Source organism: Thalassophryne amazonica, chromosome 8, assembly GCF_902500255.1.
Source record: "Thalassophryne amazonica chromosome 8, fThaAma1.1, whole genome shotgun sequence".
Taxonomy (NCBI): Eukaryota; Metazoa; Chordata; class Actinopteri; order Batrachoidiformes; family Batrachoididae; genus Thalassophryne; species Thalassophryne amazonica.
The window spans coordinates 49,634,605-49,778,783 of NC_047110.1; the positions used below are offsets into that span (position 1 = coordinate 49,634,605).

General features: G+C 42.0%; 2 protein-coding genes across 5 annotated transcripts; one reads left to right on the plus strand and one right to left on the minus strand.

The window, feature by feature from the left end:
• The first annotated feature begins 25,222 nt into the window (after positions 1-25,222).
• Positions 25,223-106,272, plus strand: LOC117515559 (growth arrest-specific protein 2). 4 transcript variants are annotated; one of them, XM_034176172.1, is made up of 9 exons: positions 25,223-25,318; positions 65,520-65,681; positions 73,829-73,959; positions 92,136-92,277; positions 94,420-94,440; positions 95,780-95,843; positions 95,916-96,102; positions 96,216-96,323; positions 105,749-106,272. In XM_034176172.1, exons 2-9 carry the CDS (start codon positions 65,537-65,539, stop codon positions 105,953-105,955), a joined length of 1,005 nt encoding a protein of 334 aa, XP_034032063.1. In that variant the 5' UTR covers positions 25,223-25,318; positions 65,520-65,536; the 3' UTR covers positions 105,956-106,272. The 4 variants fall into 4 exon arrangements, with proteins under 4 accessions (XP_034032063.1, XP_034032062.1, XP_034032064.1 ...); XM_034176171.1 differs by having other exon boundaries at positions 25,230-25,439; XM_034176173.1 differs by having other exon boundaries at positions 25,230-25,439; positions 94,423-94,440.
• A 4,834-nt stretch (positions 106,273-111,106) lies between these two features.
• Positions 111,107-123,407, minus strand: svip (small VCP interacting protein). Its single transcript, XM_034176175.1, has 4 exons — positions 123,000-123,407; positions 118,466-118,516; positions 113,123-113,236; positions 111,107-111,623 (listed from the first exon to the last, which is right to left on the minus strand). Exons 1-4 carry the CDS (start codon positions 123,060-123,062, stop codon positions 111,609-111,611), a joined length of 243 nt encoding a protein of 80 aa, XP_034032066.1. The 5' UTR covers positions 123,063-123,407; the 3' UTR covers positions 111,107-111,608.
• Positions 123,408-144,179: the final 20,772 nt, after the last annotated feature.

Genomic DNA, 144,179 nt, shown 5'->3' on the forward strand with positions numbered 1-144,179 from the left:
CTCCCGGTGTGTAGTGAGCGCCTTGTATGGCAGCTCCCTGACATCAGGGTGAATGTGAGGCATAATTGTAAAGTGCTTTGAGCATCTGATGCAGATGGAAAAGCGCTATATAAATGCAGTCCATTTATTTACCATTTACAGGAACCACTACGAACGTTGTCACGCCCTATTAAGGATCAATACTCACCAAGACGGATCAACATGCTCAGTTGCGACCTCCACGACGTGAGAGAAAATGAGGGTGGTGTGGACATTCGTGGAAGATTTTTTGACAGTTAAAAACATGCTCCACAAATATCAAGAATATCACGCACCAATACTCACTATCAAGAAACCTATTCAGGTGCGTTAAGCCATGTTGAGAATATCAGGAATGTGTCACGAATGACAGAAAAATGACATTTGTAATGTGTCTTGCTCATGTGTAAATGCACCTTAAGGAAAGAGCAAATATCTTCAAACTCACAGGAATGACTGTCCATCATGAGTGGGAAAGATGACTCAAAACACAAGATGATTGGTTACTGTCTGTTTTAGATAGAATGGGTAACAAATTATTTCAGGGCAAGAAAATCAGGTTGAAATATTCTGATCCCCCAGGTAAGTTTGGTAAGGAAAGAGCAAATGTCTTCAAACTCACATGAGTAATTGTCCACCATGAGTGGCAAAGATGACCCAAAACACGTCAGTGTGTGCACGCTGTTCTGCGTGTCGGCCTCACACACTCACGCTCTGTAGCGCCCACAAACATTTGTCCAGTTTCATGATTAATCCATTTAACAGCGTACCAAATAAACTGTCCCTGCGTGTCTCCACATAATTTCCAGTCATCTATTGCATAATTTCTTTTTTGTGTTCATGTTGTCTGAATATGATGTCGTGGGGAATCCCTGCTACAAGGACCTGTTTACATGAAATTGCGTATTTAAATAGGGCGTGGCCAGGGAGGAGTTTGGTTCCACGCTCAATTCCACATTCAGTGGGATGTACAAACGGAACATGCGTGAATTCATGCCTACGCACACTTTCATACTGAATATATTTGTATATATTCATATTCATATATTTGTATATATATCTGAATATATTTGTGCTTACGCCAGGGTTTTGGCATATGTCAACTTTTAGTAAAAAGTCCATGCAAGTCTTTGTACACTAGGCCCAGGACACTAACCAGTGGCCTAAGGCAACAACGAAGATGACTTTGGTGATAGATCTCTTAGGAGGATCTTTGAGTACTGCTGGAAAGAATTTGTATCAAAGGAATGGTTACTTAGTAGTGAAATCCAAGTGAAACATGTAACTATGGTTCTGTGAATTCCGGATGACTGCCAGAGGGTGTGCTTTAGCACCTGGATTATTCCATGCACGCATGCACAGAACTCAAGTCTTATACCACACAAAGTCATGCCAGTAGGTGTGACCTGGGTGACGTTGGCAACAGTATACAAGCGCATGTTACCTAGCATTCAGTTCTGCTGGTATCTATTGCCTAGACTCTGAGTGACAACCAAGTCTGGCAGTCATCCGGAATTCAGAGAACCGTAGTTACATACTTAACTCTCATTCTATTTCATTCCTCCTGACTGCCAGAGGCTGGTGCTTTAGCACCTGGATGACCTTATACCAACAAGGTCACAAGGAGTGTGCACTTACTAAACCTCAAATGTGCACTTAACAACCTCAGTTGCACTTCGAGGAGGCTGATAATACAGCTGTCGCCACAGGGTGAGGAGCAGCTCCATTAACTCTATAGAAGCGGGCCAAAGTACAGGAGGAAACCCATGTTACTGCAGTACAGATGTCAGACAGTGGCACACCTTTCAGGGCAGCCCAGGAGGTGGATATGCCTCGAGCTGAATGACATTTCACTGGAGGAGGTTGATGGTCGCCGTTCCTGTAAGCTTGCAATATAGCGTTAACAACCCACTGTGACAGTCTTTGCTTGGATAAGGTGCAGCCCTTCCTGGGGCCCCCACAGCAGACAAACAGAGCATCACTTTTGCGAAAGGCAGCTGTCAATTCAATGTAACGGCTAAGTGCACAACAGGGCACAACAGACTAGAATTAGCTTCTGCAGTAAATTGTGGGGTAAAGACAGCCAAGGTAACTGGCCGGTTAGCATGGAATGATAAAACCGTCTTTGGTAAAAAGGAGGGGTTTGACCAAAGAGTAACCCCTGACCCACCAGAATTCCAGCGCACGCAGTTGTCAGCAATTGACAAGGCATGGAGCTCGCCAATGTGCTTTGCGGATGAAATAGCAAGGAGGAATGCAGTCTTATTGACAACCAGCTGAGGTCACTGGCACCCAGTGGCTCAAACGGTGAAGAGCATAAACCCTCAAGAACTAATGGAAGATCCCAGGATGGCACACGTGCAATCCTCGGAGGCCGAAGGTGAAGAGCACCTCTTAAAAAGTGACATATCGGGGGTGCGATCCTACTGATTGACCATCTGCCATAATGTAGCGAGCAGAGACAGCAGCAACATAAACTTTAATTGTGGAGACAGAAAGACTGCTGTCAAACAACGACTGAAGATAGCTCAGCAACACTGGCACAGGACAATGCTCAGGGTCCACGCCTTGTGTACTGCACCAACAGATAAAAAGCTTCCATCTATTGCCGTACAATGCCTTCATGGAAGGCGCATGGGCATTCAGTATAGCCTGCATGACCGCTTGATCACAAGAGTTCAACATGAAGTCTGTCCTTTCACGGGCCACACATACAGCTGAAGACGCTCTGGGTGAGGATGCCAAATGTTCCTGTCCAACTGCGACAAAAGGTCCTTCTTCTGTGGTCTCCGTGGCTATGGCTCTCTGCGGAGGAGCTTCAGAATCATGGGGAACCATGTCCTGCCCGGCCAGTATGGGGCTACTAGCAACACTGTGTGATTGGTCATGCATATTCTGTGTAATATCAGCGGAGGAAATGCATATAGTAGACAGGCCGGCCAAGGGTAAGCCAGTGCATCCTGGCCCAGTGGGCTGTGTGGTTCTGAGAGAGAGAACCACAGGTGACAGTGTGTTGTGGCCTTCGAGGCACACCAATTTCTGCCTTGCCAAACCAGTCCCAGATCAGTTGAACCACATCCGGGTTGAGGCGCCACTCGCCTGGTGGTGGTTTCTGATGTGAGAGAAAATCCGCAGTGCAGTTTTGCATGCCCAGCAGATGCACAGCCCTGAGACTCAGCATGAGAGGCAAAGCCCACTGGAGAAGTTCCTGTGCTTCCCTCAGGAAATGAACAGACCTGGTGCCTCCTTGATGGTTTATATGGTACATACACTGTCAATGTGTTTTCCGAACAAACATGCACGTTTCCCCTCTAGGGCAGGAGAGAAATGGCTCAGAGCTCGGTGGACAGCGTGCAACTCTAGCACACTGATGTGCAGGAGCCTCTCCTGGGGGCTCCAGACATCCCTGATCATTCTGTGGTTCCACACTGCACCCCAGCCAGAAAGTGAGGCGTCTGTTACAATGACCTCCTGGCAGAAAGGTACAGAGGCCAGAGGATCACCACGTGTTAGGAACTTCCTTTTCCCCCAGGGGCAAAGATGCTGAAGATGACAGACTGAGCTGGAAGATGCACAGTCTTGTGTTGATGCAGTATGGGGTTGAGGCTCAGGCTATTGAGCCAAATTTGTAAGGGGAGCAAGGACAGGAGTCCCAGAGGCATGACTGCTGACACTGCCATCAGTTTCCCCATGAGCTGGAGGAGCAGACCATAAGTCAGTCTGGCATTCCTGCAAACATGACAGACCAGAGTGAGAATGTCATCCACCCTTTGCGGGGATGGGCGAGCAGTCACTGCCAGTGAGTCGAGCGTCATGCCAATAAATACCACCTGTTGGCATGGGGTCAAGGAGCTCTTTGCAAAGTTCATAGTGAGCCCTAACTGTGACATGTGTTCCAGTAGGGTGTGAGTGTCATCGAGTGATCACTGCCGGCTCTGTGTGCATACAAGCAAGTCATCCAGATACAGATGAATCCATATCCCATGAGCCTGCAAGGGAGAGAGTGTTGCTGCCACGCACCTGGTGAAAATACAAGGAGCAAGTGAGAGCCCAAAGAGGAGGACTCTGAACTGGTACACCTGTCCCTCAAAGGCAAACCGGAGGAATTGCCTGTAGTGAACTGACACTGGGATGTGAAAATAGGCATCCTTCAGGTCCCCACTGGTAAACCAGTCCCCCAACCAAGTTGCCTAGAGAACTTCCGTTGTGCCAAGCATGCAAAAACACAGCACTTTCACGTATTGATTTAACTTCCTGAAGTTGAAGATAGGGCGAAAGCCACCATCCTTTTTTGGAACTACAAAATACGTTGAATAGAACCCTCTTAGTTGATCTGAACTGTGGACCCGCTCTATGGCTCCTTTCTTCAGGAGCTTGAGAATCTCCTCTCATAGAATGAGAGACCTCTCTGGGTCTGTAACAACTGTGACTTTTACACCACTGAACTTTGGGGGGAGGGGGAGGGCAATGATTGAATTGAATATTGTAGCCCCTGACGAAGGAGGAAATCACCCATTGATCCGAGACCAATTCCTGCAACCGGTCGAGCTGTGTCTGGGAGAAATGACCAGTGGCCCCGTATTGAGCATCAAACCTGCAATGATTTTGAGGAGCAAAATCACGATCCTGTCCATCAAGGCGGCCATTCATGGGTGGCCAAAAGGTACACTGCTGGGAGAGCTGATGCAGTAGACCCCGATTCCAGGGAGCACATCAATTAGCTGGAAGGAAGCCACATATGCGTTTAGGTTGGTGCTTGAGAGTGCACTGTAATTTGGCAAATTGCTGCCGAGACCTGTTAGCCTGAACAGTACGCTCCAGGGTATGCTGGGCTGCAGGGCCAAAAACCTGACCTGGGATAACAGGCAGAGTGCGTAGTGATCCCCTGCAAGCCTCAGACAGAGGGGACTGAGCGAACCACACCTGGCATCGGGCTGTGGTCAGAGTGGACATCAGTCTGCCAAGCTCCCGTGACATGTAGGTGACAACCCGGAGCAAAGCATCACTCAGACTCTCTGTGTCAGTGTCAGCTCCATTATCCTGGAGAGACTGGGAACGTGCAAGGGCAAGGTGAGATAGAGAGTTCCCCAGATGACCAATTCGAGCTGCAGTGTCATAGCTCTTGGTAAGGAGGTCATCAGTGACCCTCCAATGAGGTCGTGGGCAATGGGCTTCCATTTTCTTCCTCTTCATCCAAGGTCGGGTTGCGGGGGCAGCAGCTCAAGCAAAGCCGCCCAGACCTCCTGATCCACACACACCTCCCCCAGTTCCTCCGGGGGAACCCAGAGGCATTCCCAAGCCAGCTGCAAGATGTAGTCCCTCCAGCGTGTCTTGGGTCTTCCCCGGAGCCTCCTCCCGATGGGACATGCTCAGAGGCCAACGTGCACTGGAAACAGACTTGACTTACTACCGGCAATGCGGACCAAGCTTCTGCTGCAGTCGTACAGGGACCGGATAGCCCTTAGCAAAGAACGCCGGACCCCGTACTCACGGAGCACCCCCCACAGGGCGCCTTGAGGGACACGGTTGAACGCCTTCTCCAGATCCACAAAACACATGTGGACTGGTTGGGCAAATGCCCGTGAACCCTTGAGCACCCAATGGAGGGTGTAGAGCTGGTCCAGTGTGCCGCGACCAGGACAAAAACCACACTGCTCCTCCTGAATCCAAGATTCGACTATCAGTCGAATTCTCCTCTCCAGTACTCTAGAATAGATCTTACCGGGGAGGCTGAGGAGTGTAATCCCCCTGTAGTTGGAACACACCCTCCGGTCCCCCTTCTTAAACAGAGGGACCACCACCCCTGTCTGCCAATCCAGAGGTACTGTCCCCGACTGCCACGCGATGTTGCAGAGACGTGTCAACCAAGACAGTCCTCACGCGGCACTGCATTAAAAACAAACATCATTGTGTAAAGGATCTTACCTCGTGGGCTCAGGAACACTTCAGAAAACCATTGTCAGTTAACACAGTTCATTGCTACATCTACAAGTGCAAGTTAAAAAGCAAAAGCCATACATCAACAACATCTAGAAGTGCTGCCGCCTTCTCTGGGACCGAGCTCATTTGAAATGGACAAGCACAAAGTGTAAAAGTGTGCTGTGGTCTGATGAATCCACATTTCAAATTGTTTTTGGAAATCATGGACGTTGTGTTCTCCAGGCAAAAGATGAAAGAGACCATCCAGATTGTTACCAGCGCAAAGTTCAAAAGCCAGCGTCTGTGATGGTATGGGGGTGTGTTAGTGCCCATGGCACTGGCAACTTACACATGTGTGATGGCACCATCAATGCTGAAAGGTACATCCAGGTTTTGGAGCAACACATGCTGCCATCCAAGCAACGTCTTTTTCAAGGACATCCCTGCCCTCATAATGTCTCATATACATTGTGTAACCCATGTGAGGGAATGACCATGTATGCATTTGATGATGTCCATCATGTACATGACAGCCTGTCCAGATGTGCACGCTGCACTGGACAGTGATCGCACTGCACTCTGGACACCGTTCGAGCTTTTGCCATCTCAGCCACACCTCGACAATGTTGAATGGGGGGGCACAAAACACTCGCATGTCATTCATGGTGCTCGGTGGAGGGCCACAACACATTCGCACACCATTCATGGTGCTCGGGGGCAGACAGGACACACTGATCACCCTTTGAGCTTTTGCCACCTCGATGTACCTCAACAGTGGTGTCGTGGGCACTACATTCGTGCTAGCCGTGCAAATGGCCCCGCATTTTCTAAGTGCCTTATGACTGCTGTTGGAAGTTTGTGGGTGGCACCTCGATTCTAGCTGAGTGTGGACCGAATGGCCATTCGGGTGCCATTTGCCCTCATTTAGCCGCTGGTGTAAAGGCTGCCTCAATCGCGACATTCGGCCAGGGTTCGATGTGGCCGATCATTTTGTCCAGCCCTTCATGTAGCCCCCAGTCCAAATGGTCTGACCTGCGTATGACATGCCATACAAATGTTGCGACCACGGTCAGATAGCAGTACGACCTCATGCTGACCACCGTTCGATTGGGTTTCCAGCACAAGCGCAACGTGAATGTGGAGTGCATGTGTTGTGGCTGAACAGTTGTGCCGACTGCTGTACAAGGCATTCGAGTGCAGATCGGATTTTTCACGAGTGCCATTCGAATCCTCCTCCGTGTGCCATTCAGCCTCATTTGTGTTATGTGTGAAGGGGCCTTAAGAAAGAATCTATTAAATTTTACAGGAGATCCAGGAAGTTTCCTACTTTTGTCAACACTGGAAAATGGGAAATAAAAGTTATTTCTTAAAGGAGAACTCCAGTGTTTTTCAACCTAGACTCTATATTTAAGTATTTTGGGGGTCATCTTCACACTCGGGACAGAAATGAATTTCATCAGCACATTACTGATTTAGAATGCAAACACCACCGTGGGCTGACCTGCTAATTAATGTTACTGGAAGAGGCAATAAGAAACACTTACTAAGACTAAACTGCTACTAGTGGGGCAGCATAGAAAACCTATTGTTCATTTGGTCATAAAAGCACCAAAATTGGCACATTTTTAGGTTTATATACTAGGAAGAAATCTGGATATTGGACCATTGCAGATTAGTCTTGAGACCGCTACAGTGGCCATTTTAAAAAATGGCTGCCGATTTTTGCCTTTGGCGTATCTGTGTGTACTTTTTCAAACCTCCTATCTTATGAGCTAAGAATACAGCTTAAAGACCCACTTGTTGCCTTAACATTGTAATTGAAGGCAAGTCGCATTAAATTGAACCAATCATAACTGAAATATTACACAACATTGTTGTGGGCCTGTCGGGTCGTGTGTTTTACTTCTTTCTGTTCTGTATTTGGGTGTCAGCTCTGTCTTTCATATGGCATTCCCCCATGGTGTGTGAGCTGGGATGTGTCTCTGTGTCTGGTATGTGTACATATTGACGTTTGGCTGTTTGACATCCGTGTGTGATCTGTCATGTCCGCCTATGCTCCCTGCCTCTGGTGTGTGTGTGTGTGTGTGTCCATCTGTCCCCTGTGTCTTGTGTATCATCTGTGTTTTGTGAATGAGTTTGTATGCAGCCTTATCCCAGGTGTTGTTCCATCGGTTTCATTTGTATGGTTTATTCCATCAGTTTATTCTTAAGCCCTGGTCAGAACAAGTAATGAACAATGAATAATGAGCCACATATCATGAATTCTTTTATGCGAGTCAAGTTATTCAAGAAACATGGGAGAATAGTGGCTGTTAGAGGCAGATTATTCAGCTAACAAAGCTCATCTCTGAGCGTGGCTATAATTTTGTGAAGTTCAAAATTTAGCAAAAAGAGCATGAGGCGATTTGTGTATGAGGCACTACGAGGACAAACAGGGATGTTAGGGGCATGTTAGTGGTGAGTACGAGGCTGTTAGAAGCCCATTATCCGAGTACCTGGTGGCTGCAAGGACAGGCTACCTCCAACAGAGCAGCTTCCACTCTGAGAAAGCCCTTGTACTCTTTTAAATATCTGTTTCCTGTAATTCCTTCAGAACAGCATCATATACGTGGCTCATTTTTCGAATAATCACTGAAATTTCTGACAAATCCATACGTGGCTCATTATTCATGGCTTTATTATTCGGTCTGACCAGAGCTCTAGTCTCTCGTTTTTGTTTTGTTGTATTTTGGGTCATGGTTGTGATCGTTTTTGGGTTTGATTGTCATCTTTATCATCTTTGATGTTCGTTCTAACTTCATTCACCTCTGTGCTTGTCTTTTATTTCCATGTGTATATTTGTCTTGTCTGTGGTTTTGTTGTTTATTGTTACTTAGCTTTCTACTCACCCCTTGTTGTCAGCTTTAGTATTCCTCAGGTTTTTGTTATTGTATCTCATTGTGTAGCATTCCGTTCACGTGCATCTTCTTGTTTTAGAAACTTTTTTTTCTGTTTGCTGTTCCTACAAGTCTAATACTTCTGCTACTTTTTCAGTGTAACTGCTGTGAATTTTAACTCATTTATTTATGTCTGTGTGATTCCTGTGTGAGCCTTAGGAGAGGTTATCTTATTCATTATTGGTTAGCTCGTGCTTGCTTGGCTATACTTTTGAATTTCCAACTGCACAAAGTACACTACTTTACCCTCCATAATCCTGAATGATGTTGGAAGATAGGGTGGCTCTCTTGGAGAGCAGTGTCCCTAAGTTAGAACAGCTTCTTACCTCAGTGGAGTTAGATGTTACGAGCACTCCAGATGAGGTTAGTGTTGGGCCAGCTAGCGTGCACATTAGTATCAGCCTAGAGACGCCAGCTGTGGAGGATGGCTTTCGGACTGTGGCTAGGCAGAGGAAGCTCTGTAGGGCTTGGTGACTGGTTGTGGTACCCCAATCACACTCGCCACTGTGAAGTGTGAATCAGTTCTCCCATGGAAATATAGACTGGAATGGATGTGCGCGCCTCAATCTATTAGCGTTGTTCAGGACAGGAAGGCGCCATTACTAAGGGTGGAGATGTGCCGATCATCAATAATAAACTAACCGCTTTTTTTGCACTAGCGTTGCTATTTCTTAATGGATTATAATAAATGTAGGCTTGTTTTAAAGCCCTTAGAAAGCTCTTTCCAATGAACCTATGCATGTGTGGGTGAAAAAAAAACTTTTATATAAAATGCAGAAATTTGGGGAAATTATGACAAACTGTGCTGCTTTTCTCTCTCTATTGTTGCTATTTGTTAACAGATTTTAATAAAAGTAGGCTTGTTTTAAAGCCCTTAATTGCTCTTTCTAATTAACCCATACATGTCTGGGTAGAAAAAAAATGTTTTATGTAAAGTGTGTAAATTTGGGGAAAACATGCCATTCTTGTTATATGGCTGGGGGGGCCTGGCTGCCGGTTTGTTTCTGTCTTTTGGTTTTCCTCCCAGGTGGCGTGCGTTTGGGACTGAGTGGCTGTGTTGCTGAGGCTGTCAGGACCTCACCCTGATCACCTGCGACTCGTCAGGACTCACAGCTGTGGTGCATCTGGATGGATTGGAACATGTTGGCATTTAAGACTGGAGTGCACAGTGTGTATTTGCCAGAGACTCGACCTTGTGACCAGACGGGTGAGATCGTCGTCTCGGGAGCCATCTCATCAGCAGCGGATGCTGAGAACGTCCAGGTTTAATGCACAGTCTGTGAAAGAGGAGGGGGTGAGGTCTCACGCTCGTCAGCACACTTCCTGAGGTACGTTAGATTTTGTGACTAACAGTTATACAGTCAGTAAATGTGGTGTCCCTCACACTTTATTATATTGAGCTGTTTGTTAGTCATGTATCAGCTTTCACTGCAGTGGAGTTTTGTGAACTGGATGTTCCATGCCTGCAGGTTGGGAAGCTGATCAGTAATCAAGCCAGGAAGTGTTTGCTGTTTGTACACCTTTAAGTGTTCTGTGTGTAGAGTGTGGACTCACATAATGGTTCCTTCTTTCACAGACTCGGTTGTTGCGGCCACCTGTCTCCTGTCTCTCCCGTACTTTTCTGCTCTGGGTGTGAAATGTTTAGTTATTCCTCGGCCTCTTTTAGCAGTAACGGTACATGTAATAAGTGCAGCTTATTCGTAGCTTTGGAGGCCAGGCTGGGCGAATTGGAGGCTCGGCTCCGCACCGTGGAAAATTCTACAGCTAGCCAGGCCCCTGTAGTCGGTGCGGACCAAGGTAGCTTAGCCGCCGTTAGTTCCCCCCTGGCAGACCCCGTGCAGTCGGGAAGGCAGGCTGACTGGGTGACTGTGAGGAGGAAGCGTAGCCCTAAACAGAAGCCCCGTGTACACCGTCAACCCGTTCACATCTCTAACCGTTTTTCCCCACTCGACGATACACTCGCCGAGGATCAAACTCTGGTTATTGGCGACTCTGTTTTGAGAAATGTGAAGTTAGCGACACCAGCAACCATTGTCAATTGTCTTCCGGGGGCCAGAGCAGGCGACATCGAAGGACATTTGAAATTGCTGGCTAAGGCTAAGCGTAAATTTGGTAAGATTGTAATTCACGTCGGCAGTAATGACACTCGGTTACGCCAATCGGAGGTCACTAAAATTAACATTGAATCGGTGTGTAACTTTGCAAAAACAATGTCGGACTCTGTTGTTTTCTCTGGGCCCCTCCCCAATCAGACCGGGAGTGACATGTTTAGCCGCATGTTCTCCTTGAATTGCTGGCTGTCTGAGTGGTGTCCAAAAAATGAGGTGGGCTTCATTGATAATTGGCAAAGCTTCTGGGGAAAACCTGGTCTTGTTAGGAGAGACGGCATCCATCCCACTTTAGAGGGAGCAGCTCTCATTTCTAGAAATCTGGCCAATTTTTTGGGATCCTCCAAACTGTGACTGTCTAGCGTTGGGACCAGGAGGCAGAGCTGTGGTCTTATACACCTCTCTGCAGCTTCTCTCCCCCTGCCATCCCCCTATTACTCCATCCCCGTAGAGACGGTGCCTGCTCCCAGACCACCAATAACTAGCAAAAATCTATTTAAGCATAAAAATTCAAAAAGAAAAAATAATATAGCACCTTCAATTGCACCACAGACTAAAACAGTTAAATGTGGTCTATTAAACATTAGGTCTCTTTCTTCTAAGTCCCTGTTGGTAAATGATATAATAATTGATCAACGTATTGATTTATTCTGCCTAACAGAAACTTGGTTACAGCAGGATGAATATGTTAGTTTAAATGAGTCAACACCCCCGAGTCACACTAACTGTCAGAATGCTCGTAGCACGGGCCGGGGCGGAGGATTAGCAGCAATCTTCCATTCCAGCTTATTAATTAATCAAAAACCTAGACAGAGCTTTAATTCATTTGAAAGCTTGTCTCTTAGTCTTGTCCATCCAAATTGGAAGTCCCAAAAACCAGTTTTATTTGTTATTATCTATCGTCCACCTGGTCGTTACTGTGAGTTTCTCTGTGAATTTTCAGACCTTTTGTCTGACTTAGTGCTTAGCTCAGATAAGATAATTATAGTGGGCGATTTTAACATCCACACAGATGCTGAGAATGACAGCCTCAACACTGCATTTAATCTATTATTAGACTCTATCGGCTTTGCTCAAAAAGTAAATGAGTCCACCCACCACTTTAATCATATTTTAGATCTTGTTCTGACTTATGGTATGGAAATAGAAGACTTAACAGTATTCCCTGAAAACTCCCTTTTGTCTGATCATTTTTTAATAACATTTACATTTACCCTGATGGACTACCCTGCAGTGGGGAATAAGTTTCATTACACTAGAAGTTTTTCAGAAAGCGCTGTAACTAGGTTTAAGGATATGATTCCTTCTTTATGTTCTCTAATGTCATATACCAACACAGAGCAGAGTAGCTACCTAAACTCTGTAAGGGAGTTAGAGTATCTTGTCAATAGTTTTACATCCTCATTGAAGACAACTTTGGATGCTGTAGCTCCTCTGAAAAAGAGAGCTTTAAATCAGAAGTGTCTGACTCCGTGGTATAACTCACAAACTCGTAGCTTAAAGCAGATAACCCGTAAGTTGGAGAGGAAATGGCGTCTCACTAATTTAGAAGATCTTCACTTAGCCTGGAAAAAGAGTTTGTTGCTCTATAAGAAAGCCCTTCGTGAAGCTAGGACATCTTTCTACTCATCACTAATTGAAGAAAATAAGAACAACCCCAGGTTTCTTTTCAGCACTGTAGCCAGGCTGACAAAGAGTCAGAGCTCTATTGAGCTGAGTATTCCATTAACTTTAACTAGTAATGACTTCATGACTTTCTTTGCTAACAAAATTTTGACTATTAGAGAAAAAATTACTCATAACCATCCCAAAGATGTATCGTTATCTTTGGCTGCTTTCAGTGATGCCGGTATTTGGTTAGACTCTTTCTCTCCGATTGTTCTGTCTGAGTTATTTTCATTAGTTACTTCATCCAAACCATCAACATGCTTATTAGACCCCATTCCTGCCAGGCTGCTCAAGGAAGTCCTACCATTATTTAATGCTTCAATCTTAAATATGATCAATCTATCTTTGTTAGTTGGTTATGTACCACAGGCCTTTAAGGTGGCAGTAATTAAACCATTACTTAAAAAGCCATCACTTGACCCAGCTATCTTAGCTAATTATAGGCCAATCTCCAACCTTCCTTTTCTCTCAAAGATTCTTGAGAGGGTAGTAGTAAAACAGCTAACTGATCACCTGCAGAGGAATGGTCTATTTGAAGAGTTTCAGTCAGGTTTTAGAATTCATCATAGTACAGAAACAGCATTAGTGAAGGTTACAAATGATCTTCTGATGGCTTCGGACAGTGGACTTATCTCTGTGCTTGTTCTGTTGGACCTCAGTGCTGCTTTTGATACTGTTGACCATAAAATTTTATTACAGAGATTAGAGCATGTCATAGGTATTAAAGGCATTGCGCTGCGGTGGTTTGAATCATATTTGTCTAATAGATTACAGTTTGTTCATGTAAATGGGGAATCTTCTTCACAGACTAAAGTTAATTATGGAGTTCCACAAGGTTCTGTGCTAGGACCAATTTTATTCACTTTATACATGCTTCCCTTGGGCAGTATTATTAGACAGTATTGCTTAAATTTTCATTGTTACGCAGATGATACCCAGCTTTATCTATCCATGAAGCCAGAGGATACGCACCAATTAGCTAAACTGCAGGATTGTCTTACAGACATAAAGACATGGATGACCTCTAATTTCCTGCTTTTAAACTCAGATAAAACTGAAGTTATTGTACTTGGCCCCACAAATCTTAGAAGCATGGTGTCTAACCAGATCGTTACTCTGGATGGCATTTCCCTGATCTCTAGTAATACTGTGAGAAATCTTGGAGTTATTTTTGATCAGGATATGTCATTCAAAGCGCATATTAAACAAATATGTAGGACTGCCTTTTTGCATTTACGCAATATCTCTAAAATCAGAAAGGTCTTGTCTCAGAGTGATGCTGAAAAACTAATTCATGCATTTGTTTCCTCTAGGCTGGACTATTGTAATTCATTATTATCAGGTTGTCCTAAAAGTTCCCTAAAAAGCCTTCAGTTGGTTCAGAATGCTGCAGCTAGAGTACTGACGGGGACTAGCAGGAGAGAGCATATCTCACCCGTGTTGGCCTCCCTTCATTGGCTTCCTGTTAATGCTAGAATAGAATTTAAAATTCTTCTTCTTACTTATAAGGTTTTGAATAATCAGGTCCCATCTTATCTTAGGGACCTCATAGTACCATATTACCCCATTAGAGCGCTTCGCTCTCAGACTGCGGGCTTACTTGTAGTTCCTAGGGTTTGTAAGAGTAGAATGGGAGGCAGAGCCTTCAGCTTTCAGGCTCCTCTCCTGTGGAACCAGCTCCCAATTCAGATCAGGGAGACAGATACCCTCTCTACTTTTAAGATTAGGCTTAAAACTTTCCTTTTCGCTAAGGCTTATAGTTAGGGCTGGATCGGGTGACCCTGGACCATCCCTTGGTTATGTTGCTTTAGACGTAGACTGTGTTTCATAATTATTGTATGGCCTTGCCTTGCAATGTGGAGCGCCTTGGGGCAACTGTTTGTTGTGATTTGGCGCTATACAAGAAAAAAGTTGATTGAAGTTGACCTGGGGGGTGTCGGCGGGGTCCTTGGGTCCGAAACAGCTTCTGGCTCCGGACCGTTAGCGCTGCTGGGAGCGCACCACGCCAGGCCGCACCTTTTGTTATTATATTATCACTGTTATGTATTAAATTCGTTTAGCCTTTGAACCGTGCTCTGCTTATTTCATACTGGGTCCTTCAAACGCTGGTCGGTTCTCCGAGCTGCGTCCGACACATAACAATTCTGTTCATTTACTATGATGTTTTTTTTTCCTGTCATCATAATTCTCAATGGATTTTTTTTAAATGAGACCTTGTAAGTTATATTCAAGCTGATTAAAAGCTTTAACGAACCCATACATGCCTGGATAAACAATCCTTATGTATTAAAATATAAATCTGAAGTATGCCTTGACATTGTGGTCATTTACCTTGCTGCTTTTTCCACTGTAATATTATTGCTAGTCTAGCCATTCAGAATCTATGACTTTTGACCCTCAGTCAGGGTAAAAAGTACCTCCTTCATCCCCTCCAACCACACTGTTAAAATTTAAATGCTGCCTGTGACCACCATGTACATATCATATTAAACAACTGCAAGTGTATATATATATATATATATATAAAGATTTTTGTTTCCATATTTGTATGCATGTGAACGCAGCTTAATGAAAAGAACTTATGGCATTGAGTTATAGTCTTAGTATATTGATATTAAATTGTGACATAACGACTTTAAAATAGACATTTGCTTTACATAATTACATTAAGGCTATTGTACAGTGCATTTTAGTATTGGAGAATTTGTTTTTGAGGTTGGTGCAGTTGATGGTGAAGCACTGGCTGCCTTTTTTCCCCTCATTTCACTTCTGTTTAACAGGCTCAAGGTGCTCTCTCCACCCTTAGTAATGGCCGCCGTGCGGAACGCCGCTAGTCACGTTACGTCCATTCCTGTCTCTGTTTCCATGGGTTCTCCCCCTTGGATTTGCCTGATGTGAATTCTCTGAGCCCATGAGTGACTCCACTCCTGTCTCCAGGCCGAAATGCCGGACTTTAGTGATAGGGGATTCTATCACCCGCAAAGTCAGGTTACAGACACCGGCTGATGTTAAATGTATTCCTGGGGCCAGATCTCCTGACAGTCCATCTCATCTTAGGGTGTTGACGCTGCAGAAGGGAAGACAGACTAGGGAACATGACATGAGATATAGTCATGTAGTTATTCACGTCGGCACCAATGATGTCAGGATGAATCACTCAGAGGTCACAACAATGGACATAGAGAGGACTTGTGACCTTGCCAGAAAGATGTGTCGGCATTGATTAATAGTCTCTGGTCCCCTCCTGTCCCGGTGTACTGATGAGGCATTTAGCAGGATGATGTCATTAAATAGGTGGCTGGCGCAATTCTGTAGACAGCAAGGCTTTAGCTTTATTGATAACTGGCCTTCATTCTCGGGCCGCCGTGGCTTGCTGATGCTGGACGGCCTCCACCCTACTGCGGAAGGCGCTGCCATCTTGTCTGTGAACATAGATACAGCTCTACAGGGAGAGTAACATTAGGAATTTACAGCAGGCCACAGAGCAGGTGATTAGAGACCCTGCAAGGCTTGTGACAAATGTGGGTGTGGAATCCATTAGCTTAACGGGGAAATTAGTGCAGAAAATCCACTATGGTGATAGTGCAGTTTATCTGCCAGGGAGGGAAATTCAACAAGTTGAGACTGTGGCCTGCTTCCATAGACGTGTCCATAAAAATCATAGAGGGATATGCTTTGCAAACTTAATACCCATTACTACATTGGATGATGTTGAAATTGAGGATGGGCCAATGGTTGTTCCAGCAATATCAAAGATTTCATGTCTGCTACCTACAACTCGTGTGGAATGTCTCAAACCTAAGCCTACTTCTCGTCATCTTATATATGCTACTCTGGAATCACCGCTAAACCCAAACAGTTCAACTGTCAACCCCACTGAGGTCCTTAGTCTGGGTCTCATTAACATAAGATCACTATACTCAAAATCATTGTTGATTAATGATCTAATTATTGATCATCAGTTAGATATGATTGGGTTATGTGAAACCTGGCTTAAACTTACAGCTGTCCTCCCCTTAAATGAGGCCTACCAACCAGCATATACATTCAGTCACGTCCCTCGTGATGCGAAGCAAGGCAGGGGTGTTGCTTATTTATAAATCTAGGTTTAGCTTATTAGCTGTAGGAGGTCACAAATATAACTCGGTTGAGCATCTGATTCTCCGCTCTGCTCAGGATATTACGCATTGCCAAGGTCAGAAGAATAAAATTACCAGTATTACTTTGTCACTGTATATAGGCCTTCTCCAGATCTACAAAACACATGTGGACTGGTTGGGCGAACTCCCATGAACCCTCGAGTATCCGATGGAGGGTGTAGAGAGGGTCCAGTGTGCCGCGCCCAGGACGAAAACCACACTGCACCTCCTGAATGTGAGGTTTGACTATCGGTCGAATTCTCCTCTCCAGTACTTTGGAATAGACCTTACCAGGGAGGCTGAGGAGTGTAATCCTCCTGTAGTTGGAACACACCCTCCGGTCCACCTTCTTAAACAGAGGGACCACCACCCCGGTCTGCCAATCCAGAGGCACTGTCTCCGACCACCATGCGATGTTGCAGAGACGTGTCAACCAAGACAGTCTCACAACATCCAGAGACTTAAGGTACTCCGGACAGATTTCATCTGCCCCAGGAGCATTGCCACTGAGGAGCTTTCTTACTACCTCTGTGACATTGGCCTGGGTGATGGATGAGTCCACTTCTGAGTCCCCAGTCTCTGGAAGACGTGACAATGGGATTGATGAGATCCTTGAAGTATTCCTTCCACTGCCCAACAACATCCCCAGTCCGGCTCAACAGCTCCCCACCCGCACTGTAGACAGTGTTGGTGGAGAGCTGCCTCCACCTCCGGAGGCGTCGGACAGTTTGCCAGAATTTCTTCGAGGCCGACCGATAGTCCTCTTACATGGCCTCCCCGAACTCCTCCCAGACCTGAGTTGTTGCCTCTGCAACCGCGCAGGCTGCAGCACGCTTGCCCTGGCGGTACCTGTCAGCAGCCTCCGGAGTCCCACCTGCCAACAAAGACAAGTAGGACTCCTTCTTCAGCTTGACGACATCCCTTACCTTCGGCGTCCACCACCGGGTTCGGGGATTGCTGCTGTGACAGGCACCAGAGACCCTGTGACCACAGCTACGAGCGGCGGCATCGACAATGGAGGTGGTGAACATGGTCCACTTGGACTCCATGTCTCCAACTTCCCCCGGGATCTGGGAGAAGCTCTCCTGGAGGTGGGAGTTGAAGACCTCACTGACAGAGGGTTCCGCCATTCATTCCCAGCAGACCATCATGATTCGTTTGGGCCTGCCAGGTCTGACTGGCTTCCTCCCCTCCCAGTGGATCCAAATCACCACCAGGTGGTGATCGGTCGACAGCTCAGCCCCTCTCTTCACCCGAGTGTCCGAGACACAAGGCCGAAGGTCAGATGATACGACTACAAAGTCGATCATCGACCTCCTGCTCAGGGTGTCCTGCCACATGCATTTATGGACACCCTTGTGCTTGAACATGGTGTTTGTGATGGACAAAGTGTGGCTAGCACAGAAGTCCAACAACTGAACACCACTCGGGTTCAGATCGGGGAGGCCGTGCTTCCTGATCACCCCCTCCAGGTCTCACTGTCACCACCCACGTGGGCGTTGAAGTCACCCAGGAGAACAATGGAGTCCCCAGTCAGAGCACTATCTAGTACCCCTCCCAGGGACTCCAAGAAGGTTGGATACTCTGCACTGCCACTTGGCCCGTAGACCGAGAGAACAGTGAGAGGCCTGTCCCCAACCCGAAGGCGTAGGGACGCGACCCTCTTGTTCATCGGGGTGAACACCAACACATGGTGACTGAGCTGGGGAGCAATGAGCAATGCTACACACTCCCGCCGCCTCTCCCCGTGGGCAACGCCAGAAAAGTGAAGTGCCCATCCCCTGTCCAGGAGTTGGGTACCAGAGCCCAAGCTGTGCGTGGAGGTGAGCCCGACTATCTCTAGTCAGTCCCTCTCAACCTCCCTGACAAGCTCAGGCTCCTTCCCTCCCAGTGGGGTGACATTCCATGTCCCGACAGCCAGAGGCTGTGAGCGTGGACCGGGCCGCCGGGCCACCCACCCTCGACCGCCACCCAGTTCTCTCTGCACCCAACCCCCATGGCCCCTTCTGCAGGTGGTGAACCCACAGGAGGGCTCTCCAATTGGTTCAAAATGCTGCAGCCAGACTTTTGACACGAAGTAGAAAGTTTGACCACATTGCACCCATTTTGGCATCCCTTCACTGGCTTCCTGTCTCAGTGAGATCAGATTTTAAGGTTCTGGTACTAACCTATAAAATTGTTCATGGACTGGCACCTCCCTACTTAGCTGACCTAATTAAACCTTACGCGTTCTCAGGGTGCAGGACTACCTTGTGTCCCTAGGGTGAATAAGAAGTCTGTGGGTCATAGAGCTTTCTCTTATCATGCCCTTGTTCTGTGAAATGATCTCCCTGCGTCAATAAAACAGTCAGATTTTGTGGAGACTTTCAAGTCCAGACTTAAGACGCACTTATTTTCCCTTTCGTATGGCTAGCATACTGGCATAGTGTAGTTCTACTCTCTTTCTCTTTTAATCCATTTTATTAGGAAATGGAGCGTGCCGCAGCCTCAACTTTACCTAAATTCTGGGTCTTTTAATGAAGCTTCGGGATCGTGGCCAGCACCTTAGTATTTCCTCTTTTTCTTGTTGTTTAATGCTGGCAAATTGTCGTATATTTCTTGTCTTTCTGATGCCTGATTCTGTTTTTTCTCTCTGTTTAAGGTGCAGCTCCATCCGGAGATGGGTGCGGTATTTGTGCTGGAGACCCTCCTGTCCTGTGCACCAACAGCATTTCCTGTATATTAGTTTTGTGAATTACAATCTGTCATCACTAGGCCTACAGCCGTGAATTGCTCACATAGTACATCATATCAGCACCAGCATTAGGATGTACAGTAGAGTCCCAATATACTGCTGAGTCATGGCCAGTGAATAGGCTCTGTGTATAACAGACTACACATTTGCTACACATAACACTGGTTAACATGCAAGTGGATCAGTGGATACACAGTATACAGGAGAGTTCACAAGACTCTGCCTTGGAGTGCTTACAAAGAGATGATTTCATCTTGATGAGCATTGCTGTAGTCACAGCAATGGAGCTGAACATTTTTGTAGAATATTTGCATATACTGACAATATTCACAGCTAAATACCTACAGTGCCTCCAGAAAGTACAACCCCAATTTCAGTGAAGCTGGTGCGTTGTGTAAAATGTAAATAAAAACAGAATACACACACTCATCACTCATCTTCAACCACTTTTCCAGATTCGGGTCACGAGGGCAACAGCTCCAGCAGGGGATCCCAGACTTCCCTTTCCCGTGCCACATTGACCACCTCTGACTGGGGGATCCTGAGGCGTTCCCAGGCCAGTGTGGAGATATAATCTCTCCACCTAGTCCTGGGTCTTCCCCGGGGTCTCCTCCCAGATGGACGTGCCTGGAACAGCTCCCTAGGGAGGCACCCAGGAGGCATCCTTACCAGATGCCCGAACCACCTCAGCTGGCTCCTTTCAATGTGAAGGAGCAGCGACTCTACTCCGAGCTCCCCACGGGTGACCAAACTTCTCATCCTATCTCTAAGCAAGACACAAGCCACCCTCCTGAGGAAGGCCATTTAGGCTGCTTGTATCCGTGATCTAGTTCTTTTGGTTATGACCCAACCCTCATGACTATAGGTGAGAGTAGGAATGAAGAATGACCAGTAGATCGAGAACTTCGCCTTTTGGCTCAGCTCTCTTTTTGTCACAACAGTACGGTAGAGCGAATGCTGCACCGATTCTCCATCCAATCTCATGCTCCATTGTCCTCTCACTTGTGAACAAGACCGCAAGATACTTGAACTCCTCCACTTGGGGCAAGGCCGTATTGCCTACCCGGAGTAGGCAATCCATTGCTTTCCTGCTTAGAACCATGGCCTCAGATTTAGAGGTGCTGATCCTCTACCCAGCCGCTTCACACTCGGCTGCGAACCGATCCAGTGAGTGTTGGAGGTCACCGGCCAACAAAGCCAACAGGACCAAATCATCTGCAAAAAAAAGTGATGAGACCCCGAGCCCACCAAACCAGAAACCCTCCTCTCCCCGACTATGCCTCAATATCCTGTCCATGAATATCACAAACAGGATTGGTGACACAGCCCTGACGGAAACCAACCTTCACCAGAAACGAGTCTGACTTACTGCAGAGCACCCAAACATAGCTCTCGCTTTGCGAGTACAGAGATTGGATGGCCATGAGAAGGGTTCCCCTCACTCCATACTCCCGCAGCACCTCCCACAGTATATCTCCTGGGGTACCCGATCATACACCTTCTCCAAGTCCAGAAAACACATGTAGACTGGGTGGGCATACTCCCAGGCACCCTCCAGGATCCTTGTGAGAATAGAGAGCTGGTCGGTTGTTCCACAACCAGGACGGAACTTGCATTGTTCCTCTTCAATCAGAGGTTCAACTATTGGCCAAACCATCTGGGAACCATCACCTTATTGTGGTGGAGAGATTTGTGTGTCGCTATGAACTTGAGAGATGTGTTGTCTGGAGCCTTTGTGCTCCTGGTAGGGTCTCCCATGGCAAATTGGTCTCAGGTAAGAGGCCAGACTAAGAATGGTTCACAAGACACCATGACAGAACGGGGTAGAGGAAATGTGACCCGGCCCGGAGGAGGCCTGGGGCCCTCATGTGAAGCCAGGCTTAGCTTACCACAGAGCCCAGTTGGGCACAGCCCGAAAAGGCAACGTGGACCTTCCATCTCCACCCTGTGGGCTCACCACCCACAGGGGGAACCGCTGGTGTCAGATGTGCTGTCCCATGGGTGGCAGTGAAAGTTGAGGGCCTCGACGGACCAGACCCAGGCAGCAGGGGCTGGCTCTGGGGGTGTGGAATATCATCTCGATGTGGGGGAAGGAGCTGCAGCTTGTGTGGAAGGTTGAGTGATACCAGTTAGAGCTGGTGGGCCTCGCCTCCACGCACAGCCTCAGCCCTTGATAAGGGTTGGACCTTATTCTTCTCTGGAGTTGCCCAGGGGGTGAGGTGCCGGGCGGGTGTGGGGATACTCATGAGTCCCCGCCTGAGTGCCGCTATGTTGGAGTTTACTCCAGTAGACAAGAGGGTTGCCTCCCTGTGTCTTCGGGTGGCGGGGGGTGCTGTTGTTTGTGTGTATGCACCGAACAGCATTTTGGAGTATTCGGCCTTCTTGGAGTCCCTGAATGGAGTCCTCTATGGGGATCTAGTGGGGGACTCCACTGTTCTGCTGGGGGACTTCAACGCACACATGAGCAAGAGACAGAGACACCTGGAGAGGTGTGATTGGAAGGAACGGTCTCCCTGATCTAAAGCTGAATGGTTGTTTGGTAGTGGACATCTGTGCTAGTCACGGACTGTCCATAACGAACACCATCTTCAAACACAAGGTTGCTCATAAGTGTACATGGTACCAGAACACCCTAGGCTGAAGATCAATGAACGATTTTGTGATCGCATCATCTGTTTTATGGCCGCGTGTTCTGGACACTCGGGTGAAGAGAGGGGCAGAGCTGTCAGCTGATCACCATCTGGTGGTGAGTTGGATCAGAGGGTGGGGGAGGACTTTAGACAGGCCTGGTAAGCCCAAACAGATAGTGCAGCTGAACTGGGAATGTCTGGAGGAGCCCACTGTCTGACAGATCTTTAACTCACACCTCCGGCAGAGCTTCTCCAGCATCCCTGTGGAGGTTGGGGGCATTGAACCAGAATGGGCAATGTTCAAAGCTTCCACTGCTGAAGCTGCAGCGGGGAGCTGTGGCCTGAAGGTCTTAGGTGCCTCAAGGGGTGGTAACCCTCAAACACCGTGGTGGACACTGGTGGTCAGGGAAGCTGTCCAATTGAAGAAGGAGTCCTTCTAGGATATGTTATCTCAGAGGACTCCAGAGACAGTTGCAAGGTACCGACAGGCCCGAAGGGCAGAAGCCTCTGCTGTGGGGGAGGCAATGCAGCAAGTGTGGGAGGAGTTCGAAGCAACCATGGAGAAAAACAAAATACCATGATTCCCAAATCCTCTTCAACCTATATTCAATTGAATACACCACAAAGACAAGCTATTTCATGTTCAAACTGATAAACTATTGTTTTTGTGCAAATATTTGCTCATTTTGAAATGGATGCCTCCAACACATTTCAAAAAGGTTGGGACAGTGGTATGCTTACCACTGTGTTACATCACCTTTCCTTCTAACAACACTCAATAAGTGTCATGGCACAGTTGAAAAAGCTGCATTTTGAAATCAGTGAGTCACATTGACTGCTAGGTTCCTCCTGTCCAGTAGTTGGTGCTGTGTAGCACAAAAAGTTCTAATCTACCTTCGTAGAAGAAGAAAAATGTTTACCTCAGATTTGAACTGAACATGTCGTTTAAACCATGGACTAATAAAGACACCAAAGTTATATTGGTGAGTAAACGACCATATTTTATGCCAGAAATGAGGTCCAGCTTGTTAACAGCGGCATTCCTCATATAGTTCGGGTTGTCTTATATATATGTGTGTCTCCAGTGATTTTTAAACGAGCAGGCAGCTGTTGATTAAATAACCTCTTAATTTTGCTGTCTGAAGGACTTAAATAACTTCTAAATTTTGCTCTCTGAATGACACCAGGATGATGTATTTCACTTAAAAATACACATGCCATGGACTGTTTCTCAGCTGTACTCAAAAGTATTGGAACACTTGGTGTTTCATACATTTTAATTTGTTTATGCCATTTCAAATACAAATAAATAAATAAATCTAAAGTTATCTTCTTTAAACTCAAACTGAAAGCAAATGTCTACAACTTCATATAAATTAATTACAAATATAAAATACAGCTTCCCAATGAAGTGGTGTAGAGGAGGATTTTCTTAAAAAGAAGACCTGAATGTTCAACTACAATTTGCCAGAAAGTACATCTGAGATGCAAGCCTAGATTTGATGTTTTGGTGAAAAACATTTGTATTTCTTTCTTTCTTTCTTTCCCTGACTTGTCTGAAGAAAACTGGCAATAAAACAGATTATTATTTACAGGTATTAAAAAGTTTGGGGGGGGGGAGTTTACATTTGGAAATAAATCTACCTCTGGGTGAGTCTGGCATGTTCAGGATTTTCCCCCTTTTGTGTTTTGTGCAGTTGGTCACAGGTCAACTAATCCGATAACCGATAATTATTGAAGCTAATGTTTTTGCTAACGGATTAGCTTTTCAGATAACTTTTAAAGCCATGCACCAATTATCTTCTGATAAAATTAGTTCTGATAACTTTCAGTCCACTAACATTTTTTTTGCTGGTAAAGTGAGCAACGTTTAACGGTCAAAAATGTTTGTAAACCGTAAAATCAAACATTTTAGTCCGTCTGTTGTGTTTTTGTGGCTGTCGCTTGTTGATGATGTCATCATTAAGCGCAAAAAGTGATTGGCCGGTCGACGCAGGGAGCATTGTGGATAGTGTAGTTCAGGTTCACTTTGGACGTTACAGTGAGGGTTACTGTCCGCTCGATGCAGAAGCAAAACGGACTAATTTGAACATTATTTTATTTTATTTCTTTGTGGCTGACGGCATAATTTAATCACCAAGACTCGGTGGGAGAGAAGAGATCTCATGGCGCAGCTGTGTTACAGAGGGACTTGTCTTAGACACCGTTTTGGATAATCAGGACGCTTTATGTGGATTATTTCTTCAGAATTTAATGAACCCTACTGAAACTAACAGGTCAGAATTTATATTTACTATGTGTCTTTTACTCTGCCAATCAATGCATTAATGCCCGTATTTTTGTTGTTTAAGCCACAGGGTTCAAAGCGTGTGGAAAAAAGCAGCAGCTTTTAGTTCGTAAATGACGGTGTATATAATACCAAGATAAACTGTGACTTCTAATACTGTGTTTTACTGCTTTTGAAAGATGATGACAGTGTTTGGGGTTTTATTTTTTCATTCATTCTTTTTTTTTTTTTGTGCATTCTTTTTTTGTTTGTGATCCTTGAATTTACCCAGCAGCCCCTATGGTGCTTAAAGTGAAACTGGTTGATCAGAAGCCGACAGTGTAATCTGATGTGGCCGCGTCCGAATCAATACTAAAACTTATTGGTTATCGATTATCTGTAATAAATTGTTTAGCAGTTTATCGGTTTAGCGTCATAAAAGATAACTTTTCAGTTATCAGATTACCACCTTGGCAGAGTTAAACACTGAGTGCCACATTAGTTTGAGAAAACTAAATGGTGAACAATTTGGAACTTGCCAGTTCACTTTTTTTCTCCACTGATTTAGAAACTATAACTCTATTAACTGAAAAAAGGCCTGCACATTATACGATTTATTTATTCCTAATTTGTATATCCATTTAATGTTACTTTACGGCTTCACATTTTGTGATGATCGTATTATTCAATTCTCTATTAAAAAAACTGAGAGGGACAAGCGCGTTTAGGTCTTAAAAGGGGCGGAAAAAGTCTTAAATCTTAGCACTATCGTGTGTTGAGTTGAGAAGCGGAGAGAGGAGGAGAAGGAGAAGGAGGAGGAGGCGCAGGAGGCGCAGCCTGCAGAACTTCCCTCCCGTCGTGTGTTTGCACTTTGCAGTCGGATCTTTGCGCACGTTCGGAGTGAGTCTGTGTCGGAGTTTGTTGTGAACCAACCTGCGATTCGGAGCACGGCTGTGTGAAAAGCATGAAAACCAACCCGTGAGAGCAGAGGAAGGACTGGAGCGCACCGCCGAGCTGAAGGGTGAGCGCAAACATCAATGCACCTTTTACTTTGCGCATTGCAAGGAATTTGCGCACCGTCCCGTCGCCAAATAATCGCAGGTTTCTGCATGTTTGTATGTAAATGAGGATACATATAACCGTGTTTAAAATCAGCGGGCGGGACTTATTTCAGCCAGAAGACCGTTTAAAAAAAGTTGAGCTGCATCTTCTTAACAGTGAAAAAGATTTTTGTTTCTTTTTGTTAAAGTTTGTTTTGTATCTAACCAAAAAGTTATTGGGGTCACCTGATCTGTGACATGTTTTCCGCTGCAATTAGTGATTTTATTGCTTTTAAATGACTGGTTGGTGCTCAGCTGTGACATCTGCTGCTGAGGTCCTTGGTCCTCCCACAGTGACTGATGTGGTGATTTTATTATTGACACTTACAAAGGCAGTTTAAAGCGCCCCCCCCCCCCCCAAAAAAAAAACAAAAAAAAAAACAACACAAAACTGAGGCATAGTATCAAATGTTTTGAATGTCTTTAAAATCTAAAATAAATCAGGGTCACAGCACAGAATTTTTGACATTCCTGGTGGGTTTCTCTTGAACTGTGTGATATGATACTGGAGCTCATCAAGGTCAGTGGCACAAATATTCAGTGTTTTCTGGCTGTTGACCTCACAAATACCTATTTTTGTTCTGCATTTGACATCAGCTGAAAATCTGACAGAACAATACTCTTTTTTTTGTACAGTACAGCTCACTTTCTCATCTTGCTGAAATAAACAAATCAGCTCCCACATGAATTTTGTGGCGGCATGAAGAGCAGTGAGAATTCTGGAAGACAGAGCTGCTCTTGTGTTTTCTAATTGAGTCACTAAGCAGTAGAATTTCTCACCCATCTGCCTTTCCTTGAGCCATCTGCGCTCAGCTGCGGAACCTTATGACAGCTTGAGTGAAATCACAAGGCCTCTCAGACAGAGGAAAACACATATTTAGATATCTGTGCTCAGGGTGATCAGTTGAACAGCAGCATGGAAGAGTGGACTTTGTGGGTCAGAGCTGTAGGGTTTTGTGTTTTTCATGCAGAAGTCAGAGATCTCGAACAGCTGGTTGTTTCTGAATGACTCTTGCGGGAAAATGAGGGAAATCCAGTGGGATGTTTATGTTTCTTCAAAAATATGCTGCACAGCACAAAGAAAATAAAAGAAGCAGATGACCTGAACATCAACTTTATTGGTTTCTAAAAGGAAATTTCATATTGTGTGGCAAAGGAGAAGTATTTATTTATTTTTGTTCTAGAAAAAAAGCTCTCTATGTAAATTCTTACATAATTGTCAGAGAATAATCTGTTTGAGAATTTTGAGGCAGTTGTTAGAACGCAAGTAGTTAATGCACTTGGTTTCAGTTCAGAAGGCTCCGGGTTCAAATCCCACCCCTGCCACCTTTCTCCATGTAATGTGGATTTGCGCCAGGAAGGGCATCCAGCGTAAAACCTGTGCCAATTCAACATGCAGATCCACCTTGGATTTGCTGTTGCGACCCCGAGTGCAAACAAGGGAGCAGCCGAAGGGACTTACTGTTAGAGCGCATCATTCCACAGAGACTGCAGTCACTAAGTTGTGAATGATTTTTTTTTAGTGACTAAGGAAGCAGATTCCACAATGCTGTTGCTGTTATTGGATTTAAGGGAGGTATTTTTTTAACAACTGAGGTACCATAAGGTTCTGTTTTAGGCCCACTGCTATTCTCCATTCATGTAGTGTTTCTTGGTCAGATTATATACAGCTTTGGGATTGATTTTTACTGTAATGCTGATGACCTTCAGTTTCTGTAGGTAATGATTCAGACAATCACTTCTACCAAAAAGTCTTGATAAAGTGGTCTATAATAAAATTCTGGCATATTTATTAGAGAATGAGCTTTTGTAACCTCTGCAATCAGCTTTTATTGTTCATCTATCTATATAAACTGCACTTGCTAAAGTGCTGAAAAATTTGTCGCTGGCTATGGATGTAGACTATACACTCAATTTCAAAATACAGGAATAGACTTGGTAGAGTGCTTTGTCACGCCATCTGTACCTTAACATTTTTACCTTTGAACATGGTCAGCAATTGCTCCGTATTATTAAAATTAAACAAAGGTCCACATTTATCACCTTAAGATACATTTTTGTACCTTAGGGTTCCATAAAGAATCAATACCTCTATTTCTCTGTGTGAAGGTGCACAATGGACCTAAAAGTGTACAAATGCATTGTTCCCCCGCTACTTTAGGGAGTAGAAGAGACATTCCTATTTCTGTCTGTGTACCTCAGTGTTACTGATTTTACATCTGAGTGCTGTAATTGATACAGTGGTTCAATCAATTTTGCTGGACAGAACTGACAGTTATTTTAGTAGTTCTACTCAACAGCAGACATGACTGAGGTCTTGGTCCTGATTAGCTGATTGCAATGCATTTTTTCCTAACAATATTATATTTGAATTCTTAACAGTGAAAGACAGGGTGCCTCAGAGGTCAGTTCGAGGTCCACTGCTGTTTATGTACCACCTCAGTCAGATAATGTGTAGCCATGGGATTCATTTTCACTTTTATGCTGACAATACACAGCTGTATATGCCTGTTGTTCTCAGAAATATGTCTTATATTGCAAAACTGTAGGCTTATCTGGCTGCAGTGAGAAGCTGGATGTAATCTAATTTTCTACTTTTAAACACAGAGAAGACTGAATTATTGTCCCTAGCTGTTACCACCAGGCATCTCAGTTAACACACTCTATGGGGACTTTCTTGATTTAACAAGGTAAAAGAGTTAAAAATAAAATCTTGGTGTGATCTTTGACCAGTTTCTGTTTTTTGACTTGTATATCAGAGAGGTTACTTGAAATTGCCCTTTTCACTAATATTATTATGATTAGACACATTTTGTTAAGACTGATTAAATGACTTTGATTCATGCCTTTGTGTTTTTCAGAATTAATTATATTAATGTATCATTCTCTGGCTTACCACATAAGAACTCTTCAAAATACTAGCGCCCCTTCAAACATAGTGTGAAGTTTGAATGAAGTGCGAACTTGCTGTGCATGACGCAGGAATCATGTGCAAACCGTGTGAAATCGTCCCTGCCTCAAATGCCTTGTACACCTGTTGCTACAACAATTTGCATACACCAGCGGCTGAATGACAGAGTGTGCACTGTACAAACCCATCGCACCCTCTCACGGCAGGTGTTGGCCAAATTACAGGTGACACACATAAACATCTAACACCGCTCGCGTGGAATTTAGAAAATGTGTGGCCAGTCGCACTGTTGGCACAACAAGAGACTGCAGACTGTCTACTGCTGTACTTGCTGTGAAATTTGTTCCCCACAACTGTGGAGTTTCCGACATGTGGCGTGCCATCGGCTCCCCACACGTGTGTGTGTCGCACTCCATCCCGCTCCCCGCCCCAACACGTGCATGTGTGTGGTTAGCAAACCCCCCACCGCAGGCGAGGCGCATCTCATCTGATCAGAGTGACACTTTGCTCTGTGCTCTGAACGGACGGGAGCATGGCAGTTGTTGACATGGCTAGTCCTGGACATCAGAGCTGCAGAACATGCACCACATTTTGACAGACACGCGTGTGTGCGCTTACTGTACGCACAACAAAAACGTAAAAACATATATCGGTTGCGACAGGCTGGAGAGCGCGCACACTGACAGGTCCAGCTGGAACGGTCCGTCAGTTTATGTGGACATGCACCAGGCGATCTGAACGTCACGTCTGTCTGACAGGACAGTGAGCGGGGCCCCGCAGGACCATATGACAGGCCAACAGTACGACAAATATGCCACTTTCAGTCACATATCAGCAGAAATACACCATAGCAAATGCTGTTTGGTCAGTTATCACAGCACTTTTCTTCTTTTTTTTTTTTTTAGAAAATATGTTTGTTTGCTTGTTGGTTAGAACCATTTCATGCTTCTGTTACAAGACAGTGATTGTGGTGCAGTGGTAGAGTTGCTGTCTGGTAATCAGGTGGTCTGGGCTCAAATCTTGAGTGGTGTTTTTTTTTTACCAGGGTTATTTAACCATGGAATTCTGTATTGCGTCCCCCTTTATGTATTATTTATATCAACCCAGTGATATTCACTAATTATACAGCTGTTTTTTATTTCAACTTCCTCCAAATCAGTGATGGAACACAATGCGAGCAGCTGCAGCAGTGTGAGCTGCTGTTCCTGCTCCACAGACACCGTCGCGTGCACAAAACATCGCACCACGTGCACGATGTTTCGTGGTGTGCAAAGTTGAAGTGTTTTGTGCTGTTATGCCATATTTGTTGAAACGTCGTCCAAACTTCACACTATGTGTGAAGGGGCCTTTAAAAATGTGGCTGCCACAGTTTTGATGAGATTGAGTTCCATCATAATGCTTCAGTACTGGCCTACCCTCACTGGCTACTTCTTCACCTGAGGTTAGATGTCAAGGTTTTATTGTTAACATGATAATGTTTAGTAACATGACTGGCAGTTGGTTTTATTGAATTTAACTGAATATGGTCAGGTTCCCTTCAGTGTTCCGGCTTCCTTCCATAGATATGCAGATTCACTGAATTGGGAACTCCAAAACTGAGCGTAGGTGTAAATGCAAGTGTGAATGAATTTTTGTGTGAGTGTGTGTATGTGTGTGTTTATTGGCTCAGGAGGCATCTTGAAGCTGTCAACACCAACAAAGGCTTTTGTATAAAGCATTAAATAAATGTCAGTAAGCGTGTTCAATATTTTTCCCTGTTTAATTCCATTTTATTACACATAACTTAATTTCTGTACTTATTTGTTTTTGTTTCTTTGCATCTATGGATTACTTGTGTTCTTACCGACACCTGGTGAAAATTTCATTTCAATAGCACCTTTAGAAATATGTTTACTGAGAAAGATGGTGACACGTTCGGTACATATTTTACATGCTGTATCGCTGGATGATTGTATGATTCACAATAGTGTCGAGTTAAAAATCTTTGATTTTAGAGCATTCATTACTTTTTGAGTTATATAACTGTAATAATGCAATAATTACACCTATTCTGTTTACGGTGAATGTTGAAACACAGATTCATGCTTTTGTGTCCTCTGGAATGTAATGTACCATCTTCAGGTTTACAACATATGAGAAGTTTCAGATGGTTCGGAACACAGCTGCTTGAGTTTTAATTTGAACAATGAGATTTGATCATATCACACCTAGTTTGGCCTCCCTGTAGTGGCTTTCTGCAAATATGAGAACAGATTTTACAATTCTGCTGTTGACTTATACAATTTATAGAATGGCTGTACACCTCTTATCAAGCCTTATGTACTATCTCATGCTCTGTGGTTTTAGGATATAGGTTTACTCTGTGTTCTGAAGGTTAAAGAAGAAGACATAATTGTTGTACATGAAACAATTTAATTAGACAATTTAGTTATATTTGTTTGTGTTCTCTGTGTTAGCAAGTTTTTTGTTCAACTTACAAGAAGTTTTTTTGATGCTACTGCCTGTTTCTGAATTGATGCAAATGTTTTTTGTTTGCTTGTTTTGTTTTTTGCAGTTCTGTTTTCTGCTTTGCTGGTGTTGTCTTAATTTCAGTGATGCCGGTAAGGTGTTACTTAGTAACGCATTACTCTAATCTAACCACTTTTTTTAGTAACGAGTAATCTAACGCGTTAATCTTTCCAAATCAGTAAGTCTCCAAGTCACTGTGTGTTACTATTATTTTTACATTGTGGGTCGATAGCAGCATTAAACTTGGTCCGTGGGCAGGGGGTTGGGGTTCGGGAGCTGTGAGCTTTTCAGCTGCGGTTTTCTGCAACAGCTACGACTCTTAAAGTGCGGTGACAAAAGCACATCTGCACTGAGCTTTACAAAGACATTTTTTATGCTTTTTTTTCTCCTTTATTTAGAATTCTGAGCTGAGCTGCTCCGTATCTGCTTGCTAAAAACAGCTGATCCTCCGCAACACGTCAACAACTAACACTATTTTCCACTCAAATGCACCTAAACTCTCTTTCTGAGGACCACATGATGTGAAAACACAATAAAACTTTCTTACTTGTAAATCTGGTCATGTTTTCTGCATAAATGAATGTTATCCATTCTTTGTGCTCAAACACCAAAGCAGGGGCGAATCCAGATGGAATGGGGGCGTGGGGCAAAGATGTACCCCCCCCCCACAACACCCCTAGATTAAAGGTGCAGTATTGAAGCCATTTTTACTACAGCTACTAATACTACTTATAATAATAATAATTTCGACAAGTAAAATGTTTAGAGAGAATTTAAATGTTAGAAAAATGTCAGAAAGAATTTAATAGTTACATTAAACAATGTAGGTTAGAAATTGCAAGTTTTACTGTTACAGTGCTGTCAACAGTTAAATATGAGGTCAAGAAAGAGGTCTTTAGTTTACTTTTTATAAAACAAGTATTTATTTTCATTGAAGTCAAGAAAGGGTGACTATAAAGTGAGTTTTGGCAAAACAAGTATCGTTGTCACGCTGAGGTGGCAGAGGGTTGTTGTCGGCAGCTGGGGAAAGTAACAACAAAAGTAACTAGTAATCTAACTTAGTTACTTTTACAATTGAGTAATCAGTAAAGTAACTAAGTTACTTTTTCAAGGAGTAATCAGTAATTGGATTACTTTTTCAAAGTAACTGGGGCAACACTGCTTAATTTGGAAATGTTGTAGCCCCTATCAGCCACCATACTTTTCAGTTATGCACACATAAACAACGAGTATATTAACAGAGTAAAAACACATGAATTATGCATAATCAGTGGCCAAAACTTAAAATGGCATCCAGGACATGCAAATGACTGTGTATATATACATATCAAGGAAAAGCAAGTGACACATGTTGATGAACTTGGCTTTTGTATGTTTGCATGGAGAGGGCGTTGGCGGGCCTGAATGTACTAGAGCGTGTCTTCTTTGTTGTCTTTGATGCAGTAGTGACAACATAGCACTAGTACCTTGTAAACAGCTGCCCAACCATTCAAGTCTACCTTACTGGTGTTGTCTTAATTTGGAACTGTTGTAGCCCCTATCAGCCACCATACTTTTCAATTATGCACACATAAACAACAAGTATATTAACGGTAACCAGAGTAAAAACACATGAATTATGCATAATCAGTGAGCAAAACTTAAAATGGCATCTAGGAGATGCAAATGACTGTGTGTATATATACATATCAAGGAAAAGCAAGTGACACATGTTGATGAACTTGGCTTTTGTATGTTTGCATGGAGAGGGCGTTGGCGGGCCTGAATGTACTAGAGCGTGTCTTCTTTGTTGTCTTTGATGCGGTAGTGACAACATAGCACTAGTACCTTGTAAACAGCTGCCCAACCATTCAAGTCTACCTTACTGGTGTTGTCTTAATTTGGAACTGTTGTAGCCCCTATCAGCCACCATACTTTTCAATTATGCACACATAAACAACAAGTATATTAACGGTAACCAGAGTAAAAACACATGAATTATGCATAATCAGTGAGCAAAACTTAAAATGGCATCTAGGAGATGCAAATGACTGTGTGTATATATACATATCAAGGAAAAGCAAGTGACACATGTTGATGAACTTGGCTTTTGTATGTTTGCATGGAGAGGGCGTTGGCGGGCCTGAATGTACTAGAGCGTGTCCTCTTTGTTGTCTTTGATGCTCCAATGACAACATAGCACGAGAGCCTTGTAAACAGCTGCCCAACCATTAGGTCTACCTTGTTTGCAAATGTTCCTACTGCCCAACCTTTTTTTTTTTTTTTTGATTTCCTTGTAGACTGCTGAGATGGTTTTGCCCAAACCAGACTGATGTTGAAAGTAATACCAAGAATCTCAAGGTCACTCATGGTGACTGTCAGAAGATCTGCTGCACTGAGGCTGTAGGGAATCATTGTCTGTCTGAGATGAAATTATTCTGTAGGCAATACTTTAGGGCCACTTCACACATAGTACGAATGTGGTCCAACTGTGCATGAAGTGTGCATGAAGCAGGAATCGTAGGGAATACGTGTTAAATTGTAGCTGCCTCTAATGCCTCGTACACCTGTTGCTACAACTATTTGCGCCCACCAGTGGCTGAAAGAGAGTGTGCGCTGTGAGAGCCCATCGAACCCTCTTGCAGCAGGTGTCGACCAAATTCCAGGTGACACACACAAACATCTAGCACCACTTGCTTGGCACTTAGAAAATGTGTGGCCATTTCCACTATTAGCATGACAACAGTCAGCACACATTAACAGGCTACCCCAGGTGAAAGGGACCGTCAGATCATAACACGCAGCAGGTGATTTGCATGTCACATCACCCACGTGAGCTCTGTTCCACATGCCACAGTGTCTGTCCTGGGGTGTGTCATCCACAAGACATGCGTGTTGGGCCGGACACGCCACCAGCAGATGTGGACATGATAAGAGCACACTGCTTCATCATTCATGTCATTTCATGACTGTATGTATGTGACCATGTGTCATCTACAGAGGAACAGATGGATCATACTTTTATTGCCCGCTTGATAAGAGGGATTCAATAAAATGTGTTTTTATGTGGTGTGTGGTTTTATTTTTTCTTAAATACATCCGTGTCCTTCTTGATATCAAGCATTTTCCTGCACCTTTTACAGGGCAGCAATGGTAGCTCAGTGGTAAAGTTTCTGGCTGGCAATCAAAACTGCAGGTTCAAATCCCGTGGGTGGCATGTTTTTTTACTTTCACAGCAGCTGCACAATGTGTAACCATAGTGCAGCGGCTCACAATGTATTCCCGTGTGCATGAAACCATCGCAGCAGCATCGGTCACGCCTGCCCGTTGGCTTGATGTTTTCGTGGTTCGCTCATACGAGCTGTTCTGCTGTGATTTGCCCTGAGTTGTACTTCGTCGTACTATATGTGAAGGGGCCCTTAAAGTTGTTTGTGGACTGCTGTTTCCATTACTGTAATGGTGGTACTGAGCAAGGAAACTCTGCTCTAAACCCTTTTTGTGTATTAGTGTCACAGAAGCCATTTTCCATTGGTTTGGAAACATACTAGAACAAAAACAACCATCAAAGAGTGGGAAGTCCATTACTGGATTCCTTCATAACCTTTGTTAGAATCTGACGTAGGTGTCCCGGTGAGATGCTGGAGGAGGTCGGTGTTCGGCTGAACTGTCCACTTCACTCACTTTCAGCAAGCTGCTACACAGAGCCGCATCTACTGTGCAGCTTAGCTCCGAGTTGATAAACAGTTGTGTCTCAAAGCGCGGTAACGCTCAGAGCTATGGTTTTACAAAGACATTTTTACACTTTTTCTTTTCTTTAAAATTCTGTGCTGCTCTGTGCGTGCCCCCATTAAAAACAGCTGATCTGCAACACACAAATACTAACGCTTTTTTTGTTCCACTCAAATGCACCTAATGTCTCTTTCTGAGGTTGACATGATGTAAAAAAAAGTTGATAAAACTTTCTTACCTGACAATCTGGTTGTGTTTTCTGCCTAAATAAATGGTATCCATTCTTCTGCTCAAACAGCCAGTCAGGGGCGAATCCATGCAGGAAGGAAGCATAGGTGGGGGGCAGCTCCCCACAACAGCTCTAGATTAAAGGTCCACTTTTGAAGACATGTTTTCATACTATTACTAAGACTACTTACAGTAATAATAATTTCAACAACTTAAATGTTAGAAAAGTTACATTTCTAAACAATGTACATTAGAAATTGTACATTTTACCGTTCAATAGTTAAATATGAGGTCAACAACAAATATTTGTATAAAACAAGTATCTATGTTCACTGAAGTCAAGAAATGATGACTATAAAGTGAGTATTGGCAAAACAGGTTATCATTTTCATGTTGAGGTGGGGGGGCGGTGGTGGTGTTGTTGACAGCTGCTGAAAGTAACTAGTAATCAATCAATCAATCAATTTTTTTTTATATAGCGCCAAATCACAACAAACAGTTGCCCCAAGGCGCTTTATATTGTAAGGCAAGGCCATACAATAATTATGTAAAACCCCAACGGTCAAAACGACCCCCTGTGAGCAAGCACTTGGCTACAGTGGGAAGGAAAAACTCCCTTTTAACAGGAAGAAACCTCCAGCAGAACCAGGCTCAGGGAGGGGCAGTCTTCTGCTGGGACTGGTTGGGGCTGAGGGAGAGAACCAGGAAAAAGACATGCTGTGGAGGGGAGCAGAGATCGATCACTAATGATTAAATGCAGAGTGGTGCATACAGAGCAAAAAGAAAAAGAAACAGTGCATCATGGGAACCCCCCAGCAGTCTACGTCTATAGCAGCATAACTAAGGGATGGTTCAGGGTCACCTGATCCAGCCCTAACTATAAGCTTTAGCAAAAAGGAAAGTTTTAAGCCTAATCTTAAAAGTAGAGAGGGTGTCTGTCTCCCTGATCTGAATTGGGAGCTGGTTCCACAGGAGAGGAGCCTGAAAGCTGAAGGCTCTGCCTCCCATTCTACTCTTACAAACCCTAGGAACTACAAGTAAGCCTGCAGTCTGAGAGCGAAGCGCTCTATTGGGGTAATATGGTACTACGAGGTCCCTAAGATAAGATGGGACCTGATTATTCAAAACCTTATAAGTAAGAAGAAGAATTTTAAATTCTATTCTAGAATTAACAGGAAGCCAATGAAGAGAGGCCAATATGGGTGAGATATGCTCTCTCCTTCTAGTCCCCGTCAGTACTCTAGCTGCAGCATTTTTAATTAACTGAAGGCTTTTTAGGGAACTTTTAGGACAACCTGATAATAATGAATTACAATAGTCCAGCCTAGAGGAAATAAATGCATGAATTAGTTTTTCAGCATCACTCTGAGACAAGACCTTTCTGATTTTAGAGATATTGCGTAAATGCAAAAAAGCAGTCCTACATATTTGTTTAATATGCACTTTGAATGACATATCCTGATCAAAAATGACTCCAAGATTTCTCACAGTATTACTAGAGGTCAGGGTAATGCCATCCAGAGTAAGGATCTGGTTAGACACCATGTTTCTAAGATTTGTGGGGCCAAGTACAATAACTTCAGTTTTATCTGAGTTTAAAAGCAGGAAATTAGAGGTCATCCATGTCTTTATGTCTGTAAGACAATCCTGCAGTTTAGCTAATTGGTGTGTGTCCTCTGGCTTCATGGATAGATAAAGCTGGGTATCATCTGCGTAACAATGAAAATTTAAGCAATACCGTCTAATAATACTGCCTAAGGGAAGCATGTATAAAGTGAATAAAATTGGTCCTAGCACAGAACCTTGTGGAACTCCATAATTAACTTTAGTCTGTGAAGAAGATTCCCCATTTACATGAACAAATTGTAATCTATTAGACAAATATGATTCAAACCACCGCAGCGCAGTGCCTTTAATACCTATGGCATGCTCTAATCTCTGTAATAAAATTTTATGGTCAACAGTATCAAAAGCAGCACTGAGATCTAACAGAACAAGCACAGAGATGAGTCCACTGTCCGAGGCCATAAGAAGATCATTTGTAACCTTCACTAATGCTGTTTCTGTACTATGATGAATTCTAAAACCTGACTGAAACTCTTCAAATAGACCATTCCTCTGCAGATGATCAGTTAGCTGTTTTACAACTACCCTTTCAAGAATTTTTGAGAGAAAAGGAAGGTTGGAGATTGGCCTATAATTAGCTAAGATAGCTGGGTCAAGTGATGGCTTTTTAAGTAATGGTTTAATTACTGCCACCTTAAAAGCCTGTGGTACATAGCCAACTAACAAAGATAGATTGATCATATTTAAGATCGAAGCATTAAATAATGGTAGGGCTTCCTTGAGCAGCCTGGTAGGAATGGGGTCTAATAAACATGTTGATGGTTTGGATGAAGTAACTAATGAGAATAACTCAGACAGAACAATCGGAGAGAAAGAGTCTAACCAAATACCGGCATCACTGAAAGCAGCCAAAGATAACGATACGTCTTTGGGATGGTTATGAGTAATTTTTTCTCTAATAGTTAAAATTTTGTTAGCAAAGAAAGTCATGAAGTCATTACTAGTTAAAGTTAATGGAATACTCAGCTCAATAGAGCTCTGACTCTTTGTCAGCCTGGCTACAGTGCTGAAAAGAAACCTGGGGTTGTTCTTATTTTCTTCAATTAGTGATGAGTAGAAAGATGTCCTAGCTTTACGAAGGGCTTTTTTATAGAGCAACAGACTCTTTTTCCAGGCTAAGTGAAGATCTTCTAAATTAGTGAGACGCCATTTCCTCTCCAACTTACGGGTTATCTGCTTTAAGCTACGAGTTTGTGAGTTATACCACGGAGTCAGACACTTCTGATTTAAAGCTCTCTTTTTCAGAGGAGCTACAGCATCCAAAGTTGTCTTCAATGAGGATGTAAAACTATTGACGAGATACTCTATCTCCCTTACAGAGTTTAGGTAGCTACTCTGCACTGTGTTGGTATATGGCATTAGAGAACATAAAGAAGGAATCATATCCTTAAACCTAGTTACAGCGCTTTCTGAAAGACTTCTAGTGTAATGAAACTTATTCCCCACTGCTGGGTAGTCCATCAGAGTAAATGTAAATGTTATTAAGAAATGATCAGACAGAAGGGAGTTATCAGGGAATACTGTTAAGTCTTCTATTTCCATACCATAAGTCAGAACAAGATCTAAGATATGATTAAAGTGGTGGGTGGACTCATTTACTTTTTGAGCAAAGCCAATAGAGTCTAATAATAGATTAAATGCAGTGTTGAGGCTGTCATTCTCAGCATCTGTGTGGATGTTAAAATCGCCCACTATAATTATCTTATCTGAGCTAAGCACTAAGTCAGACAAAAGGTCTGAAAATTCACAGAGAAACTCACAGTAACGACCAGGTGGACGATAGATAATAACAAATAAAACTGGTTTTTGGGACTTCCAATTTGGATGGACAAGACTAAGAGACAAGCTTTCAAATGAATTAAAGCTCTGTCTGGGTTTTGGATTAATTAATAAGCTGGAATGGAAGATTGCTGCTAATCCTCCACCCCGGCCCGTGCTACGAGCATTCTGACAGTTAGTGTGACTCGGGGGTGTTGACTCATTTAAACTAACATATTCATCCTGCTGTAACCAGGTTTCTGTTAGGCAGAATAAATCAATATGTTGATCAATTATTATATCATTTACCAACAGGGACTTAGAAGAGAGAGACCTAAAGTAAAGTAAAGTAACTAAGTTACTTTTTCAGGGAGTAATCAGTTATCAAAGTAACTGTGGAAACACTGGTCAAAAATAACGCCAAGCTGATTCTTCACCACGCACTTGCAGTTCCCAAGTTAAAAGTGAGGTTTGGCGGATCTTTGTTTTTCGAGAATAAGGTATAGTCACATGGTGACAGTTTGAGTAAACTGATTAGTAATAGATTGAAATAATTTGTCCAGTGGCAAAAATCACCTAATCTGTTGGTTTCCAGTCGATTGTGACTTTGATGGAATGAGTAGAAAACCACTGAATTCAATTTCATTTTATTTCATTTATATACTGCTGGGATAGGCTCCAGCGCCCCCTGCGACCTTTAATTAGAGTAAGCGGTTGAAGAAGATGACGTGATTTCATTTATATAGCGCCAAATCACAACAAAACTGCCTCAAGGCACTTACACAGGTAAGCTCTCAGTTTACCAACCCCTAGAGCAAGTACACAGGTGACAGTGTACTTGCATTTCAGAGTAATTATAAGATCACGAGAAAGGACGTTATAAGGTTGCTCAACAGCTTTGACACTAGTGAGCCTTGAAGTGCGGCACCCTTATGGATCTGGTTTTGGGAACACATAACACATCTGTAACAAAGAATTTGATGATGATTACACCCTCTGATGGATGTAGGTGTAGTTTTTTTTTTTAGAATACTCTCTCATCTGCAACATTAATCAATCAATCAATTTCAATCAATTTTATTTATATAGCGCCAAATCACAACAAACAGTTGCCCCAAGGCGCTTTATATTGTAAGGCAAGGCCATACAATAATTATGTAAAAACCCCAACGGTCAAAACGACCCCCTGTGAGCACGCACTTGGCGACAGTGGGAAGGAAAAACTCCCTTTTAACAGGAAGAAACCTCCAGCAGAACCAGGCTCAGGGAGGGGCAGTCTTCTGCTAGGACTGGTTGGGGCTGAGGGAGAGAACCAGGAAAAAGACATGCTGTGGAGGGGAGCAGAGATCAATCACTAATGATTAAATGCAGAGTGGTGCATACAGAGCAAAAAGAGAAAGAAACACTCAGTGCATTATAAGCATATATAATAGATTGAATAAACATTTGTCCATTTGTGATAGATATAGATGGACCTCCATTAAATAGTGTGTGGGACACATTTTCAGTTTCACTCACACTTCAACACATTTCACAATACAAAGAATGGACTAGCCGAAAAAAATAATGGAAAGCATCTGACAGGAAATGTGCCTATATGTTTTTGAGGAAATGCAGGTTATGTTGTTCCACTATAATGGATTTCACTTTGTGGAGAATCTAGTGGAGTGTTTAAGCTTTTTATACATCCACAGTTTTTCTGTATATGCACAGAGTGTAAAAATGCACACAAGCCATTTACTGAACCATCTTTAAGCAGATCCTTGAGTCATTTAGGAGAAGGTGCTCTCATGACACCCATATCATTTTGGGGGTGTAAATCAAAACCATGTTTTGATCACAAATATTTGCAAATATGTTGCACGTTTATATATTAGATGTGTCTAATATAACAACACAACAAAATCATTTCAAGAATCAATGTTTAGAACAGAAATAAAATAAATTTGAACTTTTAAAAACATTTTTCACAGAACACAGCAGACAAGTCACCTTTTACCACCTCGTGCTTGTATCCACAAATGCACAGTTATGTATCCAAGGTGATCAATATGTCTTGGTATTAAATTGTAACTTGCACACTTGAGTCCATAGGTATTTAAACAGTGGTAGAATGTTTTTGCACACCACCACAGTGGATTTGAAATGAAACAACCAAGATGTGCATGTAGTGTGAAGATTTAAGGAGTTAAAAAATAATCACATTAACTATTTTGGATTTAAGTCTACAGTCTCTCCATTTTCAGATACCATAAGTAATCAGGAAATTGCCTGTTCCCTCTTTATTCTACAGCCTGTGAAGCAGGTAAAAGGACTGGTTTACAAGTGTTGAATTGACATTTGGAAGCCATTCATTGGAACCATTCATTGGTGTTGATGCACCTGAAGGAGGCTGCGATGAGCAGAAAACAAAATAAACCTATCAGCAGGAACTTTGAGTGGCCTGGTGAGCTAACCATCACCAAATGGCCTGGACATTCATGGAATAAACTTAATTGGATGATGGCAGCATTCTTTCTTTGCTGAAGAAAACACCTTCACAACAACTATCCAAGCCAACAACACCCTGGTGGAGGTAGACATGCCATTGTCAAAGTCTACACTCGAGATGCCATCATGAATGTGAATACAGAGAGTTTTTCACAAGGTGCAAACAACTGCCAGAAAACATCTGGAAAAGCCTGCCCAGTTCTGAGAGAAGATTCTTTGGACAAATTAATCCAAGATTATCTTGTACCAGAATGATGGGAAGAGAAGAGTACAGAGAAGAAAAGGAACCGCTCATAATCAGAAATATACCACGTCTAGGGTTGCCACCTTTCAGAATTGAAAATAAAGGACACCCAACACGGCTCCTTGGGGCCAGTACCACAACCACCGCCCAAGGAGTGGTATATTTATTTTTGAAAAAAGCATTCAGTCATACTTACAACTTTAAGTGCTTTATTAACACTAAACTGTTAATGATAAACTGTGCAGTCACTGAAGTGTGCAATAAAATACATAATATTAAGAAAAACAGACCAATAATTTAAATCTTTAAAGTGAGGACATTTTTACTTTAAGAGAAAATAAAAATACTTGTTTGCCGACAGCTTGCCTTGTACCATTGCCACTAATGCTGTCAAGCCAGGGGTTTGACTCTTCCCACTCACATCTGTACATTTGCAAACGTTTTTGGTTTTTTTTGGATGTGGTGGAGTTTCTGGTGTAGACATACCAGGCAAGTGGGCAACCCGTGACAGGACCAGAAAGGTGGGCACACAGAGATGCAATACAGAGATGACACTGGCAGCCATTAATATTTCCTGTTTTTTATTTTGTTCATTATTCAGTTTTGATGAGTGTGTCAGGGACATTTATGAAAATATGGAACAATTTTACATCCCATATAGATTCAATACAGGACGCAACAATTAACTGTCAAATAAAAGACAATTCTGTATTTTAAGGGACGGGTGGCAACCCTACCCACATAGTCTGTCAAACATATTGGAGGCAGTATTATAGCATAGATGTGTGTGACTGCCAGTGTAACCGGAGCCTTGGTGTTTATTGATAATGTGAGTGCTAATGGAAGTAAGATGATGAATTCTGAAGTCTATACTGTAGGATTACACTATCTGCTGAGATTCATCCAAATGCTGTCAAACTGTTAGCACAGAACTGATAGATAATGGCCCATAATGTCAAAGTAACCCAAGACATTTTCAAGGCATAGAAATGGAATATTCTTCAATGCTTCACTTGACCACAAACTAACAGAACATTGTCTTCACTTACTGAAAGCAAAAAACAAAAACAACAAAAAGCAAGAGCAATCAGATTTCTGACATCCATCAATCTGGATCCAGATCACCTCCAAAATTTAGTGGAGTCTTCCATGCCCTAATATCTATCTGTGGTGAAAATTTGGTGAGAATCTGTGAAGTAGTTTTGACATACTCCTTAAAAGCCTATATAAAGTGAAACTTGATCCAGAATCCGGATCCGGATCCAGATCACCTCCAAAATTTAATGGGTTCTTCCATGGCCTAATGTGTATCTGTGGTGAAAATTTCGCCAAAACCTGTGCAGTAGTTTTGATGTAATCCTGCTAACAGGCAGACAGACAAATAAATAAATAAACAGTGATGACTTTATTACATCCTTGGTGGATGTAAAAAACAAGCAGCACCTGAGGAAGGCTACAGTAAAAACCAGACAGAGCATCACAAGGGAGGAATCTTAGCATTTAATGACATCTGTGGGTTCCAGACAGCCATTGGCTGCAGATGAAAAGGCCCATATACTGCTGTCATGATGGCAGATATTTGTCTGCTAATCTATACAGAGAGAATACACAGGAGTGAAAGAAAACAGTTACAGATTAAGGGACTGAAAAAACTACATTTGCCCATTGGAGGGCAAATGTAGGGCCCAGGGTATCAGCCCACCCCGTTTTTTGAAGAAAGTTGGTTAAACGCCCACCTGCAATTAAATTAAATTACCGTATTTTCCGGACTATAAGTCGCACCGGAGTATAAGTCGCACCAGCCACTTTATCCATTATAAAGAAAAATAAACCATAAATAAGTCGCACTGGACTACTCGTATAAGTCGCATGGACATACAGGTATGTTAACATGAAAAGTTCAGATGATAATATTGTGACGGCTACCGTTTTCGGATGCATATTTCACCAGTCGCAACTTGTAATCTGGAGAGTATGATTTTCTTTTTGGTGGCATTTTTTCAGGCCTTCTCCATTGTCTTGTTAAGTTATCAGTAATGTTGAAATTTTTATTTTTCTATGGTAGTCAGAAGTCGCAGGAACAGTCACACAAGCCTTGAGTGTCCTCTCGTGAGCTGCATTTTACCTACGGATATGTTTGTATTTTGCGGACCACATTGCGAGCCGAACCATAACCCGCACCATCACTGAACGGTTCTTTTCTAACACATTACCCACTGTGGACCATAGTACACACCAGGTGTCAGCTGCCGTTGTTTGTGCAGGACCTACCTGCGCAGCTCATGACCTCCCCGTGGTGTCGACGCCAGCTCCTTCCAAGTGCAGACGCTAATCCTCCGCCGTCGCTCACCCAGTGCTCCCACGCAGCTCTCAGCGTCAACTTAAGCACTCTGCTCACAATGATATCCAAGGGTTGAAGCTGCTTTGTTAGCCCTCCCGGAATAACAGCAAGCACCCTGTTCGTCTGCTTCACACGCAGTTTCACAATCATTGTCTGGGTGAGGTGAGGAATACGCATCCAATGTTCTGTTCTCTAATTGGTTATCATGACCAGAGTGACCTATAGGGGCGGCCGGCATACTACAGTGCCCATGATGCATTGCATTTCCGTTTCTGGTGGCCATTTTAAAACAGAGCGACTGTCACGTAAAATTGTTTTATTACGGTAAATTAATTGAGAATCTACCGGTATATTTTTCATTTATAAGAGTAAGGAGCATAGGTCGCACCCCTGGCCAAAACGTAAAAAAGTGCGACTTATAGTCCAAAAAATACGGTACATGGAATACATTTAATGAATGAGAAAAGGACAAGAAATATACACAATCGGGTGAAATTAGACATTTTATTGAAATTGGCATTCCGATGGGCATGATATTGGCCATGGTCACGCATCGGCCCACCCCTTCTTCAGGCAGAATTTTGCATGGAGAGGCCTGGACCCTCTGATGGGAGAATGGAGTAAATTGATAAATGAATAGCATGATTTAAGTGCTGGACAGTTTGAAGTTGTGATGATCTGGAAATCATATCTGCTCTGGAGAAAAGGAAGAACGTGTCCATTCTGATGTTGTTATGTGATACATTATGTACACGCCATCATCTCAGTCATGCTAACAAAGCTTACTTCTGAATCAGTGGATACCACAGGTAGTCAAGGGAACCTTTGTAGAACACCGTCCTTGTGATTGTTCCTTCTCTAAGCATAGAAGCAGTAGTGTTTTTTTTGGACGGGCGAACCGGGCAGCCGCCTGAGGCAGCATTTTTTTAATGACACGTGGGACAGCATGAGCACATCCAAAAAAAAAAAAAAAAATCTGCTCTGCAAAGTGGTTTTTCTACAACCCCTGGCAAAAATAATGGAATCACCGGCCTCGGAGGATGTTCATTCAGTTGTTTAATTTTGTAGAAAAAAGCAGATCACAGACATGACACAAAACTAAAGTCATTTCAAATGGCAACTTTCTGGCTTTAAGAAACACTATAAGAAATCAAGAAAAAAAGATTGTGGCAGTCAGTAACGGTTACTTTTTTAGACCAAGCAGAGGAAAAAAATATGGACTCACTCAATTCTGAGGAATAAATTATGGACTCACCCTGTAAATTTTCATCCCCAAAACTAACACCTGCATCAAATCACATCTGCTTGTTAGTCTGCATCTAAAAAGGAGTGATCACACCTTGGAGAGCTGTTGCACCAAGTGGACTGACATGAATCATGGCTCCAACACGAGAGATGTCAATTGAAACAAAGGAGAGGATTATCAAACTCTTAAAAGAGGGTAAATCATCACACAATGTTGCAAAAGATGTTGGTTGTTCACAGTCAGCTGTGTCTAAACTCTGGACCAAATACAAACAACATGGGAAGGTTGTTAAAGGCAAACATACTGGTAGACCAAGGAAGACATCAAAGCGTCAAGACAGAAAACTTAAAGCAATATGTCTCAAAAATCGAAAATGCACAACAAAACAAATGAGGAACGAATGGGAGGAAACTGGAGTCAACGTCTGTGACAAAACTGTAAGAAACCGCCTAAAGGAAATGGGATTTACATACAGAAAAGCTAAACGAAAGCCATCATTAACACCTAAACAGAAAAAAACAAGGTTACAATGGGCTAAAGAAAAGCAATCGTGGACTGTGGATGACTGGATGAAAGTCATATTCAGTGATGAATCTTGAATCTGCATTGGGCAAGGTGATGATGCTGGAACTTTTGTTTGGTGCCGTTCCAATGAGATTTATAAAGATGACTGCCTGAAGAGAACATGTAAATTTCCACAGTCATTGATGATATGGGGCTGCATGTCAGGTAAAGGCACTGGGGAGATGGCTGTCATTACATCATCAATAAATGCACAAGTTTACGTTGATATTTTGGACACTTTTCTGATGTTTGAGGATGATGAAATCATTTTTCAAGAAGATAATGCATCTTGCCATAGAGCAAAAACTGTGAAAACATTCCTTGCAAAAAGACATATAGGGTCAATTTCATGACATAGGTTCAATGTCAATGAGCAGATGTGATTTGATGCAGGTGTTAGTTTTGGGGATGGAAATTTACAGGGTGATTCCATAATTTATTCCTCAGAATTGAGTGAGTCCATATTTTTTTCCTCTGCTTGGTCTAAAAAAGTAACCGTTACTGACTGCCACAATCTTTTTTTCTTGATTTCTTATAGTGTTTCTTAAAGCCAGAAAGTTGCCATTTGAAATGACTTTAGTTTTTTGTCATGTCTGTGATCTGCTTTTTTCTACAAATTTAAACAACAGAATGAACATCCTCCGAGGCCGGTGATTCCATAATTTTTGCCAGGGGTTGTATTATCTATCATGTCACTATGTGGGGAATTGGCACCCCTGCAACTTGCACAGACAATGATTAACCGCTACAAAATAATTATTTTATATACGCAGCGTCCAGTGCATGGCAGCTGGTGGATCAAAGCACAGCATCCAGCTGGGAACACAGCGGGTAGGATTGTCACAACGACGTGTGCAATTGCATGCATCAAAGTCGTGCAAGTGTCAGGGCACCTTTACAGGTGGTTGTCCATGAATATGTGTTGCCATTGTGTCGAACAGGAATTATACTTGTTTTTGTTGGTTAAATCTGAGTAATAGGCCCGCTTTGTAGCTCGTAGTGCATGCTTATAGTCTAGAATAGTATCGCACCACACGAGGTGGAATACTTCTTGTTTTGAACTACGCCATTTTCGTTCTAGACCTCTAGCCTTATGCTTGAGACCATGTAAGTACTCATTGAACCAAGGTGACTCTGTTTTTTTGGGTGGGGCGTGATTTTAATATAGGTGGAGCGATCATGCCGAGTGTGGTTGTCAGCGCTGAGTTTAAGCTGCTTTGTTTACCCTGACTTGTTGCTTCGGGATCTGTGTACACTCCTTTAAAAGAGAAGGTGTAACATGTTATTTGACTCTTCTATCCCAAAAGTGGATTGGCCACATGCTGCGTAACCATAAGGCACAAGGACCACATTGTTAATACTAAGATCTATGAGAAATAGAAACATCTCTACAGGTAAAGGCAGCACTATTGCAGCAAATAAGGCAAGAGGAGGAGTACTGACAAAAAAAAACAATGTAACATCAAGTGGGCGAGAGTCTACATATCCCCCTAGAGGGAACACCAGTCCATTGCAGGTTTCTTTCCCAACCAAGGCTGGTACCTATTTACAGCTGGGTAAACTAGGATGATGTAGAATGAAGTGTCATGTCCAAGAACACAAATAGAATTGAACCCTGGCTGACATATTGGTAGTCCAACGCCTATCCCACAGAGCCACCTGTCTTGAAATCTATGTACTAAATCTGTAATCAATATTTCCTTGGCATTTACACACTAGATGCCCCAAAATATGCAGAATAATGCCTCATTTACTCCCACTGAACCTGAAAGAGGATACTTTTTGATCCCCTGCTGGCTGAAGGCCCGAAGTGGGATTATGTTGTGGTGATTACCCTTCATCTGTCTGTCTTTCTGTCTGTCCGTCCATCCCAAAAAGGGCATTCTGAAATCAGCTCCTCTCATTTTTGTGGAGGAATTTTGTGAAACTTGGTATAAGTTCTTCTTATAGTTTGGTAGTACGCATATTGTAATACTGTACACGATTGACACCATTTTGTTAGAGTTATGAACCATGATTAACAAACCTAGACTCTGTCAGTTTCATGGGTGGGTGCCTGCATTCTGAAATCAACTCCTTTCACATTTTTAGTAGTAATTTTGGGAAACTGGGTACAACTCCTAAGCGAGTAATATGCATATTGTAATATTGTACAAGACTGACACACTTTGGCAGAGTTATGGCCCTTGATTAACCTACACTCTGCAAGTTTCATGAGTTGATATCAACTATCACATACCTTTAAATGTTATCAGAATGTAGAAAGCACTACCAAAGCAGCATTTGCCAGTGGGGGATATTGTGTTCTCAGAGTACTCTTGTTACAAGATAGATATCTTGAATCCCAAAGAATTTTGCCACTTTCTCTAAGATTTAGGCCATAAAACTTGGAAAACATCAAGAATAGTACCTACTTTTACAATCCCCCATATCCTGTGATTTTGGTTCCTGCATCCTCCGTTCAGTATTCACGGTCAACATTTTCTGGTGGGCTTGATTGAGGCTTTATGGTTGGGGTTCTCTTGTTGCTACAGTGACGTAAACAAGCCCATGTGGTGAAGGACACCATCTGCTGTTTGCAGTGGTTTCACCAGCATTAAACTGTAAAAGAATTTTCTAATAGAGAAAGTGTTTCAGGAAGGACAGAGATGCAGATGTATTATTGCAAGACTTAGACTTTGGCTTCAGAGAAGCCAAAGAGGTTGTGGGACCACAAAAAGGTGCACATGTATGTTGTGTGGGCCGCCAGAAGAGGAGGTACTGCTGGCCCACCACCAGAGGGCGCCCTGCCTGAAGTGCAGGCTTCAGGCACGAGAGGGCGCTGCCGCCATGGACACAGCCAGGGGTGACAGCTGTCGCTCATTACCTCTTGACAGCTGTCACCCATCTACTCAACATCATCTCACTCCATAAAGACCAGACGTCATCTCCACCTCGTTGCCGAGATATCATACTTCATTGGAGGTAATATCCTCAGACGTTTTTGTGATTGCAATATTTGTATATTGTGAGTGTTTGCAGGAGTACCAGTACCTCCGTCGGTGAAAGCTGTGAGAGCGCTGAAGGCACTCTTTTCCCCTGAGGAATCTACAGTACTCTGCAATTTTTGAGTGAGAGGTGGAGGTGGCATTCCCACCGTCGTTGTTACTGGGTGTACATACACCCACACTTGACTGTCTTTGTTCTTCGCCAGCAGTACCAGATCCGACAGTCGGGGACGGCGATCACCTGGGAATTCGGGACTTGGCGGCTCCAGTATTCACCAGGTTCTGGGGCGGCGGAAATCGTGTGGCTCCAGCTCTTCTTGGGACAGACGTCTTCTATCCTTGAGCCTGCCCACACGTCACCTTTGTGTATTGACTGTTATGATATTCTGTGATTGTCTGTATGTTCGTTGTGCACATTCACAACATTAAATTGTTATATTTTGGCTCATCTATTGACCGTTCATTTGCGCCCCCTGTTGTGGGTCCGTGTCACTACACTTTCCCAACAGGATATCTCGGCCAGCGTCATGGACTCTGAGGGGCGTCACCCGGCTGTTGAACAACCAATGGGAGAGCAGGGAGCGCAGGCGTCTGCAGGAGACGTGATTGGTGAGCTGCAGCACATTCTCACCGCCTTTACGGCTCGGTTGGATCAAATGACTGAGCAAAACATCCTCCTGAACCGCAGGGTGGAGGCTCTCTCCGCGCAGATGGCGCCGAGCACTCAGGGCGCTGCTGCAGCTCATCCTCCTGTCGACCCTGTGCAGGATATAAACGTTCCAGTGGTGGTTCAACAACCCCTCCCACCATCCCCTGAAGCATACATAAGCCCTCCTGAGCCATACGGAGGTTGTGTGGAGACGTGCGCGGATTTTCTTATGCAGTGTTCGCTCGTCTTCGCACAACGTCCCGTCATGTACGCGTCAGATGCTAGTAAAATAGCTTATGTGATTGCTCTGCTTCGGGGTAAAGCACGCGCCTGGGCTACGGCGCTCTGGGACCAGAACTCACGGTTGTTATCAGCATACACTGGGTTTGTGGGGGAGTTCAGAACAGTGTTTGATCACCAGAGGAGAGACCGCTTCAACCGTGCTGCTGTCAATGAGACAGGGACGCGAGAGCGCAGCCGCTTATGCAGTCAACTTCCGCATCGCGGCTGCGAGGTCCGGCTGGAATAACATTGCGCTCCGCGCCGCCTTCATAAACGGACTGTCGTTGGTTCTGAAGGAGCAGCTGGTAGCTAAGGAGGAACCGCGGGATTTAGATGGGCTTATCGATCTCGTTATACGGTTAGACAATCGGTTGGAGGAACGCCGTCGGGAGCGAGGCGAAGGACGTGACCGGATACGCGCTACCCCTCTCCCTTCCGGGTTCGAAAAGGGGCCGCCCTCCCCACGCTCCACAGCCGCAGCGCTTTGTGGGGCAACAGCTCCCCCTGCTGACGTTGTTAGGGAAATGCACAGGGCCAAAATGGGGAGGCTGATCCGTGGAGAGTGTTTTCTCTGCAGCTCAACTGAGCACACACAGAGAAACTGCCCCAAACGGCCAAAACGACAACACTCGCCCTTAGAGACTGGGCTAAGGGGGGGTCAAAACATTCAAGTGAGACACACACAAATTGCCACACGACTCCCAGTCACAATCCTGAGCGGGGATTTAACCCTTCAAGCCAGAGCACTGGTGGACACGGGGTCAGAAGGGAATCTGCTAGACAGCAGATGGGCAAGGGAGGTAGGGCTCCCTCTGGTGGCGCTTCCTTCGCCGTTGCAGGTGCGGGCACTAGATGGCACCCTCCTCCCTTTACTCACACACAAGACACAACCAGTAACTCTGGTGGTGTCTGGAAACCACCGGGAGGAGATTGAGTTTTTTGTAACTCCTTCTACCTCCCGCGTGATTTTGGGCATCCCATGGATGTTGAAGCACAATCCCCGGATTGATTGGCCATCTGGGGTGGTGGTTCAGTGGAGCGAAACCTGCCATCGGGGGTGTTTAGGATCCTCGGTTCCTCCCGGTTCACAGGCTAAGGAGGAGGTCAAAGTCCCTCCCAATCTGACGGCAGTGCCAGTTGAGTACCACGATCTTGCTGACGTCTTCAGTAAGGATCTGGCACTCACCCTTCCCCCGCACCGTCCGTACGATTGTGCCATTGATTTGGTTCCAGGCGCTGAGTTCCCGTCCAGCAGGCTGTACAACCTCTCACGACCTGAGCGCGAATCAATGGAGACCTACATCCGGGACTCATTAGCTGCCGGGCTGATCCGGAACTCCACCTCCCCGATGGGGGCAGGTTTCTTTTTTGTGGGCAAGAAAGATGGCGGACTTCGTCCATGTATTGATTACAGGGGGCTGAATGAGATTACGGTTCGCAACCGATACCCGTTGCCATTGTTAGATTCCGTGTTCACCCCCCTGCATGGAGCCAAAATCTTTACTAAGCTGGATCTTAGAAATGCGTATCACCTGGTTCGGATCCGGAAGGGAGACGAATGGAAGACGGCATTTAACACCCCATTAGGTCACTTTGAGTACCTGGTCATGCCGTTCGGCCTCACCAACGCCCCCCGCGACGTTCCAAGCCTTGGTTAACGACGTCTTGCGGGACTTCCTGCACCGATTCGTCTTCGTATATCTGGACGATATTCTCATCTTTTCTCCGGATCCTGAGACCCATGTCCAGCATGTACGTCAGGTCCTGCAGCGGTTGTTAGAGAACCGACTGTTTGTGAAGGGCGAGAAGTGCGAGTTTCACCGCACATCTTTGTCCTTCCTGGGGTTTATCATCTCCTCTAACTCCGTCGCCCCTGATCCGGCCAAGGTTGCGGCGGTGAGAGATTGGCCCCAACCAACAAGCCGTAGGAAGCTGCAACAGTTCCTCGGCTTCGCTAATTTCTATAGGAGGTTCATTAAGGGCTACAGTCAGGTAGTTAGCCCCCTGACAGCCCTGACCTCTCCAAAAGTCCCCTTCACCTGGTCGGATCGGTGCGAAGCCGCGTTCAAGGAGTTGAAACGACGGTTCGCTACTGCGCCAGTTTTGGTGCAGCCCGACCCTAGCCGCCAGTTCATGGTTGAAGTGGACGCCTCTGACTCAGGGATAGGAGCCATGCTGTCCCAGAGCGGAGAGACTGATAAGGTTCTTCACCCGTGTGCCTACTTTTCACGCAGGTTGACCCCGGCTGAACGGAACTATGACGTCGGCAATCGAGAACTCCTTGCGGTGAAAGAGGCTCTTGAGGAGTGGAGACACCTGTTGGAGGGAGCGTCTGTGCCATTCACGGTTTTCACTGACCGTCTGAACCTGGAGTATATCAGGACCGCCAAGCGGCTGAACCCCAGGCAAGCCCGCTGGTCACTGTTCTTCGGGCGTTTTGACTTCCGGATCACCTATCGCCCCGGGACCAAGAACCAGAGATCGGATGCCTTGTCCCGGGTACACGAAGAGGAGGTCAAAACTGCACTGTCGGATCCACCGGAGCCCATCCTGCCTGAGTCCACTATCGTGGCCACCCTCCCCTGGGACGTGGAGAAGACCGTCCGGGAGGCCCTGGCACGGAGCCCGGACCCAGGAACAGGTCCGAAGAACCGTCTGTACGTCCCACCAGAGGCCAGAGCTGCAGTCTTGGACTTCTGTCACGGTTCCAAGCTCTCCTGTCATCCAGGGGTGCGAAGGACCGTGGCAGTTGTCCGGCAGCGCTTCTGGTGGGCGTCTATGGAGGCAGACGTCCGGGAATATATCCAGGCCTGCATCACCTGTGCCAGGGGCAAGGCAGTACACACAAAGGCCCAAGGACTCCTCCAGCTGCTGCCGGTGCCTCATCGCCCCTGGTTCCACATCGGCCTGGATTTCATCACGGGCCTCCCGCCGTCCCAGGGCAACACCACCATCTTCACGATAGTGGACCGTTTCTCCAAGGCGGCCCACTTCGTGGCCCTCCCGAAGCTCCCAACAGCCCAGGAGACAGCAGACCTCCTGGTCCACCACGTTGACCGTCTGCATGGGATACCCTCCGACATCGTCTCAGATCGTGGTCCCCAGTTCTCCTCACACGTCTGGAGGAGCTTCTGCAGGGAACTGGGGGCCACCGTGAGCCTCTCGTCCGGGTACCATCCACAGACGAACGGACAGGCAGAGCGGGTCAACCAGGAACTGGAACAGACCCTCCGCTGCGTCACATCCGCGCACCCGACGGCCTGGAGTAACCATCTGGCCTGGATCGAGTATGCGCATAACAGCCAGGTGTCTTCGGCCACCGGCCTCTCCCCATTTGAGGTGTGTTTGGGGTATCAGCCCCCGTTGTTTCCCGTGGTGGAGGGAGAGGTCGGTGTGCCCTCGGTCCAGGCCCACCTGCGGAAGTGCCGTCGGGTGTGGCGCTCCGCCCGCTCTGCCTTGTTGAAGGCCCGGATGAGGGCGAAGACCCATGCAGACCGCCGGCGATCCCCGGCCGCTGCTTACCAGCCCGGGCAGGAAGTGTGGCTTTCCACGAAGGACATCCCCCTCCAGGTGGACTCCCCGAAACTCCAGGACAGGTACATTGGCCCCTTCAAGATCCTGAAAGTCCTCAGTCCTGCCGCAGTGAAGCTCCAACTCCCGGCTTCACTGCGGATCCATCCGGTTTTCCACGTGTCACGTGTCAAACCTCATCACACCTCACCCCTCTGTGCTCCCGGACCGGCGCCCCCTCCTGCTCGGATCATCGACGGGGGGCCGGCTTGGACGGTGCGCCGGCTCCTGGACGTCCGTTGGATGGGTCGGGGGTTCCAGTACTTGGTGGACTGGGAGGGGTATGGACCCGAAGAATGCTCCTGGGTGAAGAGGAGCTTCATCCTGGATCCGGCCCTCCTGGCCGACTTCTACCGCCGACACCCCGACAAACCTGGTTGGGCGCCAGGAGGCGCCCGTTGAGGGGGGGGTCCTGTTGTGTGGGCCGCCAGAAGAGGAGGTACTGCTGGCCCACCACCAGAGGGTGCCCTGCCTGAAGTGCGGGCTTCAGGCACAAGAGGGCGCTGCCGCCATGGACACAGCCGGGGGTGACAGCTGTCGCTCATTACCTCTTGACAGCTGTCACCCATCTACTCAACATCATCTCACTCCATAAAGACCAGACGTCATCTCCACCTCGTTGCCGAGATATCATACTTCATTGGAGGTAATATCCTCAGCCGTTTTTGTGATCGCAATATTTGTATATTGTGAGTGTTTGCAGGAGTACCAGTACCTCCGTCGGTGAAAGCTGTGAAAGCGCTGAAGGCACTCTTTTCCCCTGAGGAATCTACAGTACTCTGCAATTTTTGAGTGAGAGGTGGAGGTGGCATTCCCACCGTCGTTGTTACTGGGTGTACACACACCCACACTTGACTGTCTTTGTTCTTCGCCAGCAGTACCAGATCCGACAGTCGGGGACGGTGATCACCTGGGAATTCGGGACTTGGCGGCTCCAGTATTCACCAGGTTCTGGGGCGGCGGAAATCGTGTGGTTCCGGCTCTTCTTGGGACAGACGTCTTCTATCCTCGAGCCTGCCCACACGTCACCTTTGTGTATTGACTGTTATGATATTCTGAGATTGTCTGTATGTTCATTGTGCACATTCACAACATTAAATTGTTATATTTTGGCTCATCTATTGACCGTTCATTTGCGCCCCCTGTTGTGGGTCCGTGTCACTACACTTTCCCAACACGTATATTTCAACACCCTAGTGTAAAATGAAAAAAAAAAAAAAAAACAATTTTGGAGACATATTAGGAAGGGCATCCAGTGTAAACCTTGTGCCAAGTCCCTATACAGATCTGTATTGGATCTGTTGTGGTGACCCTGTACAAACAAGGCAGCCAAAAGACAAACAACTTTGTCATATGTTTCAGAAAAATTCCATCTTACATGTGACCTGAACCCATTGCGGGAATTACCAATTTACGATCTGAAATGTCAAAGCAGTGATACAAGTATGAGGAAAAACACTCAGAAATTCTCACTGGCCCCGTTTACATGCACATAAAAATCCCGTTACTATCTGATTATTGGCCATTATCTGATTATTAAGTGGTCATGTAAATGGCAAAATACATTTTTTTTTTTTATCCGATTAACAACTGTTATCTGATTATGAGTAATCGGATCAACACATTTGGATTTCCCCCATTACTCAGATTTCTTCGGTACATAAATACCATTAATCAGATTTATTTTGTTGTTTTACGTATGCACATGTGTAAAAGCAGTTGTCACTCACATTTCCAGAGGTTCAGCAAGACAACCTGCTGTCTTGTTGCGCCTCATAACAGCTTTCATCAGATCTCAAAGTTCAGAGAGTTTGTTGTGTCTCAAACCAAAAAAATGAATAATTTGACAGGACACCCAAGCATCCTTGAATGGCCCTGTGTATTGTTTCAGCATTCTAAAGAGCAAATCTTGTGCCAATCTATGTGGTTTACAGACAAATATATTAAAGTTGAATGGAGTTTCCTAAAACCATGATGTCATGTTTCGGGTGCGAGGACATCAACTCCATAAACCTCCTTGCTGAGAGACAGAGGGAGAGGAGGAGACAGAGCTAGGGGGAGATGGAAAGAGAGAACTCTTTTTTTCAGTCCATGCTTTTTCTTCAGGAGCTGCCCTTTCTTCTTTCTCCACTTCCAAAGAAATCCAAGTAATGAACTGAAATCATGTAAACTCGGTATTTCCAGTTATTGGATTACTGAAGGGCATGTAAATGTGAGAGATCAGATTATTACAGTTACCTGATTACTAACACTCATCTTCAACCGCTTACTCCAGTTAAGGGTCACGGGGGCTGGAGTCTATTCCAGCAGTCATAGGATGTGAGGCAGGATACACCCTGTACAGGACGCCAGTCTGTTGCAGGGCCACGTATAGACAAACAAACACATTAACACCCACACTTACACCTACAGACAATTTAAAGTTTCCAGTCCACCTAACCTGGATGTGGGAGGAAGCCGGAGCACCTGGAGAGAATCCACGCAAACACGGGGAGACCATGCAAACTCCACATAGAAAGTCCAGAGCAGATGGTCATCCTTCTTTTTCTGGTCTCATTGGGGTTTCTTCCAAGAACCAAAAAATGCTGATGGAGTTTTTCGGGGGCCTTAACCTTGCCCTTGTGAAACACTTCTGACTGATGTTTGTTGTGATTTGGTGCTATATAAATAAAGTGAATTGATAGTTACCATTTGATTCCATACATATGGGTGTAACCTTGTTGTTGTGCATTACCATACTCATCACAGAATTGTTATATTTAAGTATTCTTGTGTGATTATTTTACCTTTAAACAGATTTCAAATATGGTTTCCTGTTTTAGACATTTTTTTTTTTTTCACCAGCAACCAGTCTAAAACCTGTTTTTGCCAGGACAGTTTTTGCCAGTTTTTTTTAACCATGATGTGGCTAAAACATCTGAACTTTGCCATTGATGGAGTGACATAGTAAAGACTTATTGTTCCTGATGCTGTCAACTTTTCCACAGCTTTACAGTGACCTCAGTAAGTAATAGTTAATATTCTGAACAATACATGTCAAATACTGTCTCAGTGCTGTAATGTTAAAATGTTGATGGGTCTTTTTTTCATTGCAGATAATTTGACATGTAGCAGCAAGAACCATGCATGATTAATGACAGTAATGACGGCTGTCTTCCATTTAGCTGGAGCAGTTCCAGAGTCCTGACTAGTGTTGTTAACATCATTAGTGTCACTTGTGTAAGTTCACTGGTTTCGATGGTTTTATTGACCCCCACAGTAACCATGAGGTCTTTGTATTCAGGTTCTACTGCATAAAAGTCTAGTTGTATTAATCTGAAAAGCATCATTTGTCACAAACAGAAGGAAATAGGAACTGAACTCAGGATGTCTCACGTCATTGGGTCACTGTAATCCACACTGGCTTTTGGACAAAGCACTTGCATTCCTTCCTTGGATTCAATCAAACTCCCCTGGCTTCTGCTGAGAATAATGATGCTGAATAAAGGTTGTTTTTGCTTATTTCTGTGAATGAAACTTAGTCACCAAGTTTAGAGATATCTAGACATTTACAGCAAGACTAACATGATGTCCTGGTGCTCCAGCATACATTTCTAGATAATGATTACTTTAGATGTGCAACATAACGATAAGAAGAAAGATAAGAAATTAATTTGACCAACTTTCTCCATGCACTTAACAGCTTTATAGTGATCTGTGGTTCCTACAGGATTTGCACGTGATGCCAGCACTCTACACTCTTGCTTTACTGTAATCCAGTTCACAGTTGTGTAGTGACAAATCACAACAAAACTCGCCCCATTGCAGTACACATAATCAAGGATTCAACCCTACTAAAACTTGCTCTGAGTAAACAAATGGTAAGAAAAAAACTCAGCTAGTTTTTAATTACCGGAAGAAACCTCAATCAGACCAGACCCAGTGGGGTGACCATCTGCTTTGGCCATAAATAAAGCAAACAACCAAAAACAACACAGAATTGTCAGAACATGCAGTGACATAAATGTTGCAGCTGAGCCACCATATATACTGTATAGTCCAGTGTTGTTAATGACAGCTTGGTTGAAAGGTCAACACTGAGCAATCCTCCCCAACATGGCTATAGAATTCAAGTCACCACTCGAGGCACTAGTCTCCATTCCTACAAATAGGCACTGCCTGTTCCTTTTCAAGGCAGGAGCTCAGACAGGCTGCAAATTAGAATGAATGAATCAATCAGAATGACTAATCAATCATCACATCAGATTTAGCAGCAGATTAGCAGGTAACATGTCAGCAGTGGTCTGGGTTCCTAGGAGTCCCATTTTGGAGATTACTGTCCCTTATAATGACATTATTGTGGGAAATTCAGTTGTTTGTATTATTTTGAAGAGTTACAGCATTTTGAGTAAAAAGTCAATGCAGTTGACACATCATTAAGATTAAGATCATAGAGCTTGGACTTGCTGCAATGCAAAAATAAAAAAAGGAAAATCAGTGAGAAGCGTGGTGAAAATATTTGCTTGCAAATAAATGCCACTTCTGTCCAGAACCACAATGTAGTGTGAAAAGTGCAGTATTTTTTTGCAATCTCTGATAAGGGCACAATTTGTAGAACTTGATTGACAAATAACTGCTAGAGATAATAGGCCATTAAGCTTTTCATATATGTGAGACCATAGTGTTTAATTCTATTGCATTTAGCAAATACGAGGTCTGTCCATAAAGTATAGGTCCTTTTTATTTTTTTCAAAAACTATATGGATTTCATTCATATGTTTTTACGTCAGACATGCTTGAACCCTCGTGCGCATGCGTGAGTTTTTCCACGCCTGTCGGTGACGTCATTCGCCTGTGAGCACTCCTTGTGGGAGGAGTCGTCCAGCCCCTCGTCGGAATTCCTTTGTCTGAGAAGTTGCTGAGAGACTGGCGCTTTGTTTGATCAAAATTTTTTCTAAACCTGTGAGACACATCGAAGTGGACATGGTTCGAAAAATTAAGCTGGTTTTCAGTGAAAATTTTAACGGCTGATGACAGATTTTGAGGTGATACTGTCGCTTTAAGGACTTCCCACAGTGCGAGACGTCGCACAGCGCTCTCAGGCGGCGTCATCAGCCTGTTTCAAGCTGAAAACCTCCACATTTCAGGCTCTATTGATCCAGGACGTCGTGAGAGAACAGAGAAGTTTCATAAGAAGTCAGTTTCAGCATTTTATCCAGATATTCCACTGTTAAAGGAGATTTTTTTAATGAAAGACGTGCGGACGGGTCCGCGCGTCGGCTCACAGCCGCCGCGACGCTCTGCCACAGGAAAAACACCTCTGTTGGAAGCCTTAAGGACAAGTTGGAACATGTCCAGCTGTTAAACAATTTCTCATATACTCACTCCACTGAAAGCCATCAAAAGCCGCCTGGATTTTACAAATGGTTATCAACACGGAGGTGTTTTTCCTGTGCCGCCGCTCCGCGCCGGCTGCGTCCCGACGCGCGGACCCGTCCGCATGTCTTTCATTAAAACAATCTCCTTTAACAGTGGAATATCCGGATAAAATGCTGAAACCGACTTCTTCTGAAACTTCTCTGTTCTCTCACGACGTCCTGGATCAATAGAGCCTGAAATGTGGAGGTTTTCAGCTTGAAACAGGCTGATGACGCCGCCTGAGAGCGCTGCGCGACGTCTCGCACCGTGGGAAGTCCTTAAAGCGACAGTGTCACCTCAAAATCTCTCATCAGCCGTTAAAATTTTCACTGAAAACCAGCTTAATTTTTCGAACCGTGTCCACTTTGATGTGTCTCACAGGTTTAGAAAAAATTTTGATCAAACAAAGCGCCAGTCTCTCAGCAACTTCTCAGACAAAGGAATTCCGACGACGGGCTGGACGACTCCTCCCACAAGGAGTGCTCACAGGCGAATGACGTCACCGACAGGCGTGGAAAAACTCACGCATGCGCACGAGGGTTCATGCATGTCTGACGTAAAAACATATGAATGAAATCCATATAGTTTTTGAAAAAAATAAAAAGGACCTATACTTTATGGACAGCCCTCGTACAAAAAAAAAAAAAAAAATGTGCATAAATGTATTTCTTCATAAATGATTGCACCCATGGCCTCAGTGGTGTATGATGTGCTTGTGCAGTCAGACACCTGCATCCCATTTTTAGCAGCTTATTATCATTAAATGTTTCTAAAATATTGACCTGACTGTATGAGGTGGGGTGCTGACAGCAGTCATTTTTGTGTTGCCTGTGATTTGGCCTTCGTATCTTAGGAGTCCTCTTGACTACCCATAACTTTTCACAGATTTAGGAGTTGGTTAAACCAAACATTTAGGAGTCTGAATATTTGGAATGACATGGCCATTATTTTTAGGAGACACTTCTACATCAGCAAGTTTGGAGTTACCTTTAGCCATTTGATGTTTTGTGACTCCGGCTCCTGGGACAGATCTTTAATTCCCACATGTTGAGTTTAGAATAGTTGGGAAATCAATTGCCTCAGTTTCCGAAGACAAACTTAGAAATAAAACCCAGATTCGTTAATCCAAGTACGTTCACTTGACATGGCTTTTATTTTAAAGTTTTCTTGGGGAAAGTGAGGCAGTTTCATGACTTATCTCAATTAAAGTTGATGTTTAATTTTAGAGTGTGGTACATCTGACCTGAAAACTATGAATGTCTGCTGCTAAAACAGAAAAAGCAGCGTGTCCTCTGTTGTGACCAGCCAGACTGTGCTTTGTGTGATAATTTTCTGTACTTGTTACCATTAATATTTTATCACTTCTCTGGTGTTTGTTTTTTGCTCTCTGGGTTACTGTTTTTGAGTTTTGTCTCCTGCATGTTTTGTCCTGAAGTGTTTACCCTTTATTTTGTAGCTCCTAGTTAATCCTCCCCTTTGTTGTGATTTTGTTGTGATGCGCTTTTATTCTGATAGATTGCTTACTTGTTCATTAGATTTACTTCCTGTTTCAGGAACACTTGGGCTTCCAGTTTCACATGCAGGCTCATTAATTAGTTAATTGAATCACACACTATTTAACCATCACCATCCTTCACTCCAGTGCCAGATTCTCTCACGCCTGTGGTTTTGCTCTTGAGTTGTTCCTTTGTGTGTGATTTCCAGTTGCTGACCTACACGGCTTTCTTGTGTTTGCCCAAGCCGTAAGATTTGATGGTGTCAGATTGAGACCCACCCAGCAGAAGAAAAAGTTGCAGTTCCTTGACTGGCTGTTGCACTTTGTTCCAATTAACATAAAAATGACTCTTGCAAAGTTTTGAGGAATGCCATTGAGATTTAGAGGTGCCACCTAACACATGAACTTTTGTGAAATTTCGAAAAATGTGCTATTTTTGGTCTAATTGCCAAAAGGTTGACCTGGAAATGTTAAGTACAGTGAAATTTTATACAGTAACATGGTCTATAGGGTTATCAAAGTAAAAGTTGTTTGTTTGCCCTTTGGGCAACTTGAGCATTTCTCAGAATTCAACTTTCAAGATTCTCCATTCATTTGTTCTATAGACAAAATGAATGGAGGTCAATGGGACATGTTCACGTCGCCTTACCCTGAGTTTTTTGCAGCAGTGATGGATATCGGACATGCATATAAAGTTTAATTATATTAGTTAAACGATGTTTCCGAAAGTCAACGTAAGTCCAGATTTCTTGTTTCGTTTTGGCTTTGGTGTCCTTCGTTAGTGTCGTGTGACCGGGGCTTTAGACAGCATGATTATTGCACAGGTGTGCCTTAGGCTGGCCACAATAAAAGGCCATTCTTAAATGTGCAGTTTTGCTTTATTGGGGTGTCTGGGCGGGGGTCAGAAAACCAGTCAGCATCTGGAGTTACCAACATTTGCCTCCCAGAGTGTAACACATCTCCTTCACATAGAGTTGATCATCAGCCAGATGCCATTGAATGTGAGCATTTGTCCACTCAAATTAGTTATGACAATGAACTACAGTCAGGTCGAGACCCCAATGAGGACAACGAACATACAGATGAGCTACCCTGAGACAAATTTCTGACAGTTTGTGCAGAAATTCTTTGGTTCTGCAAACCGATTATTGCAGCAGCTGTCCGGGTGGCTGGTCTCAGACGACCTTGGAGGAGAACATGCTGGATGTGGTGGTCCTGGGCTGGTGTGGTTACACGTGGTCTGTGGTTGTGAGGCCGGTTGGACGTGCTGCTAAATTCTCTGAAATGCCTTTGGAAATGGCTTATGGCAGAGAAATGAAGCTTCAATTCACATGCAACAGCTCTGGTGGACATTCCCACAGTTAGCATGTCTATTGCATGCTCCCTCAAAACTTGCGATGTCTGTGGCATTGTGCTGTGATGAAACTGCAAAACTTGGGTGGGCATTTGTACTCTACTCTGAATTGGTGTCAAATACAACATGCACAACATCTTGAAACTTTTTTCCCCTCTAAATGTAGAAGACAAGAACATACAGACTTCAGGTGACAGCTAACAAACTAAGGTAAACATCAATAATGTAGAACATGTAACAGTAGGAGATGTGCAGTCATTAGTGAAGAAACTACAGTAACCCAGACACTCTTTACAGGGCTGGTCTGCGGCTAGCCTTGGCAAATTCAGACACAAATTGATTCATGTCAAGATTTTTTTTCTTATCTTTTTCATGGGCCAAAATGACTCCATCTCTCTTCCTTGGATGCAATACTGATTAGCAGAGAGGGGTGAGCATGTGGGTCAGTGTGGAAAATTAGCATATTTGGCATTCTCCCAGGTGAATTTTGCGATATCTGTGAGTTTAAAATCTTTTTTCAGAGTGTAATCAACGAGCCGACTAAACAGTCCCTCTTCATCCATATCCCTGTGATTGTGCACACACAGAGCAAGTTCACTAACGGTGAGAAACTGAATGACTTCACCCATGCTTTTAATGTGGTATCTGTTCTTTTCTGCTTGGGTATGACCCAGCAGTTGGACAAAATGTTTCCCTTTCTCTGACTGGCACTAATACTCCTGCCATGCGACCATGGTGCTGGAGTGTAGATAATTGCTGCATGTTTGTAAAAGCCACTGTCTTTATAGAGTGTTTTTGTCCAATTAGTGTAGCCACGTTGAGTAAATATGTCCTCACGATTCAAAGTAGAACTAAATTTGTGACAAGCGAAGCAGAAGGTGGCATCGTGCAGCATTGAATATTCAAGCCATAGTTGAAATTGACCACGCTGTGTTAAAACACCTCTGAATTTGCCCAAACGGCCACTTAGATTAGCTGCTTAAAATAGGCTGATATGGGTGAGCCGTATTTAAGGCCGGAGAAGTGGACATAGCATAGCTGAAGATGGGGAGCACAGACGTTTTGAGCTCCCAGCATGGGTGCAGAGCATGCTGCATCTGTTGGTGATTCACATGCAGTCCCAGACCCCAGCATGGATGCAACACTCTGTTCAGTAGTTGCAGGGCTGCTAGTGGAGACGGCACTTACGGGAGTGTGAGCTGCCTGTTTTTTAATGAGCCACCTATGCATTTCTCTTGACATATTGAAATGTGCTTATGATCCAGAATTGTTGTTGCAACAACACCAGTGAGAAGACAGCAGTCGAACTAAGAATGGGAGGGTCAGTTGGGTAGTTTCTCATCAGAATAGACTGGCAAACAAATCCACCAATCACACATAGTGCTAGATAGAGTAGATGTAGCATACGTAAAGTGCTCTCTGAATGGCTGTCTACTTCTGGCTGTCAATCATATGGGATATCACATTTAATGTCAAATAGTAGCAAATCAGTTCATCTTGAGTTTTCATTGGGTGGGCAGAGCTTTTCACAAGGTAATGCACTGCCCACCCCCTGCTCCCCCTTGGTAACACCCCTGGATAGGATGGATTACCTCAGCAAAGGAGAAGTGCTCCCTAACACAGATTTAGACAGATTTGTGAACAATATTTTAGAGAAATACCTCTTTTGTGTATTTCTTCTTTGTCTTTCGGCTGTTCCCGTTAGGGGTCGCCACAGCAGATTAATCGTTTCCATCTCACCCTGTCCTCTGTATCTTCCTCTGTCACACTAACCACCTGCATGTCTTCCCTCAGCACATCCATAAACCTCCTCTTTGGCCTCCCTCTTCTCCTCCTGCCTGGTGGCTCCATCCTCAGCATCCTTTTCCCTATATACCCTGGGTCTGTCCTCTGCACATGTCTAAACCATCTCAATCTCGCCTCTCTGACTTTGTCTCCAAACCATCCCATCTGAGCTCCAAACCATCCCACCTGAGCTGTCCCTCTGATATGTTCATTCCTAATCTTGTCCGTTCTCGTCAGTCCCAAAGAGAATCTCAACATCTTCAGCTCTGCCACCTCCAGCATTGCCTCCTGTCTTGTTAGTGCCACCGTCTCTAAGCCGTACAACATAGCTGGTCGTCTTCATCGTCTTCGCCCAGCAGTAGCCCAATTTCCACCGGCACCCTGTTGGGCAACAGTACCGGTGGTGGATGCTGTTAACCCAGGCCTCGACTGATCCGGTATGGAAATTCGATTCTTAGTCTGCATAGTTGGCTTGTTATATGCCGGATGCCCTTCCTGGCGCAACCCTCCTCATTTATCCGGGCTTGAGACCGGTGTCCCTTCGAGATGAGGTGAACGTCGAGATGAGGTGTGTCGCGCATGCGCACATCGCTCTACCCCGGACTTGAAGACGTCACCCGTCGAGATGAGGTGCCTCGCGCAACTGCACATGCAGAGATGATGTAACTTGCTCGACGTGCAACTGCGCATGCGTGTTTTTTTTTTGTTTGTTTTTTCCGTCAAAACATTTTTTTTAAATTGTATTCAGTGTATTTATAGCCTAGTAAGTAAAACATTTTCTGTATTTTACGTTAGGAGCATAAATGTATGTATATGTATATTTTGCCTATCGAAATAAGCTAACTCCAGGTTAAAAATAATTATTGTTTTATAGTGAGTAGATTTTATACATTACTACGTTTGGATGAACAATTTATACATTTACTTGCCCATAAAAATAAGCGAACTTCCTCAAGTAATTTTTTCAGTGCACACATATGCAATTATGCGAGGAACCTCATCTCAACGACGCACCTCATCTCGACAGAACACTGGCACTCAAAATGTACTGGCTGCACACCCCATGTGGCTGAGTTGTGTATTTAGAAAATGTTTTAGGTCTTTGAGTTCAGCTCATGAAAAATGGGAGCAGAAACAAAAGTGTTGCTTTTATATTTTTGTTCAGTGTAACTTGGATGTCTGTGCCTTTGTGCACTTTTTTGCACAGTTTAACAGCACCAGATCAGAAGTATTTTTGCTTTTAAAATAGCGCCAAGGAAAAACAATGTTATTGTAGTACATGCACAGCACATGGATAAGCTTTATGTTGTTCTCTGATTTGAGGAATAAAAGAGCCTCGTTCTGTTAAATACTTTTCATGCTAAGGTAACTTGCTTTAATATCTATCTTTGTTATATCTTAAATGTGTTTTTCTGCATGATCTGACATTTGTATCCAATACAATAATTATTAAAGGGTCATATTGTGCCAAATCACTTATTATCTATCTTTTACATTTTCATGCATTTGATATTTAATGTTCAACATCTCCGAAGTTTTACAAGTCTGTGAGTGTTTTCACATATTCTCCTGATTTAGAATTTATGACTGACACAGCTTAACACCTCCGTGACATAACAGAAATACCCCCCCCCCCCAGCTCCCCAACATACACACATTCTCAAAGGCCCAGGATTGCAGCTGTACCTGATATACAAAGTGAAAATTGCTACATCACAAACAACACCTTAATTGAAGTGATAAAAATGTTTTTAAAAACATTTTGTAGTGCAACACCAAATCATGATCAGTATGTTCATGATGCCTAATTTTTGCGAAGCTCAAAGACTGCAGTTTATTTTTACGTTAAAATATTTCTGTAATTATTTGTAATATAGAAATTTTTTTTCTTCATTGTTTTTGTGTCTGAGAGCCTGTGTATCTTTTGTGATTTGAGGGGTGATATTTAAAAAAAAATTATTCCATGCACCGGGAAAGCATTAACAGCATTTCACTTTTTCCACATTTTGTTATGTTCCACGTGTTCCTCACGTGGAAATACATAAAGCATCTTTCGTCTTTGCACCGGGCTGCAGCGCCCGCACACAGCGCACCTCCTCCATGTTGTTGCTGATTTCAGGCATTTTTCCGCACTGATTACAGGCCAGCAATGGTAGCACAGTGGTAACATTTCCATCTGGTAATCAGAGCTTATAGGTTTGAATCCTGTGAGTGACATTTTTTATTTTTTAACCAGGGTTATTTAACTGCAGGGTTCTGTATTGCATCCCCTTTTATATATTATTTGTAAAACCCAGTGATATTCGGTAATTATACACCTGCCCGTTGGCGCGATGTTTTCGTGGTTCGCTCATACGAGCTGTTTTGCTGTGAGTCATCCTGAGTTGTACTTATTCGTACTATGTGTGAAGGGGCCCTAAGGGAGGTAGCACCAGCACCCTAAAGCTTTGGACCTTGCTCTCCTGCAAAGATGTGTATCAGCATCATCAAACACCTCTGTTCACTGACCTCATGGCTTCATAAGCTGTTCCCAGGTTTCTCCCAGTCTGAGAAACTGAGAATCCAGCGACATGAATGTCATTGCTGAGATAAGCGACTGCCTCTCCAAGCTCAAAACATTTGGTGCAAACAATACACTTCTGATGGCCCAGTCCAGGAAGTCACTGAAAGCCTGGTCTCAATTCAGGACAGTTGCATTCACAGACTCTCCATCTCAAGCTATGCTCCAGCAGCAGACGTTACCTTTTAATTGCACATATTAATGTTCACATGGACATGTGATATTGCATGTTTTGAATGTTGGCATTGTATCACTAACCAAGCTTCATGTGTGTTGGCTTCCTACTGTCTTTTCTCAGGCCATCAATAAAAAACTATGTGCAGCTCCGTGAGCCACAAGCAGCCCGGCAGCCCTGGCCTGACAGACATGCAACAGTACCACCAGTGGCTGGCCAGTCGACATGAAGCCAGCCTGCTACCCATGAAGGAAGACTTGGCCCTGTGGCTCACAAATATTCTTGGTAAGCAACAGTCCAGCTGATACCGTATATGTACAGTAGTGTTCAGAATAATAGTACTGCTATGTGACTAAAAAGATTAATCCAGGTTTTCAGTATATTTCTTATTGTTACATGGGAAACAAGGTACCAGTAGATTCAGTAGATTCTCACAAATCTAACAAGACCAAGCATTCATGATATGCACACTCTTAAGGCTATGAAATTGGGCTATTAGTAAAAAAAAAGTAGGAAAGGGGGTGTTCACAATAACAGTAGTGTGGCATTCAGTCAGTGAGTTCGTCAATTTTGTGGAACAAACAGGTGTGAATCAGGTGTCCCCTATTTAAGGTTGAAGCCAGCACCTGCTGAACATGCTTTTCTCTTTGAAAGCCTGAGGAAAATGGGACGTTTAGGACATTGTTCAGAAGAACAGCGTAGTTTGATTAAAAAGTTGATTGGAGAGGGTAAAACTTATACGCAGGTGCAAAAAAAATTATAGGCTGTTCATCTACAATGATGTCCAATGCTTTAAACCCCCCCCCCCCCCCCCAAAAAAAAACAGAGACCCGTGGAAGAAAATGGAAAAGAACCATCAAAATGGATAGAAGAATAACCAGAATGGCAAAGGCTCACCCATTGATCAGCTCCAGGATGATCAAAGACAGTCTGGAGTTACCTGTAAGTGCTGTGACAGTTAGAAGATGCCTGTGTGAAGCTAATTTATTTGCAAGAATCCCCCGCAAAGTCCCTCTGTTAAATAAAAGATGTGCAGAAGAGGTTACAGTTTGCCAAAGAACACATCAACTGGCCTAAAGAGAAATGGAGGAATATTTTGTGGACTGATGAGAGTAAAATTGTTCTTTTTGGGTCCAAGGGCCGCAGACAGTTTGTGAGATGACCCCCAAACTCTGAATTCAAGCCACAGTTCACAGTGAAGACAGTGAAGCATGGTGGTGCAAGCATCATGATATGGGCATGTTTCTCCTACTATGGTATTGGGCCTATATATCGCATACCAGGTATCATGGATCAGTTTGGATATGTCAAAATACTTGAAGAGGTCATGTTGCCTTATGCTGAAGAGGACATGCCCTTGAAATGGGTGTTTCAACAAGACAATGACCCCAAGCACACTAGTAAACAAGCAAAATCTTGGTTCCAAACCAACAAAATTAATGCCTCGCAGATGTGAAGAAATCATGAAAAACTGTGGTTATACAACTAAATACTAGTTTAGTGATTCACAGGATTGCTAAAAAAGCAGTTTAAACATAATACTTTTGAGTTTGTAGCGTCAACAGCAGATGCTACTATTATTGTGAACACCCCTTTTCTACTTTTTTTTTTTTTACTAATAGCCCAATTTCATAGCCCTAAGAGTGTGCATATCATGAATGCTTGGTCTTGTTGGATTTGTGAGAATCTACTGAATCTTCTGGTACCTTGTTTCCCATGTAACAATAAGGAATATACAACCCCTGGCAATAATTATGGAATCACCGGCCTCAGAGGATGTTCATTCAGTTGTTTAATTTTGTAGACAAAAAGCAGATCACAGACATGACACAAAACTAAAGTAATTTTAAATGGCAACTTTCTGGCTTTAAGAAACACTATAAGAAATCAGGAAAAATAATTGTGGCAGTCAGTAACGGTTACTTTTTTAGATCAAGCAGAGGGAAAAAAATATGGACTCACTCAATTCTGAGGAATAAATTATGGAATCAACCTGTAAATTTTCATCCCCAAAACTAACACCTGCATCAAATCAGATCTGCTCGTTAGTCTGCATCTAAAAAGGAGTGATCACACCTTGGAGAGCTGTTGCACCAAGTGGACTGACATGAATCATGGCTCCAACATGAGAGATGTCAATTGAAACAAAGGAGAGGATTATCAAACTCTTAAAAGAGGGTAAATCATCACACAATGTTGCAAAAGATGTTGGTTGTTCACAGTCAGCTGTGTCTAAACTCTGGACCAAATACAAACAACATAGGAAGGTTGTTAAAGGCAAACATACTGGTAGACCAAGGAAGACATCAAAGCGTCAAGACAGAAAACTTAAAGCAATATGTCTCAAAAATCAAAAATGCACAACAAAACAAATGAGGAACGAATGGGAGGAAACTGGAGTCAACGTCTGTGACCGAACTGTAAGAAACCGCCTAAAGGAAATGGGATTTACATACAGAAAAGCTAAACGAAAGCCATCATTAACACCTAAACAGAAAAAAACAAGGTTACAATGGGCTAAGGAAAAGCAATCGTAGACTGTGGATGACTGGATGAAAGTCATATTCAGTGATGGATCTCGAATCTGCATTGGGCAAGGTGATGATACTGGAACTTTTGTTTGGTGCCGTTCCAATGAGATTTTTAAAGATGACTGCCTGAAGAGAACATGTAAATTTCCACAGTCATTGATGATATGGGGCTGCATGTCAGGTAAAGGCACTGGGGAGATGGCTGTCATTACATCATCAATAAATGCACAAGTTTACGTTGATATTTTGGACACTTTTCTGATGTTTGAGGATGATGAAATCATTTTTCAAGAAGATAATGCATCTTGCCATAGAGCAAAAACTGTGAAAACATTCCTTGCAAAAAGACACATAGGGTCAATGTCATGGCCTGCAAATAGTCCGGATCTTAATCCAATGGAAAATCTTTGGTGGAAGTTGAAGAAAATGGTCCATGACAAGGCTCCAACCTGCAAAACTGATCTGGCAACAGCAATCAGAGAAAGTTGGAGCCAGATTGATGAAGAGTACTGTTTGTCACTCATTAAGTCCATGCCTCAGAGACTGCAAGCTGTTATAAAAGGCAGAGGTGGTGCAACAAAATACTAGTGATGTGTTGGAGCGTTCTTTTGTTTTTCATGATTCCATAATTTTTTCCTCAGAATTGAGTGATTCCATATTTTTTTCCCTCTGCTTGGTCTAAAAAAGTAACCGTTACTGACTGCCATCATTTTTTTTTTTCCTTATTTCTTATAGTGTTTCTTAAAGCCAGAAAGTTGCCATTTGAAATGACTTTAGTTTTGTGTCATGTCTGTGATCTGCTTTTTTTTCTACAAAATTAAACAACTGAATGAACATCCTCCGAGGCTGGTGATTCCATAATTTTTGCCAGGGGTTGTACACAAAACCTGGATTAATCTTTTTAGTCACATAGCACTACTATTATTCTGAACATTACTGTATGCCAAGCTGGTACTGTCCTCCTAAATATGACAGAATTTCTGTCAATAAATGTTGGAATTTGGTATCAGTGTTAGATTTGAATAGTTCTGAATTCTCTTTTTGAATGGAAACAGAAATCCTGACCCCCAGCATTAATTGGACCGATACTGCTGATGTAAAGGCACAAGCTCAAAATCAATACAAATCTCATTACCAACTCTTTTAAAGTCATGAGAATGTGTGGAACAGATTCCATGTTCACATGTCCTCTGTTAAGCATTCACCTTATTGGAGTAATGGCCATCATTAAGAATGCTCAAAATGCACATCCAGTAGTGAAGAATAAGCAGCTTTGTACAGGACTCGTAACAAGGCACTCTACACGGTGCACTTCTTCTGTGCTGTTCACAACATTTTAGCGACGCAAAGAATTCTGTGGAGCAGAACTGAATCTTGACACGGACCGTGTGTGTGTGTTTGTGTGCTACATGTAACAAAACCACACGTATGTTGAGACAGAGAGAATGAACAAGTGTCTGCTTTGGCTACATTTATACAAACTCCTTTCCAAAGAGTTGTGTAGAGTTGTGATTGTGCTATTTGAGTTTTAGAGGGTAACCACTGTGGAAACTCTCACTCTACATTCTACATGCTAAATTCATTTCTAAAGAGTTGTGTGTTGGTATGACCAGGGGTGCACATAACTGGTACTCATCGTGCTTGTATGTGCAATAAATAAATAAATAAATCATTGATGCACAGCAGAGGGAAACACTTTTCTTACAATCTGTCATTGCTTTCCTCTTATGAAGCGCTTCCCTTTTGTTTTCTGCTGCTCATCATTTAGTATTAGGATGCACAAACACTATGAGTACCAATTATGTGCATGCCTGGGTATGACCATGGTGTTTGAGTTTTACAATGTAACTACTGTGAAACAAACCGAATGTAATGGGTTACTTTTCCGATTTAGTATAATTCCGGTACTGGTCTGTGCCTCACTGAAAAACACACTTTCTCCTAATTTTTCATCATCAGTAAAGATCCACTAACCATACAGCAGGTGATAATGGGCAAAACAGAGCTGCTTTTTGGATTGATCTCATTCATCAAAGTCAGTGGTGGGCACAGTTCCGCTAATCCGCTAACCGCTAATGTTTTCATTATCGGATTAGCTTTTCAGATAACTTTGAAAACCATCATCGGATCTAATTATCTTCCGATAAGTTTTGGTCTGATAATTTTTAGAACGCTAATGTATTTTTGCAGATGTGGTAAACAAAGCCGAATAGTTACAAATACCTATGAAATCTAAAATCAGTTAAGTACCTACCTGTTAAATGTTTTCTATCCTCCATAAACAGAGGAGAGCTGGTTCTATACTCAACAAAAATATAAACGCAACACTTTTGGTTTTGCTCCCATTTTGTATGAGATGAACTCAAAGATCTAAAACTTTTTCCACATACACAATATCACCATTTCCCTCAAATATTGTTCACAAACCAGTCTAAATCTGTGATAGTGAGCACTTCTCCTTTGCTGAGATAATCCATCCCACCTCACAGGTGTGCCATATCAAGATGCTGATTAGACACCATGATTAGTGCACAGGTGTGCCTTAGACTGCCCACAATAAAAGGCCACTCTGAAAGGTGCAGTTTTGTTTTATTGGGGGGGGATACCAGTCAGTATCTGGTGTGACCACCATTTGCCTCATGCAGTGCAACACATCTCCTTCGCATCATCCGTGAAGAGAACACCTCTCCAATGTGCCAAACGCCAGTGAATGTGAGCATTTGCCCACTCAAGTCGGTTACGACGACGAACTGGAGTCAGGTCGAGACCCTGATGAGGACGACGAGCATGCAGATGAGCTTCCCTGAGATGGTTTCTGACAGTTTGTGCAGAAATTCTTTGGTTATGCAAACCGATTGTTTCAGCAGCTGTCCGAGTGGCTGGTCTCAGACGATCTTGGAGGTGAACATGCTGGATGTGGAGGTTCTGGGCTGGTGTGGTTACACATGGTCTGTGGTTGTGAGGCTGGTTGGATGTACTGCCAAATTCTCTGAAACGACTTTGGAGACAGCTTATGGTAGAGACATGAACATTCAATACACGAGCAACAGCTCTGGTTGACATTCCTGCTGTCAGCATGCCAATTGCACGCTCCCTCAAATCTTGCGACATCTGTGGCATTGTGCTGTGTGATAAAACTGCACCTTTCAGAGTGGCCTTTTATTGTGGGCAGTCTAAGGCACACCTGTGCACTAATCATGGTGTCTAATCAGCATCTTGGTATGGCACACCTGTGAGGTGGGATGGATTATCTCAGCAAAGGAGAAGTGCTCACTATCACAGATTTAGACTGGTTAGTGAACAATATTTGAGAGAAATGGTGATATTGTGTATGTGGAAAAAGATTTAGATCTTTGAGTTCATCTCATACAAAATGGGAGCAAAACCAAAAGTGTTGCGTTTATATTTTTGTTGAGTGGAAGAAACTGCTCTATTCTCTGCAGGTAAAAAAAAAGAAAGAAAAAAGCTCATTTCTTTTGACCTTATACTAATATGCTGGCAATATCACCCAAGTCATCCAGAGGCATGCAGTTTTAACTTATGGTTAAAATTTTAACCAAACTAATTTCGGACAAGTTATTTAAATTAATGTCATGTCTGAAGTTTTATAAAGTGAAAATATCAGATATATGTTTTAGTTTTAAAGTAATGCACTAACTGTGAAGGTTTTAGTGTGGACATGCTGTGCCCAGTGGGTACCTCAGTACATTCACGACAGAAGAAATGCATTTGAGACGCTGTGATCAGGCTCGACACGGACAACAGCATTGTGCCTAAAACTCTCGTGAATATATTCTCTGGGTTTATAGACGTTGTTATTGTGTTTGTTTTATGTAAAAATGCCAGAAGAAGCTCAGGTTGCTCCTCCATTATTTTCAGTTGGAATCATTGCAATCAATTCCTGTTTGCTATTAGAGTCCTGCTTATGTCAGACACTGTCTGTCGTCTTTGTTGTCCAGAGTAATATATAAGATGTCTGAAATTCAGTTTGCGTTTATTAAATTCCACGCATCTTAAACATAGCAGAAACGGATTATCTGGAATTTTGTTTTGGCACGTTTTTACGGTCTCTACTGCCATCTACTGGCCAGTAGTGTTCATGGCAGTATTTGCCCTAGTACTGAGCGTCCAGTAGTTGACAGTGTTCTATTTATTTTGACATCGGTTATATCAGACAGTTATGTAATTACAACTTGGCTTTTTTTTTAAATAACTGTTTTTTTTTACAAATAAAAAAAATGGCATATTTTACAAAAACACATTTATCTGTAAACACCAACACACAACAGACCTCACATTAACGTGTTGGTTTACATAGAATGAATTAGTCAACCAATCAGTGTTAGCGGAGGTACATTTTACCCATAATCCTTTGCCATCTGTCTGTGTTTGTTACAAAACTTCAGAATTAGTGCATTATTCAACATTAAAATATGTATGTTATATTTTAACTTTGTACAAATGACAGAATTTACATTAATGGAGTTATTCTGTCCGTATTAATTTTATTTATAAACCAAACCATAAGTCAGCACTGCTTTATTTTCCAAGACCTCCGCCTCACGGCAACACTGCTATTGATAGAGTTGAGCTTCCTGGTTTTGCTCAATTGCTTCTCTGCTGGAAGCCATGTAGTAAACAGGAGCTTGCAGCAGTGTGCAGGACGCACAAAGACATAAGTGTTGACTCATTGTTTTGGTCTCTGGTTGCCTTTGATGCTACCAGAAGTGATCATGGTGTTAAAACTCAAAATCAGCTTGTTAGTAGTTGCAAGTGTACCGGAGAAAATACTGGAAGTTATTGGTTAGCTGTAGCTTCTGATAAATTTTGGGTGGTTTATCGATTTAGCTTTATAAAAGATAACTTTTCAGTTAGCTGATTATCTGTTATCGAAGCTAATTTTTTGGTTAGCTGTGCCCACCACTGATCAAAGTTGACCAGATTTAAGCATGTTTGTCCTCCTTACATGCCTTTGTTAATTTATTGACTTACAAGATGATAGTGATTATTGTTTTTGACATATTCTGCTTACAAACTGAAGGCAATAGCCTCTTTAAATTATCTATTGATCTACTGTATTTTACAGGATACATGTCGAGGCACTTCAAAGGCCTAGGTATAATAAAAGTACTGTATAATCATTATCATGTATAATAAAATGACTCTGTTACACAATTTATAAACCTTTATACTGACAAGGTTTAATATATTTAACTTTGATTTTAGTTTCTGGTGGCTACAGTATTTTGGGATAAAGATGGGCCTACTGATACTGGTTTTTGGGTCTTCCTGACAAATCATAATGTTGTGTTTAGAGGAACTGAGTAAAGCCACTCAGTATTTTAATTTAATTTTTTTAAAACCCTCTGTAAGATATTTTCCTCACACAGTGAGAGGTAGAGTATGAGCACAAGACGGGAGCTCACTGAGTATTTTTCAAGATTTCAATCTCGCCTTTTCTGGGCTCAATTACAACATTTGGAACTCATTAAACGTCAAAACCCCCAGCCTTCCCTTCTTATAAGAAACAGAAAGGGGATAAAAAAAAATGTCTCTGCCACCACCTCCTATTTCATGATGATGTAATGCAGAAAGAATGGTCCTCTGGAAGACAGTCAACTGGACGCCACACATTGATCAATCTTTCTTTGCAAGTGTGCAAATCAGTGAGATGTTATTTTGCCGTGCCGTGGCTTACTAAAAGAAAATCTCAATGCATTCTGCTTGTTTTTTGTTTTGTTTTTGTAATATTTGCATTTTTGGCTGCTGTAAGAAATGACTGAATCTGGCAATAAAAGCAGGTCTTTCAGGCATAATGGATCAGCTTCACTTTTACTATGAACATTGTACTGGCTATATTCAATACAGTGGAACCTCTCTTTTCTTTATAACTCCGGTCAGGTGTGGAAATCACAGGCGAGAGCTTCATGGACCGATTAGACAACGGTTACTTGTTGTGCCAGCTGGCTGAGACACTGCAGGAGAAGTTTAGGCAGAGCATTGGAGACCTGTCTGCTCCTGGACACAACAAGGTACTACTGCAGTCTGCCACAATAACAGTCACAGCGTGAGAATGAATAATGTGTGAAAGTGCTCCCAGACAGAAAACAATTTAAAATCATATCACCTCTCAATAACTGCATTATGTTTGAATATGTGATGGACAATCAAAAAGTAAAAAATGCTTTGGAAAGCCTATGTAGAAAATACACGTGGCTTGTCCCGGATGCACCCCATCTCTCATGCAATGACCGCTGGGATAGGCTCCAGCCTACTGTGACCCTTAACTGGAATAAGCGGGTTTATTGAAAATACAGACTCTAAAGTAGAAATCAAGCTGCAAAATGCTAAAAATTGGAGTTCCTTGAATGACCACTTGTGGCTGGCTCCAAAAGTGAGTCACTTCACATAAATACCCATGTTAAAATGCCCAACTCTGCAGCTGATGAACATGTTAACAGCCTGGTACAAAAATGGTTTCAGTCTGTAATTATTTTCCCACCCTTGTGACAACTGTAGGGAGGGTGTAGTCATCTGTTTAAGATATTTTAAGCCATAAACGTTATGAATAATTAAGGATGTGTTCACTTTGAGTGGCACCTAGTGTGCTAGACCCAGCACTGATGGATACATATTAGCCCATGGAAGACTCCATTAAATTTTGAAGGGGATCTGGATCCAAATCCAGAGTCTGGATCAATATTTCACTTTATATATGCTTTGAACGATTACGTCAAAACTACTTCATGGATTCTCACCAAAATTGCACCACAGATAGATACGTATTAGGGCATGGAAGACTCCATTAAATTTAGGAGATGATTCAGATCCAGATCCAGATCCAGATTCTGGATCAAGATTCACTTTACATATTAGGCCATGGAAGACTCCACTGAATTTTGGAGGTGATACAGATCCGGATTCTGGATCAAGATTTCCCTTTATATAGGCTTTGAAGGATTTCTTCAAAACTACTTCACGGATTCTCACCAAAATTGCACCACAGATAGATACGTATTAGGGCATGGAAGACTCCATTAAATTTAGGAGATGATTCAGATCCAGATCCAGATCCAGATTCTGGATCAAGATTCACTTTACATATTAGGCCATGGAAGACTCCACTGAATTTTGGAGGTGATACAGATCCGGATTCTGGATCAAGATTTCCCTTTATATAGGCTTTGAAGGATTTCTTCAAAACTACTTCACGGATTCTCACCAAAATTGCACCACAGATAGATATTAGGGCAAGACTCCATTAAATTTAGGAGGTGATCCTGATTGGTGAACGTCAGAAATCTCTGATTGCTCATGTCAGGGATGTGTTCACTTTAAGTGGCACTTAGTGTTCTAGGCCCAGCACTGCCTACTAGATGCTCATGTATTGACCGTATTCATCTTTTGTGTATTTCATTACTAATATCTAACATAATATGGCTTACTGTGAGATTAATTGTAATAATGGACCATCTGAGAAGTCTGTGTTTCATTATTTTCACTCTCACTCATCTTCTCATCTTCAACCACTTACTCCAATCAAGGGTCGCTCGCGGGGCTGGAGCCTATCCCAGCAGTCACAGGGTGAGGCAGGGTACACCCTGGACAGGACACCAGTCTGTCGCAGGTTCACATATAGACAAACAAATGCATTCACACCCACACTCATGCAACTCACGCAAACACAGTGAGAACATGCAAACTCCACACAGAAATACCACAGGTGGGAATTGATCCCATGACCTTCTTGCTGTGAATCAACAGTGCTAACCAGTAAGCCACGGTGCTGCCTCCATTATTTTCACTGAGTGAAATTTTATTGTTATTTAGTTTGTATATTAGCACTGCTTATCCCTATTAGCAGGGTTCATACTTGACGACTCCACTCATGGTGTCACGGTTACTGAGGATGCAAGAACCTTTCCCAGTCACCACATATCTCTTGGAGTTGATTTAAATTGGTCAGTAAAATAGAAACAGCATAGTACTGCAGTTAATGTAATGCAAGCTCACTTCAAAAACAGGGAAAGTAAATTAATTTTATTAGGAAACGGAGCAAGGGTAAATGAGCCTCCACTAACACTGATTTGTTAACTCATTCATTCTATGTAAAACCAACACGTTAATGTGACGTGTGTGTTGGTATTTAAATGTGCTTTTGTAAAATATGCCATTTTAATTATATGTAAAAAAAAAAAAAAAAAAAGCAATTTGTAAAAGCCATAACTACGTCAATTTGTGATTTGACAACCGTCTGATGTAACCGGGGTCAGAATGCATAGAACACTGCCATCCACTGGTGCCTAGATGCTCAGACCCTTACCCATAATCCTTTGCGTACAGGTTTTTTTTTTTATTAGTGCCAGAGAGTTCTGCGGTTTAAACAACAGAATCCACGATGACAATTGCAAATACAATTATACAACCCATCCATCCATCCATTTTCTTCCGCTTTATCCGGAGTCGGGTCGTGGGGGCAGCAGCTCAAGCAAAGCCGCCCAGACCTCCCGATCCACACACACCTCCCCCAGCTCCTCTGGGGGAACCCCAAGGCGTTCCCAAGCCAGCCGAGAGATGTAGTCCCTCCAGTGTGTCCTGGGTCTTCCCCGGGGCCTCCTCCCAGCGAGGCGTCCAGGGGCATCCGGAAAAGATGCCCGAGCCACCTCAACTGACTCCTTTCGACGTGGAGGAGCAGCAGCTCGACTCCGAGCTCCTCCCGAGTGACAACCTCAGTCAATTATAGTCAATTATACAACCAAAATGTGTATTTTTTCTTTAGCTGCAGCAAGAGGCTGCAACAACTATCAGGCGCACAAAGAACGATAATTTATGGGATATCTCAATATTTAGGGTGAATACTACTGGCCAGTAGATGGCATTAGAGACCGTAGAGCAAACAGGAAAATATAGGAGAAGCAACCTGAGCTTCTTCTGACATTTAAAACAAACACAGTAACAAGTAACAACGTCTATAAACCCAGAGAATATATTCAGAGTTTTAGGCACAATATACAGAGAGTTCAATGCTGTTGTCCGTGTGGAGCCTGATCAGAGTGTTTCAAATGCATTTCTCCTGTCGTGACTGTACTGGGATTACCTATGATGAATAGGGCACAGCATGTCCACACTAAAACCTTCAAAATTAGTGCAGTACTTTAAAACAAAAACATATAGCTGATATTTTTGCTTTATAAAACTTCAGAAATGAAGTTAATTTAAGTAACATGTTCAAAAATTAGTTTTGTTAAAATTTTAACCATAAGTTAAAACTGTATGCCTCTGGATGACTTGGGTGATATTGCCGGTGAGTTGGTATGGTGTCAAGAGGAGTTATCTTGTGACCAGTTCTTCTCTGACTGCAGAGAATAGAGCACTTTCTCCTGAAACCAGCTCTCCTCTGTTTACAGAGAATACAGCATTTCTTCTGCTACAAAACGTTTAACAAGTAAGCGCTAAAATCTTTGATATCAGACTTAACAAAGGTTTTTAATTATTAATGCTTTATTCACTTCACCTGCAAAAACATATTAGCAATCTAAAAATTATCGGACCAAAAGTTATCGGAAGATAATTGGTCCGATGATGCTTTTCAAAGTTATCTGAAAAGCTACTTTCATAGCAGTGAGTGGACTAGTGGAACTGTGCCCACCACTGGGGGTTGGTAAGGTAAGGCCTTACTTGTGTGAAGTGCCTTGGGGCAACTTTGTTCTGATTTGGCGCTATATAAACAAAATAAATTAGTGATAGTCACCAAAACAGTTTAGTGAGGGAAGCTTCCAAGATCCGTATGACAAGTCTGAAGCCATGCTTTGAGAAACTGGACATAGTGCAACATTTGTCTATTACTTCACCAGTTACTGCTTCTTGATAGGGTGGCACTAAGAAGGGTTAGGTTCAAAAGAAGACAACATTTCAGCTTCACTTTGCCAGACACTGGGGGGTGGGGTAGCATGGCAGAACTCCAGCCTAGATTTAATCTCTTAGCGAACAATTGGCAAATTTAAATTCATATTTAATGTATTGAACTCAATCATTGTCATTTGTCTCTGCAAGTATAAATTTTGCCATATTAAATTAGCAATGCAGCAAGTAAATATGATTCCATTCAAAATAGTGTAAATCAAATCTATTAGAATGTTAATTTGTTCAACTGTCTTGAGTCACACTGTTGTAGAATAAATTTAATGCCATTTTGACTGGGACCATATGCATTTGCTGTGGTGTTAATGTAACACTGCATAATTAATTGCATACTAAATTATATTTCTTTATTCCACCTCCTTCTATTACACTTTGTCTGCTCGGCAGAAACAATGAATCCTTTTACTTTGAGCTCAACAGTTTTCTGAAAGTAAAGGTGGTTGGGGGATGGGGTTCATGCTGCCTTCAGCAGGGCAAAAGAAAAAATAACACTGGCAAGGACACATTAACTGATGGGGGCCCACGTCCCCCGTGAGAAATGGCAGAACTGCAGTAAATGTCCGTTTCTTCTGAGATTTGAGTGAGGTTTTTATCATAAGATTAACAAGTAACCTTGGGAATGGTGATTTGTAATTTAACCCAAGCAATCTTCCATAAATGTGTATTTTACTGAGTCATCACTCAGGACTTCATGGACTCACACACACCATGATTAATGTTCTTAAGACAGTCAAAAACACTCAACTTCTTTCATGTATTCCAAATTATTTGCATTGTCTTGGATCTTGGAAACATCTCACTGAGTAATTGGATGCAAATTTGCAGCCATCAAATTTAAACATATTTATGAAGGTTTGACAAAACTTGTTAGCCTTGTGGTCAATATGATTTATGTCTTTTTAACAACAAATGAGTTTTTTTTTTTCTCTCTCTCTCGTTTCTCCGTTGTTTGATTTGTCAGAAGGATACCTCCCAAACTTATGAACCAGGTTTCATAAAATGTGGTGGCTGGGTATGGCATTAGCCAAGGAAGAAAGCATCAAATTACCATCCAAATCCAAAATCACGGGTAAACTCAGGTCAACCCCCCACTGTCATTTTGTTTGTGAGACAGTCCTATATAGACCCTAACGCCCATTGGTACTGGTACTCAACCCCAGATTCTGTTGCATAAAGCATATGAGAGTTTATATAACGGCTGAGTGGATCTTTGTCATTTGATTGGTGCTTTGTATGTCACATGACATGGATTATTAGTCGTATTTGTGTTGCGTTGCATTTACCATGCAAATTTGGTTACATACATACGAGGGCTGTCCGTAAAGTATAGGTCCTTTTAATTTTTTTCAAAAACTATATGGATTTCATTCATATGTTTTTACGTCAGACATGCTTGAACCCTCGTGCGCATGCGTGAGTTTTTCCACGCCTGTCGGTGACGTCATTCGCCTGTGAGCACTCCTTGTGGGAGGAGTTGTCCAGCCCCTCGTCGGAATTCCTTTGTCTGAGAAGTTGCTGAGAGACTGGTGCTTTGTTTGATCAAAATTTTTTCTAAACCTGTGAGACACATCGAAGTGGACATGGTTCGAAAAATTAAGCTGGTTTTCAGTGAAAATTTTAACAGCTGATGAGAGATTTTGAGGTGATTCTGTCGCTTTAAGGACTTTTCACGGTGCGAGACGTCGCTCAGCGCTCTCAGGCAGCGTCATCAGCCTGTTTCAAGCTTAAAACCTCCACATTTCAGGCTCTATTGATCCAGGACGTCGTGAGAGAACAGAAGTTTCAGAAGAAGTCGGTTTCAGCATTTTATCCGGATATTCCACTGTTAAAGGAGATTTTTTTAATGAAAGACGTGCGGACGGGTCCGCGCGTCGGGACGCAGCCGACGCGGCGCGGCGGCACAGGAAAAACACCTCCGTGTTGATAACCATTTGTAAAATCCAGGCGGCTTTTGATGGCTTTCAGTGGAGTGAGTATATGAGAAATTGTTTATCAGCTGGAGATGTTCCAACTTGTCCTCAAGGCTTCCAACAGAGGTGTTTTTCCTGTGACGGAGCGTCGCGGCGGCTGCGAGCCGACGCTGCAATCTGCCCGCACGTCTTTCATTAAAAAAATCTCCTTTAACAGTGGAATATCCGGATAAAATGCTGAAACCGACTTCTTCTGAAACTTCTCTGTTCTCTCACGACGTCCTGGATCAACAGAGCCTGAAATGTGGAGGTTTTAAGCTTGAAACAGGCTGATGACGCTGCCTGAGAGCGCTGCGCGACGTCTCGCACCGTGAAAAGTCCTTAAAGCGACAGAATCACCTCAAAATCTCTCATCAGCTGTTAAAATTTTCACTGAAGACCAGCTTAATTTTTCGAACCATGTCCACTTCGATGTGTCTCACAGGTTTAGAAAAATTTTTGATCAAACAAAGCGCCAGTCTCTCAGCAACTTCTCAGACAAAGGAATTCCGACGAGGGGCTGGACGACTCCTCCCACAAGGAGTGCTCACAGGCGAATGACGTCACCGACAGGCGTGGAAAAACTCACGCATGCGCACGAGGGTTCAAGCATGTCTGACGTAAAAACATATGAATGAAATCCATATAGTTTTTGAAAAAAACAAAAAGGACCTATACTTTACGGACAGACCTCGTACATACATACAGTTTGTATCATTGCACGCTGCGAACACCACCGACTAGTGGGGGCGGCGTTTAGCTAAACATGGCAGAGTTTATTTTGCTGATGGACGATGATTTGAAAGAGCTAATTGACGGAGCTAATTCTTCTAACACACACAAAAGCAAATCCACAACTCTGTAAGTTGTCTGGAGGCACGAAGAGCTGTTAGGAGGAGGTGCAGTCTTTTTTTTTCTTTTCTTTGCAAGTACACAAAGTCAGTGCATGGCATCACAGACTCCATTGTCACTATTATTTTTGGACTCCTATTTAAAGTTCATGTTGGATTATTGATGTCAGAGCAGCAGTGGAACACCAAAACGCAAGTCCCTTTTCTGTTTATAAATTAATATAATATCATATGACAAGGATCTGTTTTAGCCATTATATAAAACAAATAATGAATGTTTATACATTCTTTCAATGGAACAAATATTTAATTTGATGAAAGCTGGAACATACCATTCAACTCGGCTTTAAATGGTATGTTCCAGCTTTCACCTCATGAAATATTCGTACCATTGAACTCATAAACATTAATTATTTGTGTAATAAAATATCAAATGACAAGGATCTATTTTCACTGTTCTATAAAACAAACAATGAATGTTTTTTTCATTCTTTCAATGGAATGAATATTTCATTCGCCTCATTGAATGGTACGTTCCATCTTTCACCTCATGAAATATTCGTACCATTGAACACATAAACATTCATTATTTGTATACTACAACTTCTCCTGGACATGACTCCATTCCATGGCAGGATATTTCTCCAGCCATGGCCGAGCCTGCCCCTCAATGTGTGTTTGAGGAAGAACACAATATCCTGGAGCCACTGTGAAAATAGAGGGAGGGTTGAGGGACCTCCACAGCAGAAGAATACGTTGTCTGGCCAGCAGAGATGAAAAACTAATAAGAAGTGAACTGATCTGGGGACCCAAAAGTAGCAATTAATGGACAAGGCTGCAATGCAGTTCCCAGTATAGTAGAAAGAATGCAAAAATAACTTGACCAAAAATTTTGTACCCAGGGGCAGAGGAAAAACATGTAGCTCAAGTGGCAGAGTGGGTTCAAGCATCTGTCACATTTATCCTCTACCTCTGGATAGATTTCAGACAGTCTTTCCTTTGAAAAATTGACTCTACGACTGATTTTAAACTGTATGACTGTGAGGCAATCGCAAGACAAAACTGTACTTAGCTCACCAGCAACTCTATCCCACCATTCATCACTGAGCCAAAGTCCCAGCTCCCCCTCCCAAGCAGTCCTTAATTTGGAGTTCAATTGATCACAGAGATCCAAGATGTAATTTTAAATTTCTGAATCAACCCCCTCTTTGATGTGTCTCTAAAGAAAACAAGTTCTCCCATGGTTGTATATGAGATAATGTGGGGAAATTAGAGAAAGACTTGGAGACTGAAAATACCTAAATAAATGATTTGCAGGCAGACCATATGAAGCTGACAAACTGGCAACACTGTTAAATGCACCATCTGAATACATATCAAGAAGACATTTTATACCTTTTTTATGCCACACTGAAAAAGCACAGCCCAAATATGAAGGGGGAAACAAATACCGTATTTTCCGGACTATAAGTCGCACTTTTTTACATGTTTTGGCCGGGGGTGCGACCTATACTCCGGTGCGACTTATAAATGAAAAATATACCGGTAGGATCTCAATTAATTTACTGTAACAAAACAATTTTACGTGACAGAGTCAATCTATGTTTTAAAATGGCCACCAGAAAAGGAAATGCAATGCATCATGGGCACTGTAGTATGGTGGCCGTCCTATAGGTTATGCTGGTCGCGATAACCAATCAGAGAACAGAACGTTGGACGGGTATTCCTCACCTCACCCACTGCGTGAGAAGCTGACGAACTCGGTGCTTGCTGTTATTCCAGCATGACGAACAAAACAGCTTCAACCCTTGGATATCAGTGTGAGCAGAGTGTTTAAGTTGACGCTGAGAGCTGCGTGGGAGCACTGGGTGAGCGACGGTGGAGGATTAGCGTGTGCATTTGGAAGGAGCTGGCGTTGATGATTGTGAAAAGCGTTTGAAGCAGACGAACATGGTGTTTATTCCGGGACAGCTAACAAAACAGCTTCAACCCTTGGATATCAGTGTGAGCAGAGTTGACGCCGAGAGCTGCATGGGAGCACTGAGCGACGGCGGAGGATTAGCGTCTGCACTTGGAAGGAGCTGTATCGACACCGTTGGGCGGTCATGAGCTGCGCAGGTAGGTGCTGCATGGTTTGGCTCGCAATGTGGTCCGCAAAATACAAACATATCTGTAGGTAAAATGCAGCTCACGAGAGGGCACTCGAGGCTTGTGTGACTGTTCCTGCGACTTCTGACTACCATAGAAAAATAAAAATTTCAACGTTACTGATAACTTAACAAGACAATGGAGAAGGCCCGAAAAAATGCCTCCAAAAAGAAAATCATACTCTGCAGATTACAAGTTAAGACTGGTTAAATATGCATCCGAAAACGGTAGCCGTGACAATATTATCATCTGAACTTTTCATGTTAACATACCTGTATGTCCATGGGACTTATAGTCCAGTGCAACTTATTTATGGTTTATTTTTCTTTATAATGGATAAAGTGGCTGGTGCGACTTATACTCCGGTGCGACTTATTTATGGTTTATTTTTCTTTATAATGGATAAAGTGGCTGGTGCGACTTATACTCCGGTGCGACTTATAGTCCGGAAAATACGGTAGTTATTACACAATGGACCAGACAGAGATGCAGCTACAAATTTGAAATGTTTCCTAAATTGCCACCATATTTTTAAAGTATTTACCACAACAGGATTTTGTTAGTTGTTTGGATCAGCAATTTCAGTTAAATATATAGCAGACAAACACAGTGATATTTGAGAAGTGAAATGAAGTTTATAGGATTTACAGAAACACAAAGGTGTTTCACCTGAAACAGAAAAAATACATCAATATTTAGTAGATCCTCCTTTTGCAGAAATAACAGCCTCTAAACGCTTTCTATAGCTTCCAATGAGAGTCTGGATTCTGGTTGAAGGTATTTTGGACCATTCTTCTTTACAAAACATCTTAGGTTTGTTGGTTTCCGAGCATGGACAGCCCGCTTAAAATCACACCACAGATTTTCAATAATATTCATGTCTGTGGACTGAGATGGCCATTCCAGAACGTTGTACTTGTTCCTCTGCATGAATGCCTTAGTAGATTTTGAGCAGTGTTTAGGGTCGTTGTCTTGTTGAAAGATCCAGCCCCGGCGCAACTTCAACTTTGTCACTGATTCATGAACATTGTTCTCAAAAATCTGATATTGACTGGAATCCATGTGACCATCAACTTCAACAAGATTCCCAGTACCTGCACTGGCCACACAGCCCCACAGCATGATGGAACAACCTACAAATTTAGCAAGCATTTTTCTTGGAATCCTGTCATCTTTTTCAGCCATGCATACCACCCCTTGTTATGTCCAAATAACTCAAGTTTAGTATCATTAGTTCACAGCACCTTATTCCAAAGTGAAGCTGGCTTGTCCAAATGTCCATTAGCATACCTCAAGGAGCTCTGTTTGTGGAGTGTACACAGAAAAGGCTTCCTCTGCATTACAACATCATACAGCATCTCTTTTTGCAAAGTGCGCTGTATAGTTGAACGATGCACAGAGACACTATCTGCAGCAAAATCATATTGTAGGTGTTTGGAACAGGTCTGTGGGTTGACTACCCTTACCAAAAAATAGTACTTATAAGTATATAAAAAGTAAACTAGAAGTATACTTGAAACATACTTGCATATACTACTTTTTGGTAAGGGTATGACTGTTCTCACCATCCTTCACTTCAGCTTATCTGAGATTTTTCTTGGCCTGCCACTTCAGGCCTTAACTAGTACTGTGCCTGCAATCTTCCATTTCCTCACTATGTTCCTCACATTGGAAACTGACAGCTGAAATCTCTGAGATAGCTTTTTGTACCCTTCCCCTAAACCATGATGTTGAAAAATCTTTGTTTTAGGTCATTTGAGAGTTGTTTAGAGGCTCCCATGTTACCACTCATTACAAGAGATGCAATGAGGAGAAACATTTGCAAATGGCCACCTTAAATACCCTTTCTCATGATTGGATTCATCTTTGTAAGGAGGTCAAGGGTCAGTGAGCTTACCAAACCAATTTTGTGTTCCAGTAATTAGTGCTAAATGTATTCAAATCAATAAAATGACAAGGGTGCCCAAATTTATGCACCTGCCTAATTTTGTTTAAATAATTATTGCACACTTTCTGTAAATACTAAAAACTTAATTTCACTTCTCAGATATCACTGTGTTCATCTGCTATATGATATATTTAACTGAAATTTCTGATCCAGACAACCAATGATTTATAAAGGAAAATCATGGAAATTATCAGGAGTGCCCAAACATTTGCATACAATGGTATAAGAGCTGAAATAGAAGAGGAGCACGAATGGGCTTCCAACTTACACCAGGATAAATTGGAAGATTCAACCCAACAATGTATTTTATGAAAGTGTATTGCCCAGGAACAGAATTGCCAAATGGGCAATGCAAGCCTACATTTAATTTTAAAAATTATTTACACACCTGTGAAAGTAACAAACCCCAAATAAAGGAGCTAATCATTTTATCCAAGGAAACAAAAAAGTATTTTGGCAAAAATAAAGGAATCGATTGAAACAAAGAATTTTAGGCAAAATGTTCATTTTAACAGTGTTAAGCTTCCAGAGAACGAGGTAATGCATTCCATCTCTTAAGAACAGTTTTAGTTTTGGCAATAAGTGGGGTAAAACAGACAGACAAAAGACTTGAAAATGTATGCGTCACATCAATACTGAGATACCTGAAAGCAGAATAGAAAATCTTAAATGGCAAATCAGCTTGCTGGAGTTGCAGAGCTGCTGTTTTAATTGGATAACTTTCACTTTCCTGAAGATTTAGTTTACATCCTGAGAAGGAACTGAAATGATCTAAAATAGAGAGAATCAATCACATATAATAACAAATCATCTGCGTATAATGATAGCCTTAGCAATGGACAACACCATTAAAAGATGGAGATGACCTTAATACAGTAGATAGTGGTTCAATGGCCAAAGCAAAAAGAGATGGTGATAAAGCGCAACCCTGATGTGTCCCACATTCTAATACGAAACATTCAGAATAAATAATATTTGTGCAAACAGAAGCCTGTGGAGATGTGTATAATAATTTAACCTAACTAACAAAGTTATCACCAAAACCAAGGTTTAACCCTATCAAAAACAGCATCCAATGAAATTACAGTTTCTGGTAAATTTGAAGGAGTTGAATAAATTACATTTAGTAGAGTGTGAGTATTAAAAAATAAATGATGGCTCTTAATAAAGCCACTTTGTTCTTCAGAAAATTATAATGAGCAGAACATTCTGTAACCGAAGAGCAAGCGTTTTGGCCAATACTTTGACATCAGCATTCAACAAAGATGGAGTTCTATAAGAACTGCAGGAAGTAGGATCTTTCTCACTCTTTAAGAGAAGCGATACTGAAGCCTGAGTCAGTGTGGGAGGTAGTAGATTTATGCATTGATATCTCAATATCTAAGAATAAAGGTGCGTGATCAGAAATGACAATACTTGAATAGTCAGTAGTAATAACATGGGTTAAAAATATTATCAATGGAAAAGTAATCTATTCTGGAGTATGATTGATGCACATTCAGTGAAAACAATTTCAAGTCAGGTGGCTATGGGTATATTTTAGGTTTATAGTTCAGTGGGTTGGGCTAATGTGGTTATATATGTTCTATGGTAATATGGGTTGTAACAGGGGACAGTCTAAGGCACACCTGTGCACTAATCATGGTGTCTAATCAGCATCTTGATATGGCACACCTGTGAGGTGGGATGGATTATCTCAGCAAAGGAGAAGTGCTCACTATCACAGATTTAGACTGGTTTGTGAACAATATTTGAGGGAAATGGTGATATTGTGTATGTGGAAAACGTTTTAGATCTTTGAGTTCATCTCATACAAAATGGGAGCAAAACCAAAAGTGTTGCATTTATATTTTTGTTGAGTGTACATCGTGACATCACACGAGAAGGTAAGGAAGCATAAATCCTGTTCCAAAGGAGCAAAAACCGTGATGGGAACCAATATCTTGACTGGCAACTTTATAATGCATATAATTCCTTGAGCTCCCCGTAGAATAGACACTTTGGGAAGCGGTTGTCTTCCATGCAGTGTACATAGCCAACCCATCGAAGCTGGGAGCGCATGAGTGTGGCGCGAATGCTCTCCATCTGAGCTCGCTCGAGAACCTCTGTTTCTGGAACATTGTCTTGCCATTTGATGCGGAGCAATGTTTTCAGGCATCCCATGTGGAAGGAGTTTAGCTGTTTGACATGGCGACTGTAGACAGTCTGCATTTCACTGGCGTACAGTAGGGAAGGAAGTTCCACGGCACTGTACACCTTCAGCTTGATTTGCAGGCTCAGTCCACATCACTCCCAGACTCGGTCGCAGAGTCTGCCAAAGGCAGCGTTGGCTCTGGCAATCCTGAAGTCTGCTTCCTTGTCGATGTTGGCAGAGCGTGACAAGGTACTTCCAAGGTAGACAAACTTGTCAGCCACAGCAAGTCTCTGTCCATTGACCATTATGGTTGGTTCCATGTAGGTGGCTCCTGTGGGTTGCTAGTGTAAGACCTCGGTCTTCTTGGTGGAGATTGTGAGGCCGAAGTCATCAGATGCTGAGGAGAACAGGTCCATGCTATGCTGCATCTCCGACTGTGTCCAGGCATTATTGCACAGTCGTTGGCAAAGAGAAGATCATAGGCAGTGTCTTACTGTACTTTGGTTTTGGCCTGCAGCCTTCTCAAGTTGAAGAGCTTTCTGTCAGTCTGGTACCTGAATTCAATACCGATATCACCATCCAAGAAGGCGTCGTTGAGCATGGCAGAGAACATCATAATGAACAAGGTAGGGGTCAGCACGCAGCCCTGCTTTATGCCATTGGTCATGGGGAAAGGCTCTGAGTACTCTCCGTCGTCCTGGACTCTCACATACATGCCATCGTGGAACTGCTGGACCAGTGAGATGAATTTGTCGAGACATCCATACTTGGCCGTAATCATCCACAATCCCTTACGGCAGACAGTGTCAAAGGCTTTGGTCAAATCCACAAAAATAATGTAGAGGCCAACATTCTGCTCCTGACATTTCTCTTGAAGTTGCCGCACAGCAAAGATCATATCCACAGTGCTGCGTCCACTCCTGAAGCTACACTGACTGTCTGGTAGCAGGCCTTGCTCGAGATGTGTGTTCAGCCAGTTCAGGGGGGTTCTGGCGAGCAGTTTTCCAGCAGTGGAAAGCAGCGAGATGTCATGGTGGTTGTCACATGCTTTACACACACACACACACACACACACACACACACACACACACACACACACACACACACACACACACACACATATATACACTCAACAAAAATATAAACGCAACACTTTTGGTTTTGCTCCCATTTTGTATGAGATGCACAGGTGTGCCTTAGACTGTCCACAACAAAAGGCCACTCTGAAAGGTGCAGTTTTGTTTTATTGGTGGGGGGATACCAGTCAGTATCTGGTGTGACCACCATATGCCTCATGCAGTGCAACACATCTCCTTCGCATCATCCGAGAAGAGAACACCTCTCCAACGTGCCAAACACCAGCGAATGTGAGCATTTGCCCACTCAAGTTGGTTACGACGACGAACTGGAGTCAGGTCGAGACCCCGATGAGGATGACGAGCATGGAGATGAGCTTCCCTGAGACGGTTTCTGACAGTTTGTGCAGAAATTCTTTGGTTATGCAAAGCGATTGTTTCAGCAGCTGTCCGAGTGGCTGGTCTCAGACGATCTTGGAGGTGAACATGCTGGATGTCGAGGTCCTGGGCTGGTGTGGTTAACATGTGGTCTGCGGTTGTGAGGCTGGTTGGATGTACTGCCAAATTCTCTGAAACGCCTTTGGAGACGGCTTATGGTAGAGAAATGAACATTCAATACACGAGCAACAGCTCTGGTTGACATTCCTGCTGTCAGCATGCCAATTGCACGCTCCCTCAAATCTTGCGACATCTGTGGCATTGTGCTGTGTGATAAAACTGCACCTTTCAGAGTGGCCTTTTATTGTGGGCAGTCTAAGGCACACCTGTGCACTAATCATGGTGTCTAATCAGCATCTTGATATGGCACACCTGTGAGGTGGGATGGATTATCTCAGCAAAGGAGAAGTGCTCACTATCACAGATTTAGACTGGTTTGTGAACAATATTTGAGGGAAATGGTGATATTGTGTATGTGGAAAAAGTTTTAGATCTTTGAGTTCATCTCATACAAAATGAGAGCAAAACCAAAAGTGTTGCATTTATATTTTTGTTGAGTATATATACACTCTAAAGGCGCTATTGACATGAAATTTTCACCAGATGTCTGTAACAACCCCAAGTACTCCACACAAACAAAGAAATTAAACCATAAATGTCTATAAACTGATTTATGTGCAACAGTGTGAAATGACACTGGGAAAAAGTATTGGACACCTGAAGAAAAGGAGGGGCAAAAAGGCATGGAAAGCCAATACACCATCTGAACTCTATCAGAAATTAGAAAGCAATCCTGTCCTTTGTCTGTGCAATTTAATATCAGCTGGTTCAATCGCAACTGATGGCATATAAAAAGGTGTCTAATTACCAAGATGTCTCACAAGAAACATCTCATGATGGGTCAAAGTAATGAGCTCTCTCAAGATCTTTGCAACCTTATTATTGCAAAACATATCAATGGCACTGGTTACAGAAGGCTTTCTGAATTTCTGAATGTTTCAGTAAGCACTGCTGGGGCCACAATCCAGAAGCAGAAACAACATCATTTCACCATAAACCATGGTTTGGGGCTGTTTTGCAGCATATGGCACTGGAAAACCTCATATAATTGAAAGAAGGATGAATGGAAAAATGTACTAAGGCATTCTTGATAAAATTCTGCTGCCATCTCCCAGGATGATGAAGATGATGCAAGGGTCTACATTTCAAGAAGACAATGATCCCAAACACGCTGACAATGAAACTCTCAATTGAGAATGAAAATAAAGCTGGTAGAATGGTAGCACTAGTACCACAGTCTCTTATACAAAGAGACTGGTAGCGTGTTTTTGAAAACATGGCTGTGATTGGTCCATCTGATTCGTCGGCCACTATTGGCTATCACGCCACCTTCTGTGATTGGCTGTGGCATAACCGCCAAAAATGTAAGTTGGTTACAAAATGTCAGAATCCTGACTAAAAGTCACGTGACCAAATAACCCGATACCGACTCCTTTGCATTGGCTGGAGGAGTGGAACCAACTTAGTAGAATGGCCCAGGCAATCACCAGTGGTGGGCACAGCTAACTGAAAAGTTAGCTTTGATAACCATAATCCACTAACTGAAAAGTTAACTTTTATAACGCTAAACTGATAAACCACAATTTATTTTTATTTTTTTGTGGAAGTTATCACTAACTGTTAAGTTTTATTATTGACTTGGTCGCGGCTACATCTGTCGGCTACTGATAAGCCAGTTTGGAGTGGAAGTGCTGCAGGGGCTGCTGAGGGTGCAGGATCACAAACACAAATGAACACACCCAAACACTGTCATCGTCTTGATAAAAAGCAGTAAACTGCAATATTAATAGTCACAGTTTGTGTCTGTATTATATTTATAAACACAGGAACGACTCACCTGTGTTGCGTTCAATGCGACTGGTAAAATCTACACCTCATCCGTCGCGTTGAGCTTCCCCACTGAAGAAAACTCACGTAAGTTTTATCTTTACATAAAAATACAGCAATAAGTGCCTTTTTTCACTTTAAAATTGTAAAGATTTGCATGTACATGCTGTCTTTAAAGCAGACACACTAACTGTCGATTTATGGTGCAGGAGCTCATCTCAACAGAACAGCGGTGTCAGGGACTCAGCACTCTCTGTGCGCGAAGGGGGGGTGTTCAGAAGGGGGGAGGGGCTGAGCTCCTCGCAGCGGCCTGACTGCCGCAGACACACAACAGACTGGAACAAGCGTGTGATTTTAGGGTTTGCAAACACTTTACTCACTTTACCACCCAAAAAAAAAAAAAATGTTAGCGCACTGAAAGTTAGTGGAACTAAATTTAGCGGAAGCTAATTGGTCCGCTGATGTTTTTCAAAATTAGCTGAAAAGCTAATCCACTAATGACAAAGTTACCTTCGCTAATTAGCAGTTAGCAGATTAGCGGAACTGTACCCACCACTGCCAATCACCGGACATGAATCAAATAGAAAATCTATGGAAAGAACCAAAGATCAGAGTTCATAGAAGAGGTCCTCAGAACCTTCAGGATTTGAAGACTGTCTGTGTGTGTGTGTGTGTAACAAGAATGTGTGAACTTATTGTAGAAACTGTATGTCTGTTCTTACGACTTTTATGTTTGGAGTTTATCGCTGCTGCCTTCTCGTTTAATTGTGGCTCTTAAGAAGACAGACTTGTTTACTGTTAAAATGACTACTTTAAAAAGAACGTCCATCTGTTTTCAAGACTGGAGTTGTACTGTGCAGAACAAACGGTTCAAGCAGAAGCAATAATTCATGTCCTGTATTTGTATTTGTGTTTACATCAATCAGCATTAAAAAGAAAACTAGCTAATTGACGCTGGCGCTTTTTCTTTTCACATTACTGTTTTGTGCCAAGTTTAATAGATCCTTTAACTGTTCAGATTTATTGTCACGAGGCAATCAGTGAAATCTAAAGTACAGCTGTGAAAGTATACGAGTGCGCTGTGTAGGTCCTCATAAATTACCAAGTGTGTGTGTGAGAGAGAGAAAGAAAGGGGGGCTCATGTGAGGAGGCTGGTGGTTATTCTTCAGGAAAAATACTCCCCTGTGCTTTCCAGGTGTTGCTGGCATTATTATTATTCCCTGTCAGTTTTAACATCTTCCAAATGTTCTGTGCACACATTAGACATGTAAAGATGCAATGAATTTAGCCATTCATAACATGTCATTTTTGATTGTCAGATTAAATGGCAAGTAGTAATTGGCCAAGATTACGTTTGCAGGAATGCAAAGTAATTCAACAACAGAAGTGATTCCAGGAGAGCCTGGAGAGGAAAGAAAAAACACCCCCAAAAAGACTCCATATTTCCAGCATGAGGTCATTGCACCTTTCAAATAGCACATATCCTGTATAAAAACCACAGCAGGCACATGCGTAAATCTCCCAGAACAGATTGCGTGGGGGCTGAAAGGCGAAGTGTGTCATTTGATCCTGGATCCCAAAAGGTCTGCTAAAGTAGCCCTGGTGCTCCAAAAGCAGCCCGCTCCCATATTGATCAGGAAGGAAACCGGAGTTGTTCCCATGATGAAAGCAGTACCTCAGCAGGTGAAGATGATCAGAACGTGGTCCAGTGTTTTGATGAGAGTTTGGACTCCACTATTTGTTTTGCTTTGACAAACATGAAGTGAGAGCTCATGTTCACTGTCCAAGACTGAACTATGTAATCCAAATATGTCCTCTGTTTTATTCATTCTAACACGCTCAGTATATTTGCACAGAATATTCCCAGTCGGAGGATACCATGTCGGCAGAGCGCCCCCTCTGGCTCTTTCTTTGCACGGGACAACACAGCTAACTTCCTGGCTTGGTGCCGTAAGGTTGGGGTTGGAGAAACCTGCTTATTTGAGTCTGAAGACTTGGGTGAGTGCGTCTTTTTATTTTTATCTTTTTTATTTTATTTATTGTTTCATTACAGATATCAGTAGAGCGATTCCGCCCTTAACCCCCACAGGAACTAAACCAAGCCAACAATTTTAGTGTCCTCTAATGATCCCAAAACCCAAAAGGGTATTCTCAGAAATAAATATAACGCAATGCTAAAATACCCTCAGTCATAAGAAACCAGTTAAGTTATAAAATGCAGCTAATTATTTTTATTCAGTCAGTTAAGGGAAGAGAAACTCAACCCTTTTATTTATTATTAATGTGAATTTTAGTTCAGATGTTTAGCCTGTCTCCATTATAATTCTAATCCTAATTTCTGTGCTGTTTGTTGTTGCGTGTACATATCTATAGGCATACAGTTGCTATTTATATTAATTATTAAGATCTTCTTGTCTTCTTTATAATTTGCAATTATTTAATTGGTATCTCAGTGCAAACTCTAATATATATATATATATATATATATATATATATATATATATATATATATATATATATATATATACACACACACACATTTAGATCCTATAGCTCCAAGATCCTATAGTCTTATGTACAATTTGTACATGTTCAATCAAGCCCCTCTATTTTGTCATGTGTTAATTTCACAAGGACCACAATGGAAATAAGCGTTTATGTTTTATTGTGTTATCAGTGTATCATTGATACATCCACCTCTGTATGTTTGATGTTGCAGAATAAACTCAATCAATCACTCAATCAATAATAAACAATACTTTATTTACCTTTTAGTGGCATCTGCAGGAGGGCGTGCGTGTGCGCACACATTAGCTTTTGAAAAGAAGTTACAGTAGTGTTCAGAATAATAGTAGTGCTATGTGACTAAAAAGATTAATCCAGGTTTTGAGTATATTTCGTATTGTTACATGGGAAACAAGGTACCAGTAGATTCAGTAGATTCTCACAAATCCAACAAGACCAAGCATTCATGATATGCACACTCTTAAGGCTATGAAATTGGGCTATTAGTAAAAAATTGTTCAGAAGAACAGCGTGGTTTGATTAAAACGTTGATTGGAGAGGGGAAAACTTATATGCAGGTGCAAAAAATTATAGGCTGTTCATCTACAATGATCTCCAGTGCTTTAAAATGGACAAAAAGCCAGAGACGCGTGGAAGATCAGCTCCAGGATGGTCAAAGACAAACTGGAGTTACCTGTAAGTGCTGTGACAGTTAGAAGATGCCTGTGTGAAGCTACGTTATTTGCAAGAATCCCCCGCAAAGTCCGTCTGTTAAATAAAAGATGTGCAGAAGAGGTTACAGTTTGCCAAAGAACACATCAACTGGCCTAAAGAGAAATGGAGGAATATTTTGTGGACTGATGAGAGTAAAATTGTTCTTTTTGGGTCCAAGGGCCGCAGACAGTTTGTAAGACGACCCCCAAACTCTGAATTCAAGCCACAGTTCACAGTGAAGACAGTAAACCATGGTGGTGCAAGCATCATGATATGGGCATGTTTCTCCTACTATGGTGTTGGACCTATATATCGCATACCAGGTATCATGGATCAGTTTGGATATGTCAAAATACGTGAAGAGGTCATGTGGCCTTATGCTGAAGAGGACATGCCCTTGAAATGGGTGTTTCAACAAGACAATGACCCCAAGCACACTAGTAAATGAGCAAAATCTTGGTTCCAAACCAACAAAATTAATGCCTCGCAGATGTGAAGAAATCATGAAAAACTGTGGTTATACAACTAAATACTAGTTTAGTGATTCACAGGATTGCTAATAAAGCAGTTTGAACATAATAGTTTTGAGTTTGTAGCATCAGCAGCAGATGCTACTATTATTGTGAACACCTCCTTTTCTACTTTTTTTACTAATAGCCCAATTTCATAGCCTTAAGAGTGTGCATATCATGAATGCTTGGTCTTGTTGGATTTGTGAGAATCTACTGAATCTACTGGTACCTTGTTTCCCACGTAACAATAAGGAATATACACAAAACCTGGATTAATCTTTTTAGTCACATAGCACTACTATTATTCTGAACACTACTGTATCAATGAGCCCCACTGTGCAATTCTGATATTTTGTAAATGCTTCAGAGAGTTTTTTTCCTCACTTGCTTTCTTGATTTGTCACTTCAGCAGCAGCTGCATCAACCCAAGGTTTGCTGTGGTGGAAATACTTTCTCTCATGCTTGATGTGAAGTGTCAGACGTTTCATACATCCTGTATCCATTCTCATTAAAGAATTTTTAGTATTTTTTTAATCAAAAGTATGATTTTTCGTGATTTTCATTTGATTTGGAATGAAACCGAACTGCGGAGGAATGTCGAATTTCGATGCATGAAAACTGTGAAATCATTTGTGTGCACCTTACCCGTGTCCACCCCATCAAACACACGCATTCTGCTTGATGCTTTGTTTTGTCAAATATACCATCAGGCTACAGTGGCTATAAAAAAGTACTATCACCCTCTGGTTTTAACACTTTTATACTATTCAAAATATTCTGGCTGTCGCTGCTTGATTGACATGTGAAACATGCAACAGCTACTGTGTGCACAGTCTCTCCAGTCACAGCCACTGAAGATTGTAACTGATAGAATTGTCATGAGTGTCTTGGTGGCTTCCCTCACTGGCCTCTTTTTTGGAGCATTTTTTGAGGGCACCCTGCACTAACCAGTTTTAATAACAGATATAACTGAACTCAGAGATATTCAGTGACTGGAAATGTTTTTGTATCAATCCCACCACTAAACCGACTTATAAAGGGTGACCATTTGTACATTCTTTGATTATTTTCCCCCAGTTGCTGTAAAAGCAGAAGGGGATGTAGAGAAGAACAGCACTCCATCCATGCGTCACACACATCTTCTTGAGGCACAACTTAACAAAACTGATCAGTTTCACCATATTTAACCAAATTCCACCAAATTGTGTTGTTATTGTTTTTAAAAGGTTTTTTTTTTTGCTCAGTGTCAGCTGTTTCTTTTTCAGATCCCTAACCCTAAACAGTAAACCACATAAATTGTAAACCTTCCAGCTTCAATTTTTAAAAGCAGATCTCCCAATATTCTACTTATCCAAATCCCAATGGGGCAGGGTGATTAGGTTAGAAACACAGCTTGTTTTTTTGTTATGTCCCCCCCCCCCCCGAATAAAGTATATGAAAACAAAAGCGATGTTTCTGTAACTATCTCCTAATATATCTGCTAAAGTGATCAAGACAACACTGAGCCAAACTGAATGCCCTGGAAAATATTAGTATAGCAGGGATGTGCATTATGAAGCTTCATGTTGTGGAGATTTAACCTTCCCTTTTTAAATCAAAAAACATCTTTGATATTTTTTTCTTAATTTGAAATTATAAGTATCACTATACAAGCATGTACTGTAGAAGCCAGAGTGGGTGATTACGGTTTATAGACACTAAAATATATAAGGTAATGATCCATTCCTCAATCAATAAAAAAATTAATAAAAATCTATTTCTTCTTGTAGTTCTACATAAGCAGCCTCGAGAAGTGTGCCTCTGTCTTTTAGAGTTGGGACGGATAGCATCACGGTACGGTTCTCCTCTCATGATTCTGTTAGTTATGCATATGGAACGACTTTCTTATATATTTATATGCTGCAGGTACAACGTGGAGCCTCCAGGGCTCATAAAACTGGAGAAAGAGATTGAACAAGAAGAGAAAGCACCTGAACCACCTCCGTCCCCTGTATCACCGATTCAGCCTCTTCCTCCGTCTCCTTCCCCATCCCCCATCCCCACCAAATTCATCTCTAGCAAAAAAAGTACAGGGAAGCTACTGGATGATGCTGTGAGTCTGCAGTTATTACTCTGCTGGTGATGTGTGATTGTTGCCAGATGAAATGATAATATATCAGACTGCAGTTCTGCTTTTGATCATCAGAAGTCCTGTTTGTGTTTCAGGTCAGACAGATAACTGAGGTGCCGCCCTGCAAGTGTCACAGTAAGTTCTGTGTCGAGAGACATTCACAGGGTCGATACCGCGTCGGAGAGAAGATGCTCTTCATCCGCGTAAGTACTGGCCCCGTTTACATCAAGCATTAAAATGTGTCTCATGTCCAGTGGAGGGCGGATCAATGTTCATGATATCATAATATTTATGATATAAAGATTGATATTTAAAGTCTAAAATCAATATAATTCAAATTCAATTGCTAGTTGAAATGGGGTGGAAATGCAGTAATGCTTTCTTTCAGCAGAGGACATAATGTATTGTTGAACTCATCTGAGTATTAAAAGTACAGTGCCACTGAGTTTTTTTTTAAGATTTAAGCATAAAAAGTATTTTCTTTGCACCACTATGATTTTATTCTTTAGCATTTAGATAAGAGATTCATAATATGTCATTGCCAATATGATCAAAATTCATGCTGTCTGGAAACTATTTAAATTTTCAACCCCAGAGCGGGAGAAATTCAAGAGATCAGATGCTATGACACTTTTTCCACATTTTGTTATGTTACAGCCTTATTCCAAAATTGGAGTAAATTCCCTCAAAATTCTATTCACAACACCCCATAATGACAACATGAAAAACTTTTTTTGTTTTTTGCAAATTTATTTAAAAAAAAAAACTAATAAATCACATGTACACCCTTTACTCAATACTTTGTTGATGCACCTTTGGCAGCAATTACAGCCTCAATTCTTCTTGAATATGATGCCACAAGCTTGGTGCACATATCCTCTTTGCAGCACCTCTCAAGCTCCATCAGGTTGGATGGAGAGTGTCGCTGCACAGCCATTTTCAGATCTCTCCAGAGATGTTCAATCGGATTCATGTCTGGGCTCTGGCTGGGCCACTCAGGGACATTCACAGAGTTGTCCTGAAGCCACTCCTTTGATATCTTGGCTGTGTGCTTAGGGTCATTGTCCTGCTGAAAGATGAACCGTTGCACCAGTCTGAGGTCAAGAGCGCTCTGGACCAGGTTTTCATCCCGGATGTCTCTGTACATTGCTGCATTCATCTTTTCCTCAATCCTGACTAGTCTCCCAGTTCCTGCTGCTGAAAAACATCCTCACAGCATGATGCTGCCACCACCATGCTTCACTGTAGGGATGCTGCTTGGTTTCCTCCAAACATGATGGCTAGCATTCATGCCAAAGAGTTCAATCTTTGTCTCATCAGACCAGAGAATTTTGTTTCTCATGGTATGAGAGTTCTTCAGGTGCCTTTTGGCAAACTCCAGGTGAGCTGCCATGTGCCTTTTGCTAAGGAGTGGCTCACATCTGGCCACTCTACCATACAGGCCTTATTGGTGGATTGCTGCAGAGATGGTTTCCACAGAGGAGTGCTGGAGCTCTGACAGTGACCATCAGGTTCTTGGTCACCTCCCTGATTAAGGTCCTTCTCCCCCGATTGCTCAGTTTGGATGGGCATCCAGCTGTAGAGAGAGTCCTGGTGGATCTGAACTTCTTCCATTTACGGATGATGGAGGCCACTGTGCTCACTGGGACCTTCAAAGCAGCAGATACATTTCTGTACCCTTCCCCAGATTTGTGCCCCGAGACAATCCTGTCTCAGAGTTCTACAGACAATTCCTTTGACTTCATATTTGGTTTGTGCTCTGACATGCACTATGGGACCTTATATGTAGACAGGTGTGTGCCTTTACAAATCATGTCCAGTAACCTGGTTTTACCCCAGGTGGACTCCAATTCAGCTGTAGAAACACCTCAAGGATGATCAGTGGAAACAGGATGCACCTGAGCTCAATTTTGGCAAAGGCTGTGAATGCTTATGCACACGTGATTTCTTAGTTTTTTTTAATTTTTTTCCAATAAATTTACACAAATCTAAAAAAAAAAAAAAAAAAAAAAAAAAACTTTTTCACATTGTCATTATGGGGTATTGTGTGCAGAATGTTTAGGGAGAAAAAAAAATGAATTTCATCCATTTTGGAATAAGACTGCAACATAACAAAATGTGCAAAAAGTGAAGCGCTGTGAATACTTTGTGGATGCACCGTACATACAATAGGTGCATTGTGGTTTATTAGATGAATATACATCTAACAAAATCCACACTGTTATTTTACCATAAAAAATTAAAGAGAAATGTACTTGCACAATCCAAAACCACTTATACTGTATTTACTGCACATTCATGTCTGTACGTAGTTGGACAGGCACACAGGTTTTTTTTTTCTCCTTGTAAATCATCACAGAGGAGTTGAAATTGAAATGATAGTGGTGTGCCTGTAGTACAGACTTTCCAAAAAAAAAATAGCATTCTTTTATTTTTATAAGATTTGACAACTGAGCTTGGAAAATGTTTGAGTGTATCGCCTTGCTGAAGTAATACAAGAATCTGAGTCCAGTACATTTTCTGTTAAGTGAGTGAGTGAGTGAGTAAAAAGGGTGTGAGAAAGATAAATGTCAGATAATACAGATGAGAGAAGTAGCCCTCATCCTTTTGGGTTCCTGGTTACTTGGCAACCCAGAACCTGGATTCAGACCTCTCATTCAGAACACAAAGGGGATTTTACTCTTGCATGCCCTCTGCTGTCAGCTCCCCATATTGCAACCACAAGTCTCGATTTACTAATTTTTTTAAATAACTGCTTTGTAACAATTAAATGTCATTTTTAAACCTTAATTGTTAACACTTTACACTGATGTAATAACATGAGACACATACAAATCTGAAAATGTAACATTTGTGATTATTTGATGCCTTTTCAGTGACTCTGTTCAGATTTTATTGTTGCTGAGCAACCAAGGACATATGATTAAATGCTTGCTCTGGTTTTATAATGCTGTCTGATGTGTAATACACTGACTATGCTACCTTACCATGTTATCACAGTGCAATTGGACCAAAAATGTGTGAACATACTATTTTCATGAAATGTGCTCATATTTTAGGGGGAGGTTAACATTTTTCCAATATAGGCTCTAATTTAACAAGTTGTGGGGGTTCATCTTTTTACTCTGGACAGAAATGAATTTACTGAGTGCAATATTAATTTAGAAAGCAAACACCCTCATGGGCTAACCACCTTTATTAATGTAATAGCACAAGGCAAACTAAAGACACTCCCAGTAATCTGCTTCTTGTCATCACTGAACAAGCAAAAATAGAAGTGTCTGGTAGGACAGAGGTACCCAAGATAGTTACAACATTTTCCAAAATATCTGTTACAGTTTTTTTTTTTTTTTTTATTTGTTTGGCTTGTCCTGTTATATTTTAAAATGACTTGTGGAAAACAAACTGCATTATCATTTGTAGCCACAGGATGGCACTGTCTACACACTCTACAAACTGTTACTGTATACTAGGGCTGCCACAAAAGCCTATTTTGATAGTCGACTAGTCAACGATTATTTTTGCAATTAGTCTACTAGTTGGATCATACGTAATTTCCTAAATTTAAGGCCTGCAGCATTTTCCGAAAAACCTCAGGGGATGAAAACATGAACATTTCCAAGTCAGTGACTATTTGACTTCATTTACATCAATCATTCAAAATACAAACAGGGGTGGTGGCCAAGTGGTTAATGCGCTTGGTTTCAGTGCAGAAGGTTCCGGGTTCAAATCCCACCCCTGCCACATTTCTCCATGTAAGGTGGGAGTTGCGTCAGGAAGGGCATCCGGCGTAAAACCTGTGCCAAATCAACTTGCAGATCCACCTTGGATTTGCTGTGGCGACCCCGAGTGCAAACAAGGGAACAGCCGAAGGGACTTACTATTCAGAAATACAAACAGTGTGGTACTTTAATGTTAATGTTTCAGGTAGGCAGTTCTCAAAACTAAATGTCCATGCTGGAAGGAGACAAGTGAGGGAATCCACCAAGACACAACTCTGGAAGAACCTTTGGCTTCTGTGAGTGGAGAAACTGGGATTAGTCATTTTTATTTTTATCTGCATTTTACATATAGTCCCAACTTTTTCTGATTTGTAGTTGTTTCTGTTGCATTTCTGCAATTACAGAACTGCTATAAATAAAAGTGTGAACATTTTATTGTGTTTTAAAATTTTGTGGAGCAAATGCAAATACCAAACTCTTATAAAGAAGGAAAAACACACAGACGTGCAGGAAAACTTTGATATAAACTGAACAGAACAATGCAGGCTGATTTGACTCCCCATATTTTTTATATAAATAAATCAGAATAAAATAAGAGGTAACTCACTTTGAAATGAATAAAACATATAGCTACATCTTATAATAACTTTGAAAAATAACAAAAATCAGCAGCTTGAATTTTTATTCTGACTCCAGTTAATTTTAGTGTGATGAAGTCACTTTTAAAATTCTTTGTTTTTTCTACTCATCGGTCACGTTTTGTGCTTGAACACTACGCTAAGCTTAAGATTGAACAAATAAATACCTTTGGAAAATAATAAGTTAATAATAATAATAATAAGTTAATAAGTTCAGAGTTCTCACCTGCTTTTTGTGATCTGTGCCTCTGAACATCACTACACAGCTTCTGCACATCAGGGTTTTTTTAACGTGTGTATGCGTAATTTTTGCTCAGTTCATTTATATATTCTCATTTTTTAAGGATATTTAACCGTTTATTTCATCTCATGATCTCATAAATTCAGTATACGGCGCGCACATGGTGTGAACAGGACGGTGCCATCAGAACTGCACGGGTAGAGAAAGTGCAGAGAGAAGTAAAGGCAGCTCCACGGTTTTGTTTTTGTTTTGTTTTTTAACATGTTCATTCGGGTTAAAATCCTCTCTCTCTGCTCGGTGCTCGCTGTCTTACGTGCACTGATGGTTCTCAGCAGAATTTAACGTCTCGTGCCTCCGGAATCTCCCACCCCCTCCCTTCCCCCTCACAGTCTGCAGCCAGTTGACGCTGTGCGCGCACACACGCACACCGACAGCTCCTTCAGTAAACTGCGCATTTTAGATGGCTTTGAACAAGACGGCCACTGTTTTAATCAGCTGTCTTATCCAAATTTGGACATCCAAATGATAGCAGGACGGCTCGCTGCCTAAAAATATGAATTGAGAGAAAAAAAAATACTTAAATAAAATAAACGACTCATCGACTACTAAATTAGTTGTCGGCGGGTTCAATAGTCAATGTAATCATGACTAGTCGACTAGTTGTGGCAGCCCTACTGTATTCTGAGCAGAATGAGATACTGTCTGGTCCACACTCCAAAGCAGAAGCTGGCAATAATGCACTATTAAGTTGGATGCCATCCCTAATAAAAGAAGAAAAAGAAGAGTTCAATGAAGAGGATGTGTTGGGTCTTAGAGAATGAGTGAAATTAATAAATCATGCTCTCAAACTGAAAAACCACAGGCAATAAATTGAGGGAATAACCTTCATACATATTTGAATAAAGATTTTGAAAACCCTTCGTACTACTCAACGCTCAACTTGTTTGCACTTTATGGAACAGCTGGACCCGCAATAAGGAGGACAGTCAGACTAAGGTAAGCGTAATGTAATGTTTTAAAAATGTATCATCATTTTATGAGGTTTATTTGCATTTAGTCAGGTAAACATGCACATGGTTTGCTCCACATTAACATTTTTGTCTGTTCATTGTTGACAAGAAGCAGATTAGTCTTCAGAATAGTTCAGCTAAAGTAAGCAACTCTGTGTCAGTCATTTTAAATTTAATGAAGTGAACACGGGCATGTATACCTCTGCAAGGTACGTCTCCATGCTATCAGCCACTTCTGACATTTTTTCCTGACCGTGGTGACAAGAAGGGGTTTAATGTGTAGCGTGTTAGTTTGTCTCATGCTTTATGGTTAGCCTGTGACTGTTTTGGTACAAAATCAATATTGAGCCAATTATTTTATGTCTGAAGTAAAAAACATGACCCCCAAAACATCAAAAATCCCTATAAAATTCTTTAAATGGTTTTAATGAATAGAAGATGGGACTTATTGAGTAGGTTCCATAATAAACTGCATATTGGCTAAAGGCTGAGAGTGACCTTCTCAGCTCCTGGAATAAATGAGTTAGTTGTACCTTTAACAAGGGGTTAGAATAACATCACAGTGTTTGTGAGAAGTGCTGGCCCAGCTCAGCCCCGGGCCTCTGCCCTTGTCTGGGCTACCATGGAAGGAATTGGGTCTTGTCCCATAGCGGTATGATTGAAACCCATCTGTATCGCTCAAGTCCATTAAATCCATCCTCGCGAGGCCTGGAGACCCGGCACTGGGGATTGGAAGCACTGCCCTGACGACGCCCCCTAGATTGATTCTTTTAAGAGGCTTATAAATATTACATGTTATGCTGCTTGAGGGCAGAAAGTTTCACATCTGTCCAGACTGAGGTAGAACTCTCGCACAACATACCTCACACGTGCCTTTCATCATACATTTAGTTTCAGAACAGTTTGTATGTATTTAAATAATGAATCTGATATAGTGTTGTTACCTTAAAGACTTTGATTTTTTCTGAAACTAGAATTTTATGAATGCGATTGAAATAATAAAATTGTAAAGCTATGTTAATGAGTCCTGGAGAGCCAACAAATCTGCACAGTTATAGTCCATGGGCCAAGCAGGTTTTTCGTACTACCCAAGGTGAAAAAACAACACTACAATCCTGCCTCAGTATGCCATGACCTACTCAAAATGTATGAACGCCACTCGAGTGGTACCTATAGCCAGGCAGGGGTCACTAGAGGATTACAGATGGGTCAAAATTCATATCATGTTTTTTGTATGATCATAAAGATTCCAAAAAGGTATAGTCTGGGCTACTTATGTCTAAATGTTATGGCGTTATGGGGTAAAAACAAAAATGGTGACAAAGGCCAACTTCAGTTTGTACACGGTTCAAAAGTTAAAGTTACTCCAGTGTTGAGAAGTGATGCAAATTATTGGTTGAGCTAAAAGAATTTAAAAAAGGAATAGTTTGCACCAACTGTTTAGCTTAGTTATCATGCTACAATGTAACATCAAATGTAATCCGGTTGTTAAGCTCTGACGTAACGCGTCTGTTTCCGGGTCCAAAGACTTGCAAGTTTACAATTAAAGTTACGTCTGTATGATCCTTTTAAGGATCTACAGTTTAAGTTTAGTTTGTGTTTACAGTGTGCGCAAACCTGCCTCCCTCCGTTCTCCGCCTCCGTTAACCACATTCGTCTGTTTCTAAGGCAAGAACACTTAATAAAACTTTTTTTCCCCCCTTTTACTTTATATATTTTATTATGCACAGGTAAAATATACATGTCTGTTTGTTAATAAAAATATTTATTACAATAAACAGGACGATAAAGTGCAAACTTCACATGAACAGGAAGCGATCGCAGCAACTCCCATTGAAAATAACGGTGAAACGACTTGAGCTTCTGGCATTTTTACATAAAACAAATGCAATAACAACATCTAAAAACCCAGTTAATATATCCAGGAGAGTTTTAGGCACAATATACAAAGAGTTTTATGTTGCGATGTTAATGCTGTTGTCCATGTGCAGCCTGATCAGGGCGTCTCAGTGCAGTTTTCAATGTTAATGACAGCGTGCCTTTTTTGTTTGGAGGCGGAAATTGAAAATCACATGATGCCTTACATCACACTTAAGAACCAGATAAGATCAAATTAATGTTTACCTTATTTGTCCATTATTTGTGAGACCAAGCATTCAGAACAGTCAAAACTATTCTTTAAACCCTATTAGCTCAACAATTGCACCACATTTTGTCAATATTATTTTTTGACCCCTGTACAAAATCAAACAAGGCTTTACCCGTTTTTAGCCACGTCATACCTTTTAATCAAAGATGGTCCAAACTATATGTTTTTATAATATTTCTAAGAAAAATATACATATATGTTTTAACATGATTGGAGCATTTTTAAATTTTGACCTCTGTGTAATCCTTCTGACCTCTACCAGGTTGTATCTACCACTGTGGAATGGCTATCATACTGTATCTTTTTGTGTAGGCCATGACATACTGAGGGTGGATTGTAAGTGTTGTTAGGTGTAGGTGGTACTCATCAGATCAAAATTGGTTGCAGGCTCATGGACTGAGGCCTCTGGGAAGGCAAGTAAATATCTCAGCAGCCAAAACAGTAAGTGGCACCAAAAAATTTGGACATTCTTGAGCACTTGTCCGTTTAGATTTTTCATGAAATAACATTTTAAAAAATTTAATGCCCCTTTAAAATTGTCATAATTACATTCTTTGCACCCACTCACTCATCTTCAACCGCTTAGTCCAATCAAGGGTATTACATTCTTTGATATGGTGTAAATATATCAAATGGCAAGCATAGATATTGGCCCTCTTTAGTACAATGCATCATTACTTTTAGAGCCAGTTTTCTGTGGACAGGTCCAGGAATGGATATATGAACATTTTGAGGTCACTGAACATATCTTGCACTTCATTTACATTAACCATTAATAAATACAAGCAGTATGGTTTCTTTGATGTGTTATTTGGCTGTCCCTGATTGCTTAGGGTCATCATCATGGAGTCAGCACAGATATGCATCAACAAATATAAATAGTATGTTAATCTACGGTAAACAATAGGCATTGCAAAATGTGAGTGGCCATACAAGAAGGAGAGTGGTGATGGAAGCCACTAAGACACACGTGACAACATTTAAAGTTATACAAGGACTATATAAAAAAAAATTTGTTAAAAAGATGGGAAATTTCAGCTAGTTTGTCAAAACACACACAAGAGTTGCGAGTCTAGATTATCTATTTTTCATAATGGAGTCCTTCTCTGGTCCAGACTGCCATGAAGCCCATTCTGCTTCTACATCTGGAGCATCCATTGTAAAACTTGTGCCAAATCAACATGCAAGTCCATAGTGGATCCAATGTGGCAACCCTGACCAAACGAAGAAACTGTTACTGTTACATACTGTTTATAATGCACCTTAATGATGGACATAAATCAACTCCATTGACTTGGAAATGCTCACACAGCCATCCCCTGACTTTGAAAGAACATGGCCTATAAAATTGATGATTTTAGTTCTTATACTAAAGGGTGCCTATAACTTATGTTGTCAAAATTAATTTGCTGACATTTGCATTATGAGGAGGAGGCAGGGCCAAACGCAATCTGGCTCTGTATTTGAAAATACTGTGGGCCTGCGGTCACGTTACCTGGTTAAAGCGAGTTACGCCACACACAGTGTAATCCTGATTTACAAGAGAATGTCATTTGTAAATTTAATGTTTTACAGTGTTGAAAACTTAAATGTTCTTCACAGAAATCACAGGGATATAAAATCTAGTGATCTGCAGTTTTTCTGCCCAACACAGCACCAAGCCTGTTGGAGACAGACTAAGCTCGTCTCCAGGGGCAACAACCACACTGAAGGCTTCACATCAATCAAAGAGCTCTGACACAAAACCTCAATTCAACCTGAGGAAGCCTCATTTAACACGTAGAATCTCCTTTGTGTAAATACACGAGAAGTGACACTATAATCCTGTTTCTCTATTTTGTTTCCTGTGACCTTTGACCTCTCCACAGATGCTGCACAACAAGCACGTGATGGTGCGTGTTGGTGGAGGCTGGGAGACCTTCGAGAGCTACTTACTGAAACACGACCCGTGCCGCATGCTCCAAATCTCCCGTGTGGAAGGCAAAACGTCACCCACCAAATCTCCCAACATCAAAGACCTCGCCTCTGACAGCTACCTGGTGGTCACAGCGGCGCATTACCGCAACAAAAAATGAATACGTCACTGTCTTAAAAGTGCATTTAACAGGGTGATGGTGGAGGAAATCTTTTTGCTTACATTTGATCAATGAAGGTTGTTTTTAATCATGTGTTTATCTGGATTTAAAGCGCAATAAAAGTTTTATGATTTTCATGAAACTTGGTGGAATGATCGTGCCTGTGAAGAACACTAATGTTGGTAAAAGCAATAACTTGTACGAAAATATTTAGTTTCTCCAGTTACTTATGGCCTCTAAAAAAGGGCTATGTGTAAAATGGCTTTTTAACTTCTATATGATTAATTCCATATTTTTGTTAATCATGTTGAACTACAGATAAAATTCAATACACAAACATTGTTTCATTGCATTGTGATGATGTACAGAAGATTGAGGCCAAAAAGGAGGTTCATGTACTGAGAGGACAGATGAGCAGGTTGGTGTGACACCCGACAGGGTGACATGGAGATGTTGAGGGAAATATGTATTAAGGCTTTAATAAATATTTTTAAAAAACCTCAATGTTTACATGTTGATTACATCACTCCATACTTGTCTGCAGTTTTTCTTAAAACTCTTAAGGAGCCTATCCCAGCAGTCACAGGGTGAGGCTGGGTACACCAAGGACAGGACTCCAGTCTATGGCAGCATTAAAGTATTTCAATCTTAAAAATATATGGACACTCAGTTGTACATCACTAAATATAACACTACTGGTGCATCGTTATTAACAAGAGCAGTTTTCAACAATTCTTGAGTTTTACGGAGCTCTAGAAGCAGATCTTATTTTCTTCCATTTTACCTTCAAATTAATATTTGCGTTATGAAAGGCTATGCAAAGTACACTTGCATGTGCAGTGAATACCCATTTTCAGATTTATCCATGTAAATTTGGAATAAACTCTCAAAACCGGAACCTTCTCCGTGGCAGCACGGTTGGCACCATTTTCCTCACAGCAAGAAGGTCACGGGTTCACTTCCCAGCCTTTCTGTGTGGAGTTTGTATGTTCTCCTTGAATTTTCACAGGCTTCCTCCCACATCCAAAAACATGCAGGTTAGGTCAAGTGGAAACTTTAAATTGTCTGTTGCTCAGTGTTCAACACTATCACTCTGGACATTCTGATAACCAAACTACTGGACCTGCAACTTCCACCTGAGGCTGGATTAAAGACTTGCTCTCAAACACATCACATTGTGTGAACCTCAACCCTCATCTTTACTTCCCATCACACTTGGCACAGGCTCACCACAGGGCTGTGTGCCGAGTCCACTCTTGTACACTCATGACTGCCCCCCCCCGTCATTCCACAAACACAATCATCGGGTTTGCAGATGACACGATGATCAGAATCCTTGAGGGAAGATGAGACTGCCTACAGGTCAACAAGCTGCTACCGAACACTGCAAAGACAAAGGAGACCATCATAGACTACAGGAGAAACCGGGGGGGTAATTACACTCCTCTCTACATCAAGAGATCCAGTGGAGAGTGCCATCTTGGGCTATACTCAAATATGTGCAATATGCGCAATCTAATTTTCTCTGTGTCTTATCTAAAATGTATATTTATTTGTTTAAATAGCTTGTACATATCTTCACCTATTTATATACTCACATTTTTCACTTGGTCTGCCAAGTTATTTATGAGTCATAGGTGATTGCTTCTTTTTAGCTTTTCTTATTCTTAAACTCCGTTGTGGAGTTACACCCCTAATCTCGCATGTGTACAATGACAAAGCTTCTGTTCTGTATGTGGGTGTGAATTTGTCTATATGTGGCCCTGTGGCAAACTGGTGTCCTGTCCAGTGGTACCCTGCCTCATGCCCCATGACTGCTGGGTGAGGCTCCACCAACTCCCCCCCGCAAAAAAAAAAAAAAAAAAACCCTTTAATTGGAGTAAGTGGGTACAAAAAAAATGGATGACCCTTCTCTGCTGGAGAAGGTTGGAAAAACACCCAATTTTTACATTTTTTTGAGTCAGACAAACCACACTAACAGAAATGTGCTTTATTGTAGTAAAGCACAAAACCACAAAATAGCGAACACCAGAAGCATTTGAGGATTAAGTCAAAATTTTAAGAACCACACTCAGAATACTTCACTAAATGCATTTTTTTCTGAACCTCTGGCATGATCACATAAGACATTCAATTTGTACAAGAAAAAAAAAAAAAACCCTTGGGAGCTGATAAACTGCTAGACTACACTATAGCTACCAGACAACTTCTACAGGAAGTGCCCCAATCACAAGAAAACAGTGACACTTGGACATAAAGGTTTTTTTTTTTTTGGACTGAAACACAATCTGAGTTTAATGTTTCAATCATTGAGCTCCCTGTCAACTGTTCAATCAGTCCTCATGATGCTCACATAAACTGTTTAACGGCTGTGTATCAACATTTCTTATAACCTGCCTCACAAGCAACATCCACTCAGACATAATTGAGTTAAAAGTAATTTTAGCTTCATCTCCCGCAACTGTAGAGTCAATACTGCAACAGAAGATAAAACCAAACGGCATTACAGAGAGCATAAAAAGTAAGCTTTAAAAAAAGGATGAAATTAATGGACATCCTGCCTCAGAAATATATTCATTCTAAGTGAAAGCACTGACAAACACAGCTCTGAATAGACTGGATAAAGAAATGTAGACATGGTAAATACTGATACAAACTGTCCATTAATCTTTAGGAAAAAAACAAACAAAAAGCAGCACTTGTGATGATGTAGATTTTTTATTTTTTTTTAACATTATTCATCATTACTCCTACCGATGAAGCCATATAAATATCAACTCTGAATGCAGAACTTGGGACATATAAATATAAATATCCCATTTACTACCAAAATACCAATCATCTGTTTCTCTGAGCTTATCTGCAACAAACCAAACTTTATTTCCTTCCACTTTAGTGCCATGCAGGCAAAAAACAGATTTTTACACCTGAAAATAATAAATCGCAGCTTACCCAAAAATAGGTTTAAGTGGGTGAGATTAAGTGTAATTTTGGCTATTGTAATAATTGTGGAAAAATCATGTTCAACATGTTAAATAAAAATTTTACCCAGTGTTATTTACATAACATTGTGAGAGAAATCAGTTATAAATATGTCTATTAAAGTTGCGCTGAAATGAAGAAGCCATTTGCTGCCTTATCTTGTGCCTGTAGTGGAGCAGCACAGCAAAACAATTGTTCATTTTGTGATAAAAGCATGGAATTTGGCACACATATTCAAAATGAACTAATGTTTATTTTCAGATATGGAGCCATCCTGGAGCTGACCTCTAATGAGCTACAGGGGTCAAAATTTAAAAATGATGCAATCATGTTGAAAACTATACCACATTATTTGTCTGATCATAATAATTCCCAAAAGGTATAGTTTGGGCTATCTACAACCACTGGCAAAAATTACAGAATCACCGGCCTCGGAGGATGTTCATTCAGTTGTTTAATTTTGTAGAAAAAAAGCAGATCACAGACATGACACAAAACTAAAGTCATTTCAAATGGCAACTTTCTGGCTTTAAGAAACACTATAAGAAATCAGGAAAAAAAAAATTGTGGCAGTCAGTAACGGTTACTTTTTTAGACCCAGCAGAGGGAAAAAAATATGGAATCACTCAATTCTGAGGAAAAAATTATGGAATCATGAAAAACAACGCTCCAACACATCACTAGTTGTGCATTTTCGATTTTTGAGACATATTGCTTTAAGTTTTCTGTCTTGACGCTTTGATGTCTTCCTTGGTCTACCAGTATGTTTGCCTTTAACAACCTTCCCATGTTGTGTGTATTTGGTCCAGAGTTTAGACACAGCTGACTGTGAACAACCAACATCTTTTGCAACATTGTGTGATGATTTACCCTCTTAAGAGTTTGATAATCCTCTCCTTTGTTTCAATTGACATCTCTTGTGTTGGAGCCATGATTCATGTCAGTCCACTTGGTGCAACAGCTCTCCAAGGTGTGATCACTCCTTTTTAGATGCAGACTAACGAGCAGATCTGATTTGATGCAGGTGTTAGTTTTGGGGATGAAAATTTACAGGGTGATTCCATAATTTATTCCTCAGAATTGAGTGAGTTCATATTTTTTTTTTTCCCCTCTGCTTGGTCTAAAAAAGTAACCATTACTGACTGCCACAATTTTTTTTTACTGATTTCTTATAGTGTTTCTTAAAGCCAGAAAGTTGCCATTTGAAATGACTAGTTTTGTGTCATGTCTGTGATACGCTTTTTTTTCTACAAAATTAAACAACTGAATGAACATCCTCCGAGGCCGGTGATTCCATAATTACTGCCAGGGGTTGTATGACTGAATGTTCTGGAGTTATGGGGTAAAAGTGGCAAAAATCGTGACAAAGGTCAGTTTCAGTTTGTACAGAGATCAAAATTTAAAGTTGCTCCAATTTTTGGTAAAACGTGATGCAAAGTATTGCTTGAAATAAAAGGACTGATAAATGGAATAGTTTTGACTGTGCTGAATGCTTGGTCTCCAAAGTAAAGGTCAAGCAAGGTCAAGGTCCAATGGATTCTATGACGTTATGACATATGTTACCCCGTAACATGATAACTAATCATGACAGATGGTGCAAGCTATTCCTTTTTAAAATGCTATTAACCAATAATTTGCATATTTTTTTACCAAAATTGGAGCAACTTTAACTTTTGAACCTTGTACAAACTGAAACTGATGTTTGTCACCATTTTTGCCACTTCTACCCCATAACTCCAGAACAATTAGTAATCCAAACTACTACTAAATAGTCCAAACTATACCTTTTTGAAATCTTTATGATCAGACAAATAATGTGGTATAGCTTTCAACATGATTGGAGCATTTTTACATTTTGACCCCTATGTAATTTTTTACTGACCCTTGTAGCTCATTAGAGGTCAGCTCCAGGATGGCTCCATATCTGAAAATAAATATTAGTTCATTTTGAATATGTGTGCCAAATTCCATGCTTTTAAATCACAAAATTAACAATTTTTATGGAAATTTTAGCTAAGCTGCACCACTACTACACCTGAAAAGCTACTGCAGTTTACCAAGATCCAAAAGTTGCAAAACAGCATATTTTCATTACTGGGTGCCAAGTTGACAGCAGCAGCTGTGGCCAGTCTTAAGTTGTTTCTGTGGAAGAGACTGATCAGTCCACTGTTCAAAGCAACAAGCTTGAACCAACATTTCAGTGCAACTTTAATGAAGCTACAGGGAAATTTCATCTTTTTCTACAGTAAACAAAAACATGAATAAATAAGCATGGTAGAGAAAACTGTAGTGTTAATGACAGCTTACATGGTGGTCAAAGACACTTCAAGACTTTACGAGTACTCAGTGACTTGCAGTAAGTCTCTCTATTATCAGTTGTGAAATAAAAACAGTACTTGGATGCACATTGTATTATCTCACTGCAGACTAGTCAAAAGATCAAAACTAGCTTTTAGATTTTGGCAACAGGAGGGCAAATCTTCCCATTTAGCTCAGACTGCTTTGCATGAAGCATAACAAGTGCAGGTATTTGCCTCAAAACATGGCTAAAGCAAGCAGAAGCTAACTGAAACAATCAACCGCACTTTAAGCATCTTTCAAGTCAGCTTGCAGGATGACTTCACGTTGTGGAGACTTCAGAACTAACATTTTAGTCTTTCCCCATCTGTAGTCAGCCCACCTGCCACTGCAGAAAAACCATCAAGACAATAATTAAAACAACCTAGAATCTTACAGAAACAACACCTTGTTGATACAGTTATGCTATAATCATTATAGATATCACAGCATATGAGCGTTGAAAGAAAATTATTGGTGTAAGGTGATAAAAAAAAAATACATTATTCGCATGTATGCTTATTTTTTTTTTTTAATATTACTCCTCAAATCGCAAAACACAGGTTCTCATTAACACACAAACAATGAAGGGGGGGGAAAAAAAAAAAAAATCACAAAAATATTATTATAATATAGAAAAATTAACTGTGCAGTCTATGAACTTTGCAACAATGAGGCATTACTGAGGACGATTTATTGCTCCACTACAAACTGTATTTTGTTGTGGTGTTGGGGGCTTTTTATAATCTGAGGTAAAAATTAGAGGATCTGAGGGGGTAGGGTTATTTCTGTGCAATGTTAAACAAGCTGTGACATAAATTCATCTCAAATCAGGAGAATATCTGTGAAAACTCCCATAGAATTGTGGGACTTGAGATGTTGAACATTAAATATCAAACGCATGAAAATGTATAAGGTGATTTGGCAAAATTATCGTATTGATTCAGTATCAGTTCATTTTAAAAATCTGCCCACTGAACATTACAATATGGAATGTACAACATCATGAATCAAACATTTTCAAACTGTTAAGATTGTTGGTGCTCCATGTGGCTGTTTAATTAATGATTGCCAAAGCCGAATCAGCGTTAAAACTGAACCACTGTTCACGCATCCAAACATCCAAACTAGTTATTCTCAAAAACACTTGATTTACAGACCAAGTCAGTAACATCAAAACAAACAAGATCAAACTGTGATTAATGGCGAGTTTTAAAGAAATGAATGCATTATAGGTGCTGCAATTAATTACAGGAATGTGTTATTTTGACAATCATAAAAATAATGAAGACATTCTCTTTAGCTTTCAACTATTTTTCTATTCTTGCTACTTCTAGTTAGCGCCACAGAACACTCAATGAAAACCAAAGTGGCTCATGTTCAGATATGTGATCTCATGGTCTGTCCCCAGTTAAACTAAACTGTGTGGACTGTCTGTGTAGTGAAGAACATGTGTGGGTCTCTGTGACCGCTCCATGGTCCAGCTGTACAGCTACAGTCGCACACCAAGACTGCACAAGCCACCCGTCAAATCCTTCTCGTGATGGTGGGGGCTTGTATTTTATGGTCCTTGCATTTCTCCGTTGTGGGATTAATAAAGAATTATCTTAAATTACTGATATTAGGCTACGTGGATAAAGTAAGAATAACATTTCAATTGAAACTGGAGAGTTAAATTTTTGTTTGTGGGTTTTAAATTGGGCTTCACTTGTGAAACTGTGTGTATACCTGTGTACACGGACACTGGTACACTAAGTTTATATTTAGAAATGCTTTAAAGTAATAAACTGGAAGTCACAGTGGCTGAGATTTGACAAAAAAAAAACAAAACAAAAAAAAACAACTAACCTTCAACCCGCCGCCACCAGAAACAGAGGTCGTCATCGCCTGTTTCTCAATTTCTTCCTGTTTTTTCCTTTTCCTCTCAACTGCGTCAGGATTTTTGACACCCCTGTATGCAGTCTGAGAATAAGAACAAGATATACATTAGTGTTGGAAATGAGACCTGTCATCCTTGCTCAAGCGCTCGGCCATTTTATCGAGCTGATTAGAGCAATTAATGCATATACAGTGGGCAACCTGAGAGTCCATGAGATAACATGAATTGTCGGGTTTGCGTAATACCTTGGCCAATGCAATCTCTGAAACCAAAAAAAAACAAAAAACAAAACACACACACACACACACACATACACACAATCCCAATGAAGCTGGGACATTATGTAAACTCTAATTAAAAAGAGAATACAATGATTTGCAAATCCTCTTCAACCTGCATTCAACTGAATACACCACAAAGTCAAGATAATTAATGTTCAAACCGATAGACATTATTGATTTGAGTAAATATTTGCTCATTTTGAAATGGATGCCTGTAACATTTTAAAAAAGCTTGGACAATGGTATGTTTACCACTGTGTTGCATCACATTTCCTTCTAACAACACTCAATAAGTGTTTTGGAACTGAGGACACTAATTGTGAGTGTCATGACTGGGCAGTGGAAAGTGGAAAAGTGTGCTGTGGTCTCATGAGTCCACATTTCAAACTGTTCTTGGAAATCATGGATGTTGTGTCCTCCGGACAAGATGAAAAAGACCATCCAGATTGTTAACAGCGCAAAGTTCAAAAGGCAGCATCTGTGATGGTATGGGGGTGTGTTAGCGCCCATGGCATGGGCAACTTACACATCTGTGATGGCACCATCAATGCTGAAAAGTACATCCAGGTTTTGGAGCAACACATGCTGCCATCCAAGAAACGTCTTTCAGGGACGTCCCTGATTATTTCAGCAAGACAATGCCACGCCACATTCTGCACGTGTTACAACAGTGTGACTTCGTAGTAAAAGAGTTGCGGGTACTAGACTGGCCTGCCTGCAGTCCAGACCTGTCGCCAACTGAAAATGTGTGGCGCATTATGAGGCGAAAAATACAACAACGGAGACCCCGGACTGTTGAACAACTGAAGTCATACATCAAGCAAGAATGGGAAAGAATTCCACCTACAAAGCTTCAACAATTAGTGTCCTCAGTTCCCAAATGCTTATTGAGTGTTGTTAGAAGGAAAGGTGATGTATCACAGTGGTAAACATACCACTGTCCCAGCTTTTTTGAAACGTGTTGCAGGCATCCATTTCAAAATGAGCAAATATTTGCACAAAAACAATAAAGTTTATCAGTTTGAACATTAAATATCTTGTCTTTGTGGTGTATTCAATTGAATATAGGTTGAAGAGGATTTGCAAATCATTGTATTCTGTTTTTATTAAATTTTACACAACATCCCAACTTAACTGGAATTGGGATTGTAGAAATAGTGGATTTTTTTTTAAATAGTTGCACTAAAACACCACTTAACTAGCTACAGGAGAGTTAGCTTTCCTTGCAGTGGCAACATTTATTACACACAGCTCTATGAGCTTCAGCCTAATATAAGTAGTAAAGCTCATAGCAAAAACACCTAAAGCTCCAAAACAATGCACAAGCAGGCCTAATAAATGTCTTAAAATAGTTTGTCCAACACAAAACACAGCATGTGGCTATACGTGTTGAGTTAATAAGCCACTTATTATTATTATTATTATCTTTGCCTATATGCTGGAATAAGGGAGAGACGTCTTCAAATTAGTGTTCAATACTTTCCATTTCAAATCATACTCACAGGTGAAATGTTGTCCACAGCCTTTGATCTGGTGATTTGCACAGTTTATAGCTGCACATGAAGTTATTTTTAACAAAATTACAAAGAATAAAGTTTTGTGTGAGTCATTAAAGTAGACCTGCATTGAAATAAATGCAGTCAGATGTTTGGACCAAAAAATGACATATTTACACATAAGATCCTTCTGAATGTAGTAAAGAAAATCTGCAAGCCCAGATCTGTCATTCAACGGAGAAATCTTCATTTAAAAATGACAAATTTACAGCTAAAATTTAGCCCTCCACAAAACTGTCATTACATCCAGGATGCTGCCAAGACGTCAGGGAAAAGATCCTCTCCCAGCATGCATTGCGCGCGCCAACTGTAATTTGTGGATTTACGTCAGTTTGCATCTGCACCTTTTTATTGTCTTATACGGAAGGATCTACTTTTTAAAATTTCATATTGTTTTGCGGAACGTTTGGTGAGTACACATTTCTTTTATTTGTGCATGAAAATTATTTTGGGGGACTTTTTCATAGTGGAGTCGCATTGAAAATCTACTGTCTTTCGCCTCCGGTACCGTCACGGGGTACGGAGGCGGGACCCGCAAAGAATTCAAGTCATTAAAAAGATATAAACCTCTCTCAGCGGCCATGGAGCTCTGCGGCTCCGATTACCGAGATGTGCGGCGCTGCGGAAAGTTTGTTCTTGCAGCAACAGGTGTCACCGGCCGCTCCGCATCAAAACAGTGAGTGTAGTCTCTGGACTTGTGCCAAGTTGGCTGCACCTCCATTCAGTACACAGAGAGGTGATGCCGGCTGCAAAGCAGACATGGGGGCGGTGCTCGGCGGTTACCGAGCATGACTCGGTAAGCGCAGCGGAGGCAGAGAGAGAGGCGTCGGGGAAGAACAGTGCCCGCTGTCGGTGTCACTCGCCGCTGATCTGAGCATGCAGAGCTGTATCTCACATTCACTGCAGCTTACTTTTGGATGCTGAAACCAGGATGTGTATAACAGTAACATTATTAACATATAAAACCAATTTCAATGCGGGATCGGACTGAAGGCGGGAGCGCTGCGTCTTCTGCCGGACATCACTGCAATAACCCGGATGTACAAACAGTTTTCGCTGAGGGCCAAATTTTAGCTGCAAATTTGTCATTTTTAAACAAAGATTTCTCAGCTGAATTACAAATTTGGGCTTGCAGATTTACTTTACTGCATTCATAAGGGTCTTATAAATACATATTAACTATTTCTTTCTGAGATCTGACCACATTTATTTCAATGCAGGTCTACTTTAAGATCAACAGAAAAGAGCATTCAGAAGCAGAACATCGGAGTGGTAATATGGTGGCCGGTTTGCTTCAAACATATTGGCCAAAGAGCTATCCAGTAATATATAGAGATCAGTGCTTAAGACCAAAAAAAAACAAAAAAAAAAAACAGGTGACAATATTGCAAAATGCAGAGGACAAAGTTCATTGTATGCATGTTCAATAAAGGTCATTCTTCTTTTCTTAAATCTGCATGATGGCACACTGCTACTGTAGCACTGCTTAGGGGAGTGGCAGAAAGCCTGGCACTACTGTTTAAAAATGAAAAAGTACTTTTTATCCGATTACTTGATTAATCAATAAAATAATTGTTAGAATACTCTATTCCAAAAATATTTGAGTGCTACAGCCCTAGCAATGATCAAAGCCAGCAAAACGATCATTTTCATCTTTATATTTTGAATGACAAGTTCAAAAATACAAGTCCTTGTCCTAGGGCTTGTCCTAGGTCCTAGTCTTAATTCAACTAAATAGCTTATAAGGTCCTAAATAACTAAAATTGGCAAATCTGTGAAGAAGACCTGTGCACCATCCTTATACACTCAACAAAAATATAAACGCAGCACTTTTGGTTTTGCTCCCATTTTGTATGAGATGAACTCAAAGATCTAAAACTTTTTCCACATACACAATATGACCATTTCCCTCAAATATTGTTCACAAACCAGTCTAAATCTGTGAGAGTGAGCACTTCTCCTTTGCTGAGATAATCCATCCCACCTCACAGGTGTGCCATATCAAGATGCTGATTGGACACCATGATTAGTGCACAGGTGTGCCTTAGACTGCCCACAATAAAAGGCCACTCTGAAAGGTGCAGTTTTATCACACAGCACAATGCCACAGATGTCGCAAGATTTGAGGGAGCGTGCAGTTGGCATGCTGACAGCAGGAATGTCAACCAGAGCTGTTGCTCGTGTATTGAATGTTCATTTCTCTACCATAAGCCGTCTTCAAAGGTGTTTCAGAGAATTTGGCAGTACATCCAACCAGCCTCACAATCGCAGACCACATGTAACCACACCAGCCCCGGACCTCCACATTCAGCATGTTCACCTCCAAGATCGTCTGAGACCAGCCACTCAGACAGCTGCTGAAGCAATTGGTTTGCATAACCAAAGAATTTCTGCACAAACTGTCAGAAACCGTCTCAGGGAAGCTCATCTGCATGCTCGGGGTCTCGACCTGACTCCAGTTCGTCGTCGTAACCGACTTCAGTGGGCAGATGCTCACATTCGCTGGCGTTTGGCACGTTGGAGAGGTGTTCTCTTCACAGATGAATCCCGGTTCACACTGTCCAGGGCAGATGGCAGACAGCGTATCGCGTCATGTGGGTGAGCGGTTTTCTGATGTCAATGTTGTGGATCGAGTGGCCCATGGTGGCGGTGGGGTTATGGTATGGGCAGGCGACTGTTATGGACGAAGAACACAGGTACATTTTATTGATTGCATTTTGAATGCACAGAGATACCGTGACGAGATCCTGAGGCCCATTGTTGTGCCATCCAAGAACATCACCTCATGTTGCAGCAGGATAATGCACGGCCCCATGTTGCAAGGATCTGTACACAATTCTTGGAAGCTGAAAATGTCCCAGTTCTTGCATGGCCGGCATACTCACCGGACATGTCACCCATTGAGCATGTTTGGGATGCTCTGGACCGGCATATACAACAGCGTGTACCAGTTCCTATCAATATCCAGCAACTTTGCACAGCCATTGAAGAGGAGTGGACCAACATTCCACAGGCCACAATTGACAACCTGATCAACTCTATGCGAAGGAGATGTGTTGCACTGCATGAGGCAAATGGTGGTCACACCAGATACTGACTGGTATCCCCCCCCAATAAAACAAAACTGCACCTTTCAGAGTGGCCTTTTATTGTGGACAGTCTAAGGCACACCTGTGCACTAATCATGGTGTCTAATCAGCATCTTGGTATGGCACACCTGTGAGGTGGAATGGATTATCTCAGCAAAGGAGAAGTGCTCACTATCACAGATTTAGACTGGTTTGTTAACAATATTTGAGGGAAATGGTGATATGGTGTATGTGGAAAAAGTTTTAGATCGTTTAGTTCATCTCATACAAAATGGGAGCAAAACCAAAAGTGTTGCGTTTATATTTTTGTTGAGTGTATAATAGTTTTTATAACTTTATCATTGTTCAGTCTTATTTACCAGAGTTTTGGTACATAGACAAATTACCTCTTTTTGTCTCTTCTCAGCAGCCTCAGCTAACTGTTGTCTCCTTACATCCTGTAAAGACAGCAAATGTATAGTTGAAACTTGCATGCCACAACTGCAAGCAAACTCTCTAATATTTGCATTTAAAGTGAACACCACAGTGAAAAAGAGATTTTAAAAATACCTTAAATTGGACAGAGCAGATAAAAAGTTAACATTTTAGCAGGGAAACCATTTTCAGTCATTTATGGTCTTAACTTTTTGTACGAATTTGTACTGACTGGAGATTGAATTATATGCAGAATACTGCAGTGAAGGGATGATCACCTAATCACCTTTTCCATAGTCAGGTGTAACAGTCAGGTGTGTGTGTGTACCAGCTTTTATGCTTTTATGCTTATGACTAAGCGTACTGTTCCTGAAAACCTTTTATTCAAACCAACTTTATGTCTCTATTTTCAGATGAAATAAGCAAAGGTTTTGTTACAGCTAGAAAATGTTTTATGAGATAATGTGAATTGGGTGGCATGATGGCTTAGTGGTTACCCCTGTTGCCTCACAGCAACAAGGTAATGGAATCACTTCCTGTCTTGGCCTTTCTGTGTGGCGCTTGCATGTTCTCCCTTTGTTTGCAAGGGTTCCCTCCGGGTGCTTTGGCTTCCTCCCATTTCCAAAGATATGCAGGTTAGGTGAACTGGAAACTTTAAATTGACCATTGACCATAGATGTTCGTGTGGGTGTGAATGAGTTTGTCTGTCTATATGTGGCCCTGCTATAGCCTGGCATCCTGTCCAGAGTGTACCCCGCCTCTCGCCCTATGTCTTACGCTCTAGCCCTGCTGAACCCTCACACCACACAACTGACCAGTGCAGGCTATAATAGAGAATTTTGTTTATCCAAAAGATAAACAAATTAATTTTCTGGCACTTATCTGGATCGCAGTGGAAGCAAACCGAGCAGCTTATCCTGTTCTCTGCCAAGTCCTCTATCTCTTCCCGGAGGATTCTGAGGTATTCCCAAGCCAGCTTGGTGATATAATTCGTCCAGCATGTCATGACTCTTCCCAGGGGTCTATGCCCAATTGGATATGCCTGGAACAACTCCCTAGGGAGACAACCAGAGGCATCCTCACCAGATGCCTGAACCACTTCAGCTAGCTCCTTTTGAAGGGAAGAAGCAGCGGTTCTACTGCAAGTCCTTCCTGGATATTCAAGCTTATCACCATGTCATCGAGTGAAAGCCCAGAGACCCTATAATGGAGGAACCTCATTTCCCTAAAAATTGCCATTGCCCCTAAAAATCGGTCCGCCTTTTGTATCTGCACACGCTTCGTTTCGGACCACAGCAACATGTCTAGGACGGAGTCTCTTCACCCAAACCAATCAAATGGATTAATGGGATCATTAACCATCAGATGACAAGGTAAAACCTCTTAAATCATTCAAAAGTTAGTTTTAAGCAAAAACAAGGCAATTTTAAGTAGAAACAAGGCGAAATTCTGTGATGCTTGGAAATGTCCAATGTACAGCGAACACATCAGATAGCAGCTCATTTAGCAGCAGCGCCCTGATTGCTTCCGCCACCTTTTATGATGAAAAATGCTGAATTTATGTGGAAATGATTGTTGTACAAAAGCTTCAGATATCTGTCACTGAGACAGATGATGACTGACTGCAGCTTGAAGCAGAAACAAGGTGTTAATCCGTGAACCGTGTCATCATGGGGACCGTTCGGTCTGCAACACTGGCGCTTGTTTCTATAACCTTGTTCTTTTGGTCATTATCCAAAGCTGATGACCATAGAAGGAATCGCAGTGACTTTACACGCTGGGCAGGGTCACACCGGTAGGCAGAAAACTCTTAATGCAGCCACTGACTGTGTGCACTCGGTGATCCATCACATGCTGACAGATCAGCGCTGTGCATAAAAAACCATCAGATACAGATGGATGACAATTCATTTGAAAAATTTTCACTTTGCAACATTTAGCCTCAAGGATCAGACGTGGTTTGGCTCAGAATTGCATCCAGTACAGGTGGAAGATGGGATCACATGAGGTGATCCTGTGTTCCAATAGAAATTGATGGTTCCAACTCAAATTCAAAGCAAACCTCCCCTTCTTTTCTTTTTTCCTTTGGTTTTCTCTGTGCAGCTCCACATTTAGGCGATAAGCTGTGACTGAAGTTATTATGAGGGGTGCAAACTAACGATCTGATTTTCAGTTCATTATGGAATCAAACACAGTTAACATGCGCAAAACAGCGATTTTGCAGACAAATGGATGAACACAAAGTGTAAAGTTGGGCTCACTGGTGTCAAAATGACTGTAAGCCATGGAAGAAATACGTAAAACCAGCGAGAAGAAACACAAAGGCGACTGTCCAGGAACCCATGGTTCGGTTCGAACTGGCCTGGTGGGTTTGTGGATCTTTTTTGTTTTTTATTTCGAAGCGGATATTTTGCCGGATACAGCAAACACGCACCTAGCGGTATTTGACCAGATCTCCTCGTTGATTGGCTAGTTCAAATGACGTCGTCAAAGAGTTTATTTCAACATGGCGGCGCCTTCGGCATTGAGTGTTGGTGCTAATTTTTCATCTTTTAATGCTGTTTTGGGTGCCATAAAGTTGGAGGGATTCTGTGCTGTTTTGGGTGCCATAAAGTTGTTTGAATCGGAACAGAAAATCACCTACTGGCAGAGGGATTCTCAGACACTAAAAGCAGCTCAAAAACGTGGCATAGCCGTGCCTGAAATTATTTCCACTGGCCGTTTTGGGTGCCATAAAGTTGTTTGAATCTGAACAGAAAATCACCAACTGGCGGAGGGATACTATGCCGTTTTGGGTGCCATCGCTAAAACCAGCTCAAAAAGGTGGCATAGGCGTGCCCGAAATTATTTCCACACGGTGGAAATAATTTTGGGCACGGTGTAAATAATTTTTGCAGTCTTGGTGATTTTCTGTGTTGGGCGGGGATGATAAACAACTTATTTTTTTATATGGCCTTAAGTGGCCTCATTTTGTGTAGCTAACATGATAAAACATTCAAAATGCCATGGTAAACAGAAATACAGAAGTCCACGTCAGCACGTGTGCTTATCCTGTTTTTTTCTCTGTCAGTGTCGTGTCTGCAAAACCGATCAGTCCAAATATGCCAATTTTCAACAATGAAAATCACCCATATTGAGCTACTATCATGAATGTGAAATAAGGAGATCTTAAACTCTGATCACCTTTAAGTTCCCGCCCGACCGAGCCGTTCCATTCGGAATCAATTTAAACGGCCGGCAAAACAGCACAACCGCCCATTTTGCCAGTGCCGCATACGGCGAAATATCGTCCAGTTCTACTTTGCCGAGGGCATCACCACGTTGAAATAAACTCTTCGATGACGTCTTTTGAACTAGCCAATCGGCAAGGAGTTCCGGTCAAACAGCGCTAGGTGCATGTTTCCCGTATCCGGCAAAATATCCACTACCTTTTGATTTTATTTTAGGAAAGTCGTGTGCTCCACACAGGTGTATGTAACGTGCGGGTGTATATAATTAAAGCTGCCACCTCCTTCTGGTGACTTTTTCTTTTGGTCAAAGAGAAACCTTTGGTTCATTGTTTTTTCTCCATCACTTTTTCAATGGATGCACACACAGAACTGCATTTAGTGACTGTCAACACAGGTGAACTGCAGCTTGACGCACGATGCGCACACCGGCCGGACTGTGCACGAGTGTGTTTTTTGGACCGCGTTTAAAAAGTTCAACTTCAGAGCACGTCCTGCTGCTGCACTCAGCCCATACAGACGGGACCAGACAGCAGAAAGATCGCAGACATCAACGTCTGCAGCAACACGCTAACAGCGATGCCTCATGTGACCACTGATAAAATAATAGTAACCCTCCAAAAACTTGAAATCCTTCACGGTCGTCATCTCCAAGATTTAATTTCTCACAATATCACTTTCGATCTTCAGGATCAAGAGTTGACACGTAGTCTGAAGTCATCTTCCCGTGTGTTTTCTCATCTCACCTGCTTGGAGTCTGGAGTTTTCTGCCTACCGTCTGTGTGCTTGTGTGGGAAAGGCGGAAATAAATAACAACAGCAATTCCTTCTATAGGTGAAGATAGGAACGTAAATCAACTGGTAAATTGAGAGCCTCTCCTTCTGGCTCAGAAAATAAATAAGAGAAAAAAAACCTACAGCATATGACTAAGTATCTGTTCCTACTTGTTAAAGTCAATTTCTACTATTTGGGTCCCCATCAAAGCCTGCAAAAAAATCATCTAAAATCGTAAATATTGACTTTGACATTATCAATAGGCCTTCTCGCGGCAAGCACAAACTTATGGTGCCTTAGTAAATGTGCAGCCACACATTTTGGGGGTCACCTGTATTATTCCCCATCAATTGTCCTTCACTGTTTTTTGCCACGTCCCTAACCAGTAACCCCATTCCCAGTACTGGTGGAGAATAATTCAGTCAGGCACATTTTGAAGTAGAATAAGTTGGCATTCTTTTAACAGTGCTGATGTTAAATGTGTTGAGTTAGCAGGTTAACCTACTGGATCTGGAGTCACTACGACGTCGTCCGCTGCTCCACCAAGGCACGGTAGGCACATCCCCATACTGAAGTCCAAAAAGGGATGTACAAATTAAATATCGGCGTTTGGCTTTAGTGAGTGACAGCTTCTACTCCCAGCTGTTGATGTTGTCTATCATAATAACGCTGACGTTAGCTACCTATGTCTGCTAACGTTAGCATTCTAGCTAGTAACTACGGCAGGCTGAGCTACAAGCCGCTACAAGCTCTGTCACTACTGCAAAGTGATGAATAATTACTCTTCAAACCTCTTGTTTAACCGTCTCGGCATTTGGTAAATAAATGTTTAACACACGTCTTCTCTCGTAGTTTCTTTGGTCAAAGTTCTCTCGGCGGGCGTGTCCTTCTTCTTCCTTTTCTATTTCGGTGGCCTATTGGTTGACATACAGCTCGAAAGTGTTCGCCCGCCACCTACTGGACTGTAGGTACGACACAGGAAGCCGTATCATGCGCGCATATACAACCCCTGGCAAAAATTGTTGGGTATTTTCTCCTCCAAACATTCTTAAAACCTTTAACAAGACAAACAGAGTCAAGAAATACCAGTGAGACAGAAAGTCAATTTTAGCTCGCGAGGAGTGCAAGTCAGGCTGTACACCAAAGCTACACTAAAGTCTGGCCTGCGCTCCTGCTCTTTTATTTACGACTTCCCTACATACATGGGCGGTACAGCTCCTAAGGGGAGGAGTGATAGCGCGTGAGCTGTTGCCGCAGAACCGCTGATTGCACAATACATTCAGGACTTTCAGAACCTTTTTAATCTTGGGCTCGATTAAGATGTGTTTAAGACATCTAACGATTAATCACACTTCTTCTGACACAAGGACTAATGTATCATAATCACACTGTGGTTGGAACATTCAATTCTCTATTCTTTATCTCACTGCTCCGCTTATGGCTGCATTCTGCCTGGGTCATCTTCACATGTCCTGAAAAAGAGCTTAGCGTGCACACAGAGATACCACAACTTGCAGAAGCACGTCATGTCACATATCTTAAGTAACCTTCACCCATCACATCAGTACAGTACACTTTATCAGAGCAGAGAGAACTACATTCTACCAGAGCAGAGAACACAAAACATGCATGATAAAATAAAACAGTGTATCTACAGAATAACTCCAACAAAAATTATGGAATCACCAGCCTCGGAGGATGTTCATTCAGTTGTTTAATTTTGTAGAAAAAAAGCAGATCACAGACATGACACAAAACTAAAGTCATTTCAAATGGCAACTTTCTGGCTTTAAGAAACACTATAAGAAATCAGGAAAAATAATTGTGGCAGTCAGTAATGGTTATTTTTTTAGACCAAGCAGAGGGAAAAAAATATGGACTCACTCAATTCTGAGGAATAAATTATGGAATCACCCTGTAATTTTTCATCCCCAAAACTAACACCTGCATCAAATCAGATCTGCTTGTTAGTCTGCATGTAAAAAGGAGTGATCACACCTTGGAGAGCTGTTGCACCAAGTGGACTGACATGAATCATGGCTCCAACATGAGAGATGTCAGTTGAAACAAAGGAGAAGATTATCAAACTCTTAAAAGAGGGTAAATCATCACGCAATGTTGCAAAAGATGTTGGTTGTTCACAGTCAGCTGTGTCTAAACTCTGGACCATATACAAACAACATGGGAAGGTTGTTAAAGGCAAACATACTGGTAGACCAAGGAAGACATCAAAGCGTCAAGACAGAAAACTTAAAACAATATGTCTCAAAAATCAAAAATGCACAACAAAACAAATGAGGAACGAATGGGGGGAAACTGGAGTCAACATCTGTGACCGAACTGTAAGAAACCGCCTAAAGGAAATGGGATTTACATACAGAAAAGCTAAACGAAAGCCATCATTAACAACTAAACAGAAAAAAACAAGGTTACAATGGGCTAAGGAAAAGCAATCGTGGACTGTGGATGACTGGATGAAAGTCATATTCAGTGATGAATCTCGAATCTACATTGGGCAAGGTGATGATGCTGGAACTTTTATTTGGTGCCGTTCCAATGAGATTTATAAAGATGAATGCCTGAAGAGAACATGTAAATTTCCACAGTCATTGATGATATGGGGCTGCATGTCAGGTAAAGGCACTGGGGAGATGGCTGTCATTACATCATCAATAAATGCACAAGTTTACACTGATATTTTGGACAATTGAAAGGATGTTTGGGGATGATGAAATCATTTTTCAAGATGATAATGCATCTTGCCATAGAGCAAAAACTGCGAAAACATTCCTTGCAAAAAGACACATAGGGTCAATGTCAACGAGCAGATCTGATTTGATGCAGGTGTTAGTTTGGGGGATGAAAATTTACAGGGTGATTCCATAATTTTTTCCTCAGAATTGAGTGATTCCATATTTTTTCCTCTGCTTGGTCTAAAAAAGTAACCGTTACTGACTGCCACAATCTTTTTTTCTTGATTTCTTATAGTGTTTCTTAAAGCCAGAAAGTTGCCATTTGAAATGACTTTAGTTTTGTGTCATGTCTGTGATCTGCTTTTTTTCTACAAAATTAAACAACTGAATGAACATTCTCCGAGGCCGGTGATTCCATAATTTTTGCCAGGGGTTGTACTTACGCACTCGCAGACGTCCTGCATACCGACCCAGAGTCCTGTTGGTGTGAGCGTCAGTGCTTATACCCGGATTCTGTAGTGACAAGTTGATAAAACAAACCCTGATCAGTAAACCAGTCCATCGCAAGTTGCAAGGCCAGCCCAGTACACATTTACAGCTGGGTGGACTGGGACAATGCAGATGAAGTGTTTTGTCCCACCATCCAGACACACAATCGATCCATCCCCACCTCTCGAAAGTAACTACCTATCTGCCACAGCCAGGTGAATAAAGGGTGAATACAGTCTACTGGCCTTTTCCAGTTGCTGAGGCCTCAACACTGAAGCACCTGTGTGTTGGTTCCAGTTGGATCACGCACAGAACACCATGCCACATGGCCACAATGTTGTAGTTGATGTTCCCTCACGACGCAAGTTTAACCTTTGCATTTCACTCTCTGCCGCTCCACTCTTGGGTTACAAACTCATGATCTCTGGCGTGGGAGGCAGGAGCTCTGACCAGGAAGCTAAAAAAGCACATGGGCTCTGGCATATGTTGCCAGAGCGTCTTTTGGCATTGGGAAGTGAGGTTTACTGGCTACCATATGCACAGCAACTCCTCCTGGTCTCCATCACTCTCGTAATACACCTCACCCGAGTCTCCCACAGCCTCTTATTTGATACAAGTTATTCCAATGGTTTCCAAGGATCCTCAGAAGAGACCAAAAAAAAAAAAAAAGACAACCAGACATATCCTGATGATGATGGGACAGGTCATGTCCTGTAAGCAGTCACATGTGACATAGGTCACGGGTTAGTGTCTCACAGTAAAACAGCACCAGGACACTAAAGACTTGGACCTTCACTGTACAGCAAAAGTATCTGCATCACCAAACACCTCTGACTGACTCCATACACCCTTCTTAGGCGTCTGTCAATTGTGAAACTTCATTTGCAATTTGATTATTTTTTTATGGATTCAAATCTTTCTTTCTTGTACTCCATGAAGCTGTGATTGTTCATGCAACTAACAAGAGTTGCACTATGAACAGTTTCTCCACTCATGCACAAAAGCCTGTAATGCTTCAGCATCTTCACTGATGTCTTGGTTGTCTTCATCGTTTATGATTACTCAGTTTTTGAGAACAGTAATATTTAGAATACAGTACCATACTATTTGTATTTTTAGGCATATTCAGTGATTTGGAAATGATCAAATGATGTATCCATCCCGACTTGTCAAAAGAAGAAAACTTGCTGTGAAAGTGTTGATTTGTATTAGTGATAATGTTTATATTTAGTTTGTCCAATTACTTATGGTCTCTGAAAATAGAGGGGTTCAACGCCACTGTTTATTGTATAAAATCTGTTGAAACAAATAACTGCTGGTGATTGGTGATCCAACATCACCACCTTGTGCTGAGATGAGGAACATCCCAGATAACCACCCTGGCTGGTTCTCTCACAGGCTGTCATGTACTCACTGGCCAGAAAAATAGACACATTATGGAGAGCCATTAAAACTGTAACTCAGCATTTGTGTGATAAATATTTAATTCAACAAATAACATGCAGGTGTTGTACGGCCTATAAAGCATTGTATTTCGTCAACCAGCTGATGGCACTGCTGCTTTCTTTTATTGCATCTTTTAAATGTATGTTTTATGAGTTCTTTTAATATTTGTTTGTGTAGCACTTTGAGATTTGTCTTTTAATGTAAAGTACTTTATAAATCAAATTTATTATTATTATTATTATTATTATTATTATTATTATTTTCCCGTGACTGGTGCATTTTAGGTGACTGGCTGGTTGATGTTGTCTTTTAAGTGATTCTCTAATTTTGATTTATTTATGGTATACTATAAAATACTGATATTGTTTTATGTGTGTGTCAAGGTCAAAGGGCAGAGGGTGTCATGTGTGTAACCTTAACTGAGACATTCTGCAGTTTCAACAGAATGGGATTGATTCAATAAATTTTAAAGATAAAGAAAATCTTTTTAGGTTGGCAAGAAACTTTAATAATAGCAAGAATAAGGGTATTCTACAGTTTAGGAATGAAGACAGAAATATGTGATCAGCCTTCATTTTTATGATGAGCTAGTAAAATATTAGTTAACATTAATTAAGAGATCAGAGGGACTTAAGTCAAACTCAGGTTGAGCAGCTTTCAGAAAAAAAATAATGTTTGTTGTTCATCATTATTACTATTGTGATTTCATTTGTAAATTAAAAAAACACTATTTCTTGGTACATATTCAAAGCTTTTCCTTATTTTTGCAGCATCCTTTCTTTATGAAAACCTCTATTTTTAACACAGCTGAAATTTTGTACACACTTATGTAGGGGAAACCGGGGCACGGTGAATCAATAGCTATATCTGCAAAACTACATATTTGCAGCAGTTATGCCATATTTTTAGGCATAAAGACATCCCGCTTATAAATTAGTGTTTTGTTTTTGGATACATTAAGGGTAAAAGTAAGTGGCAAGTGAAGTCAGTTTTTTCCTATCAAAAGTAAATTTTGTGGATGTCAGTGTCTTTGTATTTATTTCTCACAACAGAGAAAAGGTGGCCCAAAAATTGTTAGTTAGAAGACTACCCCGTCCAACTGATGAGCATGTGTTATGTCTTCTCCAGACTATCAGCTATTTGATAACATGACTCATGTGTGACACATGCACTCAGGGCACAGTGAATCGGGGCACAGTGAATCAGTCTAGAAAGTGATTTAAGACCCAGTAGCAAGTGGATGACAAATATTACTTGTTGAAGTTTATATATTTATTTTTGCACAATTTATTTCTATAATTTGTGTATATAAACAACTGTTTTCACGTTCGAACAGAAATTCTGACAGTTGTATGTATAATAGTTTCTAAAGGACTTATGTCACTATATAAGACACTCACACATTACATAGCTGGCTCGGCGGATTATAGTTTGTATATGCATTAGCATGTATTTAAGAATTTTGAAGAAATCTTTATAATCATGTGTTTTTTCATTATATTCTAAGATGATTCACTGTACCCTGTGACTTAGCGTCCAGTGAATCAAAAAATTTAAAATCGATTTTAAACACCTGTAAATTACACTTGGGGAGAAATAAATAACACAGCCTTATAAACAATCATAGGCGTAGGAGGTGGGGTCTATTTGGGGGGGGGGGGGGGAGCGACACCAAATTTGCCTGAATTTCAGAAACCCCCATGACTCTTTAAATTACCATATATTTATATACCCATATTTATATTTATATTGGTGACCAAATAGCGTTTGATTGTTTACATTAATTGCGACAAGTCTGACAACATTTTAGGTCATTCTATTCTGTATTCAGTCTACATGGCCCATGCCCAAATTTCCCAGCCGATCTGCCCGAATTTGAGCATTTTGACGAGCCCGGGGGAGCGGTTGCCCCCCACCTCCTACGCCGATGTAAACAATAACTTGCTGTATTAAATCCACAATAGAATGACCTAAACCTATGCATAATGTGTTTATGTTGCCACAAAAACAACATTTTTGATCCACTGTGCACCGGCTTTATGATGCAAATAAAAGAGAAAACCCTGCATGTCAGCAACTGAGTGATGCCCCATACAGCAGTTATGTCCAATCAGTAACCTGAGAGGTGGTATCCCAGCTTAAACACGCACACACAACTAACTCCACCCACCCTTTTGCTCTGCACATCTCCGGCCACTTCACAGTGCAGAGTGCTTCACTGTCGAAATGGCAAATTGATGAAATTGCGAGGCTGTTGTACAAGTTCATCATTCATGCACTTATTGATGGGGGATTTGTTCTGTGTGCAATGGAAGTCAAAGTGCCACAGGTTCTTGGGAGCTACTCAGGTAGGCTGAACTCCTGATGGAAGTGTGTTGAGTTAAGTATGAGATGGTAATCAGACAGCAGCTATAAATTGAATTTACTGTGAAACTGACTCATTGGATTGGATTTCCACTTAATAAATATATGTAGTCCCAAATTTATTAAATTCAATTATCTTGCATGGATGTGCTTTATTTAAGTTGGGGCTACATATATTTATTAGATGGAAATTCTGCTGATAATTGAATTGAGTTCATCCAATGAGTCTTTTTTGGGGGGGGGGGGGGGGGGGGGATATGTTGATGTCATTATTCAATTCTTTTGTAGGGCTTCTTTACTTTAAATTAGTATACATTTGTATTTCTAAAGATGTCATGATTGTCTAAATCTCTGTTCCCAACCTGAGGTCTGAGAGTTCCTGGGGGGGTCACCAAAGATCACAGGAGGTTGGCAGGTTTTTTGCTCTTTATTTTTTATGTCAAAGTTATAAGTGCACATTATATAAAATCATAACTCACTGACTGGATAATCAATAGTAGTTAAAATATCATCGTTTATCTTTAGATGAATCCAAAAAGGGGACAGCATGGTGGCTTAGTGGTGAGCACTGTTGCCTCACAGCTAGAAGGTCCTTGGCTCACTTCCCACCTGATCCTTTTTGTGTGGAGTTTGCATGTCCTCCCAGTTCATGTGGGTTCCCTTCGGGTGCTCCTGCTTAAGCAATAGTCTTCCCCAAAATGACATTTTGCCTGGAGGCCTATTTCACCAACAAATCATACCATTTGGAGCATAACTTGGAAAGAACATGGCTTTTATGCAAAGCGACCAAGATAACTAAAACTTTGGGGAATGATCGCACACAGACTGAAGTTTAAGTCCAGCAAATTTCTTTGTAGGATTTATTATCATTTTTATGAGTTCTGTTTTTTGTTTGTTTGTTTTTTTGGGAGGGGGTCACCCTGTACCATTGGAATACATTTGTCTCAATTTGCTGAAACTTTGTTATATATATATATATATATATATATATATATATATATATATATATATATATATATATATATATATATATATATATATAAACAGTTTGGAGGAAATGTATGCAGATTTTTTTTTTGGCAGAAATTCAAAATTACCATTCTGAACTTTCACAGATTTATTCAATATAATCAGTGGTAACTTCCAAGGTTTCAACAATTTGCTTTGAAAATGAAAGAAACTGGCAATCAAGGTTATTTCAAGGTGTATGCAACTTCAGCCACACCTGCTCCTAATTTCCATCATGCCTGTAATAAAAGAAATCCCTGACATATCCAGCAGGGGGCAAACATCTATATGATAATAGCTAAGTGGCCTTCATTTTCTATACCTGCTCACGCCAATGAAGGGTCCGGGGGTGGGGGTGGTGGTGCAGCTTATCCTAGCAGTCATAGGGCACAAGGCAGGGTACACCCTAGACAGGATGCCAGTTTGTCGTAGGACCACATTCACACACATTCACACCGGCACACACACCTACAGTCAATCTGGAGTCACTGATTCACCCAACTTGCATATCTTTGTATGTGGGAGGAAGATGGAGGGAACCCACGCAAACACAGGGAGAACATGCAAACTCCACACAGAAAGGCCTAGGTGGGAATCGATCCCATGACCTTCTTGCTGTGAGACAACAGTGGTAACCACTAAGCCACCATGCTGCCCAGTCTAGGACAAACAAAACTCCAATTTAAAGTTCAGTGTTATTTAATATTAGTTGGTTTGTTTAGAAAAATTAAGTCAAGTCTGGGAGTGCTGGTGCTGCACTTTGATACGGTGATGCTGAACGTTGCCACATCCACAACACCACGGAACTGCTGTGGGTCCTGGATGCCAACCACTCAGGCAGACAACCACTCCATTCCTACATCTGGCAGTTGCCATCTATCTGCCGCAGCCAAGTGAAACATGGTTTGCTGATAAATGGTACATTTAGAAAAATTATCTATTTTTATTTTCAAATGAGCGACAATAATAATATTAATGGGATATTATTATTAATATTGATATTAATTCATTTATATAAACTACTTACCACTAGTTTCTTTTCTACCAAATGGCGTACTTATCCATTCCAGGAGCAGTTACAACAGTTGGCTCAAAATGAAGAGCTGTGTGTGTCTGTGTGTTTAAAGAACAAAATCATTTTTCATGTTGTTTTGAAGCCATGATCAGTGTCTAAATCTGTTTACTGTATTTAATACCTTTACCTCTTATTCATGTGAGTGTTAATTTCAAATAATAGATTAATCACTTAATATATCAAAAAATTAAAACCTGACAATAACACTGGTGTGCAAATGCAATTATGAAAATGTTCCAAATCAATTGCTGATTGCAGTTAATGTGCACGCACGAGTATCACATTGGACACTGTCAGTTCACACGATCTGTGTGAGCATAATTTGCTTTGGTGTAGCTTTAAGTTTAAATGTTTTATCCAAAAAATATGAAGTAAAACTAAATTTTAAAACATAAAATGGACAATATATATGGAGGATACCATCATCTTCATGCTGCACAGAGCTTATTCTCACCTGGAGGAGGCAGGTAACACTGTGAGAGTCATGTTCTTTGACTTGTGTTCAACACCATCCAGCCTGACTTGCTACGTGACATGAAGGTGGAGGCTCCACTGGTGGCCAGGATTACAAACTCCTTCATGGACCGCCCACGGTATGTGAGGCTTTGGGACATTATATCCGACACCATCAGGAGCAGCATAGGCGTGCCACAGAGGACGGTTCTGGCTCCCTTTCTGTTCACACTCAACACCTCAGACTTCAGGTTCTGGTCACAGTCCTCCCATCTGCAGAAGTTCTTGGATGACTCTGCCATTGTGGGCTGCATCGGCAGTCACCAGGAGGCTGAGTACAGGAGTGTAGTGGACAGGTTTGTGGACTGATGTGGATTTAACCACCTGCAGCTCAATGTATATAAGACAAACGAGCTGGTGGTGGATTTCAAAAGAAGGAAGACCTGTCCAAACCCAGTTACCATTAATGGAACTGAGGTGGACATTGTGGACTACTACAAGTACCTGGGTGTCCACATAGACAACAAACTGGACTGGACTGTAAACACAGATGTTGTGTATAAGAAAGGTTAGAGCCCACTGTACTTCCTCAGGAGGCTCAGACATTTCAATGTCTGCAGAAATATGTTGCAGATTGCTTTACCACTTGGTGGCTTCCAGCATTATCTTCTACGCTGTAGTGTGCTGTGGTGCAGGTGTCAGAGAGGAGGATGTTGAGGAAACTGCTCAGTATCCTGGACAGCACCTCCCACCCCGTGCATGCCACACTGACGTTCTGTCAGAGCACCTTCAGTCCACTGGGTGCACCACAGTAGGCCACAGGAGGTCTGTCCTACCTGTGGCAATCAGACTGTATAATTCCTCCCCCCTCTGCAAGATGAATACATAATGCACAAAGTTATTAAAAACAAAACATTATTCACTGTTTACTGTCAGTGTTTCGGTACTCTGGCAACTGGCAAAATAATTTCCTTCGGGATAAATAAAGTTGATCTTATTCTTATATTTCCCACAAACATGCCAGTGAAGAATCTTGCAATGTAATTTCAGGCACCCCTAACATGAACCATACCAGTTCTTAAGTTTAATTTATCCTTTCATCTGGTTGTTTCACTCCTATAGCTGTTTTTCCAACCATAATCATGTTTCAATTCCTTCAAAATCCCTTCAGTACTTGGACAGCAGACCAAAGTGACCATCTGTCCTGCTTCAGAAACATTTTTGACATTAGCAGTAAGCAGTTTGCTTTCTTTATATTGTGTAATTTCAGTCAATACTTTTAACCAGATAGTAACCCCAACCATTCGTTACAGGCTGGTTCAACTAATGACAGTGTCTCTAGTCTTTCTTCATCTCTATAGTAAGGGCGCCCCCCACCCCCACCAATTGTCGGTGCGTCATTGGTGCGCTGCCTGGTAGCATTCAAACTAAATTACATTTCCTTTATCTACTGTTAACATTTTCATGGTGTACAGCTGATGCTGTTTCTGCTACAGATTCTTATATCATCCCAACATTTCAATAAAACTAAGATTTGTTAAGTGGTGATATGACATTTGTTATCAAATCATAAAGGTACAGTTCTGTACGTTTGGGCAAATGGTGCGTATGCATGTACCCTCTCAGATGGATTCACACTTTACTCAGCAACTCATTAGTTACTCAGAATGTTGTGTCCCACGTCTTGTTAATATAATTGTTTAAATAAATAATCGAATGCCAGGAAGTACTTGCTCATCAATCGATCCGCTTAATGTCTTAGTACTTTTGACATCTCAACCGTGACTGCATATTGCTGCACTTAGACCACATACTCCAAGGTGCATTTTAGGAACTCTGCTGAAGATGACACAGCAGTTTATTTGCATCATTATCATCATTATTATTTATTATCATTATTATTATTTCACCCCTATCATTATCATTATTTATTCACCCCTCATTTTCATATAGTTGCTCACCGCCCCATGTGTCTGCAGGCTTGGTTTGCATGGGAACATTAAAAATTGAACATGTCAGTATCATTACGCTGTGACACCTGTCAGCCATATGCTGTTCTCTGGTGAGCTTCATCAGGAAGATATGATTAAATGAGTTGTCCCAGTTGAATCTGAAAACTATATCTGAAAATTCTTGCTTTTTGTTCTTAGCAGTATTGCTGTGAGTGTAAGGAAGCTAAAAGTGCACAACATAGTAAGTGAGCAAATTAATGTAGACAGATGTAGATGTCGGTGAATTTATTTTTCAGCTTTGCTTGAGTTTGCTTGAGCTTTGAATGAGGCACCTGAATATAACTAAATCCCTATTTCTATATGTATGTGAAAAATGGTTAAACCACAACTTTTACTAAAGTCTCTTTTATGGCAGATGTGCAGAATATACATTCATCTAAACAGTTACTGTAACAATTTATGTTTTATTAATTAATTTTATTGAACCCCCAATAGGAGAGAATTAAACATATTCATTATAAAATGATAACATATTCACATAGATCAAATACAAAATACACAGATGAGACAGAAATGAGACATTTATTAAAATGGTAATGCTAACCTATTAACAACTGTACAATCATAAGGATTAAAACTTAGTAAAAGTTGCAGCACAGGAGTCTGTCAATCCATCATTAACTAAGAAACCATTCTTAATGTTACAATCATTTGAATACCTATAATTAGGGGTGCACAAAACTGGTATTCATTGTGCTTGTGTGTGCTAAAAATCATTGATGCACAGCAGACAGCAAACAGAGGAAAACACTTTTTCTACAATATGTCATTGCTTTCGTTCTATGAAGTGCTTCCTTTGTGTTTTCTGCTGAACAACATTTATTTTTAGCACGCACAAGCACACTGAGTACCAGTTATGTGCATGCCTGCCTATGATCTAATGCATATTTAAAAATACATATTCCATATTTTCTGCATGATGGACAAGCACTGGTGATGATGAGGTTATGTAGTGGCTGCACTCTGCGTTGTGTTGTTATGACTCCACCCATTCGCTCCCCTCGGGACGCAAACTCACGATCCTCGGCATGGAAGTAGGACTGTTTAACCAGAAGGCTAAAACCCAGGGCTCTGGCCTTGTGACCAGAAAATCCTTTTGAGCTGTTGGGTGTGAGGTTTACTAACTACGTCTGCACAGCGACACCTACTGGCCTCCGTTACAGTTATTCTGACATCAGAATAATTCTCACATCAGAAACAGAATCACCTTTATTGGCATTGCACAGCAAATTAGCACAATGAAATTTGCTTGTGCATCCTCAAAAACAATGCCCACCCTCACACATAATGTACCCACACACATACTTCAATAAATATTAAGAACATCAGGAGATTTGGGGGGGGGGGGGGGGGCGGAGTGAGCTCAGAGACCTCTATATTACACCATTCCAGTTAGACATTTGTCTCATATTGCACTGTCCCCAACAAACATCACTCATATTGCATTAATCCCACATTGTCATTGTCCTATATTGCACATGTCCCATATTGCACATATCCCTCTAAAACATCAATTAACATTTAAAATACCCAACTTTAATAAAAACCCTTAAATAGCTAAAAACTACAACAACAACAAAATTAATAAATGCACCTAAAAAGTTAAAATAGTAAAAAAACAAACAAATATTGCACATGTCCCCCCCTTGCTTTAATTAGAATAATGCAGTTGTTCTGACTGGAGCTTGGGCGTGTCTGTTCAGTTCTGTAACGGCTCTAAGAAAGAAGCTGTTTTTTTAGCCTTGTGGTGTGGACTTTGAAGGCCCGATAACGCCTGCCGAATGGAAGCAAAGAGAAAAGGTGGTGTGAGGGGTGTGTTCCATCCTGCAGAATACTGCTTGCTCGGCGGAGGCAGCGAGTCCTAAAAATATCATCCAATGAGGGCAGAGGGAGACCAATTGTTGTGTGGCTGGGGGGGCCTGGCTGCCTTTTGTTTCTGTTTTCTGTCCTGTCTTTTGTTTTTCCTTCCAGGTGGCTTGCATTTGGGACTGAGTGGCTGTGTAGCTGAGTTTATCAGGACCTCACCCTGATCACCTGAGGCTGATCACCTGCGGCTTGTCAGGACTCACAGCTGTGGTGCATCTACATGGATTGGAACATGGTGGCATTTAAGACTGGAGTACACAGTATGTATTTGCCAGAGACTCGACCTTGTGACCAGACGGGTGAGAGCGTCGTCTTGAGAGCCATCTCATCATCAGTGGATGCAGAGAACGTCCAGGTTTGATGCATGGTCTGTGAAAGAGGAGGGGGTGAGGTCTCACGCTCATCAGCACACTTCCTGAGGTACGTTAGATTTTGTGACTAACATTTATACAGTCAGTAAATATGGTGTCCCTCACATCTTATTATATTGAGCTGTATGTAGTCGTTTAATCAGCTTCCTCTGCAGTGGAGTTTTGTGAACAGGGTGTTCTATGCCTGCAGGGTGGGAAGCTGATTAGTAATTAAGCCAGGAAGTGTTTGCTGTTTGTGCACCTTTGAGCGTTCTCTCTGTGTGTTGAGTGTGGACTCACATGGTGATTTCTTCCTTCACAGACTCGGTTTGTCGCGGCCACCTGGGGGGTGTCGGTGGGGTCCTTGGGTCCGAACTGGTTCTGGCTCCGGACCGTTTTGTGCTGTTGGGAGCACACCGCAAATCCGCCACGCCAGACCGCGCACTTATTTGTTTGTATTTTTTCACATCACAGTTATGTTTATTAAACCCTGTTATCCTTTGTACCGTGCTCTGCTTATTTTATACTGGGTCCTTCAAACGCTGGTCGGTTCTCCGGGCTGCGTCCGACACATAACAGTAGTCTCTGGCCCAACATCACGGACCCAGCGGTAGCAGAGACGGTAACGCGCCGGGAAGGCAGCAGCAGACGTTCAGAAGTTATCCGGATCAGTTGCGGGTGCTCTCCGCCCGGATGGTGCGCGTTGGAGAACCCATTACTGAATACTGATTTGAGCGCTCGTGCAGCCGTGTTCCTGTGTTTGTGCCTTATCCGTGGGTCGTGGTGGAGTGTGACTGGCGACGGCTTCGCGTCGCACTTCGACCGGATAAGAGGTTTGAACGGGAGCTGCAGGAGTGGGTCTGTAATGGGTGAACGCGCACGGCGGAGCTCTGTGGCACGGGTCGCGGTGCTTCCTGTGTTACAGTCGTAGCCCCGTTTCCCCGGGTAATGATAGCTACTGCGTCTGTTGTGTCAGCTCCGGTGTTATTTAGTTGAATCACATTTTTGGTTGTGTGTTGCACACAGCTGCGCACAGAAAAGCAGCTCGTTTGTTTTCTCTGTCACCAAAGAGGGTTTTTCATTTTTAGCACTCTGGCTCCCTCTGTTGGTGACTGAGTCACATTACCGTCAAGCTCTTAAGTTGGAACAGGTGTGTTCCATTTGTTTGAGCTTGATGGTATAAATCACTTATTTGTTTTGTGTGTGTTAATTTTGTGTGGGTGTTTTTTGAGTTGGTTTTTGTGTGGGATTTTATTTTTTTCCACTGTTAGTGTCTGGGGTTGTGACCCTGCAGCCTGTTTGGAGCAACAAAAGAGGACCCAAGCAACTTTATGTTAGTCTGTTAGTCTTTCTTTTTATTTTTTTTAGTTTCACCTCCCCAGGGTTTGATGGGACGGTCCCCTGGGGGGTGATGGGGTGGTAATTGGGTTGTTTTTTCTTTTTTCTTTTTTTGTTTGTTTTTTATTATGCCCTCTCTTCTCCTCTGACTCCAGCCGGGTATGCCGTACATGTCGGCGTCGCTGGAGTGGTGCAGTTTGGTTATGCTGGGCGTTTCCCGGGTAACCTCTGCACCCGGGAGGGGGGTGGGGGGGTTTGGGGTATTTTCTTTTTGTTCCCTCTCTTCTCCTCTGGCTCCAGCCGTGTGAGCCGTAGTGTCGGCGTTGCTGGAGTGGTGCAGTTTGGTTATGCTGGGCGTTTCCCAGGTAACCTCTGCACCGGGGGGGGGGGGGGTGTTTTTGTTTGTTGATTCCCTGTTCCACCTCCGGCTTCAGCACGCCTTTGAGCCGTCTGCCATCGGCGTGGCTGAGGTTTGGGGCAGTGGGATATACCCGTGGCTGGTTTAGAAGTCGGAGGAGTGGCGCCATTTTGTGCCGTCTGCCATAACCGCTGTTCCACTCCTCCCGGTTGGCTTCTGGGGTATAGTCACGGTTGGTGACACTGGACGTGCTTCCAGTTTCCACTGCGCCAAGGGGGTGGGGTTGGGGTTGTTTTGTTAGTATGTTTTTTTTTCTCTCCTTTTTTTTCCGCCCTCAGGGTTTGACTGTGGTGTCCTCTGGGGGGGGAAAGGGCTGTGGGTCCATCTAGCCATAGACGGCCGGGGCTGGGTCCGTTGGTCATGAGGAGAGGCGTCTCCTGGGGTTGATGGAATGGTCCTCTGGGAGGCGCTGGGAGTCCCCGTGGGTGACATTGGATCCCAGAGGGACCTCGGCTGTGGTTATTACTCCTGGAGCTGGCGGGATGTCCTCTGGGAGGTGTTGGTCCCTACATGTCGTTGGGGGGGGGGGGGGGGTGTTGGTGTTTTTATTTGTTGGCTTGAGTTTGGGTTGTTTTTCTTTTCTCCCCTTCCCGGGGTTTGATGGGACGGTCCCCTGAGGAGGGGGGGGGGGGTGGTTTGGTTGTTTGTGTTTGTCTTTTTTGTTTTATGACTAACCAGACTGTGAACATGGTTGGACAAAGGCTGACCGCACAGGTTTAAGAACTCCTGGCCACACCTGTGCTAAGTGACTGACAGAAACAAAGGCAAAGATGCAGCCAGAGGAGAAGACATCAACCATTCTGTTGGAAGACGAATGCAGATACGGTTTACAGCCATGGCCCCTGGAGGGGGGTGTTTCTCCTGGGCCGGGTTTGTGTGGTCACCGGGAGGCTTCCCGTGAGGGTGGGGTGCTGTTGTGTGGCTGGGGGGGCCTGGCTGCCTTTTGTTTTTCCTTCCAGGTGGCTTGCATTTGGGACTGAGTGCCTGTGTAGCTGAGTTTATCAGGACCTCACCCTGATCACCTGAGGCTGATCACCTGCGGCTCGTCAGGACTCACAGCTGTGGTGCATCTACATGGATTGGAACATGGTGGCATTTAAGACTGGAGTACACAGTGTGTATTTGCCAGAGACTCGACCTTGTGACCAGACGGGTGAGATCGTCGTCTTGAGAGCCATCTCATCAATGGATGCAGAGAACGTCCAGGTTTGATGCATGGTCTGTGAAAGAGGAGGGGGTGAGGTCTCACGCTCGTCAGCACACTTCCTGAGGTACGTTAGATTTTGTGACTAACATTTATACAGTCAGTAAATATGGTGTCCCTCACACCTTATTATATTGAGCTGTATGTAGTCGTTTAATCAGCTTCCACTGCTGTGGAGTTTTGTGAACAGGGTGTTCTATGCCTGCAGGGTGGGAAGCTGATTAGTAATTAAGCCACGAAGTGTTTGCTGTTTGTACACCTTTGAGCGGTCCCTCTGTGTGTAGAGTGTGGACTCACATGGTGATTTCTTCCTTCACAGACTCGGTTTATCGCGGCCACCTGGGGGGTGTCGGCGGGGTCCTTGGGTCCGAACTGGTTCTGGCTCCGGACCGTTTTGTGCTGCTGGGAGCACACCGCAAATCCGCCACGCCAGACCGCGCACTTATTTGTTTGTATTTTTTCACATCACTGTTATGTTTATTAAACCCTGTTATCCTTTGTACCGTGCTCTGCTTATTTTATACTGGGTCCTTCAAACGCTGGTCGGTTCTCCGGCCTGCGTCCAACACATAACACCAATGATCTTATGACTCGTTCTTATGACTCGTCTGATGGATTCCTTGTCGTTTTCAGAGCAGTTAGCAAACCATGCTGTGATGCAATAGGTTAAAACACTCTCGATAGAGCAGTGATAAAAGGCCTTGAGCAGCTCAGCCGACAGGTTGTTCGTAGAAAATAAAGCCTCTGGTGCGCCTTTTTGACCAAAGCAGATGTGTTTACTTCCCATTTAAGATCCTCAGTGATCCAGGTTCCCAGAAATTTAAAACAAGAGACCCTATCTACTACCTCACCTTTCATGGTTAAGGGGAGGAGCCATCCTTGTGCTTCCTGAAGTCAACTATGATCTCTTTAGTTTTCATGACATTCAGGGTCAAATTATTTTCTGTGCACCATTCAGCTAGCCTTTCAACTTCATCTCTATAGGCTGCCTCATTGCCATTGAAGATCTGTCCCACCACAGTGGTGTCATCAGCAAATTTTATGACTGTATTTGAGGGATGGGTGGGAATGCAGTCATACGTATAGATGGAATAAAGCAACGGACTTAGCACACAGCCTTGTAGAGCATCGGTGCTAAGGTCCCTGTCCCACTAGGGAGACGATTAATTGCGCATGAATTGAGTACACAAATTACGGGCCTTCGTTGTCGTCCGCAACAAAAATGGCTAAAAATGACAAATGTCCCAGTATGAATTACGGATATATTAATAATATATAACAAATATATGATGAACAATCGCAGTTGTATAACACATGTAGTGAGGAAACGGATCTGACGCATTTCGATCATCACAGCAGTATTACGGGTGTATTATGAATGCTTTGCGCACGTGTTTGCGCGTGCATGCCATCTGCATTGTGGTCATAAAAGAAGTGCACTCACTCCTTTTGGCATCACTATTCACACCAACAATACAGCCTCTGGAGCATTTGCTGGACTCGGACAAGTTGATTGGCGTAAAGAAGCAGTGAACAGGGTGAGTGGTGACATCAGTGGATTGCATCAGAGCGCAGCTCATCTGAACAATTATAACAAGAATTTAAATCTGTTATAAACATAGGGATAAATACTGTAACAGCTGCAGACAAGAAGGAAAAAACATGCAACTGTTTTATCAAGCCTTGACAATGTAAACAAGTCAAATAATTACCTTTTTAGACGGCTCAAAATGCTTTCTGCAGCTTGTTAGCTTTCAACTGCAGCTTCCTGTTATTCAGGAGGTGAATAGAGCCGTTTTCAACAGCCAATTTGCGCAATAAAATGATTAATTCGCCACAAAATAATTACTTTATATATGCAGCGTCCAGCGCAGAGCGCGTGGCAGCCAGTAGAACAAAGAACGGTGTCCAGCTGTGAACACAGCGCATCTGATTTGTATCCGCCACAAATCAGATGCAAAGCAGATGTAATAAAAACACTTTATTCATGGCCAGTCTGTATGCAGTCGCTACAACTTATTTTAGTCCGTGATGTGGACATGATGGGCACGCAAAATATCCATTTTACACACTGTCCCAGTTCGCTGCCAAGCCGGAAATCCCTGTCAGTTGCGAATATAATTCAAGCCACAGTTCACAGTGAAGACAGTGAAGCATGGTGGTGCAAGCATCATGATATGGGCATGTTTCTCCTACTATGGTGTTGGGCCTATATATCGCATACCAGGTATCATGGATCAGTTTGGATATGTCAAAATACTTGAAGAGGTCATGTTGCCTTATGCTGAAGAGGACATGCCCTTGAAATGGGTGTTTCAACAAGACAATGACCCCAAGCACACTAGTAAACAAGCAAAATCTTGGTTCCAAACAAACAAAATTAATGCCTTGCAGATGTGAAGAAATCATGAAAACTGTGGTTATACAACTAAATACTAGTTTAGTGATTCACAGGATTGCTAAAAAAAAGCAGTTTAAACATAACAGTTTTAGGTCTTTTGCGTCAACAGCAGATGCTACTACAACCCCTGGCAATAATTATGGAATCACCGGCCTCGGAGGATGTTCATTCAGTTGTTTAATTCTGTAGAAAAAAAGCAGATCACACACATGACACAAAACTAAAGTAATTTCAAATGGCAACATTCTTGCTTTAAGAAACACTATAAGAAATCAGGAAAAGTAATTGTGGCAGTCAGTAACGGTTACTTTTTTAAACCAAGCAGAGGGAAAAAAAATATGGACTCACTCAATTCTGAGGAATAAATTATGGAATCACCCTGTAAATTTTCATCCCCAAAACTAACACCTGCATCAAATCAGATCTGCCCGTTAGTCTGCATCTAAAAAGGAGTGATCACACCTTGGAGAGCTGTTGCACCAAGTGGACTAACATGAATCATGGCTCCAACACGAGAGATGTCAATTGAAACAAAGGAGAGGATTATCAAACTCTTAAAAGAGGGTAAATCATCACACAATGTTGCAAAAGATGTTGGTTGTTCACAGTCAGCTGTGTCTAAACTCTGGACCAAATACAAACAACATGGGAAGGTTGTTAAAGGCAAACATACTGGTAGACCAAGGAAGACATCAAAGTGTCAAGACAGAAAACTTAAAGCAATATGTCTCAAAAATCAAAAATGCACAACAAAACAAATGAGGAACGAATGGGAGGAAACTGGAGTCAACGTCTGTGACCGAACTGTAAGAAACCGCCTAAAGGAAAACAGAAAAAAACAAGGTTACAATGGGCTAAGGAAAAGCAGTCGTGGACTGTGGATGACTGGATGAAAGTCATATTCAGTGATGAATCTCGAATCTGCATTGGGCAAGGTGATGAAGCTGGAACTTTTTTTTGGTGCCGTTCCAATGAGATTTATAAAGATGACTGCCTGAAGAGAACATGTAAATTTCCACAGTCATTGATGATATGGGGCTGCATGTCAGGTAAAGGCACTGGGGAGATGGCTGTCATTACATCATCAATAAATGCACACGTTTACGTTGATATTTTGGACACTTTTCTTATCCCATCAATTGAAAGGATGTTTGGGGATGATGAAATCATTTTTCAAGATGATAATGCATCTTGCCATAGAGCAAAAACTGTGAAAACATTCCTTGCAAAAAGACACATAGGGTCAATGTCATGGCCTGCAAATAGTCCGGATCTTAATCCAATTGAAAATCTTTGGTGGAAGTTGAAGAAAATGGTTCATGACAAGGCTCCAACCTGCAAAGCTGATCTGGCAACAGCAATTAGAGAAAGTTGGAGCCAGATTGATGAAGAGTACTGTTTGTCACTCATTAAGTCCATGCCTCAGAGACTGCAAGCTGTTATAAAAGCCAGAGGTGGTGCAACAAAATACTAGTGATGTGTTGGAGCGTTCTTTTGTTTTTCATGATTCCATAATTTTTTCCTCAGAATTGAGTGATTCCACATTTTTTTCCCCTCTGCTTGGTCTAAAAAAGTAACCGTTACTGACTGTCACAATTTTTTTTCCTGATTTCTTATAGTGTTTCTTAAAGCCAGAAAGTTGCCATTTGAAATGACTTTAGTTTTGTGTCATGCCTGTGATCTGCTTTTTTTCTACAAAATTAAACAACTGAATAAACATCCTCCGAGGCCGGTGATTCCATAATTTTTGCCAGGGGTTGTATTATTGTGAACACCCCCTTTTCTACTTTTTTTTACTAACTGCCCAATTTAATAGCCTTAAGAGTTTGCATATCATGAAAGTTTGGTCTTATTGGATTTGTGAGAATCTACTGAATCTAATGGTACCTTGTTTCCCATGTAACAATAAGAAATATACTCAAAACCTGGATTAATCTTTTTAGTCACATAGCACTACTATTATTCTGAACACTACTGTATATACCTACATACTCTATTTCTACCTCATTTCTTATGTCTCGTACTGTTACAAGTACTATTATTATTGCTTATCCTTGCACACGCTGTTTGATGAACATCTTCCTCTACTTGCACCCATCTTGTGTGTTTTTTAAGAGCTGACGTAACATGTGTACGAGGGCTGTCCGTAAAGTATAGGTCCTTTTTATTTTTTTCAAAAACTATATGGATTTCATTCATATGTTTTTACGTCAGACATGCTTGCACCCTCGTGCGCATGCGTGAGTTTTTCCATGCCTGTCGGTGACGTCATTCGCCTGTGAGCACTCCTTGTGGGACGAGTCGTCCAGCCCCTCGTCGGAATTCCTTTGTCTGAGAAGTTGCTGAGAGACTGGCGCTTTGTTTGATCAAAGTTTTTTCTAAACCTGTGAGACACATCGAAGTGGACATGGTTCGAAAAATTAAGCTGGTTTTCAGTGAAAATTTTAACAGCTGATGAGAGATTTTGAGGTGATTCTGTCGCTTTAAGGACTTTTCACGGTGCGAGACGTCGCGCTGCGCTCTCAGGCAGCATCATCAGCCTGTTTCAAGCTTAAAACCTCCACATTT

Excerpts from the sequence above, each read along its gene's own strand:
- svip (XM_034176175.1), bottom strand. The coding sequence starts at position 123,062 with ATGGGGATGTGCCTACCGTGCCTTGGTGGAGCAGCGGACGACGTCGTA. Across the intron at positions 118,517-122,999 it reads TCGTAGTGACTCCAGATCCA|GATGTAAGGAGACAACAGTT; the intron begins GTAGGTTAACCT and ends CTGTCTTTACAG. Across the intron at positions 113,237-118,465 it reads CTGAGAAGAGACAAAAAGAG|ACTGCATACAGGGGTGTCAA; the intron begins GTAATTTGTCTA and ends TCTTATTCTCAG.
- LOC117515559 (XM_034176172.1), top strand. The coding sequence starts at position 65,537 with ATGTGCAGCTCCGTGAGCCACAAGCAGCCCGGCAGCCCTGGCCTGACA. Across the intron at positions 92,278-94,419 it reads ATTTGAGTCTGAAGACTTGG|CAGCAGCTGCATCAACCCAA; the intron begins GTGAGTGCGTCT and ends TTGTCACTTCAG. Across the intron at positions 94,441-95,779 it reads AGCAGCTGCATCAACCCAAG|TTCTACATAAGCAGCCTCGA; the intron begins GTTTGCTGTGGT and ends TTCTTCTTGTAG.